The sequence below is a fragment of the Anabrus simplex genome, chromosome 1 (assembly GCF_040414725.1).
Source record: "Anabrus simplex isolate iqAnaSimp1 chromosome 1, ASM4041472v1, whole genome shotgun sequence".
Taxonomy (NCBI): Eukaryota; Metazoa; Arthropoda; class Insecta; order Orthoptera; family Tettigoniidae; genus Anabrus; species Anabrus simplex.
In genome coordinates this window covers 1,132,530,085-1,132,674,263 of record NC_090265.1, presented here as the reverse complement: position 1 = coordinate 1,132,674,263, position 144,179 = coordinate 1,132,530,085, and positions in this window count along the sequence as shown.

The window sequence follows — 144,179 nt, the reverse complement described above, 5'->3', positions numbered from 1 at the left end:
TGGGGGGGATGAACCAAGATATTCTAAATTTGCTGTTGGCCCAAATGACCGGGCTCAAGGAACAAGTAATTAGTAGTAACGAAAATAGTAAGAAAGAGATGAAAGAGATGAAAGAATTAATTAGTAATAGTAACGAAAATAGTAATAAACGAATGGAAAAGATGAGTGAAAATAATAAGAAAGAGATGAAAGAATTAATTGATAGTAGTAATGAAAATTGTAATAAACAGATTAACTCTCTAAGTAATAAAATGGAACAAGTAATTAGTAGTAACGAAAATAGTAAGGAAGAGATGAAAGAATTAATTTGTACTAATAATGAAAATTGTAATAAACAGATTAACTCTCTAAGTAGTAAAATGGAAGAAATGATTGGTAGTTGTAACGAAAATCTTAATGTGATCAATGATAAAATAGATGGGTTAAGTGAATCACTTAATGCTAAAATAGATACTAAGATAGTAGAGGTAACTGGTCAAATATGCAAGTTAGAAAATAAGTTAAACAAAGAGTGTGTTAACCTTAGAGAAGAAATGGAGTCGAGTCGGAGCGAGCTTCATACTCAAATTGAGCATGTCAAAGGAACTTGTACAGAGAATATCAAAGAATTAAGAAATAAAATTTCGAGTAATCGGGAAGAAATTCATGAAGTAGTCGAGAAAAGATTGGACAAAATTTACAATGCAGTTAGGGAAGATACGAGGGAACAGACTAGTAGAATCGAACAAATTGAAAGCAAACTTGTGGAGGTCACTGAACTACGGAACGAACAGGAAAAGTTATCACAGCAGGTAAGAGAAAGAGAGGAAGAATTGAAGGAAGAAATGAGAATCGTGGAAGAGAATGCTGAGAGAGCAGCGGAAGAAGAAGAAGAAGTTGTGAATTGCCAGGGAAGGATACGGCAGAAAGGTAGAGGTAAGACAGATTTAGACGTGATAGTAGCGAGTGGTTTGTTCAGTAGGGATCGTGATTTAACCAAGTTTTCTGGAAAACAGTTCAGTACTACAGAATTTGTAAAAGTAGTCGAGAAAAGATTTGCAAGTAAGTTGAGGAATAATGTTATTGAATGGGAATACGTGTTGGAGATTTTGTCTAATGTGTTTGTCGGTGAAAGTAGAATATGGTTTCGAGTATACTGGAATAATATGTCTGATTTAGGAGAGTTTAAAGTGTTCATTGACAGGCTTTGGGAAGAATGTTTACAGGGGCGAGAGAGAGAGCGCATGATGTCTGGTAAAAGTAGTATAGTAGAGAGAAGGGGGAAAATGTTAGCCGTGTATCAGAGGAGAGGGGGTGATCATGATCCGCAGAGGATTAGTTGTGTTGATGGTGATAGTGGTCGGAAGAGTAACGAGAGAGAATCGGAAGATGGGAGGCGTATGGATTTGAGTTATGAGAGAGAGGATCAGAAGAGTAATCAGAGAGAATCGGAAGATGGGAGGCGTACTGATTTGAGTTATCAGAGGGATTATGATAGTCTTAATATGAAGGTTATCAAAGTGTCGTTATCGAGTCAGAGTATTTCAGATTCACAGGGAATCGGGTAAATTAAGTGAACAGTCCAAAGGTAGAAGATGAACTGGTATTTAGTATAAGTAGTTATGTAGTGAAAGTAGAGTTAAGAGTAGTGTGATTGTGACCTAAGTAGTGTTAAGTGAGATATTTAAGTAATGACGTAGTCATAAATAATTAAGTAATTAATGGTAGCAGTAAGTTAGACGTAAGAAGTGTTCTGTTAAGTGATGTAAGTACTTGTAATGCCGAGAATGTGATGTAAGTAGTGAGGGAATAACTCCGATGATGGAAATTGTGATATGAAGAAGGTAAGTGAAGGTACTATCAGATCTTATAACAGCCGTTGGGTGAGTCAAAGTGAGTAAATAAATTAATAGCGGTACCAATCATAAGTAAAGATAATTGTAAGTTTCAACTATGTTTTGTTGTACCCGAACTTGTGTATTCAGTTGTTTTAGGAGCTGACTTGGTTGCAAATCATGGAAGTAGAATAGACTTTAATTTAGGTAGTGTGTGTTTGTTCTGGGAGTAATCTAGCAAAGAAGTACGTATTAATTATGATGGTCTGAGGTAAGTGTGTTGGTGACGTGTGTTCTTTGAAATATATGAGAGGTAAGTGAAGTTGTTCCTAGTGAGAGGAAATGTTTTGTTGGGTGTGTTACGTGCCTGTACGACCAGGATCTGAGGGATCGTCGGTATGAGGCAGTGACGTGAGGTAATTTGAGTGAATTACAGGAGGAGTAATTTTGTTCGATGTTAGGTAAGCATCGAGATGTACTTAGTGGTAAGTGAGGAAGAACACGTATATGAACATAAATTTGTAGTACATGACCATTCATCGTTTGTGGGAGGTAAGTACCCCATTTAACTTAAAAATGCTAGTGACGTCTAAGAACAAATAAACATTATGCTGGATTACGGAATAATTGAACCATCTTGTAGCCATAGTATTGATTCTTTAATTATTGTTGCCAAGAAGGATGTGATTTGTTGAGATATGTAAGTTAATTAGGGCAAAATTGATTCAGTTTGAGTGACAGAGTGCTACTCAGAGTTCCATTCCATCATATGCAGAGGCGGGAAATATGTTGAAGTTATATTTTTTATCAGGGGTATTTCACTATTGTGAGCCGTATCGGGAAGTGTGCATATTCCTTAAAAGATCAGGAAGGGAAGATTGTCGGTACTTACAACATTAAGAACTTAAAGAAGTATTTCACGTGAGATTTGTTGAAATAAGAGTAAGATGATTAAATTTTTGTAAGAAACTGGCAAAATAAAATTAACATACATGAATTAGCGTGTGAACCAAGTGTCGTATTGGTGCATTGGAAGAATAAGTGCTACATTGTCATGTTCTGTGTGACAAAACGGAGAACAGGACATTGGACAGTTATCTGAGATAACAATATGCGAGAACAGTTCTCATATAAGTGATATTTCAAAAAAGTTTTGATATGTTAAACAAAAAGAAGAATGTAGTGTAATCATTTAAAATTATTTGTGTGTGTTAAATTAAGGGCTACGCTCTTGTGAATTGTATGAGAATGGGACACTGAACGATGGCAATGTGCGAGAAGAATTCTCATATATGTGATGTATTATAAAATGTATGGATGCTGAAAAAGAAAATTATTGTTGTATACTTATTTAAAGTGTTTATCTGTGTCAGTGTTATATATATAATTTTGTTCATAAATCAATCGATTCTTTGTTCTTCGATTTATTTATGAGGGAGGCGAATTGTAACGGTTCAAATCCCGTTACAAGGTGATATCTGTATTTTTATTATTGTATGACTTTATCTGTATTTTATTATTATTATTATTATTATTATTATTATTATTATGTCAGTATTATTATTATTTTATCTGTGATGTTGTACTATTATTGTAATTATCCGTTTTATTCAATTTTGCAATTGCCTGTTGCTTGCAAGATTGCACTTAGATGTATACATATATACGTATGTGTAGTATAACATTCAATACCTGTACAGTGAGAATTGTTGTATATATCAGGGATGGGATGTGACGTTGGTGCATTGTGCAATATTGTTGGCGATTCTGCCAAGTCATCGCCAGGCCATGGCTACGTCATCGTATTTATTTAGAATATGCGCGCACGGTGTCATCGCCGCGGGGCTATTTCACCACTGTATGTAATATTTGTCGCGTAGGTGGGAGTACGTCATTGTTATTTCTGGAGATTACGTAGTTGTGTCAACCAACTTCTATATAAGGTAGCTCCATATTGTAGCGTCAGTCATTACTTATACGGATGCAGTACAGTGAAGTAGTCTACTAGATCAAGAGGCCTTAGTTGGCCAGTGAACGAGAGATGGTGAAGACTCAGTGAGCCATTATTGGTCATTGAGAGAGTGAGACCAAATGGTTGGCCCGTCACTTAGTGGAAGACGCGGACGCAAGGCTTACCAAGAAGTCAGAGAGGGCAACCCTGGACCTGCCAAGAGGTCATACCATATTGACTTACAAAGAAGTCAGATGATATGGAGAAGAAGCAGTCGCAAGGATGTATCACCACGTTAGGCGTGACACATCTACAGTAAACACCAGAGCTATGGATTACGTCGTAATTACACTCAAAGTGTTAAAGGTACAGTCAAGTGAATCAGTGAGGGAAATATTTCGTATAAATTGTTAAATGTCCGGTCAAGTAGAATTCACATTCATGCCTAGTTTCTTTCTGTTGCAATGTCATAATTTCATATTCTCATCTGTTTTATCGCAACAAGACTCACTATTTTTTGATATATTATTTAAAGAATATATATTGTTCTATCAAACGAATTCAGAGTTTCATTTCATTGACAGTAAAATATCTTAACCTCAAAATTAATGGGGAAACCGAACGTCAATCTCCTTTTCCCAGAACTTGTATGGTATGTTGTCAAAAGTAAGCTTATTACCCCACACCCTAGAGATGGTCTAGAGTCTCATTCTATTATTGCTGTACTGAGTGACAGCTGGCGCCCTTCAAATAACGTATGTGTAAGTAAGCAGGTAACAAGTAAGTGTGAGTACAAGGTTCGACGAGTGTGTATTTTATTTAATGAATGTTAATTTTTTTAATTTCCATTTTAAATGAAGATATTCAGATTTTTCAAGTTAAATGCAGTTTTATATGTTTGTAAATTCAGTCAGACAGTTAGGAAGTTCTCAACCTTTTGTGAATAGTTATATCTCAAAAACTGAAGTTGTTGCAGCCATAAAAATTGTCATTTGGAATCCCCTTTAAAAATCAAGGAACACGCGTTTTTTTGTTTTTGGAAAATCTACTTAAGGGGTGGTGATCTGGAGTGACAAAGGGGGTGAATTTTTAAAATGAGAATATCTACAGTATATCTTAAAAACGGAACATGTTACAGGCGTGAAAACTGGCATTTGGAATCTCCTGGAAAAGTAAAAGAACACATATAATTTGTTTTCTGAAAATCCGCTTAAGAGGAAGTGTTTATAGGAGGTAAATTTTTAAAATGAGGATGTATATTTATATATAAATATACAAACATATTACAGGCGTTAAAATTGGTATTTTTAATCTTTTAAAAATAAAAGTAACACGTATTGGTTTGTTTTTGGAAAAAAACACTTCATTTGGGGGATTGCAAAAAGGACTAAGAAAGGGGTTGAATTATTTTTATATGGATACTTATATCTAAAAACTGAAGATGTTACAGACATTAAAATTTGTGTTTGAAATCTTATTTGAAAATAAAGAAACACGTATTTTTTCTTTTCGAAAAATCCACTTAAGGAGTTGAAAAAAGGGGAGAAAGGGGTTGAATAAAGAAAGACGCTCTTTTTGTTTGGAGCGGGTGGGAGGGAATCAACTTAAGGAGGTGTAAAGCGAGTTGAATTCTTGTTATGAGGATACAAATAAGAAATGGACTTAAAACAATACAGCCCTAAGGAGTTTTGACCGGGGGATGAGGAATGATGACAAAAATATACGTTTATGTGAAACTGTTTGAATTACGAAGTTAAAATGTTAAATGATATCCTAGGTGTTAAATAACATAAGGTTTGGAACAAATCCCTCAGAGTGTTAAATGGGGGTTAAGATCCGAAAACAAATATATTCATTCCTTCCTCCGAAATGGTTTAACGTACGAAGACAAAATTGCAAATAGCGGTATATATTTTAAATATTAGGTGTGAAATAGGAACTATTTTTAAACGTTCCACCGCTAAAGTGTTAAATGAGGTTAGCTTCGTAAATGAAATTATTCAGCCCTTCAAAACCGTTTGGTATACGCAGTTGTAATTTTACGAGAAGGGTCTTCTTTTATGTCCTAGGTGTAAAGTACCGTATACTTCAAAATATTTAGATGGTAGTTGACTCTCAAAAGTACAATATCCACTCTTCCGAAACTGTTTCAGGCACGATGATAACATTTTTTATGAAGGGTGGTCTTCTATATCCTAGATGTTAATAAATATGTCAAAACATTCACCCCTTATAAAGTATTCATTCCTCCATTACTGTTCGACGTATAAAATCAAAATTTCACAGGCTGATCTCTTTTACGTCGTAGCTGTTAAATGTTATGGTTTAAAACATTCAAATTCTTCCGTACGGGGTTTAAGTGAGTGGTAAATTATAAAATAAATAATCATTCCCCCAAAACCGTTTGACGTACGAACTGAGGACGTATTTTACAGGCTCAGCTGACACTGGACATTCCAAAATGTAAAACTTTGAATAATAACTTTCTTTTTAAAGCCGTAGCGAAGCACGGGTATCTTGCTAGTTATATATAGACGTGTCTTCGATAGTCTGTGGCCACTGTCGGCAGCTCTGAAGATGGTTTTCCGTGGTTTCCCCATTTTCACACCAGGCAAATGCTGGGGCTGTACCTTAATTAAGACCACGGCCGCTTCCTTCCAACTCCTAGGCCATTCCTATCCTATCGTCGCCATAAGACCTATCTGTGTCAGTGCGACGTAAAGCCCCTAGCATAAAAAGATCGATAGTCTGTGGTATAGCGCAAGTAGGATAATCGGAGTCAATGTGATTTTAAATTACTGGCCTAGGAGGAAGAGGTCTTCATTTTGTTCGATGTGGTTGTTTACTGCTTGGCTATTATCACATGCACATCCTTTCTCTTTCACAATGTTAGGTGTCCGAGTCTGCTCCGATGTACTTGTAGTCGTATTTCTACAGTCTATTTATTTTCATTGCTAGGTATTTTAATAACTAACTTACCCATATTACATGCACGTTAACATGATAACCAGAACGCTCATAGAAACTACCAGCACTTGCTACCCGACTTCCTAGACATTATTGTAACAACTGACTTCACGGTGCCAATAATATATCATTTGTTGTTATTTATTTCGTTGTCAATTTATGTCGTTTGGTGGCAAGGGCTCTGGTGAACCCATTCTCGCAAAAATACAACATCCCGTGTGTCAAGTGTGCCTACGAATTTTAACAATTTTTAACATTTGAGATGGGTACTTTTCATACAATTTTTGTATGTGTGATAATTAATACTTCTATCATCTCTATTGGCAATAATTTATTATAATTTTTATGGTTAGTTGAATAAGGGCGTATGAAGGCTCGTTTACACACTGTGACACGACGCGACGTACCGTATATTGAGGCTCGTTCACACGGCCCGAGACATTTTAAAGGCGGCTTAAATTATTTTAATTTCCGACGATATATTAGGGACGCACGCCTATGATCCGTCTCACAGCCTGTCAGCCCAAGTTATTTTATGTTCTTCTCAACCAGGTGGTACGGACTTTATTGTTTCGCCAAAAAGTGAACAGGCGATTGGTCAGTCTGTGGCCAGACAGTTTCGCCACATGATTATGGAAAGCTAGCCTCCTTTTTCTGGAAAAGTCAGAGAACCTCTCTGTGTTCTGAATTGTGACTGTCCAATATTCCCCATTTTCCAATACCAGGTCTAGGATCTTACTGAAAATTCACTCTCTTGCCTCCAATTTTTCAATCAAGCCTTTTCTGGTTAGTGATTGTCACATCATGGCATACAGTGCTTCCGGGCAGACGACCACTGTGTAGTGTTTCAGCTTCAGACAATTTATTTACACAGATTTAGCGTATTTTATATATGGACCTAAGACAAGACATTAAATAATAATATACCCCAGTCCACTGATAGTCTTGTTAATCGAAAGCAAGGAGATATTAAGTCACATCCTGAATAATTCAAAGTGCTGCCATAGTAAAAATAGCAGGGGGCTGGCATTTGGTCAGAATGGTACATGCAGCTCACCTATATTGGGTCCCGCCGGGAAGAGGGGTTTGGTTACGGTTTCTGGTACCAGTGCAATTTAATGTTCCTCACCCAGCCGTTTAGTGGAAATTTGTATTTAGTTGGAAAAGTATAATAGAATAGTGTGTTATTACAGATTGGTTATATAATTATTAATGAATTATGCAAGATTTGTGATCAGTAAAAATGCGGATGTTTGCCACCCATCCAGTGAGTGAGCACACCCAATGTTGCTTAACTATTGATAAGTGAATTTTAATTATTAATTCAAAAGTATTAATAAATGCAGGTAAACGGAACAAGTTGGAAGTTTGCCAGAAAGGAACTACATTACCTCGGGACATGAGTTTACTTTTATTTTAATTTGTAAAGTACAGACATTCGCATTGAATTGACATATGGATGATATTCCTGTGCTGTCAAAAATAAGTGATGGACCTATGTTTTCTAAACAAAGATACTCTTATGTTACAAATGTCTCAGAAGAGGAATTTGATTTATAAGGCGAAATGAAGTATTGCATAATTTTTCTGTTGCGTGTGACAATTATTCTAAATACCTTTTAATATGCTCCGTTGTGTGAACACTACGTTCAGAATGCAATTCTGTAAATGTGTGTTACAGACTGCGAGTACTCAGACATTTCACGGAAATGATTTAGTTCTTCTTCCGGGTTGAACCGTGTTGTTGTTTTCTGTACATTCCACACAGTTTGCCGACGTTTCGAATACATTGCAGTGTTCTTTGTCAAGGTGACTGAAATATTCCCACTCGATCCGAGGTAAATAGTCTCCCAGGCAGCAATCACAAGGAAATGGCAACCTTATAAGTAATATCACTTTTGGTGCTTTAATATTTCTATTAAACTGCTTATGTTTTATGCATTTTCATTACTTTCTCATTTTCTAACCCTATTTCTAGTAGTGCTCCGTGGGACCTCACGTCAGTAACTACTCACACTACTCACTACTCACACTACTCCGTAGTTGCGGGTTAAATGTCATGTTTAATGCTGCCAGCAATCAGAAAATATATCTAAAGATAATTAGTGAACTTCCTCTTATTCATTCTTCTGGAAGGACGTTAGGATAATGTACGTTAATATTGCCAATTGCAGAGCTTACGACATAAATATTTGCAAGCGGTGATATAACAGTTTTGCATCAAATACATTCAAAGTCTAAATTATGAAGGCTGCTTAATCTGCTAAGTAAATTAGATTCAATTATATTCTTGCTTCTTTTTTTTTTTTTTTTTTTTTTTGCTGGTGGCTTTAGTCGCACCAACACAGATAGGTCTTATGGCGACGATGGGAGAGGAAATGGATAGGAATGCGAAGGAAGCGGCCGTGGCCTTAATTAAGGTACAGCCGCAGCATTTGCCTGGTGTGAAAATGGGAAACAACGGAAAACCATCCTCAGGGCTGCCGACAGTGGGATTCGAACCCACTACCTCCCGAATGCAAGCTCACAGCCGTTCGCCCCTAACCGCACGGCCAAATCACCCGGTATTCTTACTTACACCCATATTTTCTCGAAATTAACCCATGACAGGGATTAACTCGTCTGTTCTCGCTGATCCGTTTATCAGGGGCAATTCAGTTCTACGGACTGTTGATAGTTGATATAGTCTATAGTCTTTTCATTAAATCACATTTGACAGCAATCAGAGTACTCGTACACGCATCAAATAAGAAGTCTAACAGAGGCAGAATTTAAAGTTGCTACACTTTTAATTCTCATTTTCTCGTCTGTATTGGGACTTTGATTTATTATCTGCGGTTGAACGCACACCTCTTCATAATTCATGGTCCTTTCTTGAAAATCAATTAATTCATTTACTTGGTGAAACAATTGGCGGTGCATATTTCAGTAAATCATTGTAGCTGGCGGCCTGTTTATTGCAGTGAGAATCGGATCTAACCCGCGACCTCGGTCATGTGTTAATGCTCTCTACCTTCCAGTATGCCTTAACCAGCAATGGCCACATCTCTCTCGTGTATAGTCACCATGTTCGGTGAAACGAAGAACAGGATCACTCTTTGCAAAATGGTTGTGTGGTTTCTTTCGTTGTTATTGTCCGACCTCATTAGGTCAGCCGCTACGCTTTTACAACTCTGATACATTGCAGGACGACTACGATCTATTTAACTCTTTTGCCTTTCTAGGATCTATACCACTTCGACCACTTTACCCCATTCGTCAAAAGATACGTCTACTCGAATCTCTGTCTCAAGAATGGATGTTTATGACTTAATTGTTAGTAATACTCTTAATTGTTAATGTATCCCAATGATCTCCATTACGGCTGATACCCACAGGATTTGCCTCCTAAAATAACTGGTTCATCCACCAAACATGATCATTTGTCGTTATATTACGGTAGAATTAGAGTGAGAGGGTAAAGATACACTACTCTTCCCACAAGTACGACGGCTAGCTTTCGTAGTCCAGCAAAGTGATAGAAAAAATGTCTGTTTTTCATTCTTTGTTATGGGTGGGTTATTATTTAATTTTGGTTAATTCCGTTGTTGCATAAAGCACAGGAATATACGTGAATCTACTCGTGTTAATACTGTGAATAAACAGCGTCGCTGGTGGGAGAAACGAGAGTGGTGGTGGAGGTGGTGATTATATTGCTTTTTAATCTGGGAGATAGTGGGTTCGAACCCCACTGTTGGTAGCCCTGAATATGGTCCTGCGTGGTTTCCCATTTTCAAACTAGGAAAATGATGGGGCTGTACCTTAAGGCCACGACCGCTTCTTTCCCACTCCTGGGCCTTTATCGTCGCCATAAGGCCTATCTGTGTCGGTGCAACGTAAAGCATTTTTTTTAAATAGAGTTTTTTGGAGAAGTGAATGTGGCAACATATGACGAAGAACCCTGTACAGCCGGGCTGAGTGGCTCAGACGGTTGAGACGCTGGCCTTCTGACCCCAACTTGGCAGGTTCGATCCAGGCTCAGTCCGGTGGTATTTGAAGGTGCTCAAATACGCCAGCCTCGTGTCGGTAGATTTACTGGCACGTAAAAGAACTCCTGCGGGACTAAATTCCTGCACCTTGGCATCTTCGAAGACAGGAAAAGTAGTTAGTGGGACGTAAAGCAAATAGCATTATTATTATTATTATTATTATTATTATTATTATTATTATTATTATTATTATTATTAACCCTGTACAGTAGGATGCAATACCCTATTCATTGTCCTGTTTCCTGAACAATACAAAATTGTTCAACTTCATACGGCTATCGGCTAGTGATAGAAATATCCCAGGTATTAACTAGGAGGTAATTCCTGGGTCTGTTTGTCTAGCCTTTTACAGTACATTTCCAAGTTTATCCTACTTTTTATCATGAAGATCTCTATATTTCGGGAGTTAAAAAGTATCTCATTCCAATTTCCATAATTTTAACACTACCTTCATTGAACATTAAAACCTACCACCTGCTTTCCAGTCATTGACCGGGTCAGGGATGTAATGAATGAATGAAGCGTATATAGGCTATTGGTACGTGCGATGGGGTCGCCACTCCCAAAGCGATCTATTAATGACTGATAGATGCTATGAAATGAGAAAGGAGAGTGTTGCTGGAATGAAAAATGACAGGGAAAACCGGAGTACCTGGATAAAAACCTGCCCCACCTCCGCTTTGTCCAGCACAAACCTCAAATGGAGTGACCGGGATTTGAACCACGGTATCCAGCGGTGAGAGGCCGACGCGCTGTCGTCTGAGCCACGGAGGCTCCTTCATTGAACGTTGTTGACAAATAATATATTCATGTTTACACAATTGCATCATAACGTGAAGGTTGCCTTGAAGCACACCGCATTTATGTCTTGCAACTCAAAAATGGTATATCTTAAATAAAGCGAATGTGTTTACCTTAGCGAGCCGTTATGTGGCTCAGTCCCCACCTCTGACTAAGGTTACGTGATAGGATTCCGGCAAATTTAGTTACCACTGCAGGTTCCTTTTATTCTATTTACTCAGGTCAGTAATTTTAGTGGAGTTTTCCAGCACATTTGTTGCATTAATGTAGTTATTGCTGAACGAAGTTAAAAGGAAAATCATTTTTAAATATAATCATGCTTTAATTATAGGCATGGTCCCTGATTGTGGATTAATTATTTAATAACGAAAACCATTATTGTCACTGTTCGTTCGATGTGAATTGTTGATACACGTTACATATTAACAATTTCGTAACTATCTGCCATGATGTACTGGAAAATCTACTGAAAATTGCTAATCTCTCGCATGCTGAACATACAGTATCAGCGAAGTATGAATCTGTTATTTCAAAGTTCATCCGAAAAATAAATCTTCCAAAGAGCAAGTTGAAATAAGAGATTGTTTCTGAGAATAGGTACAGAGTAAACATTTAGGCTTACTAACGAGTAAAATAGTTTTATAACCACTAGCGCAGTACGACGTGTCATTAGGTGGATGGAACTTTTATTCTAGAGAAATTAAGGAGCAGGAGGAAAGAGAGTGCCGCCCTATTGCACATACATTAGCAAGAAGTTGCATACATCGTAGCCGTGTAATGAGTGTGGACAAATGGGTACTTATGGAAATTGGAGATACTCTTTTATTTGCTTTAGTTGTCTCTCACGAGGTGAGAAAGTTTCTCACTAACGAGGGGGAGGTTGTGGAGTATTTTTTGTGGGATTGTTCGTGTCTCCCACACGGATTGAAAGTGTTACAAGAATTAATTTGAAAGAAAGATTCCGGCGAGATGTGTCGTCCCCAAGCAAACAGGCTGCTCTTGTTATTTATAACGAAGGCAAGGGAGTTTCTACCTGATGCCGTGATAACTTGCACCACAATTGGCCGGCACGCTATGCAGCTAGCTTCTCTTAGTTGCTTGCCAACTGGGGACAGTTCGGACTACTTGAAACATCTGGAGTATGTTAAAGTAGAATTCCTTATCTCTCGGCGAAAGGCATTCGTTGCATTGGGGGAAATATGAAATATGCCCTGCGATTCGAGGTCATATTTACTTCTGAAATATATTCCTGTATTTGTATTTGTATTTTTTTTTTTTTTTTTTTTTTTTTTTGCAAGTTGCTTTACGTCGTACCGACACAGATAGGTCTTATGGCGAAGATGGGACAGGGAAGGGCTAGGAGTGGGAAGGAAGCGGCCGTGGCCTTAATTAAGGTACAGTCCCAGCATTTGCCTGGTGTGAAAATGGGAAACCACGGAAAACCATTTTCAGGGCTGCCGACAGTGGGGTTCGAACCTACTATCTCCCGAATACTGGATACTGGCCGCACTTAAGCGACTGCAGCTATCGAGCTCGGTATTTGCATTTTTAATGGGGTGAATATTATTATTATTATTATTATTATTATTATTATTATTATTATTATTATTAATTCGTAAGGAACATAGAGAACATCTCTGTGGTATTCGAGTTCGGACCCACTCCCAGCAGTCACTATGAAAACCATGACTTTTCCCAAACTTCGACATTTAACCCTTCTTTTACTAATGACATTACTTTGGAAAAACTTTTGTATTTGGATAATGCAGCTTCTTCTTCTTCTTTTTTGTTTGTTAACGATGAAGGTCGAGACTTTTACCAGTAAGACCCAAAAACCAAACGCCATGGTGCAACAACCCCGAAGGGGCCTTGGCCTACCAAGCGAATGTTGCTCAACCCAAGGGGCTGCAGATTACAAGGTGTCGTGTGGTCGGCACAACGAATCCTCTCGGCCGTTATTCTTGACTTTCTAGACAGGAGCCGCCATCTCACCGTCAGACAGCTCCTCAGTTATAATTGCCGTTTGGACCTCAATCCAGCCCTCAGATCTACGTCAAAGTCTTTGACGTGGCCGGGAATCGAACCCGGGGCCTCCGGATGAGAGGCAGGCTCGCTACCCCTTCACCGCGGGGTCGGGGCAGTGTAAGCCTAAGCGAAAATACGAAGTGTATTTCTGATTGCGTGAGTTGACGGATGTTAAAACTCTGTTACGAATCTATTATTGAAATTCAAATAGAATAATTTCGAGTTGGATCTACCGCTTATTAACGGCAGGAATGTTCATGAATTTGTATATTTAAAATTTTAAAAACACATATTCGTTCTGAATATTTGTTCTTAAGAGGTTTGCGTGTAACACGTAGTCTTGTTATGGGAATGTAGAAAAATGTAGAATGTAGAAACCGAGCACATCATTGATTTCCATTCATTTTTTCTTTCTTGACCTTTATAGACTCGGTTTGTCGGTTAAGTAACTATAGAAAGAAGAGTAATGTTTCATCTCAATATGCGAGATGTAAGTTGATTTTATAAATATATGGGAAGAATAAATGCCAGGCTGTCTCATGTCATTCATCAGTGGATTGATTACATGGTCAACGGTACAGGGCTAACTTAACACACAAGAACAGCAGCCGATCGACACAACATTCAGTACGAGCAAGCCCGACTACAATATCTCAGAGCTTAATGCTACTATTGATTGGAAGGAAAATGTGTGGTTCGCACATTGTTTGCAGTGTGTATGTTTTTTTTACCGCCTTATTAAAGTAGGCTATTTAGTATTTACTGGGTAAATTAACGGCTTATTAGTATGGTGTAGTATTAGAGGTATTATGCAGTATAAGCATATAATATAATATATAATATATAAAATATTATTTTATATTGATGTGCTGTAACGGTTTCAATATTTCCCAAAATAGGTCCTGCGTGCTGTATACTGGGTTTTAGATTAAATTATACCATTGCAGAAACTTCAATTTTAAATTCCCTTTAAGGGAAAAATAGGTAAGAAACATCCATCGGGAAAATGTTGAAGTCAAAGACCAATCCGTTAAACATTTTGAACCAAGCTTTGTCGTTAGGGAGGATTTCTTTCTAACTGAACGTGGTGAGTAATCTTGGGAGATGAGTTGAATTTCGCTTAGTGTTGTAAACAATATTTCATACCGACTTTTGATAACTTGAACAAATTACCGTAGTAATGAAGTATTATGGTGGTCGCATTTTTAACAATTATTGATGAAGGATAGATCTGATGATATCCGTTAATGATTGCGTGTTTTGAAGTGTCTAATTCCTTGGATGTGAAAGTGCTGGATAAAATAAAATATGTATGTGTCTACCGAGATGTTTAAGATGATTCTCACCGAGCTCGATAGCTGCAGTCGCTAAGTGCGGCCAGTATCCAGTATTCGGGAGATAGTAGGTTCGAACCCCACTGTCGGCAGCCCTGAAAATGGTTTTCCGTGGTTTCCTATTTTCACACCAGGCAAATGCTGGGACTGTACCTTAATTAAGGCCACGGCCGCTTCCTAACAACTCCTAGCCCTTCCTTGTTCCGTCGTCGCCATAAGACCTATCTGTATCGGTGCGACGTAAAGCAACTAGCAAAAAAAAAAAAAAAAAAAAAAAGAAAAGAAAAAGATGATTCTGCAGTGCGATCTGGTGAGTCATCAGATTATGCGAGGGTTGAGTCGTAAGTCATGGCAACTACTTTTTTTCTCGCAAACAGGAGAAAATACGGAACATCTAAGAAATACATTCGGAAATATAGGGCATCTACTTATGCATAGTGCCTGAAGACAAATTCTGACTTCAGGAGATTCTCGTAGGAAAGTGACAGAACACAGGCCATTGGTAAACATTGTTTTATTATGGTATAGACAGCAAATACACAAGACTACGTACAAAGGACAGGTATCCACTGGTTACAGACCTTCGAAATAATCACCCAAGGTTTCCACTGTGCGTTGCCAGCGATCACCATTATCCGTACATCTTCGTGCATGGACACTAGACGGCCTGAGCGAGGCAAATGGGCAGTTGATACTCTACCCCGTTTGAACGTCTCCACACACCTCGCCACTGTTCTATAGGGCATGACATCCACACCTAAGGCTTCCCGCAGCTCTGCATGGCATTGGCGTGCGTTTCTGCCTTGGAGAACTGCTATTTTTAATATATACGATCGTTGCTCCTGCTTGTTGACTTCCATTTTGTGACGCTGTCACTCACACACTGAACTGTAGTTTACATACACCATCTAGTGGCATCATACGAAAGTACAACCGTACGTTTCCAAATGCATATCTTAGATTTTCCTTGTTGTCTCCTGTTCGTAAGAAGAAAAAGATAGTTGCCATGACTTATGACTCGACCTCCGTAATTATGAACATCGTTCCAACTCCCATAAGACCGGGCGAGTTGGCCGTGCGCGTAGAGGCGCGCGGCTGTGAGCTTGCATCCGGGAGATAGTAGGTTCGAGCCCCACTATCGGCAGCCCTGAAGATGGTTTTCCGTGGTTTCCCATTTTCACACCAGGCAAATGCTGGGGCTGTACCTTAATTAAGGCCACGGCCGCTTCCTTCCAACTCCTAGAACTTTCCTATCCCATCGTCGCCATAAGACCTATCTGTGTCGGTGCGACGTAAAGCTCCTAGCAAAAAAAAAAAAACTCCCATAAGATTTCTATCTAGTGAATATTTTAGGATGCCGTGATTCTTGATACGGATGTAGTAAGAGTTACCCAAAATAATATTGGAACTGTCAGCTTCAACTTATGTACAGTGTTCTGCAGAGCTTCTGACATGGGCTGCTACAATTTCGTACTCATATCCAGAAGCCTATCAGTCAGTACGAAGGACGAACATCGTAACTCTACCACATTGGGTATATCTTCGATAGAATAGGTTCGAAAGACTGAGGAACTTTATCTTCTCAAAATATTAGACACCAGGCGAGTTGGCCGTGCTGTTAGGGGCGCGCGGCTGTGAGCTTGCATCCGGGAGATAGCGGGTTCGAATCCCACTGTTGGCAGCCCTGAAGATTGTTTTCCGTGGATTCCCATTTTCACACCAGGAAAATGCTGGAGCTGTACGTTAATTAAGGCCACGGCCGCTTCCTTCCAACTCCTAGGCCTTTCCTATCCCATCGCCGCCATAAGGACCTATCTGTGTCGGTGCGACGTAAAGCCAGTAGCAAAAAAATTTAGAGATAATAATTAAAATAATGACAAAGTATTTGGTATTCAATGATGATAACTTTGTTACAGTCATAATGGATTACATTTCCATTCAACAAAGCGGAAAGGATAGCAGGGATGGCTAAAAATGGATCGGTGTTTGAAGCAGCAGGTCTCCATAATTTCATCCGTACTTATCAAGTTACAATTTTGTCATAGTAATTCCCAGTAAAAAGCATGAATGCTGAGACACTACTGAAGCTGACAGTAGATATGCTCAAAATAATGCATTAACTTTACTTTCACTGAATCAGTAGGAACATATCTGAGCTATTAAGTGGTGGCATCCTGAATACTTGTGTCCCTAATCCAGATGATCCTTGCAAGTTCTTTCTTCTGTTTGTGTGTATTTATTGAAATTTGTTGCTTGATGATGCTTTTTGTTTAAAGGGGTCATACATCTAAGATCATAGGCCCCTGAAATTTATTAAACTTATCTAATGACATTTATTCCGTATGTTAAATAGACATTAACCGTCATTGAAAACAAGTTGGATACTCCTGCAGGAGACAACATACAAATTCAGTACTGTTTAGGCCATTTTGTAAGACCTGAGAGACTTTTTTTAATTCTGAGAAGAGAATGTTACTAAAGCTAGCTCCAGATTTTATCAGGAAATCCTTGTGTCGCACAGCTATCGATGGCCAGAAAGTTGCTCTAGCTGTGAGCATTTTTGATCATAAAATTACTGTGTCATTAGAAATGTTGCATAATGAGGGTAGGGCCTGCTATCCAATTTCCGAATTTAATTAGTAAATATTGGATAAATAGAGAGGTGCGTATAGACTCGCATTATTTTGTATTTTGTAGCAATTCTGTCTAGTTTTGTAAATTGTTCATATTGGCAAAGCTGTTTGTTAGATAAATTTTATCTATTGCATGTATTACTATTTATTCACTTTGTCTTTTCTACAAAGTAGGCCATTTGGTTTTGATACTATGGTCTAAGATATTGTAGTCGCTCTTGATACGAGATGTAGTTAGCTACGAAAGTACTGTAGAGTTCTATCTAGTGGTGATTGAGCGAGCGCATTGGATAAGGCGTGTTTTTTTACAGTGGCGCGGTGTGGTAGTCATTTGTTGAAGAGCTGGCAAAATTCTTGACGGTGTATTTGAGAAAGAGTACAGTGAAATGTACAGTGAAAAAGCGCATAACTAGTCCTGTGTGTACCACGATGGATATTTAATATTTAACCCTACCCATCTGTCAGTCATAATACCGGGTGGGTCATAAGTTACTGCAAATGCTATGTTTGAGATATTTGCCGCACACTGTATTATTTTTGGAATATTTCAGAATCGAGAAGGTGATTCCCATCACACATATTCCTGGCTGTGGACTGGATAAATGATGGAAAATCACAGTTGTAATCATCTAGACGTGTTTAAAATAAGCTTCACTCTGGCTTCGTCAATATTCTGTACAGTATTTACACGCATAAAAGCTTGTTTTATCTTTGTGATTATTTTGTATTTTACAATCTTTGTCTTGTTTGTAGCTTTGTCAACAGGATGTTATTTACATCAAAAGTTAGTCTAATCTAGATTTTGTAGGTAAACTACCTTCTCCAAACAAAATCTGATGTCTCCAGTTTCTTCGTATTTTTTCAGTTTTTAAAAACTTTCGTCAAATTTTATGTAATACTAGTTTGATCCTGGGTTTGGTTGGCGGTTGATTTTGTTTTTTCAGCCTTCAACAGCGTTGGTAGTGCGTTGCAGCTTCTTGTAGCAAGTCCACAGTTCAGTAGGACTTTTTTTTTCATTTTTCAGCCATCTTTCTACGAAATAGTAAAAAACTGAGACAATTTTAGATTGTCTGAAGCTAGCGAGTGGACTTCAACTCCGATGTCCACAGGTTTCAGGAGGATAGCGCTGAAGAATGTGCAGTCCTTGTTTTCGCGGCATTCATTAGTCATTCCAATGTCTTGTAATTTCCTTTCCACAAACATGTTTTCATGTGGATGTAGCATCCATTTATTTTCACCGAAGGAAACACTTCTGTAAGGGTGGAAATCGCCACTGCCTCAAAATCAATGTTAGTTTTTGTGTTTCTGTTCAGGGATTATATTTACAATATGACGGAAAAGTAGGATGCAATTATCTTTTTTTTCTTATTTGGTAACAGAGCAACGACTACTGGACAGACATTCGTTTCTTATTTAGTGCTCCCGTAATTAGCGTGGATAAAATACATTTGGGCAAACTGTTTCCTACAACTTATTAAAGTTCCATACATGGAACAGTTCTCTCTTCTTGTTTTGCCCACTGAGAATTCCTTCTCCTGAGTTACCATCTTTTAAGAGAAACTGAAAAATAATGTAAAGCGTTAAAACTGCACCCAAATTTCACCCCGTTCAAACATTCTAACTCAATCTAACACATAAATTTGGGAGACACAAGAAAATGTTTGAGGAACAAACATGTAGAACGATAAAAGGATCGTCTCATGGTGCAAACGTTTCTGGATATGGTGTACCGTTTAGGAGCAGTAAATCCCGAAATGAATGTACTTACAAACTTTCCCATGTTTATCTTTCATCTTCTATTTATATGAATAAAATTGTAACGACCGCGCGCGTGTGTATGTGTGTGTGTGTGTACATTGACTATTTTGGCGAAATTTCCATACAGTTATCCGTTTCAGGTGTAATAATGACCATCTGCATATTGTTTAGCTTTGGTGCCTGTTTGTCTAAGTTCTTATAATTTGAACACTACTGGATATATTTCTAACAAACTTTATGTTTATAATCCACCTGTTCTTGGGTAGGTTTTAGGCCCAATATTATTTCTGAATACCTCAGTTGACTTGGGTTTATCCGAAACCATGATTTTGCACTCCCACAAAATATGCACATCCGAAATTAATGAAAATCTACCATCCTTAATGGTAATCAATTTCTGAAACATTTTTCTCATGTGCATCATTTCTATAGGAGGATTAATGAGGGATATATCATTATCAGGCGCTTTTTCAGCACGAGTCCGAACGGACTTAACTCAAAAGCGGGTGGGTGTAAAGCGTATTTCTTATAACTTGAAAATTACTGAAGATATTTCAACCAAACTTTATATTTCGCATGCACGTGTTCAAAGTAGGTTTCAAGATCGATACTATTTCAAATTCCCGGAATGGACTGGGATTTTATAGGGAACCAGGACAGTGATTTTAATCTCCCACAATATATACAGGACTAACCTGACTGGAAATCAACCAACTTCGATGGAAATCCACTTTTAAAACATATTTCTCATATGCATTTTTTCGACAGGAGGGTTAATAAGGGAGATATCATGAAAGGTCGCTTTTGCAGGCTAAGTCCTACGGTCATAACCCAAAAGGTGTTGTACGTGGAGCAGATTCCTTATCTATCTATATAAATAAAATTGTAACGCCCATGTGTCTGTACATTGACTATTTTTACGAAATGTTCGTACAGCTATCCATTAAGGGGTAATAGAGACCATCTGCTTATTTTGTAGCTTAATTTCCTGAAAGTCCTAATTTTTATCTCCTCCCGCAAAGTCAAGATTCCGGCATAATCTACCAGACGAGCTAGAAAAATGATAATTGGCAGAATTATACGTTTTAGACTGTAACCGACGGAAAGCTTCCAAGATCTTTAAATTTTTCACTTTTTATCCCCGAATATCGAAATATGGAGGCAATTTTAATGACAGGGCAGAACTTCGCTCGAGGCATTTTGTGACTAAACGGCAAGTTCTATCACAAAACGGATGGCGCGTTCAATTTGGAGTGATCTACAACTTTGGTCCTATCACTTTTTGACATTTGTCTCTATTTCTCGGTTTTAGGTCAGTTTTGCAAATTTTAGACACATAATTCACACTTTAAATCACTTATAGGAAAGAATGATCAAATTCTACACGGACATTGGCCCACCCAGTAGCCATGGGGGCCAAATGCTATGTTTGTATAATCGGAAAATTAATGGAGTTTGAGACAATCTTATCCAAATTACACCCTATTCAACGCTTCTAACTCAATCTGACTCATGCGTGTATGAGATACAAGAAAATATCATAGGACCAGCCATTTAGACCGCAAAATATGGCGTCTTATGGTAAACCCATTTTTCGATATGACGTACCGTTTAGCAGCAGTTAATCTGTAACTGAAGGTCTGCAATATTGTAAACATGCATATACTTTCGCATGTCGATCGATATATATATTAACTGATGTTGATTTGTAGAAAGGTTGTGTCTGCTATTGTAATCAGTATTCCCCACATCGACTTTTTATGGCAGTAAGAATGGGGTCCTTCTTCAACTCCTATGTAAGTGGCATTAGTACGGAGGGCCTACAATTGTGATGAAAAATTATCTTCTCGATTTGACTTGCAGGAGGCAAGGGAGCATGCAATTTTGTTCAAAACTCCCCTACCGGATTGTATTTGGCTGCAGGCAAGTGTGCTCGCCGTTATAAACAAATGTACCCATCTAAAATATGACTGGCATTCGGCATTGTGGCCTACTATTTTAATGGAAACTCAGCAACTCGGTGTGACTGGTAGTAAGCTGGTTGGACGTAGGAAAACGGGCCTGTCATTATGATAACAGCACAACTCAATTTTGACTGGCAGTAGGGAAGTTGCCTGCCATTATAATGAAAGCTTCTCAACTGTAATATGTCTGAAACTAGGAAAGGCGGCCCGCCATTGTAACGAAAACTCCCCAAATCGATTTATTTGCTAGTTGCTTTACGTCGCACCGACACAGATAGGTCTTATGGCGACGATGGGATAAGAAAGGTCTAGTTGTAAGGAAGCGGCCGTGGCCTTAATTAAGGTACAGCCCCAGCATTTGCCTGGTGTGAAAATGGGAAACCATGGAAAACCATCTTCAGTGCTGCCGACAGTGAGATTCGAACCCACGATATTCCAGATGCAACAAATCGATTGTAACTGCGCAGTAGGCAATGAGACCTGCCATTATAATGTGAACTTCCCAACTCGATTGTAAATGGCAGTAGGCAAGTGAGCCTGGCGTTATCATCACAGCTTCGCAACTCACACTTTACATTGGAAACAACGTTTGGGGAATTGCCTATGTTGATTCTCAGATAACGTTAAAAGACATGCAATTAAAAAAAAACTCTTATTCACTGCGTGTTCAGGAATTTACTTCGATATCCGTAGCCTATACAATGTGGAATACAGTAGCGAAGCACGGGTACATTTGCTAGTTGTTATTATTATTATTATTATTATTATTATTATTATTATTATTATTATTATTATTATTATTATTATTATTATTATTATTATTATTATTATTATTATTATTTACAATGACCACTATCTGTTATTATCACTCATTTTGAACAATAAACTCTGGGTGGGCTGTCATTGTTGGCAATGTGGAACACCAACTCGGTGTGTATAACTCGTAATACTTTGTCATCTTGCGGAGTTGTTTGAAGCCACCTCCACGTCTAGAGGTCCGGGGTTCAGTGATGTAGTTGTGCACGACCTGTACACGCTCGTTAATTAGATTACCATCACACTCCCACGTCTTATGGTAATGTACACGCAGAGGGAGGTACAGGGCGCTGTCCGATCTGACACCTGACCAAGAGCGGATTCTTGGTTAATTCAACTCATGTGTTACGTGCATAGTTCCTTTTTTCTCTTTTATATCATCTTGTATACAGTTTGAAACTATTCTAAGTCAATTGACATAAACTATGGTAACATATTAGTGTTAATGGTAATATTCGCTGATGGGTTACAGATACTATATTAAAGGCAGGGAGAAAGTATCGATATGGTATCTGTGCGGAAATTTTTGACGCTATTTTGGACATCTGTGTTTTTGAGATGTGTGTTGGCTATTCGTTTTTTTTTCGACACGACTACGTCTATAATATCAGGCTTCATACATTCAGACCACAGAGTACGAAATATGGTGTTTAATCGGGCTTATAGCTCCGGGACAACCCTTTCTGAATGATTGAGGTACCGTTTAATTGGAAATGTGGAGCACGAGAGAAAATTTGAAGTTGGAATTTGACTTTAGAAATCGGTGATTTAACCGTCTAAATATCAGTTCCGACTCCTCACTTAGGGTTTCATTAGAATTTCTCTAAACCCGAGATTATTATTGTTTACTCGAGTCAGAAGCAATAATGTACAATGCTGTATTTTTTTTTTTTTTACAAGTTGTTTTACGTCGCACCGACACAGATAGGTCTTATGGCGACGGTGGGACAGGAAAGGGCTAGAAGTGGGAAGGAAGCTGCCATGTCCTTAATTAAGGTACAGCCCCCAGCATTTGTCTGGTGTGAAGATGGGAAACCACGGTAACCCATCCTCAGGGCTGCCAACAGCGGGGTTCGAACCCACTATCTTCCGAATTCTGATACTGGCCGCACTTAAGCGACTGCAGCTATTGCGCTTGGTTACAATGCTGTAAAGGAATGTTACAATTGTGTTAGGTCATCAGCCCAGAGGCTGGTTGGATCCTCAAATAGCACCACCAAAGGTTATGCGGTTATAAGGAAACCGCAAAAACCAACAGCAGCACCAAAATGAGGTGTATAAAAATTATAAATTGAAAATAAATAAATAAATAAATAAATAAATAAATAAATAAATAAATAAATAAATAAATAAATAAATAAATGTCTCGGAGTAGATAATCTTCGCCCAGAAATGGGCTGCTTCCATTGCACTATCTCAGCCTTGCGTTAACTCTTGCGTTGTGCAAGAGTATGGGCACAGTCAGTCTCTCCCCACGCTCTCAGAGATCTGAACCCTGTAGAAATCTCCACTTACGTAAATTCACTCTACATCTCCCCACACCACTCCGAAGTCTGTTGAGTGATCGCCAGATTTCCCAATTGGTGTCGTGATCTGTAGGAAGGCTTTCTTTGGTTCGTCCATTCTTGTGGTATAGTGGATTGCAATAGTTGTGTCCTGGTTACCTCAGGTTTTGCAGTTAGCATTGCTGTTGTCTGCACAAAGCTTTTCCTTGATTTGAGCCATCTCCTTGGAGGTTGGTCACCAAAGAGAGGGTGAGCTGGTCCTCTGTTGACTTTATTCGTTCAGCTTGTGCTATGATCTCAGGACGTACCCCAAGACACAGTTTAATAGAAGGAAATTTTAGTCAAGCTACCCAAAGATTATTTTTTACAGGACTATGCCTGCCAGGGAACATAGAGATGGTGGTACCACAACGATTGCCATACAACCCTTAGGCACAATATTATGTGGGAAATGTATGAAGAATCTGATGCCCGATACAACGGTATCATTACGATAGACTTACAACAAGTAGGGCTGAAGTTACCTGGAGTACAGAATCTCGAAAATTACCAAATATTTTGAAATTTTACTGTATTGGGTATCACTGAAAAGATAATTCGAATAGGACTGAACTGTGCAATTGTAACTCTTCTGAGACAAGAACGTCAGGTAGTATAACAATTCTGAATAATTCGACTTACGTAAGAACACGCGCCTACTACGGATGAGCTGAATGGGGAGTAGATAGAGAATGTGGAGGAATTCAACTTCTTGGGATCCAAAATCAGTCAAAGTCGACATTGCGGTTCTGAAATTAAAAGACAGATTTCGCTTAGACGAATCGCTATGATGACTATATCCCCGATCAGGAAAAGCAGAGATATCAGTTTTGCTACCAAGTATGGATTAGTCAGTGCGATTATATTCCCACTGTTCATGTATGGATGTGAGAGCTGGACGTTGAAACAGGCAGACAAGAGGAAGATCGACGCTTTTGAGCTCTGGTGTTGGCGAAGACTCTTACGAAATACCATGGAGTGCAAAATCCACCAATAAGGTACTTTTAGAGCGCATCAACCCCCGTATGTCATAGGTTGGTATGATTTTGAAGCTGAGACTAGTTTTCTTTGCCCACATTATGCGATCAGATGTGTTGCAAAAAGTAATCATGCTAGGATTGATCAGCGGTACAAGAAGATCAGGTCGTGAGAGGACTCGTTGGCAAAACACCATTTACTGAGCTCGATAGCTGCAGTCGCTTAAGTGCGGCCAGTATCCAGTAATTGGGAGATAGTGGGTTCGAGCCCCACTGTCGGCAGCCCTGAAGATGGTTTTCCGTGGTTTCCCATTTTCACACCCGGCGAATGCCGGGGCTGTACCTTTATTAAGGTCACGGCTGCTTCTTTCCAATTCCTAGGCCATTCCTATCCCATCGTCGCCGTAAGACATATCTGTGTCGGTGCGACGTAAAGAAAAAAAACACATTAAGACAGACACCACCCTCACCCTGGAACAACTAAAGGAGGCAGTGTGGTACAGGACAACTTGGAGAGCGATAATTCATAGAACAGCCGATGGTCGGATTTGACTGAACGAATAACATCATCTTCTATGGTTTCGATCATTTTCGGGCTATAATTATATAGCTATCCATGCCGCTAGGCAATCGGCCAGATAAGTAATTCGCAACCATGTCGTAAAGAAAATAATGTGTTAACTGCCGGCGACCCACATAACGCTTGGTTCTTTTCAACTTCATGGCTTATGACTTCGGTTTGAATCGTGTTATTACCTTTCCAACGACCCTTGGCAACAGTACCGCCGACTTTACATTCGCAAGGAACATTTTGCTCTGTACGAATCCATTCATCTCTTTGCTGTGGTTATCAACGACTACTTCTAAATTAACTTGCTTTGAATTTACTATCTAACGTATCTGTCATTTGAACCAAAGACTTGCGGCGCACTCAGGGTTGCCACTAGGGAACAAAGTACTAAACCTTTGTCAAAAAGGTACTTAATACGGAAAAACTACTAAATTGTACATAATTCCGAATAATAGTGTTATTAATGTTTTAATTAACAGTAGTAGACTAACAATCATTAAATATGATGATACTATAGTTCTAATACATACTGTATGCTAATAGGCTGCTATACCTAAAACGTGAATGGGGGAAAACTCACCAGTTCGTCATACAGGTCTAGCTGGTCCAGGACTCAATTTTACCGTTCGAAATTCCACGATGTTCGGATATCCGTTTAATAAACGTTACAATATTATTATATATTATAATAATTATTATATTATTATTATTATATATTATCACTTGTAATTGTAACTGAAAATAAACTGTGCAATCTTTAAAAATGGAAATCTTCTGCATATGTGTAGATTAGATGGAAAAATAAATCGGGAGTCATGTTTAAAAAATTCATGGAAAATAATATCACTCAGTGATGTGTGAAGCATACCGTAAACACAACTAGTGTGTCGAAATAAGTTAAGCCGTGGGGGGATTCACCTGATATGTAGACGAACTCATAAGAATAATAGTAATTGCACTTTTAAACGGAGATAACCAATTATTTTTGTTGTATATGTGAGAATTAACAAATTAGAAGTAAAAGACATGAAAGTAGCGAGAATGATCGTTGGTACAAAGATGTGTGAATGATAGAAGGAGGTACTGGCTTTGAAGTCGAGGGATGAAGCTGTTCGTTTAAACCGTCTTCGGTGGTGGGGCCATGTGAGGTGAATGGAGGAGGACAGGTCACCTAGGAGAATAATGGACTCGGCCATGGAAAGGGAGACTAAGAAGGCAATGGCTAGACTCAGATTAATGATTTAAAAAGGGGTGGGGATCTAAACGAAAGCATAGACTTTTTTCTAAATAGAGGGTCCATTATCAATGAAAAAAATTTGTTATGTAACCTCATGATAAATAGTGCTGGAGTACTGGATTTTTTAAAGTACTGGATCTACAGTAGTACGAATGTACGAACTGTGGCAACTCTGGGCGTGCTTCTTTGGCACGGAAACCCAGTGGGTCAGTTCTTCAGCTGTCTCCACTCATATTTTTATTTTTCTTGGATTAAACCTTGTTGAACCTGCTCATCTAAGTCCGTCTTTAGAAAAACGAACCCCTTTCTTGTGTGAATTATGGGAAAAGTCTGTGTTTCAACGTAATCAGGAAAGACGTCAATGAGCTGGACATTTTGTGTTCATTATTACATAATGCATAATTACTGTTTACGATTGTGCCATGTCCTAAAAATAAACTGCCCTGCTCTCTCTCTCTCTCTCTCTCCATTCTGTCCTTTACTTTACCCTTCATTATTAATAAATCTCTATACACATCCTATCAATTTATCTCACCCTTTGTGGATCACTAACTCAGTTTCAGCCTTAGCTGGAACTTTAAGGCCAGATGTATTTCCTGCTACCAAAATGTACTTCCTCAAAGTTACTGGTAAACCAGAATTGAAGGCCAGCGGTTAACCTCTATCTTCATAGACATCTATATTTAATGAATGAGTGATATTCTTTTTTTTTTGGTGAGTTTTGTATAACTGCTATATTTCGACCTTCACTAATTTGGCTATTTTGTTACTAGTCGCAGAATTCTCTTAAACTGAGCTTTTGTGAGCTATTTTGTTATTTGTCATATATAATTTCTTTTCGCAACAATGCCACCGTTGTTTGTTGTCTTTATCCGGTACTTTTCCCCTCAAGACAGCCAAATTTCGGAAACTTATTGGAATCTACTGAGTATAAACTACTGTCAAGAGGCTGTCAACAGCCGATCTCAGATTTGTGAAGTTGTATCTTATATTTCTTTCCATTATTATTATTATTATTATTATTATTATTATTATTATTATTATTATTTTCAGCTCCATGGCTAAATGGTTAGCGTGCTGGCCTTTGGTCCAAGAGTCCTCGGGTTCGATTTTCGACCAGGTTGGTGATTTTAACCTTCATTTGTTAATTGCGATGGCTCGAGCGCTGGGGGTGTGTGCCGTCATCATTAGCATTCATCATATGTTTTATTGCATGTCATACGATTAATTAATTGAATTAATTTAATCATAGGTAGGACTCCATTCTCATAGATGCGCAGCTCACCTATACGGCCATTATTATTATTATTATTATTATTATTATTATTATTATTATTATTATTATTATTATTATTATTATTATTATTTCTTTTTAATTCGTTATGCCCTACTCAGGAGCACGGTTGAACTTGCTTAGCTGATGTGTTGGCCTTCTTTTCCTCCCAAAATCTCTTCCTCCTCTCGCTGAGCTTCTTCCTTCGTTCTTCTGTCCAATATTATTATTATTATTATTATTATTATTATTATTATTATTATTATTATTATTATTTATTTATTTATTTATTTATTTATTTATTTATTTATTTATTCTGTGCGTTGCGATGATAACGTCATTGTTTTTTTTTTCTGGGTGGTAGTCTTTGCTCAGCGCACAATGATGAATACAGAGAGCAGATTCGCTGCCTTTGATATTGGTAAACTGGGCGTTAACTTTCCCTTCACGTTTCCTTCTGTGCATTTGTCTGGGGAGATGGCTAACAAATGTGAGCCTAGGCCGTAAATAAACAGAGATGGGAACGCGCTACCCTAATCGCTGCTTATGCATGATTTTGTTCTCCGTGTTGTTGCATCTTACCAGGGCAATACTTTATCACATGGTGCTGGCTGGTCCGACAGAGCATGTTTCGTGTATTGTCCGAAGGGTGTGTTCCCGAGTATGGGAGGAGGATTGGCCGGTATCGGTCTATCTCAGTGCCGGGCGTGGACTGATAGTTCACACATCCAGTCTCCCACCAGTACAGTCCCTGCAACATGATACTGGGTCTCATGATAAATTTCTCACTATAAAGTATAACGCCCTTGAGAGGCTTATAAATTGAAAAGTTCTATTTATCAGCATGTAGAAGGACAAGAATGCCAAAGTGGAATCATTGGATCCCGGATCATGACTTCCTTTGACGACAATTCCAGTGTGATTAACCCCCTTTGGATTTTTATTTTCAATCCAAAGTTCGGTGCTACTTTATTTCAAACCGTGGGGCACCTAGTCAATTCCTATAAATTCAGGTGTGACAAGGATTACGATAACATAGGTTATGTATTATAAATACAAAGAACTGTTAACTTCAAATACATAGGATTTAAATATAATCACTCTAAATTTTAATAAAACCGGTCTTGGTCATCCATGTTCATCGAATTTTCAGTTACTTTTATATTCCACACACGTTGTCCTGTCAGTTTAGATGAAAATTTCTCATTTCGACTTTACGCAAACCTTGCATTTCTACGAGGTTGATATACCACATATCATTGGTTTTCTGTGCTCAATCGCCGAGTGTTGCTGGACAGTATCCTGACGAATATAATTTTGACAATACAGTAGTAGCCATCTTATCAACTGGAGGCAGCAATCAGTTGGTTCATGTGACCCGTAGACCGATTGCTAATTGGTCACTGAGGCAATTGGCGGGCAACGTTGCAGAAAAAGCTCTAACACATAAAAATATTGAGATGTAGGCCATCTCTATGAACTACGCAGACGTATTAGCCATTGAGAAATGAGAACAAGTAATGGTCTATGTAGCTGACAGCTGATTCAAAAAGGCTACTTGTGGCTAGATAGCGAAGTAGATTATGTACGTACATACTTTCTTTTTACTTTTCTTTTGAATGTAATTCCCGTGAAACTTGTGCTCATACGTTAGCTTTAACACTGCACCTTTGTATGATCTGTTTTTCATGTCATACAAGCAGGGATGAGTCTGATAAATTCGAACCAAGCTTTCACCCAGCGACGCCATTGTATAACTAAACTAAGAACATCTGGTCAGCAGTATGTTCTGATCGGCTTACCTTTTTATGTTCCACGTCAACTTCAGCGCAGAAGCTTAATGGTTTTTTTTAATGTTTAAGTGATCCATTGTGAACGGTTTCATTTTATTAAATAGCGTCTATTTTTTATGTTTACGTTACGTTTCATTTTCATTGTGCATGAGGCTTTAGATATATTTATCTGAGAGTACCATACGCGCATGCATACTGAGTTTCAAGTGTTGGCCAATACATAATCATGTTCATGTACATAGCCTACATGGGCCTACTCTAAGAGAAATGGAAAATTCTAAATCAGTTAGGTTATTGAAGTGATACATATATTAATGGCGAGAAAAATCGTTTCCCACCCTTTGAGGATGGAAGGCATCGCGATAAGGACAGGAAGGGCTACGGAATGAGTGAAAATGAAAGAACTTTTAGGCCACACAAACCTTACACCGTCGGAGTTGAAACAGAAGAACTGTTGACCCAGAAGTTGGATAAAATGATGATAGTGAAGATATTAGCACAAGTAGGGTCTCCACGCTCACAAGCCGAGAAGAGCTCCTGGGTGAACACCGTTTTCGGTTCACCTATACGGCCAGGTTCGGTTCAGTCGACTGAAATACTTTCGCCTTGTAATGAAGAGAGAACCAGAAAATATAGAGAAGTTAATCATTCCGGGGGAAAAAATAAGGGACAGGGGCCTCGAGGAAGAGTCCCAATAAGGTGGATTACCCAGATTGCCAGTACATGTAGGAGAACAATGCATGATCTAGAAAAGCAAGACACCCCCCCACAAGAGATCAGGATTCAAGCGAGAGATACGGAACATATTGGGGATTTATTCTATTCATTCATAGTACCTAAACCATTTAACTCATTCCTTTGTAATATATTATTCTTACATTTTTGTAGTATGATATTAGATGCTTTCTCTCCTTATTTTTATTTCTTTTATTTGTTTATGAAAACCGTAAAAGTAGTTAGTGGTACGTAGAAACCAATAACATTATTTATTTATTTATTTATTTATTTATTTATTTATTTTTTCAGGTAAGCCTGATGAAAGTTCTTCAATCAAAGGGGTACTGTATGTTTAGCAAGGTAAGATGATTTATATATAATAGACTACTCCGTATATTCTTACTTTAAGAGAGTTAGACAACTAAGGTTATCAAATCCAGTATTTAAAAATATCTGAGATATAAATTAGAAATAATTTTCATATGGGTATGATGATACAAAGGAAATATATAGGATGAACTTTAGGATTGGATTTGTTACATTGTGAGAAGAAGAAAAATAGGGGTATGATAACAAGGGTCTGGAAATGCAATTGCAGTATTATCTGACCTTAAGTAATTTTAGTGCAAATCGACTCTCCCAACACTGTTGCACTGTTACACTAAACGCGTCTATAACGCCAGTTGGAACACTTTGTTCACGAATGAGGTGATAAAAATGACGTCCTGCCTGAATACAGGACTCCGCTCATCTTCGCACTGAGTACCGAACTGTCTGGTGTAGGCCGTGCTGTCTGACAGGCTGCCTCAATGCGCGCACGGAAAGATGGTCGAATAATCGACAGACTTTACATGTTCGCAAATGTGAAAGTCCAAGGAGTAAACGTCAGCCGGGTTGAGTTTCTTAGACGGTTAAGGCGCTGGCCTTCTGACCCCAACTTGGCAGGTTCGATCCTGGCTCAGTCCGGTGGTATTTGAAGGTGTTCAAGTACGTCAGCCTCGTGTCGGTAGATTTATTGGCACGTAAAAGAACTTCTGCGGGTCTACATTCTGGCACCTCGGCGTTTCCGAAAGCCGTATAAGTAGTTTTTCTGACGTAAAAACCAATTATTAGTGTAATTGACTCTCCCAGAACTGTTGCACTGTTCAATCAATCAATCAATCAATCAATCAATCAATCAATCAATCAATCAATCAATCAATCAATCAATCAATCAATCAATCAATCAATCAATCAATCAATCAATCAATCAATCAATACTGATCTGCATTTAGGGCAGTCGCCCAGGTGGCAGATTTCCTATCTGTTGTTTTCCTAGCCTTTTCCTAAATGATTTCAAAGAAATTGGAAATTTATTGAACATCTCCCTTGGTAAGTTATTCCAATCCCTAACTCCCCTTCCTATAAATGAATATTTGCCCCAGTTTGTCCTCTTGAATTCCAACTTTATCTTCATATTGTGATCTTTCCTACTTTTATAAACGCCACTCAAACTTATTCGTCTACTAATGTCATTCCACGCCATCTCTCCGCTGACAGCTCGGAACATACCTCTTAGTCGAGCAGCTCTCCTTCTTTCAATTCTTCCCAGCCCAAATTTTGCAACATTTTTGTAACGCTACTCTTTTGTCGGAAATCGCCCAGAACAAATCGAGCTGCTTTTCTTTGGATTTTTCCCAGTTCTTGAATGAGGTAATCCTGGTGAGGGTCCCATACACTGGAACCATACTCTAGTTGGGGTCTCACCAGAGACTTATATGCCCTCTCCTTTACATCCTTACTACAACCCCTAAACACCCTCATAACCATGTGCAGAGATCTGTACCCTTTATTTACAATCCCATTTATGTGATTACCCCAATGAATGTCTTTCCTTTTATTAACACCTAGATACTTACAATGATCCGCAACAGGAAATTTCACCCCATCAACGCAGTAATTAAAACTGAGAGGACTTTTTCTATTTGTTAAACTCACAACCTGACTTTTAACCCCGTTTATCAACATACCATTGGCTGCTGTCCATCTCACAACATTATCGAGGTCACGTTGCAGTTGCTCAGAATCTTGTAAATTATTTATTACTCTATACAGAATAACATCATCCGCAAAAAGCCTTACCTCCGATTCCACCCCTTTACTCATATCATTTATATAAATAAGAAAACATAAAGGTCCGAAAATACTGCCTTGATGAATTCCCCTCTTAATTATTACAGGGTCAGATAAAGCTTCACCTACTCTAATTCTCTGAGATCTATTTTCTAGAAATATAGCAACCCATTCAGTCACTCTTTTGTCTAGTCCAATTGCACTCATTTTTGCCAGTAGTCTCCCATGATCCACCCTATCAAATGCTTTAGACAGGTTAATTGCGATACAGTCCATTTGACCTCCAGAATCCATGATATCTGCTATATCTTGCTGGAATCCTACAAGTTGAGCTTCAGTGGAATAAACTTTCCTAAAAGCGAACTGCCTTCTATCGAACCAGTTATTAATTTCACAAACATGTCTAATATAATCAGAAAGAATGCCTTCCCAAAGCTTACATTCAACGCATGTCAAACTTACTGGCCTGTAATTTTCAGCTTTATGTCTATCACCCTTTCCTTTATACACAGGGGCTACAATTGCAACTCTCCATTCATCTGGTATAGCTCCTCCGACCAAACAATAATCAGATAAGTACCTCAGATATGGTACTATATCCCAACCCATTGTCTTTAGTATATCCCCAGAAATCTGATCGATTCCAGCCGCTTTTCTAGTTTTCAACTTTTGTATATTGTTGTAAATGTCATTGTTACCATATGTAAATTTTAATACTTCATTGGCCTTAGTCTCCTCCTCTATCTCGATATTTTCCTTGTAACCAACAATCTTTACATACTGCTGACTGAATACTTCTGCCTTTTGAAGATCCTCACATACACACTCCCCTTGTTCATTAATTATTCCTGGAACGTCCTTTTTGGAACCTGTTTCTGCCTTAAAATACCTATACATACCCTTCCATTTATCACTAAAATTCGTATGACTGCCAATTATGCTTGCCATCATGTTATCCTTAGCTGCCTTCTTTGCTAGATTCAATTTTCTAGTAATTTCTCCTTACTTCCACAGCCATTTCTAACTCTATTTCTTTCCAGTCTGCACCTCCTTCTTAGTCTCTCTATTTCTCTATTATAATACGGTGGGTCTTTACCGTTCCTTACCTCCCTTAAAGGTACAACTCTAAATGCGTCTATAACGTCAGTTGGAACACTCTTTTCACGTATGAGATGATAAAAATGAGGTCCTGCCTGACGACAGGTAGTTGGTAGTCAATCAAAGGTCGGATAACTCTGCAATTATGCATTTGTGGACCCCTGTTGTCATACCGCTTTTTTATGCTCTCTAAATAAAGAATCCATTCCCGAAGTTTTGCCGTCGTGTTTTGATATACCCGATATATATATATATTGATATTTACCTCCGTGGCTCAGGCGGCAGCGCGTCGGGCTCTCACCGCTGGGTTCCGTGGTTCAAATTCCGGTCACTCCATGTGGGATTTGTGCTGGACAAAGCGGAGGCGGGACAGATTTCTCTTCGGGTACTCCGGTTTTCCCTGCCATCTTTCATTCCAGCAACACTTTCCAGTATCATTTCATCATCTGTCAGTCATTAATCATTGCCCCAGAGGAGTGCGACAGGCTTCGGCAGGCGGCACACTTCCTATCCTCGCCGCAAGATGGGGGCTACAGTCATTCCATCCCTGACCCGGTCAATGACTGAAAAACAGATTCTAGGTTTTCAATAATTGAAATTAAACATAATGCAGAATACTATTGAACAATATCATTTACTGTGTTGCAGAACTTGGTTACACCTTGAATTTATTGTACTTTGAGGAACCTGATAGTGCCATCAGAATCTTGCAAGAATTTAGCATATTTGACAAAATCACTGCATAATATGTCGAAATTAATCCCCACCAAAAGTTCAGCTCTGACTAATTCAAGTACACTGTGATTCTCATCGTTATCCACACTTACATCTACTGCACAGTGCTGAACACTCCTTCGGGGAAGGCATTGTGTTGACAACACGGCCTCCGCTATGTGTAGTAATGTTCATCGTTGAATCACAAGTCTTTACAAAATGTTGTTCATATGCCATTTTACAATCAATGTACTGAGTCGCTGTTTTCAAAGAAGAAAATTCTGATACAATTAATCTCCATCAAATGCCAATAACTTGAAAAATATTTGAAAAATTCACTACCTTTCTAGGTTAATGATTCATGTTGTTAATAAACCAGTGCATGTTGTGTATTGTTTTCTGAATCATCCTGTAGTTGCTGTGTTTAGAAATCAGCCTGAGAACCTGTGCATAAGGTCTTATTCTTGATGACAGAGATAATTTTTGTGATGTACCCCTTCTTGACATATGTAAACATCTCACATCTGAAAGAAAATCTCGTCATAACCAGAGATTGGCATCCATTTTAACTTTTAACCGGAGACCGTACAATTACCCTAAAAACCGGAATCTCTGGTTCTAAACTGGACAGTTGGCAAGCCTAAATGCAACAGTAACTCAACATACTTTTGATTTTATAGAATTGTTGTGATTGAATTTAGCGATGAAACAATTCCTCATATTAGTAGCACGATGAAAGTGCAGAAAAATTAGTCATATGTTTCTGTTTTTCATCCACGGAAGTTTCAGTGCATTAATGTGATCATAAAATAAGGTGTACTTCAGCATCACGGTAGGAAGAAACTATGGCTATCCACGGAAGTTTCAGTGCATTAATGTGATCATAAAATAAAGTGTACTTCAGCATCACGGTAGGAAGAAACTATGGCTATGTTTCTCGTTATTGTAGTATGTGAAATATAGAGCTTGCAGTAAAAGTAAATTAACCTGCTAAGTATTGTTGATGATTCAGTCATTTTACTTTTTCTTCGGTATATTTGAAGGTGTCCGCCTCTGTGGTGTAGTGGTTAGCGTGATTAGCTGCCACCCCCGGAGGCCCGGGTTCGATTCCCGGCTCTGCCACGAAATTTGAAAAGTGGTACGAGGGCTGGAACGGGGTCCACTCAGCCTCGGGAGGTCAACTGAGTAGAGGTGGGTTCGATTCCCACCTCAGCCATCCTCAAAGTGGTTTTCCGTGGTTTCCCACTTCTCCTCCAGGCGAATGCCGGGATGGTACCTAACTTAAGGCCACGGCCGCTTCCTTCCCTCTTCCTTGCCTATCCCTTCCAATCTTCCCATTCCTCCACAAGGCCCCTGTTCAGCATAGCAGGTGAGGCCGCCTGGGCGAGGTACTGGTCATTCTCCCCAGTTGTATCCCCCGACCAAGAGTCTGAAGCTCCAGGACACTGCCCTTGAGGCGGTAGAGGTGGGATCCCTCGCTGAGTCCGAGGGAAAAACCGAACCTGGAGGGTAAACAGATGATGATGATGATGATGATGATGATATTTGAAGGTAATTGATTACTCGATTTACTGTTTGTTCTAAAATCAAATTTACAGAACACTCCAGTCGCTATATCTTTATTATTATATTATATTATTATATCCCCTTATGTCCGTTTCTATTCCACCTGGTACTAAAATTTTTACTGAAGTTTTATGTGATTGAGTTGTGGTGTATGTTGAGTGTGCGTGACGTGTGACGTGGTGGTTGGTATGGGTAGGTGTCGTGTTGTATTTCAGATAAGTATGTACGCTCAGAATATGATCTCGCCATGCACCAGAATGGGAATGGTAAGACAATGCACCAAGAAAAACACATGGGATAAACCAGGATACTAATCCAACTGACGCAGTACCAATCGACGCACGTGATGGCGTAGCAAAAAGGGTGTAACTACACTCAAAAAAAAAAATAAATAATAAATATATATATATGTCCGTCCGTGCACAAGTTCACAGGTAGTTTTCAATTCTCAAGGTAAAAGGTTTTCAGCAGAGCGCATAAATGGAAGCCTTTTCACTGAGTCCATATATTCAGAGGAACCGAGGTAGGTACAAATTTCGTGAGGGGAAGGAAAGGCGTACGACAACAAAAAAAAAGGGGAAAGAAGAAATAGTTTTTTTATAATAACAATATATTAGCAAAAAACACCCAGAAGAAACATTTACAAGCCAAAGAAAACAACAATCATCCAAAGGTCAGTTAGTTCTGACTTCCAAAAGAGAAAAAGCAGATGGGACAACCATGTTAATTTTCAGATCAGTTTTTTCAAAGAGAACAGCTAAACTCGAAACCTTCAATAATAATACAACCTCTTTTACATGAGGAGTGTCCTACACAAGGGAAAACAGAAATTTACATATGAACACGAAAAAACTTTAAAATTTGAAAGACATGTGGCCCACTGTACAATAATACATGTAGAAGAAAAAAAAGGGGCGGAAGGGATGCGGAATAGGAAGGTGGGGAAAGGGGAGGGACGTGAAAGAAAACGGTACCAATGGCTGCCAACAGGGATTTGGAAAATAGGACCAGCCAGTATCGATGAAATTCCAAAATAGCAAACAGAAGCTAGGTGATAGTTCATTTGATTCTATTCATGCGTTTGCTCGGGAAAACAGTTGAATTTCAATGGTTCATATCGCAGCAATCACTTGACGTATCACAAAGTCCAACTTCGGAGTGAGATGGTAATGTAATTCCAAAGTAAAGTACCGCTATCAATAGCTGCAGTTAGCTTATTATCAACATGAACTGTCATTGGTAGCCAGTAACGGCAATTTGAAAATTAAGGAAGTGCAGCATTAAAAGAAAGTTGAAAGAACAACATGGAAATGAAATAAATTAAAGTTTTCGCTCACCCGTCCAGCAGTCGTAGCTTTTCAATGGTACACAAAAGCACATTTTAAAAGAAACATTGCACACAGTCCAGCTGGTAGCAAAATAAAACCAAGTCCTCCCTCCACACAAATCGTCGTGTTCATCCCAACTCGCTGCTCAAGCCCAGAGCAGGCCAATTTATATTGAGGTAGAAGCGTCCAGAAAGGACGAGAGCATACAGTACCCAATGCGCAGCGAAGCGGTAGGGGAAGGAAAGAGGGAGGGTAAGCAGCACGAGCAGTTGAAGCTGGACGGGCGAAGAGAGCACAGGCAGGTTAGTAGCGGCATATGCAGCGTAGTAAACGTAGAATCCATAAAACAGTAGAAAAATTCGGAGCACGTTATATACTCCCAGCAGCCGGAGAAATCCGAAGGATTGGGTGTAGAAGCGACGAAAGTCCATTGATGCTCCAGAGGGGCGCCGAACTCAGGAACACGAAGAGAGTGTCGTCGTCGAGGAGGCAAAAACAAAAAGCAAGAACAGGCATGAGTTACAAGTAAGAAGAGAAGAGAAAAAAAAAAAAAAAAGGGAGGGGCAGAAGGGAGGGGATAAAGGTGAAAGAACGATCCGGATCGAAAAAAAAGGGAGGGAGGAGACAAGAAAAGGAAAGGGGTTACAAAAAAAAAAAGTTTTACAATAAAAGTTACAATATGTATATATAAGTGGCCGTACAAAAATTTTACAAAAAGGTTAAGTAAATGAAAGTACAATGACAGAGGAGTATTTAATAAGATGGTGTCCCATAAAAAAAAAAAAAAAAAAAAAAAAAAAAGAAAAAAAAGAAACCACCGGGCGAGTTGGCCGTGCGCGTTGAGGCGCGCGGCTGTGAGCTTGCATCCGGGAGATAGTAGGTTCGAATCCCACTATCGGCAGCCCTGAAGATGGTTTTCCGTGGTTTCCCATTTTCACACCAGGCAAATGCTGGGGCTGTACCTTAATTAAGGCCACGGCCGCTTCCTTCCAACTCCTAGGCCTTTCCTATCCCATCGTCGCCATAAGACCTATCTGTGTCGGAGCGACGTAAAGCCCCTAGCAAAAAAAAAAGAAACCCATCAGGGGAAATGATCGATGGGGGAGCCGGAGGAAGCGACGAAGTGTGTGGAGGGAGCATGACCGGGTGAGCGAAAGAAAAAAGCAAAGATATGAACCACAGAAAAGAAAGGGAAAGAAAAAGGGGGGGGGACATGGGTGAACAAACGCAAGTAAAGAAAAAACAATAGTACACTAGGAAAAAAAGGATGAAATGAAGTATAAATTGTCCATCCCTGCGGCAAGCCAAGGGATTAAGCGGATAACTTTTTTAAGAGGGAAAAATGAGCCTTACGAATATCATTAGGATTGTCCAAGGATTGCAACAAAGCTGTAACAGGGGACGGAAAGGAAAGAATGCGAAAGGGCCCAAGCCAACGGGGAGAAAGCTTAGCAGATAAGTGTTGAGAGGAGGAACTGATGGGATGGTTTTTGAAGAGAACTAAATCCAAAGGTTTGAAGGTGGGAGAGCGAACGCGAGAATTGTAAGTTTTTTTATGGAGGTCTCTGGCTTGAAACAACTTTTTGAGAGCATCTTGCAAATGATCAGGGGTGAGAAGATGAGATGGAGTGTTCAACAAAGAGGACAAATCCCATGTCAAAGAGAGAGGGGTGTGTAATTCACGGCCTAAAAATAATTTAGCCGGAGTATAAGAGGTTGAATTATGAACAGTAGCGTTTGATGCCAAGGCAAAATAAGGCAATTCGGCATCCCAAGTCCGGTGATCATGTGAATGAAAAATAGATAGAAGGGATTTTAGATTACGATGATAACGCTCAACGATGTTAGCTTGAGGGTGGTAGGGGGAAATATTGATTTTCTTAATCCCATGAGAAAAACAAAAATTATAGAAGAGTTTAGAAGTGAAAACAGTAGCATTATCAGACACCAACATTTTAGGAATTCCAGTGGTGGGGAAAATTTGGGTAGATAGTAAGTTAATAATTATCTGGGAAGAAATAGTTCGTAAAGGACGAAGAACAATAAATTTAGAAAAACCATCGAGTAAGGTGAAAATATAAGAGTTAGATTTCGACGATTTTACAAGAGGTCCCACAATATCAACATAGAATTTCTCAGCAGGGTAAGTAGGGTGGGGGAGGCAGCATAATTACCATAGGGCTGATGATTGGGGGGCTTATGTTTCTGACACAAGTCACATAAGCGGACCCACGAATATACCTCTTTCCGCATCTGAGGCCAAAAGAACTGAGAAGCAAGACGAGCATAAGTTTTAGACATGCCAAAATGACCCCCAATAGGGGATCCATGGAAATACTGAAAAACCATTTGTCGGAGACTAGAAGGGAGAACGAGACGAGGAGTGGCGCGCGGAGTAGGTTTGAAAATTAAAAGCTGATTGTGAAGACGAAAGGGGCCAGAATAATCGGGAGAAGAAAGATCTTGACAAAGTTGTTGACAATAAGGATCAAGTTTTTGATGATCAAGACATGATTGAAAGGAAAGGGGAAAATTGATAAGGGAAGAAATAGAAGTAACAGAGTTGATAGGAAGTTGATTAAGCTCAGAAAGATGAGATGAAGTATCATCAAAAAGCCGAGATAGCGCGTCAGCAACAGAATTATGATACCCGGAAACGAACTTAAGAGAAAATTTGAAACGGGATAGGCGAAGCAACCATCTACCGGTACGTCCAATTTTGGGGGCATTATGTAATAACCAAGAAAGGGCCTGGTTATCAGTACTAACTAAGAATTCGCGATGGTCTAAGTACTCCGCAAAATGCTCAATGGAAAGAATGAGAGCTAAAGCCTCCCTTTCATACACAGAATATTTACGTTCAACGGGGGTAAGAAGACGACTGAAATAAGCAACAGGTAAAGTTTGATCGTTCTTCGTCTGTTGGAGAACAGCACCTATGGCAACATCGGAGGCATCAGTGGAAAGTTCAAATTTAAAATCAAAATCAGGGATTTGCAAAAGAGGGGCCTGAGAGAGCTTATATTTTAACGTATCAAAGGCGGTTTGTTGAAGAGAAGACCAATGAAATTTGATACCTTTACGTTTAAGCAGATTGAGGGGTTCGGAAAGTAAAGAAAAATTGGGAATATATTTGGCATAAAAACCAATCATCCCAAGAAAAGAACGTAATTGCTTAAGATTAGAGGGAGGAGGTATTTTGTGAATGGCAGAAACTCTTTCAGGGTCGACAGCCACCCCTTGTGAACTTAAGATGTGACCCAAAAATTTAATAGATGTCTGGGCGATAAGGACCTTAGAAGGGTTGACAGTTAAGCCGACTGAGCGGAGGCGAGTCAATACTTCACGAACATGGAGTAAATGGGTTTCAAAATCTGAAGAATAAATAAGAATATCATCAATAAAAGGAAATAAGTATTTATATTTTATATCAGCAAACAAGGAATCCACAAACCGCTGCATAATTTGTGAGCCAAGATTCAAACCGAAAGGGACTTTTTTGAATTGATATAGTCCATTCGGGGTAATAAAAGCCGTATAGCGAGAACTAACGTCATCTAAAGGAATTTGATTATAAGCCGAATTTAAATCAAAGATGGTAAAAAACTGAGCATTTGAAAAATGTTGAAAAGCAGATTGCAATTTTGGCATGGGATAGGCATCATAGAGGATGCGAGAATTTAATTTTCTATAGTCCACTATAAAACGAGAGGATCCATCGGGTTTATCGACGATGAAAGCGGGAGAGGCATAATTAGAAGATGATGGAATAATCGTCTCAGTTTGAAGCATTTGGTCAACTAAGGCATTCAAAATTTTCATGCGAGGGGGACTCAAAAAATAAGGAGAAGAACGAACCGGGGTAGGATCAGTAAGATCAATGTGAGCAGAAAAATTTTTAACGGTGCCCAAAGTGGGGGTAATGACATCGGAAAATTCTTCAAGTAAGGACTGAACGCGATCAGAATGAACAGAATTTATAGGTAAACATGTAGAGGGATGAGAAAGAGGGAAGTCAAAACTATGAACCAATGGAATAGACTTAGAAGAAAAATGAAAGGAGACCGTAGAGTTGACCGAATCCAATATAAGTCCAGTATGGGAAAAAAATCAAAACCTAAAATAATAGGTGATGATAAGGTCTGAACAACCAAAAAGGTAAAAGGCCAAGAAAAATCTTGCATCTTAATATTCAAAGAAATAGCACCAACGATTTCTAAAGGTTGATTGCAGGCAGAAAGACAACGTACAGTAGAGGGAGAATAGGAGAGCTGGGGACATAAAGATTGCAAAGATTGAAAAAATGGCAAACTAACAAGAGAAACAGCAGCCCCAGAATCTAACAAAGCAAGAGAGGGTAGGTTATTAACGGTGACGAGAACATGAGAGGTCGGAGGTAGGAAAGAGGTAGAACAAGGCGAAAAGGAAACAGAGGTGAAGGGAATGGGTGAAATCATAGAGGTAGGACGAGGTGTCTGAAGAGTGTGGGAAGGCAGATTTTCCCCATGAATACGCCGACTGCCTAGCGGCGAGGGGGAAAGGCGTTTCCCACAGGCAGAGTGGTGCAAAACTTAGAAATATGACCCGGTCCTTTACAGCGAAAACAGACAATGGGGGAACGAACATTAGAAGGAGGCAGAGCAGAAGATGATGTGGAGGAAAAGGAAGACGGAATAGGCGGTGGTGGAACGGAAGAATAATAAGAAGTATCGCTTAACGCAGACAAAGCATGAGATTGAGCCAGATTATATAATTGAAGCATAGAAGTTGGAGGGTTCAGTGCATTAAAAAGTTGTCGAAAGGAGGGAGTAGCATAAAACTGAACAATCGAAATTAATTCAGCAACATTGTGGGCAATATTTCGTACATCACTATAAGTAGTGATAGAATCTAAATAATCATGTGCGGATTCAGTCGGAAGTTGGTGACGACGAATGAACTCGGTACTGAGTTTAAAACGTATCTCATAAGGCAAAAAATAATTATGAATAGCATTACGTAACTCATACCAGGTGGAAAAATGAGACATGTTATCCAACCAAAATTTAGAAAAAAAACCCCGTGGTCTTAGCGGATAACAAACCAAGCATTTGAGGAAAAGAGGCTAAATTGAGATTGAGAAATTTACGAACAGAGAAAAGCCACATAGTAAGGTTACGAGGATCAGTCGCTATTAACTGCGGAACCTGAAGTAAAGATTGTTTGATAATATGAACATTCAAGGAACTGTCAACAGCACTAAGTTGGGGAGTGGATGGAGAAGAATGGGGGCCTAGATCCGGAGCCATGTTGTGATGGTGAGAAAACGGGAAAGATTTGTGATCAGAAAACGGGTTAGTGGATGAAGGAGTCGAAGGATAAGAGAAGGAAATCGGAGGAGTAGAAATAGAAAAAGAAATCAAGTCATTGACGGGAGGGTTAGGCAAAGAAAGATTATGATAAGTAGGAGGGGGAGAAGAATTGTCGTCACCCAAAGGGAAATTATCAGAGAAGCATGCCATAATGGAAAATTTGCTAAAAGAAATGGAGTAATGAGAGAAAAAGGTCTGCTACCATTTGTGGTGTAATTTGAGTGTGCGTGACGTGTGACGTGGTGGTTGGTATGGGTAGGTGTCGTGTTGTATTTCAGATAAGTATGTACGCTCAGAATATGATCTCGCCATGCACCAGAATGGGAATGGTAAGACAATGCACCAAGAAAAACACATGGGATAAACCAGGATACTAATCCAACTGACGCAGTACCAATCGACGCACGTGATGGCGTAGCAAAAAGGGTGTAACAACACTCAAAAAAAAAAAGAAATATATATATATGTCCGTCCGTGCACAAGTTCACAGGTAGTTTTCAATTCTCAAGGTAAAAGGTTTTCAGCAGAGCGCATAAATGGAAGCCTTTTCACTGAGTCCATATATTCAGAGGAACCGAGGTAGGTACAAATTTCGTGAGGGGAAGGAAAGGCGCACGACAACAAAAAAAAGGGGAAAGAAGAAATAGTTTTTTTTATAATAACAATATATTAGCAAAAAACACCCAGAAGAAACATTTACAAGCCAAAGAAAACAACAATCATCCAAAGGTCAGTTAGTTCTGACTTCCAAAAGAGAAAAAGCAGATGGGACAACCATGTTAATTTTCAGATCAGTTTTTTCAAAGAGAACAGCTAAACTCGAAACCTTCAATAATAATACAACCTCTTTTACATGAGGAGTGTCCTACACAAGGGAAAACAGAAATTTACATATGAACACGAAAAAACATTAAAATTTGAAAGACATATGGCCCACTGTACAATAATACATGTAGAAGAAAAAAAAGGGGCGGAAGGGATGCGGAATAGGAAGGTGGGGAAAGGGGAGGGACGTGAAAGAAAACGGTACCAATGGCTGCCAACAGGGATTTGGAAAATAGGACCAGCCAGTATCGATGAAATTCCAAAATAGCAAACAGAAGCTAGGTGATAGTTCAATTGATTCTATTCATGCGTTTGCTCGGGAAAACAGTTGAATTTCAATGGTTCATATCGCAGCAATCACTTGACGTATCACAAAGTCCAACTTCGGAGTGAGATGGTAATGTAATTCCAAAGTAAAGTACCGCTATCAATAGCTGCAGTTAGCTTATTATCAACATGAACTGTCATTGGTAGCCAGTAACGGCAATTTGAAAATTAAGGAAGTGCAGCATTAAAAGAAAGTTGAAAGAACAACATGGAAATGAAATAAATTAAAGTTTTCGCTCACCCGTCCAGCAGTCGTAGCTTTTCAATGGTACACAAAAGCACATTTTAAAAGAAACATTGCACACAGTCCAGCTGGTAGCAAAATAAAACCAAGTCCTCCCTCCACACAAATCGTCGTGTTCATCCCAACTCGCTGCTCAAGCCCAGAGCAGGCCAATTTATATTGAGATAGAAGCGTCCAGAAAGGACGAGAGCATACAGTATCCAATGCGCAGCGAAGCGGTAGGGGAAGGAAAGAGGGAGGGTAAGCAGCACGAGCAGTTGAAGCTGGACGGGCGAAGAGAGCACAGGCAGGTTAGTAGCGGCATATGCAGCGTAGTAAACGTAGAATCCATAAAACAGTAGAAAAATTCGGAGCACGTTATAGAGTTCATAAAAAATTGAATATGAACCAAATATATTGTTGAACGCATTTGGATTAATTGAGCTCTACTCGGTAAAAGACGAAGACGACTTTTAAATGTCTTTTTTTTTCACTTTGGATTCGCTGAACACTTTCCGCACATGGACTTCATTACATTACTGTGACTTTTCAATTGAGTTACCTGTTATTTCAGAGGTTTATCATCTGTAAAATTAGTGTTTGTTGAAGCCCCATCCAGAATTCATGTGTTCAGAACAATACTACCAGATATTTTTCCACCATCTGAACTGATTTCAACCCGTTCTTACATTAGAAATAATCTAGATTCTAATGCGGCAATATATATTGAATACCTTCAAGAAACTCTGTCAAAAGACGAGTTAGACATTAGACGGTTTATGTGGGTTCATTTTAATTGTGCTGTATTCCCAAACGTACAGTATTAGGTTGTTGGAAGAAAGTAGTATTACTTTACAAAGTTATTAGCATATTTCGAAAGGAAGATCCAACCTTTACATCTGTTTCATGAAATTTGGGAGATAAGGTGAAAGAAAGAAAGAAAGAAAGATAGAAAGAAAGAACGTTCTTTCCAAAATTTCTTGACAATTAATTGATTGAATTTGGTTTTGTTCTCGAAGGACTAGCTTTCACAGAAGTAAGAGAAATCAGATCTTGCAGCCTTTATGAATATCTGTGTGAAGTAGAACTGTACAAATCTGTACAAGCAGCTGGAAATACTCGTTACTGTATAGGTTTGAGACATTCAGCAACGAAGCAGATATTTCAGAATCCATTGACTATGTTGCCCCCAACATAGGCTACTATTTCAAAACGTTCTCAATTGATGCAGTGTTTGTGTAGCAAATGCATTAGGTTTTAGAAATGGAATGCATACATGTTGTGTATTACGGTTTTTAAGTTACGGTTTTATGGCCTGTGGATCCGATCCTCAATGGTGATACCTGTAGATCGGATATGGTACCGGCTGTATCTTAAGCTCGATATTTACTGTTAGAGGAATGTCCATAAAACTTCACACCCAAAGATCCTGCCACTGACGTAAATCAGATTCCTAACGCATCAGGCTGCGATGCTATATTTTAACGCATTTCTTTATTCGAATACCTACACCTACTCCGATGGTGGTCATATGTTCAATGTAGTTTTATCGTAAATTATTCTTCACGCTCTCTTTGGGATAGTTTTGGGAACTTCTTCATCACTTGTTTGAACGATTTTTCTGCAGTGCTAATTGCCGCAAAATTGCTTGCAGTTACACACATTGGTAATTAGATTTGAACAGTTAGACAGTACAGAGATGAATATTGGCAATGCAATAGGTAACTTGAGCCTTTTAGTCGGCCAATACATGATGAATTTCTTAAATAATGTCGGGTGCGTGATCATTTTAAATAATGTAAGGAACACTCCTTATATAAAAATAAATATTAACGTTAATAACGTCTATTGCGTAGTTAACAGAAGCGAGGAACATAAAACGTGATGCAAGGTGGTGGTGATTATTGATTTATTGGGAAGTACAATTTGGCAAGCAGTTACTGAACTCTATTGTCGGCATCCTTGAAGATGTTTACTTTGGTCTCTCGTTTTCACACTAGGTATTTGCTGGGCTGTACATTAATTAAGGCCAGGATCGCTTCCTTGTCATTCCTAGATCTTTCCTACCCCAACGTCACCATTATGTGTGACGTAAAACATAAAATATACAACTGGGAAATCGTCTTCTCTTAACACTAATTAAAATTTAAAAAATGTTTTCGACACTTCTAAGAATGAAGGCATCGGCAGAAGAAGGGGAAGAGCTACTAAAGGCGTATAGATGAAAGGCTCCCTACCCCTCGCTTACTTAAAACCGTCGAAGTCGGAAGAGAACAAGAGTTGACCAAGGGTGGTCGGATAGGAAAGATGAAACCAAGTAGATGGAAGTCATTTTAGACTCAGCAAGGGATCACGTGGTCGCCAACACATGCTGCCTCTGGGGCCCCCTTCTAGTTGCCTTGTACATCAGACGGCGGATACCATGGATGTATTCTACCACCTTCATGTACAAGGGGAAATGTTATGTGATATTACTGTGTACTATCCTTTTCCCTTTCCAAGCGCTTATCATTTTTGTGTCATTTATTACATCTCTCAGACTCTCTTATGACTTTCCTTTCATTTCCTCCTCAGTTATATAATCAATCAACTTTTGTAATCGTATGTTTTATTTCTACCCAACAAGTGTTTTACATTGTTTAGATTGACGATCCGTCCAAAATTATTTCGGAATTATATCCTTTGTTGAACGATGAAGAGCTCATTCGATTAAATGAACTTCAACTAGGAAGTTGTGGGTTCTGAACAAACATGTTTCCATCACCGTTATGACTCGTTGGCTGAATGGTCAGAGTACTGGCCTTCGGTTCAGAGGGTCCCGGGTTCGATTCCCGGCCGAGTCGGGGATTTTAACCTTCATTGGTTAATTCCAATGGCCCGGGGGCTGGGTGTTTGTGCTGTCCCCAACATCCCTGCAACTCACACACTACACATAACACTATCCTCCACCACAATAATACGCAGTTACCTACACATGGCAGATGCCGCCCACCCTCATCGGCGGGTCTGCCTTACAAGGGCTGCACTCGGCTAGAAATAGCCACACGAAATTATTATATCACCGTTATAAAATACATGCGTGGGGTTCGGAATTCAGGAATTATTTCACAAAGAACAGTTTAAACCTAAGAAACTGAAGCGACTATAGATGCGACCAAACCAGAAACCCAAACCCCATGGCACTTAACGCCCCTGAAAGGGCTTTGGCCTGCCCAGCGACCGCTGCTCAGTCCGAAGGCCTGCAGATTCCGAGGGGCCGTGTGGTCAGCACGACGCATCCTCTCGGCCATTATTCTGGGCTTTCGAGACCGGGGCCGCCATCTCACTGTCAGATAGCTCCTCAATGCTAATCACGTAGGCTGAGTGGACCTCTAACCAGCCCGCAGGTCGAGAGAAAAATCCCTGACCTGGTCGGGAATCGAACCCGGGGCCTCCGGGCGAGAGGCAGGCACGCTACCCCTACACCACGGGGCCGGCTATAGATGCGACAGTTCTGCATAAATGGTATGCAATAGGTTCTTTCCAACACAGTCGAAATTTTATCCATGTATTCGTCCATATGTTACACTCCGGCTTTCCAACTAACTCTTAGCATAGATCGCTGACTGTTAGAAGTAGTTTCCAGTGACATGCGCAGAAAGACTGAAGCTGCCTTCTGACGTTTGCTTATTTGTTTGTTTGTTTGTTTGTTTGTTTGTTTGTTTATTTGCTTGTTTCTTCCGTACGATGCATTTTATTAAAGAAGTTAGATTTTGAGTTCATATATTGGAAAATGCCACCGACCTTTAACGATCTTCATTTATGAACAGGAGTAGCTACTTCTCGCAAAAAATAAATTATTTAGGTGATTGATTAATTAATTTATTTATTACTCCAGTTCCATAAAGGAAGACGGCTTTCCATGCCAGCTCATGAAACGATACAAGAAGGCACTCCAACACAGACCATTCGGTATCAATCCCATAAGCAATACAAAATCAGCACGTGCGGGCAAAGCGATACGTGAACGCGTTCATATACTGGAAGTTGGAAAGAACCTAATATTGACCAAATTTCTAAACTGTTGATTATATTACAATTTTGTTAGTAACGATGTTAGACTTACAATTTTTTTCTGGGATATAGACTTCTCAAAGTTGCATATATGCATTTTTTTTTTGCTATTTGCTTTACGTCGCACCGACACAGATACAGTAGTCTTATGGCGACGATATATATGGATTTTGGTAACAATGTTATTATTATTATTATTATTATTATTATTATTATTATTATTATTATTATTATTATTATTATTATTATTATTTGCGTATGGACCCTGTTGGATCAAGCATTACATTTATGATTCGCCTTTCTAACAACCATATTGCTTTCATTCTTTCACTGTGTGCCTGTTTTATTTCCTCTGACCACTTAGTCCCCGATCTTTTAGGGACTTCATTCACTGGCTTTACTACCCATCTATTTATATTGTGACGGTAAATGTTTCTGTCCAATATATCTGATGTTTCTATCTGTGTCTTTTTTCAGATCATTTTTAACATCTTGTATCCATGGTACGTTCTTCAGTTTTTCAGTATATGTCAAAATCTTGTGGGTTAGCCTTGAAGACTGTATGTATAGTCTGTGAACGTGTCCATTGAAGTTTATTCTTCGTTTCCTGATGTCTGCGGCAAGGTTGGACAGTCTTTCCGTAGCTTTGCGTGATTTGAATCTATACCCTTCTTCTTTTTTCTCTGGGCCCAGAATTTTCCTCAAGATCTTCCTTTCCTCCTTCAAGATGTTTTCCAGATCACCTTTATTATTAAGTACCAAGATTTCACTTGCATTCAACACTTCAGGTTTAATCACCGTATTATAATGTTTGATTTTTGTGTGTATGGACATGCATTTCTTGTTGTAGATATCACGGGTTCTCCAATATGCTTTTGAATTTTTGTAATCGAACTTTCTGTGCTTCCTTTTCCAACCCTGTTAGTTCTAGGATCTCACCGAGATATTTAATGTATGGAACTCGTTTGATATGCCCATATTTCGATTATAACTCCTGAATGTCGAAATTTAGTGCAAACAAACTTGGTCTTCTCGAATGAGATTTGAGTCCAGTTTTCTCAGCGCATTCCCTGAGGACTTCAACCTGTTCGATCGCTGAAATATCACTGTCTGTTAGTATCGCTAGGTCGTCTGCGTGAACTACAAAAGCCATACCTAAAACAGGGGTGCCCCCTCTTCCTATTCGTTTGTCTGTTTTACTTTTGAAAATACGAAAATTATCATAGTCTAGTGTGTTTTCATCCGTAAGGCGTGTTTCCTGAAGAGCTAGTATCTGTATCCTTTGTCGATCTAGTTCTGATGTTAAGGTGTGTAGTTTGCCTGGTTGTAGTAACGTGTTAATGTTGAAGGTCCCGATGTATATGGGTTTCTTTGATGGTAGTTTGCTAGAGAACTCCGACTTTCTCTGTGATCGTGGTAGCCCAGTTCCCCCAGAATCCGAAAACCTGGTTGCCGTCCATGGACGGGTGGATTGGTTATCAGCTGGCGTAATTCTGTACTTACTCTCACGAATCATAATTGCTTGTAATCAAGGATTAGTCCAGTATTTCCACTGAGAGTTTAGGACCAGGGATTTCTAATTCCTGGAACGTAATTTGTACAGCCATACCTACTAGGTAAACAGACGCTGACCACTTTGTCGCTCGATCCAAGTCAGACGCGAAGTGGATTTCACTTTTGGTTCTTCCGCCTTCTCTGCCATTGAGGCGTAAGTCCTCTTCTGCCATCGAAGCCGTTGACCACAGTTATATTCACCTCAGTTGATCCGCGAGTGCTTATTTGACTGGGTCTTATTCGCACCTGTCGTGTATATCTATAGGGAACTTCCCCTATTAGCCATTGGGACGCGCCGTGTCGGGGTTGAGAGCCCCATCCCAGTGTCTCACGCAGGGTTATGCTTAGCTCGTACTTAGTTCGGAACTAAACCCCCACGTAAACTGACCGGGTAATAATGTAGTATGCTGTCCAGTACAGAAGTGTCGTATTGCCGGTCTTAAAGATGTGGCCGGCTGTGACCTAGGTAGCGCCGAGAGTATAAAGAATAGTGCATATCTTATTCGAGTTTCTATGGAAATAATGACAAAGGAAACCAAAAAGGGGGCATTTAGGTCAAAAGTGTTATTCAGATATACGGAGTGACCTCTAGATACTGTTATATATGGAATAATTGCCGGAATTACCAAGATGGCGAACATTTATGACACACATTTCATATTAAATATTACCCCAAAATCACTATTATACAAGAACAAAGTCACAAGATAACACCAACACACTTTTAGCACCAAAAGTCAAACCACTATTATTCCTCGGAAGCACAAACAAAGACCAGTTCTTCTGTATAAGCCGACATAAGACGCAGCACCATTATACATGATCTTACCCACTGGGCACGGATTATTATTATTATTATTATTATTATTATTATTATTATTATTATTATTATTATTATTATTATTCTGTCACATTTGTCCGTTCTCGAACAAAATCCATCTAATTACTATAGAAACAGTATTGACCTGCTGAAAGAGCGGAAAAAAGTTGAAAGTTCTGATGAAGGAGATCTGTTCCCGATATCCTTAAAAACCCATCATTAATCAACTTAACTGTGTCTTTCGATTTACAGTGGTTTAATTATGCGGTGTTCGGTTGGTGGTAGAAGTCGCTGCGAAGATAATGTAATCTTCATCGCTCGTTGGAACGTGACGAGTTCTTGCGTCTGAATGCCGACAGTGTTAATTGGCACGTTGCTGGAGGGTGGCCGTCAATATGTTCGTGTACGGGGCGTGGTTTCTCGCACTCTCCATAAACACCGCGCGACGCGACTGAACGTGGGGTGGGAGCGAATCCAGGTGCCTTCTGGTTGGTAATTTTATTCTGACGGTCAGTGTTGAACATACGAATCTCGCACTGTCATGAAAGTGTCCTGTACTATCCCCCGCGTAGAGTAACAACTTAGTACGAGCTTAGACTCAGTAGCACATGCGTAGAGCACAACAGTTTACCACTTCTGGAACGAGTGTAGTAAACAGTTAACTGAATACCTACAGTTCTGGAAGTCCAAGGTACGAATTCTAGTTCTGTCAGCAGCTATTCTGAATGTTTTTTTTTGCTTACTAGAGGGAAATGTCTAGTTCACTAATGAATGAAAATTCAGAGCCTGTTTCCAGTCATTCGACCGGGTCAGGAATGGAATGAATGAAGCCCCATCTAGCGGCGAGGATAGGAATTGTGCCGGCTGCCGTAGCCTGTCGCAGTCCTCTGGGGCAATGGTTAATGAATGACAGATGAAATGGTATTGGAGAGTGTTGCTGGAATGAAATATGACAGGGAAAACCGGAGTGCCCGGAGAAAAACCTGTCCCGCCTCCGCTTTGTCCAGTACAAATTTCACATGGAGTGACCGGGATTTGAACCACGGAACCCAGCGGTGAGAGGCCGGCGTGCTGCCGCCTGAGCCACGGAGGCTCTCCCCTAGTTCACTAATACTGCCTACAAATTAATTCGTAGTATTAGATAAAGATTTTAAAATGCTATTATCCCGGTAATCCTCAAATAGGAAGTGAACCTGAACTCTGTGGAAATATATATATTGTCGCTTATCACACACCCTGTTGGGGTTGCAGGTGCGAACTATTTCGCACATGTGCATTCGGCCCTGTTTTATGACCTGTTGCCTTTCCTCACGCCAACCCTAGGCTATATGGAGGGATGTATTCACGGTTGACCGGACGAGTTGGCCGTGCGGTTAGGGGCGCGCAGCTGTTAGCTTGCATCCGGGTGAAAGTGGGATTAACCCCACTGTCGGTAGCCCTGAAGATGGTTTTCCTTGGTTTCCCATTTTCACACAAGGCAAATGCTGGGGCTGTACCGTAATTAAGGCCACGGTCGCTTCTTTCCCACTCATAGCCCTTTCCTACCCCATCGTCGCCATAAGACCTACTGTATATACGTCGGTGCAATGTAAACAACTAGCAAAAAAAATATCGCGGTTGCGTGTTTCTTTTGTGGTTGGCGGTGTAATTCGTTGTGTGTATACGAAGAAGACTGTATTGTGGCAAACACGACCATACAGTCCCCAAGTCAGAGGAATTAACCAGACGCGGTTAAAATACCCGACCAGCCGGGAATCGAACCCGAAATCCTCTGAATCGAACGCTTCGATGCTGACCATTCAGCCGAGGAATCGGTCACCTAACTAATTAACGCCATTCCTAATTAACAAACGAAAATAATAACGTTATTAGACAATATCACAACCAACTATAAAATGAAAATGATGTCGGGTCCGGAATCGAACCCACATTGCAATGAATCCTATGGCAAATCACGGGACAGAACCCGTTCTGTCATTCAATATCAAACATGATATAATACTGAAAGAACATATTCAACAACAAAATTATGTACACACATTATTAACAGAAGGGTAAACAATAATCACATACGACTGGTTGTATTTCGAGGAATAAAAAAACTTGTGTGTGACGAAAGTCCAGGGTCTGCCTTGGACTTCGAACCGGTGGTCTCCAGGATGCCACCGACAAATGAGTCTCTGTAATACCTATCTCAGTTATTCATAAGATCAACAAACAATACAATTACTGGCGTTTCAGTTATTTTTCTTTACAAAAATAATCATGAAAGAGTTTAAAAAGGAATCTTCTAAAGGCGATCGTATATTTGTGAATCCTTAAGCTTTCAGTCTTGGTGGACAGACTTGAACAATACTCTTGGCAGAATACCTTCATACGAGGGTGGACGACCGCACCCTTTTAAAACCATAAATCATACAACGCAGAGCCATACCTTGTAATGGCTGGCCGGAGATCACTCATTTTTAAACACGCTCAAGACGAGACGAACAGTCTCCCTGAGGAAACATCATAGCAAATAATAATATAATTTCAACTGATATTCTCTTATCATATTCAAAAGCTGCATTGGCTTAGTAATTCTCTGCCCACTTGCAACTCTATAACTCACATCAAGCCACTATTCATCTTTTCAGTGTCACATCCATAGACATTGTATACCCATGTTCACACTTAGTCGATCTTACAGAAAAATAAGCCTATGGCTTTCCTACAAACTTGAACTACAAAATCTCAAATGGATCTAAACGTATCCTTAATATTATTCTAATTTTAAAGAAAAGCCTATACTTCTTGACATGTAAGGAAAACACTACCTAAATTGGGAGGATGTCCGTTCGTGTCTAGGCTTGTCACAAATACACAAATGAATACAGCCATCTCTATATTCTACTCATGCAAATTTACTTTAAAATCAGAGTGCATGTCTATACCTATGATTATTATGCCAATACTGGCATTCTGAATACACTACCGTCATGCATTACCAATATAGGTTGAATATTCCATGTAAAGAAAAAAATATAGACTTTACGGTTTGAAATCATAATTAAAACAAATCTATATTTTACCCTCTCAATCTAAAGCACTCTCAACCTTGCAGATATTTCATCACAAAAATTCATGCACATGTTCTACTTGAAAATCACATTTTATAGGCTCGAAAATGTATCTCACAATACAGAATTTCGGTTCCCATCTAAATAAATATTATTTAAAACAATATGAAGACTACTCAAAAGTCTCTCCCTAATTTAAAATACATGCGTTTTACAATTACTAAGCTATCTTAAGTGATCTACATATTTACATAAAATAACCCCGTAAATTACAAAGATATTAATGTACTTATCATCATGTCGAGAAAGCCATGGTTCGCGACTTCGGAAGGCCCTCTGGCGTCGTTTAACCCCTCCTGGCTCTGGCGTGGATCACAGGTTCGAATCCTCTTCTGGACCTGCTGAGCACCTTCATAATCCTAGGATCCTCTTCTTCACTGTAACAGACGTTCGATTAAATTACGTCATTCCCTAACACAATTTTCGAAAACTTAACACAGTTCCCGCGGTCGAATTTCCGGCGATATAGTTGTCCAGTTAATCAAAATTCTCACATACTTTCAGTACTTTAACTTTATCTTTAACTTGGACAAAGCTTTTCACACAGAATATTGGCAAAATGTGCATTAGCACTCCCGAATACAGGTAAGGCAGGACATTAGAGGGCCGTATTTCTGCCTCCGATACATCCCTTCGAGTAATACCTTCCTCAGCATGGCGGTTCCTTATATCATTTCACCCCTACACGAGCAATAGACGGCGAACAGTCCCCACCACATTTTGCATATCAGGGGTTCTACGAGTTGTGTGACATCGGCAATGCGCTCAAATGTGTGATTCAGACTTTTAAGTAATTTTGTTATGTGCGGGAAACAAATCGATCGGCGGTTTATCTGAAATTTATTATCAAAATGATGCCTTTCCGGGGATCTCCCGTCCGGAGTCTGCGTACTTGGTTGGCGTGGGTACCGTACTGGTGCTTATATAATCTTCTGGTGGCGTAATTTTCCACACGTTGAAATTTTATAAACAATTAGAATTTTGGCAGAGGTCTAATATAAAAACATATGACCTGCCGAGGTTTCCCGTACTAATCAGTATGTTTATCTCGAAATCTTACGATACAAATCAAGCTTGCACGTTGCCATTACCGTGTTTCAGCCATTTTTAGTGGGCGGAGTTATTACTATATATTTTCCTTCCTTGTCATTTTTCATAGTTCGCTCTATTTCTGGGGATTTCTCCAGCTATGATGGACTCGTGTATACACCATCAAGTCGGTGACCAATACGGTCATCTATCTTTTTATCTATATGTATAACTAATTATATGCCAATCAAGGAAAAAACGAGAAACTCTCAGGGCATGGCTTTCTTTTTAATTTGTGAACACAGTGGGCTATATGTAGAAACTACAAACTTTACATATTAAGATAAGTTTAAAATGTAGTTTTTAAAATAAATTATTCCAATTCAGGCACTTAAATTCCAACAATATTCAAAGTCATCCTCAGCCTTCTGCAGAGTGAAGGTTTGGATATTTGTGGTGAAAAATGTATCTGTCCGCCTCTGTGGTGTAGTGGTTAGTGTGATTAGCTGCCATCCCCGGAGGCCCTGGTTCGATTCCCGGCTCTAGCACGAAATTTGAGAAGTGGTACGAGGGCTGGAACGGGGTATACTCAGCCTCGGAAGGTGAACTGAATAGAGGTGGGTTCGATTCCCACCTCAGCCATCCTGGAAGTGGTTTTCCGTGGTTTCCCAGGCAAATGCCGGGATGGTACCTAACTTAAGGCTACGGCCACTTCCTTCCCTCTTCCTTGTGTATCCCTTCCAATCTTCCCATCTCCCCGCAAGGCCCCTGTTCAACATAGCAGATGAGGCTGCCTGGGTGAGGTACTGGTCATCCTCCCCAGTTGTATCCCCCGAACCAGAGTCTGAAGCTCCAGGACACTGCGCTTGAGGTGGTAGAGGTGGGATCCCTCTCTGAATTCGAGGGAAAAACCGACTCTGGAGGGCAAACAGGTAAAGGAAGAAGAAGATAAATATATCTAAATGAGTAAATATCACATCATCTGTGCTACAACCATTAAATGTGTGTTACAGATTATTTTTCGGCAAGGTGACTTCACTTGTCTAACATTTTATTTCGGTACGAAGGCATCTAACCCGGCATTAGTAGAAGTCTGTGTCTTTATGTGGCCTTGAAAATAGATGTGGTCAGTCAACCAGACTAATGTCATTTTCTCTCTGTGTGTGCCAGAAGCGCTCATGGTCGAGTGGTTAGCATGCTAGCTTCTTGTAGCCAAGATTTTGGGTTCAATACTAGCTTATGTCGGCGGGTTTCTTAAGGCGTGAAATTGACGTCAGAAAAGTTGGATGGCGCAGCCACGCGGAAGAATGTTGAAGCTGCAACATAGTGACTGGTGAGCTTTATTTACATGGCGAAGCATTGACGTCGTGATGGAAATAGAAAGAAAATTGTCAAATTTGAGGAGGTACTGCTCTGTATACGGTTGCAAATCGTATAAAACGGATGCGAAATCTCTTCATTGCTTTCCTGTACAAAAAGTTCAGAGAGAAAGATGGTCTCCCGCGCTGTCAACTGGAAAACGCGTTACGCGATACATGACAGTGTGCAGTCTGCATTCTAGTGAAGACGACTTCTTTCCACAGCGTAGGTACCGGTACTGTTTATTGTACTCATTGATAGTTATTGTCTCTAATTTGTATTCACAAAGATTTAGCTACATCAAAAATACTGATAAAGTTGTAGCCTAATACTTCTGTGCCGCACATAGAATGTAATCCGCTCTTTGTAAACTTCTTCATATGTGTAACAGCAGACAGTAAATTAACTATCTACGTGTGAGTAATATCTTTAACTGGTAGTAATTAAACACTGCATTTAAATTGTCTATAAAATACTTCTTTCAATGAAAGAAAATACGTAGTATTTTGCCATCATAAATTAGCTTTTTCTTGCTATTTGTTTTACGTCACACCGACACAGATAGGTCCTATGGCGACGATGGGACAGGAAAGGTCTAGGAATGGGAAGGAATCGGCCGTCGCCTTAATTAAGGTACAGCCCCAGCATTTGGGAAACCACGGAAAAACATCTTCAGGGCTGCCGACAGTGGGGTTCAAACCCACTATCTCCCGGATGCGAGCTCACAGCTGCACGCTCCTAACCGCACGGCCAACTCGCCCGATCATCATAAATTAGAAGCCATAACCTAATTATTTGGTAGAATTGGACAAACCAAGTATTCTTCAACCCCAAACAGCTGTGACTGTAGAGGTTATAGTATTCTTTAATTATAATTTTTAAACTTGCTCTGCATATTCTGTAGGTAGTTATAATTGTTATACTTATTATTGTCGGTTCTAAGTTCTAACTTTTGTGCTGATGGTAAAAATGGAAGAATATTAAGATTAGGATGTGGGCTGTTCCAACACAAGCCTGTATAAAGCCTAGGATTTATTTGCTTTACAACATTTACTTAGTAGAATTATTATTTTATTTCTTCCCCAAGATTACAGTTTACAAGACAGGTAACTCCTCGTCACCTGGCTAAGGCTTTGGCATGGACCAAATCAACAAGAAATTACTCCATAACCTCTAATAGTGGAAAATTACAGTAGCTTAACTGTTAAGGTGCATTAGCGTGTCAACGGTAACATTTCTCTGACAAACCCGCTTTACATGTACAGTTGCACTTCACATTTTCACTCCCTTTGTTCAAGACAACATTAACTTTGTGGGGTTTTGAATCGATGCGGGATGATTGTAAACACAACGCTACAACAGTTTCATCTTCTGTTTCAAACTTTTTACCTACACATATCAAGTAATTACGCTTGAATATTTCTTCCCCTTCCACTAATGGACGCGTGATATCTCCGACAACTCTCAACAGTTGCGCACATGACACCAAAGACATTTTGAACACTTAATAAATCCTACAGACGCACACCCGATCACTGTCGTGTTTATTTCCCGTCACTATCTCGCCGCCATATTGGAAACAGCTGACCGTAGGCTCCTCCCCCGTTTCGGACGTCAATACCAGTGAGTAACATGAGGTATCAAATACCTTCATGCTTCTTTGACAATCTTAACATTTTCCTTCCCAGTTTACCAGACTGAGAACTGACTACGCGCAATGCATAGGTGTGGTTAAAATGTTTGGCCACTTTATTTTACTTTCCATTAGTTTAACTGATAAATTAAAAATATGTATACGAGCTTTCTTACTTATAATTTTATTTAAGTTAAATATCCAGTTTTTTCACGAAATCAAATCTCCATACTTCCATCAGCAAGTATAGTTGTAAGTGTGAAATATTTAGTTTTTGCCGTTACTTTCTTCCGTACAGGAACTTCTAGCTGGCTGCTTCGGTTCTTTATGTAGGTTTGTATTTGAAACTGTGCTTATGAACTCGATGATGATTGGATGACAGTGACAGGAGGAGGCATTGAATATAAAATGAAATTATTCAACCGCAATCGTGATGTCTTTCCATTCGTCATTATTGAGACTACAGGGAGAAATACAGTTTCCCCAGAGATGTAATTGTCGCAGATGGAGTCGTTTCATTCAGCTTGTTATAATTAGGTTTCGAAGCCATGAAAATACCTACAATAGTGTCCGGCTCTATGGCTAAATCGTTAGAGTGCTGGCCTTTGGTCACAGGCGTCCCGGGTTCGATTTCTGGCAGGTTCGGGAATTTTAAACATCATTGGTTGATTCAATTGACACGGGGGTGGGTATATGTGTTGTCTTCATCATCATTTCATGCTCATCACGACGCGAAGATCGCATAGGGGCGTCAAATCAAAAGACCTACAACTGGCGAGCCGAACATACCCTCGGGACACTCCCGGCACTAAAAGCCATACACCACTTCATTTCCATCTGTGATAGAGTCATCTGATTTTCAGAAAAGGAAGGTGAAAGAAATAGACTTCAGATTTCCCCATTTCTAAGCGCTGTTCATAGAACACTTTACACTGTCCGAAGTTCGAATATTTTGCGGTACCAGTTTTGGCATAACTGAAATATACAACAACGTATGGGGGCTGGGGGATTCACGTACAGCGCTACGCATAGATAGTTCACAGTGAGAAACTATGAGCATTCGGGAGATAGTGGGCTCGAATTCCACCGTCGGCAGTCCTGAAAATGGTTTTCTGTGGTTTCACATTTTCACACTAGACGAATGCTGGGGCTGTACCTTAATTAAGACCACGGCCGCTGTCCCCATATCGCTACCAAAATCTGGTGATGCCCCAACTAGCCAGTCACTGAGGCGTGACTGGTCCTAACTCTCTAAGCAAAGTCTAAATTTTACCACTAATACAGATTTTAGGGAACATGTACCTAGGTACTTCGACAGACGAACCTTGTATAAGGGATGGAGCTATCTACTAAAATAATGGGCAACAGTTGGTGAAAACAAATTCCTAATTCATTCCAAATATTTACAAACAATAGTAAGGCAAAAAAATCAATAAAAAATGCAATTAAAAATCCTGAATCCAATGACTCTTTCACTGCATTTGTACACATCCAGAGTTCTTAACTGCAATAGACATGAAAGTTACCTCTAAATTCTTGGCTTCAACATACGTGGTGTTGAGTTTTAATCGAAGTGAACATGTACTTTATTTCTCGTCGAACACATGAGCAGCTAATTTCATATCCAGAAAACGTTGAGAAATCCTAACCGACCTCTACGTGAATATTTTGGGGATTTCTATTACCTAAACTCTAATATTTGGTGATATGAATCACATTAAGTTACTTATTATGAACAACATATTATCTTAAAATCACATATAGAATCCCTCACGTGGATTTCAATTCACCATGGATACAAGTTATTTACAACACAAATTACATCATCAAATAATACATAATGCACTCACAATACCTGAAAACATGTCAGTCTCACAGACAGACCAAAATACACAACACTGATACTCGGTAATCAAACACTCCCCGCCTGTCATGCACGCCGGCGATGATTAACACTGATATGAACCTAGAATCTACCCTTCCCGGGTCTCGAATACCGAAAACATTCCCTCGGGATGTCTGTCCTTCGACGGGATCACATTCGCTACACATTCCAACTTATTAAATGGCGATGCGGACAATTGCTACGTATAGGCCTGCATTTATAACAATCCTTGGGATTTTAATTATTACCTCACCAGACAATACGCTAGTCCTGACGTCATTACTCACTAGGAGATCACACAAGCTCACTACTCTCATTGATACATTCGACGAGTCTATCTTACGCACATCAAGCCATGTCTATAACTTGAAGAACTGAGTTCTCAATATTACTATCATTTTCCCAAAGCATATCAGTGCATTAATTTATTCATATCGAAGATTTCTATGCACTCTGCTACATTCAGTATTACAATTTTATTCCTCAAGATTATTGTAGCATTTGGCCTTCGGTTCAGAGGGTCCCGGGTTCGATTCCCGGCCGGGTCGGGGATTTTAACCTTAATTGGTTAATTCCAGTGGCACGGGGGTTGGGTGTATGTGTTGTCTTCATTATCATTTCATCCTCATCACGACGCTCAGGTCGCCTACGGGCGTCAATTAGAAAGACCTGCACCTGGCGAGCCGAACCCGTCCTGGGATATCCCGGCACTAAAAGCCATACGACATTTCGACATTTCATTGTAGCATTGAATAAAGACTCTGTCCATATCTGTCTTTAACATTCTACTTAGTTCGGTGACCCCTTACCGTGTTAATTACTCCTTTGACGATGTCACCTATTTATGAATTTCTATCTCACTGCGAGTTTCATTTCTTGATGGCATACATTTAATAATTACCAGCACACATGACAAGACATTATTCTTCTTCTTTTTCTACCGCCTTTTCCACATCTGTGGGGTCGCGGGTGCGAACTGAGTCGCACATGTGGGTTTGGCCATGTTTCACGGCCGGATGCCCTTTCTGACGCCAACCCTAGATGGAGGGATGTAATTACTATTGCGTGTTTCTGTGGTGGTTGGTAGTGTAGTGTGTTGTGTGAATATGAAGATGAAATTGTTGGGACAAACACAAACACCCAGGCCAGAATAATTAATCAGAGGCCATTAAAATCCCCGACCTGGCCGGGAGTCGAACCCTGGACCCTCTGAACCGAAGGCCTTAACGCTGACCATTCAGCCAATGAGACACCTGACAATACATTATCTGAGTTAACACATGCTTTGAAATTCACTTGACGATTCTCCTACCGATTAATATCGAAAACTGACAACATGGACATAACAAATTTCATTCTCTAACTTACTTACTTAATCTGCTTACCCTCCAGAGTTGGCTTTTCCCTCGGACTCAGCGAGGGACCCCACCTCTACCGCCTCACGGGCAGTGTCCTGGAGCTTCAGACTCTGGGTCGGAGGATACAACTGATGAGGAGGACCAGTACCTCGTCCAGGCGGCCTCACCTGCTATGCTGAACAGGGGCCTTGATGGGGGATGGGAAGATTGGAAGGGATAGACAAGGAAGAGGGAAGGAAGCGGCCATGGCCTTAAGTTAGGTACCATCCCGGCATTTGCCTGGAGAAGTGGGAAACCACGGAAAACCACTTCGAGGATGGCTGAGGAAGGAATCGAACCCACCTCTACTCACTTGACCTCCCGAGGCTGAGTGGACCCCGTTCTAGCCCTCGTACCACTTTTCAAATTTCGTGACAGAGCCGGGAATCAAACCCGGGCCTCCGGGGTGGCAGCTAATCACACTAACCACTTCACCAGAGAGGCGGACTCATTCTCTAACATACGGAGAAATTTCACACATTCCAATGCATACTATAAAAAGTATGCATACTACTCTATTACACTAGATCTGACTTTACATTTGAGGCTTGTGTGCGTGTTTATTAATCAAACTTTCTCTGAACGATACACAGTTGTGAACAATAATATTCCCTTATTTACATTTATTTCAAAATGACATGCATCTTTACGTTCTTCTTCCCCTACAAAGCAAGATGAAGTGCCATGAAATGGATCCGATTCATTAACCAATTTTATATTTTGACCCTTATGTTACTAGCGGTTCCCTCGTAGAAATGAAAATTCAAACAAACTAAGACTACTATTTACAATAGTGTACTACATAATTAAAATGGTGCCTTCAGGTTACGCCTCGCCTTAGGCCGGAAGGCCCCATTCGTTTTACACGACCATGGTCACTGACGTAGGATATCCAGAAATCAGGTCCATCTTCAGTCTGGTCCAGTTGCCGCTGTCTACCGCTGTGTTCTCGTACCGGATCTGATGATCCTGCGGCTGGGTCAGCTGGTCCACTCTTAATACACCAGCGGTAGGTATCTCGGCGGTAGCCTGGTAACACTTTGTAACTGTTGTTACCTACTGAGTTATCTGTGGTTCAGCTACTAAGTTTATGGCTACTATAGCATCCTAAAATATTTATTGGCATTAATCTAGGTGCTACACATAGTCTGTCTCGTTCTGCTCACAATTTATGGGTTTATCAGCCGATTCGCGCCGCGGTCGCCCGACAGAACCTTTCCCGCACTACTTATAGACACTGTTCTGTACTCTCGGAATACGATCTCGGCACCTCGAGGTTGGCCAAACACACGCGTACTGTCACGACATACACTTTGTCACATGAGCAGAGAAATTGTCACAAGAAAATAGAACATCATCTGTGTTCGACTGTGTTTTCCATCTTTGACAAGTAGAAAATTTTTCTATCGGTTAGTTTTCAGTTTATAAGCGTTGACAGCTTCATGCATGTCAGATAATGTCCTCGACAGTGCTGCAGCTTTCTTCACGATATGTACATTACGTCGAATGTGGTTGAGATCTGTTGATGTTAATGCGAGTTTATTTTCATGTTGAGTGGTTCTTTCGTTATCACTGTAGAAGGTTCGATCCCTGCCCAGTCCGTGGTATTTGAGGTCCTTTGGCGGTTCAACGTGTTTTCTATATCGTGACTGTGTTGGAAATTACATTTGAAAAATTCTGTGTCCAGACTTGAAATTCCATAAGTATAAACCTTGCAAGGGACGCCTTTTAAATCAGCACCAATAACACAAATAATCTTTTGCTTCACATTTAAAGTAAAATTTACACCTGTTTTGACTAACAGGCTTAACAGAACAGGCTACGTCCACGCTACAATTCTTTTGCCCTCCTGTCAGCTGCTTACTGCAAATGCGGCTTGTCTTTTGTTTATGCAAGTAACTAGTAAGCAAATGCAGGTCATTCAGCGTTTTACGTACGCATTACGAAAACAAATGCAGTGCTAACCGCACAGATTACGTACCAAACCAAACCAAACCCCAAGCCTACCAAGCCTACCAAGCGACCGCTACTTAGCCAGAAGGCCTGCACGACGAACCCTCTCGGCCGTTATTCTTGGCTTTCTATAAAAAAAAAAAAAAAAAAAAAAAAAAAAGTGTGTTCCAACCTTAAATTGCAGTACAGCGTAGATGGAGCGCGCTGTTGCGAAATCGACTCGTGAAGATCACGCTCGAATGTGACTCAAACAGAGCGTCACAGTTCCACATTTTTCGTTTGTAATTTTGTAATTTTAACTTCATTCATTCATAAATTAATATTTGTAGGGTGGTAAAATAAATACAACGTACCTTAATCACTGGCGTTGCTCTTAGACATTGGACGTACACCTTCTATCCTTTCTGCAAGGCCCGATGTTCCCGCGTTGGATGAATCGGCTTCGGGAGATGAACTTGAGGATGATACGGACGATGAAGAAAGTCGTATTAAAAATTTTCATCGTCGACATCGTCCTGTAATTCGTCTGCTTTCCACAAATCTCTTTCATTTTTCTTTACTTCGTTCACGTAATTTGCCCAATTATGTTTTTATGGCATAAAAATGTTACGTTCAGCATTATGAACAATACCATGTTCATTACCCGCATTTTCCTTGCATTTTTCTGCCGTCCTTCTCTTTTTTTGCTTTTTTTGCGGGAGTTCGCAAAGGACCATGTGTGTGTGTTCCTTCCTTATAGCATAGATTGTTCTTTCGGAACAACCTGTAGCTTTAGCTGTTTCACTGACTGCGCTGCTCATAGTCATAGTCTTTAAAAAATAATCCAGGACACTCATTATAATATTGCTTTCTTTTCCCCTGAGTTTACCTACGGAACGTTTCTTTTTAATTTGACGATCCATTGTACATCCTTCTGCACTTTTTCTTCGAACTAATAACCCCCCGCAAGAGCACAAACTGACAACTACACAGACTACACAAACACAACAAACACAATCCACTTGTCCTCAAGAACTATACATTTATTACTGATCTTGTCCGGCCCCATGGCTTAAATGATTAACGTGCTGGCCTTTGGTCCAGAGGGACCCGGGTTCGATTTTCGCCCGGGTCGGGGATTTTAACCTTCATTGGTTAATTCCAATGGCTCGGGGGCTGGGTGTGTGTGCCGTCTTCAGCATTAGAATTCATCACAGGTAGGGCCACATTCTTATAGACGCGCAGGTCGCCTATGTGGCGTCAACTCGAAAGACCTGCACTCGGCCTCCTCGGAGGCCACATGCCATTAAATATTTTATATATATCACTGATCTTTATATAATCAATCTTATAATACTGATTAAATGAACACCACTGCACACGGCTGTCAGTATATTTAACAGCTCAGCCAGCCGAGTCACTCGTGAAACGTAAACAAACGAGACGTTCTCCCTGTCATAAATTAAGAGATAACGAGATAAAGACTTGAGGTATGATTTAAAAATAACTTCCATATCCGAAGACCGTTTGCTTTGCTTTAACCACGCCATGATCCTTCTGCACTTTTTCTTAGAAATTAGATCCCCACGCACGAGCACGAACTCACGAACCACACAAACGAAATACACTTGCCCTCAAGAATTGTACATATGTCACTGTTATGTATTTAATCACTATTATACATACTACTGACGATATGAGCACTGCACTGCATGCGACTGTCTGGAAATGTTAAAAGCGCATATTTGGGAGATCATTACCGTACTTCAGCCAGCCAGCCAGCCAGACGAGTCACGCGCGAAACCAAAATTCAAGGATATATTCTTCCTATCACAAATTAAGAACTAAGCAAGATAAGAACTTCGGGATTGTTTTAAAAATAACTTCCATATCTGAAGACCATTTGCCTCGCTTTGACCCCCCATGTAAATTCAATAGGAAAGGCGCTGGCCAGCGACTGACTTTTTCGTGCCTGCACATAAAATTCCCGGAACATGACTGAAAATAAACGCATATAACTGCATTTTGTTATTTTTTAAATGTAAACATAAACTTATCTACATCGAGCTGAAATGTTTCTTTACCAGCAGTGAAAAAATTAGGAAAATTACGAATATAAAATAGGAGTTATGACATGATAAGTTCTATGCAATGAAGATTTTGCATTTGGCGAAACTTTCCATTATATTGCCATTTTCACATTAAATTATTTTTTTACATTTTTTTTTGTTAACGGCATCAAATGCGCCTTGAAATTCTGTACACAACACGATATTCACCCATTTTAAACGATAACATTCTGATTTACGGATATTTGGCAAACCCGCTGCATTAGAGTAGGACAGCGCTACCCGCAAAACACGGGAGAAGGAAAGAGACGGAATTATCCCATTACTGCTGTACTGCAATTTAAAGCAGACCCTACACGGTCAGTAATACTGATCAGTAATACTGAGTCAATAATACTGACAGTACGCATCAATATTGTAGCGACCTTACACGATCATTATTACTGTCAATATTTTGGTCAGTACCAGTGCACTAGCTTACCATTGCGGCATTCTCACTTTACAAATAAAGTCAATAACCGTCACTACGGAATGAGATTTATAACATGCAATTGCGGTATTCTATCAAAATGGATCGTAAAAGACGGGCATTTTATAGCTATCATATTAGTACTGCACGAAACGCAGTTTTAAACGTAAACGATGGGTTAAAGATTGGCTTAGGAAAAGAGAAAAGTATTCTCATATGAAGTGTTGAGGGAAACACAATATACCGAAGCAGAAGATTATCAGAACTATCTCCGAATGCGTGAGGGTACTTTTTCGAAATTACTACGAATGGTAGAGCCTTTTGTAATAAGGCAAAATACAAACATGCGGTGCTGTTTATAGGTGGCAGAGAGATTAGCGGTGACAGTGAGGTATCTTGCAACTGGTATAAATTTTGAAGATTGGTAGAGCCTTTTGTAATAAGGCAAAATACAAACATGCGGTGCTGTTTATCGGTGGCAGAGAGATTAGCGGTGACAGTGAGGTATCTTACAACTGGTATCAATTTTGAAGATTTAAAGTTTTCTGCTATAATGTCACCAGTTTCCATCAGTACAGCAGTTGTGGAAACATGTAAAGTATTGTGTTAAGTACGTTTATTCTGGCAGCGTTTCATATAGCTCGATAAACTTTTGCAATAGACCTACTTGACGGTTCCACAAGCACCTCTACTTGGCCTTGGTGAGAAAAGAATTTGTCGTCCACCGCTGCTCCGTTGATACTGACAGAAATAATGACAAGCGCACTCACACGGTCAGTATAACTGTCAGTATCCCCACCACTCTACAGTACTGACGCTCGCAGATCAGGAAATCCGGATCTGCTTCAGTACTGGCCTTCATTCCATCATTCCAGTCCACACGCGATCAGTATTACTGTCAATATTTTTCGGTACTGACAGTATTACTGACCGTGTAGGGTCTGCTTAAGGTTGGAACGCTCTATAGACCGGACAGATTACGTACCGTTGCCTACGTTATAATACAAGGCCTGGAAATAGAGCCCGTAAAACGCTATTGAAGTGGTCACACTGAAGTTCAGTGCCGGGCCGCTACGATCGCTTTCTTGCCGCTTGTCTACCAGGTTCGCGCCTTTAAACGTGTTTATTAACTGAGTTGGTTGTGAATGTATTATGCATTCGTCTGATGTTAAGCATTCGCAGTTCCAGTCATGGTATATTCACGAGAAATTAAAGATAGTGGAATTTCGTTTCACAAGTTTCCAGTGAATGTTCAATGTTTGAAATATTATACTGAGGAAGTATTAAGCATGAGATACGACTTCCACCTAAGTTTTGATCCGAGTTACGTCATAAGAATCGGGCGATCCCAAAATTTGTCACTGGACTTCTTTGTAAACATTGCTACCGTGACCGGTGATCATTTGAGAGGCCTCTTCAAACTCAGAAATTTTAAATTAAATAATTTGCCCAACAAATTTGGAGAAAATGAATGTAGCAAGAGCTAAAAATACCGTATTGTATTTGCCCCCGGGACAATCTGTAGTTTGAAAAGTATGGAGGTGGTTTGTCCCGAGAGCATTAAATACAGTTTAAAATAAATCATTTGTTTTATGGAGCATTTTATGAAACTGTTCGATGCGCATGACGTCTGCAACACCTCACATAGGACATATTCCAGGAATGAGAACAAACGAGCATCTTTTAGTACTGAAGATGAACGCCTCAGTTGGTTAATTAATGATTTCCTGTCTTATACTAAGGAGCCGGCCCCGTGGTGTGGGGGTAGCGCGCCTGCCTCTTACCCGGAGGACCCGGGGGTTCGATTCCCGGCCAGGTCAGGGATTTTTACTTGGACCTGAGGGCTGGTTCGAGGTCCACTCATCCTACGTGATATGAATTAAGGAGCTATCTGACGGTAAGATGGCGGTCCCCGTCTAGAAAGCCCAGAATAATGGCAGAGAGGATTCGTCGTGTTGATCACGTGACACCTCGTAATCTGAGCAGCGGTCGCTTGGTAGACCAAGGCCCTTCACGGGCTGTAGTGCCATGGGGTTTGGTTTTTGGTTTGGCATTATATTAAGAAAATTCAAATGCATTCAGAGAAAGTAAAAAAGATTCATGAGGGAAATGTATCAGGCCTAGATCTTGACTACCCAATCCACTGTGGCCTGCATAAAATACCTCATAAGTATACATTTGCATTATGCATTGACGAGGAACCTAACAAGCGATGGCATCGAGCTCTTCTTCAGCTACCTAAGACGCCAAGCGGAATACAATGACATTATGGTTCGTGTGGCGAAAGAACAAACAGACTGTAAAGGCTGTTTAGAACATATCTCTTCTCCAGCTATTCAAAGTCCATCATTGGGTCTTATTCGTTTTCAAGATCGAGGAGCCCTCATACCGAAAATCATCGTCTGTGGCACTTCTGCAGTGAACGATGGAATTTGTCACCTCCGCTACACAGTACTTGCCCCGAAGATAGTTACTAAAAAGTGTACGGTTTTTTCGAAAGACATTTTTAACAGTGAAATTAAGTGTAGAAAGTGTAAACACGACAAACCAGCTGTTTTTCTACAATGAAAATTTGTGAGACCTCTATTAGACAACATTGCTTCGAGCCACTCAAGTAGAAGAGGGAAAGTTTTGAAACTTGATAAGAAGCCCATCAAAAGGAAAGTTTTGAAACTTCAGTGACATATCCGAGCCAATGCAGCACCGCTCTATAAATGAAGTGCTGTCAATACTCGCAAAAACATTCAGCTCTTTGTATTTAGGATATAATTTACTTATTGACATATACGGCCATACAAGGGGGCAAGAACGCGATACTAGCGGCTGAATGGTGAACTAGGATGCTACCCGTCTCCATGAGTGCATTTCAAGGCCTTGTATTATAGCGTAGGCAACGTTACGTACTATGAAAACAAATGCTACGCTAACTGCATGGATTTTGTTTATTTTAGTTTACGTGCAATTCGGTTGGTAGTCTCAGAACAGAACATTTGTTACTTAAATCTAAAGCACAAGTAATAACATTACTTGTGGTAGTTTACGTCTCTGCTGTATTGTGACTCTCAAAACCGCGTGTCAGACTTTACATATGTTCTGTGTTTGTGCTTTTCGAAGAAAGAGGTAACCGTACCTGAATTCGCTATCACCCGATAGGAGCCTGATTGTAGGTAACTACATTGGCGCGACCTAGATTGGAAGTTGCCCATGAGGCATCAGCTCAGAAGATGTTTTTACAGCTGAAATTTTCCAAAAATAAATGTTGGTAATACTATTTTCCCGCCTCTATGGTGTAGTGGATAGTGTGATTAGCTGCCACCCCCCGGAGGCCCGGGTTCGATTCCCAGCTCTGCCACGAAATTTGAAAAGTGGTACGAGGGCTGGAACGAGGCCCACGAAGCCTCGGGAGGTCAACTGAATAGAGGCTGTTACGATTCCCACCTCAGCCATCCTGGAAGTGGTTTTCCGTGGTTTCCCACTTCTCCTCCAGGCTAATGCTGAGATGGTATCTAACTTGAGGCCACGGCCGCTTCCTTCCCTCTTCCTTGTCTATCCCTTCCAATCTTCCCATCCCTCGGCAAGACCCCTGTTCAGCCTAGCAGGTAGGCAGCCTAGACGAGGTACTGGTCATTCCCCCCAGTTGTATCCCAACCCAGAGTCTGAAGCTACAGGACACTGCCTTTGAGGCGGTAGAGGTGGGATCTCTTGCTGAGTCCGAGGAAAAAACCGACCCTGGAAAATAAACAGATAAAGAAGAAGAAGAATACTATTTTCAGTAAGAAAGGAAGGACGGAAGTAAGTAAGTAAGTAAGTAAGTAAGTAAGTAAGTAAGGATAAAGATGACAGATGGCGCTCAGTTTCTCCATGCAGTGTAAGATATATTTATTTTTGTCTGGTGAGGACACGTCGTACCAAATAGATTTCAGAGAGGGATTACACTATTTTCAAATCTTTATTTATTGTACAAAGAAAGTAATATGAAATGTTAACACATATTTTTTAACTAAAAGATTATACACAGTAAACTCATTGCTCTATCCTTTTACTGTACATTTTGAAATAGTTGGGAAACATTTCCTTATTCAGACTGATGTGTTCAGTGTTCAACTAAAACGAATGTATATATCCACTTCAATGAGTACTATGGCTAGGTCAGAAGTGGGCAGCATCGGTCCCGCAAGCTCAAATTGGCTTGGCCACGCCGGTAATGAAATACGGACTGTTTACCAGCTACAAGGCTCTGAATTGACGCAATCTAGCTTGTACTCGGCATTTCCGAGCAGAAATGGTGATGGCTTGGATCTTGTTTTGTTTGCTACAATGTGTAGTTAGCTGAAAAGTTGATTAAACTCATGACTTGTATTTAACAGATGGAGAAGACATCACGTTTAACACGTGACACTCCTCACTGCTGGCTCCTGGCATATCAGCTTGGCAGGCGCGTCGGTCAAGGCCCTTAGTGGTCTGTACGAACCACAGGATTAGATATTAAGTTGTCGGTGCGATTGTGTCATGGAAGGATAATTTGACCTCAGGTTACCTGTGATGGTCATCGCCATGGCTTTTCGCGAACAAAGAGTGAACCTGAAAGGTAAATTTGAATTGTTCAAAACCGAATCAGAGGATTTCCTAGGATCATTCTGAGTGTTGTTATTAATTTCATACCCATATTCAGTTTAACGGTTGTTTCTTAACATCATGACTCTTCTCTGTGTCCAGCTCCTTGGCTGAGTGGTCAGCGTATTGGCCTTTTGTTCAGAAGGCTCCGGGTTCGATTCCCAGCGGGCCGAGGATTTTAACTGCGTATGATTAATTTGTGGCGTCAGGAAGGCCATCCGGCCGCATCAACATCAGTTCCGACCCCCATAAATTGGGTGAACAAGGTCAGGAAGGAGAAGGTGACTCCTCAATGTTATAGTACTTTCCCCGGTTTTTAGTCGCAAATAGTGGACAATTCAAAGCAAATGGTAAAATCATTTTGATTTTCAGTAGACCGAGGTATTTAAATATTATACCTGTCCATACCTGTGGCTCGACGACAGGGTGTGCTGTCCCTAAAATTACTGCAATGCACACACCACAGATGAAACTACCCTCCACCACACTAACACGCAGCTTCCTAAACACAGCAGAAGCCGCCCACATTCGTCGGAGGGTCTGTGTTACAAGGACTGGACCATGCTAGCAGAAGCTACACTAATTATTATTATTATTATTATTATTATTATTATTATTATTATTATTATTATTATTATTATTATTAGTCTAAACATTTATTATAATGCTACACCAAGACCTATTTCCCGGCATGGAGCAAATCGGTGTGGAACGGCTGAAACCAAGACAAGATAATTTATTATACTTACGATCGGATGAAATTCATCTGTCAACGAAGTACATCTTCAGTGGTCCAAAGAGATGTACAGTAAATCACTCGGTACTTCTGTGTGTAGAGCTTACATTTACTGCTCTTTTCTGCCAGGTGATTTCTATATATTTGGACTATTGAATAGAAGACGAGTCACAGTGCTGCAATGCATAACCTTGGTGTAGAAACAGTAGACAAGTCATGTCACCATGTAGAAAATAATATATAACAACATGTATGTACAAGTAAAAAAAAATCCATGCTGTGAGAAGTCTAGTTACTTCTTTTTTTTCCTTGATTCCACCGTGTAATTAGTTAGACGTACATACAATAACAAGATATCACGATGACATGAGATGTCAGAAAGAAGACAAATTGACACTAAGTATAAGATAAGGACGGCGAAATTCAAGAATGGTTTATGCTAATGCAGTAACTGCAAGTATTCTGAATGAATTTAATTCAGATGTTTCGTTCTGCTGAGTGTTACAACTTTTCTTAATGGCGATGGTGCTTGGAGGAGATAATTAGAACAAATTTCTATAATTACAACCTAAACTTAAAAAAATGTATACCTCTAATTTTCTTAGAATAAGGTGACTAGAAATAACAGAGGCTATTAAGAAATATAGTCTTCCTCAGAATCGCTGGAAGAAGGATTGTGGCCCAGCGTAGCCAAATCTAGATGACAAAATGCTGTACACATCACATGCAATTCCCTCAAGATATGTAAGGTGCTTAGCGTTTGAAATCCTTCCCACCGAGCTCGATAGCTGCAGTCGCTTAAGTGCGGCCAGTATCCAGTATTCGGGAGATAGTAGGTTCGAACCCCACTGTCGGTAGCCCTGAAAATGGTTTTCCGTGGTTTCCCATTTTCACACCAGGCAAATGCTGGGGCTGTACCTTAATTAAGGCCACGGCCGCTTCCTTCCCACTCCTAGCCCTTTCCTGTCCCATCGTCGCCGTAAGACCTATCTGTGTCGGTGCGACGTTAAACAACTAGCAAAAAAAAAAAAAAAAATCCTTCCCTTGTTGTATAAGTGAACAAACAACATCGCACACTTTTCATCCACTCCATACACAGACACCTGTGGACAGGCGAGAGGAAAATCCATTTCTCATAACATTTGAATATTTGGACCGTATTTGGCAGACGAGTATGTTTCCTATCGAATTCATATTCTTCTGAATCCTTTCAACTTTGCTATTTGTAAAAAAATGGATGCAGGTTTAGTCTTATGAACAGTTCATTAGTTATTTATGAACATAATAAGCCTTCCTAGTCCTGCTCTTTGGCTGAATGGTCAACGTCCAGGCTTTCTGTTCAGAGTACCCCTGGTTTGATCCCCGGTCGGGCCAAGGATTTTACCTACATGCGGCTTGGTTAATTCCTCTCCCTAAGGAACTTGGTCTGTATGTTCGTCTTAATACACTTCTCTTCATGTACATACAACACACCACACTACCAACCACCACAGTAATACGCAGTAGTGAATACATTCCTCCACGTTGGGTTGGGGTCATGGGCCGTAAAACTAGACCAAATTCTCACTAAATGACAATCCCATAACATTGGAAAAGGGCAGGAAGAAGAATAGGCCTACCTGTAAATATTTTGAAAATAGATACTAAAAGAATTGAAGAGTTTGTCGGAATAGACACAATAGGAGACCAGTGTTTGAACAAATCGTCCTTTATACTCCACTCAAGGTTTAGAGAATTACAGGAAGTGATCACATCTGCAGCATTTCCGTTTCTTTTAGACGCCCGTGCAGAAAAGGCTGTTTTTGAAACACATTATTTATAATTCTGATAAGTTCAGTTGAGTTACTGATAACAACGCTGGTGGTCAACATACATAGAATAAGTGTGCTGGTGGCTGCACGCTCCAGTGCCCATTGTTGCACATTGTGTAACACCCTATGTCACGGCCCGCTGCGCAGCACGCGGTCCTCGACCCAGCCTCCCAATTCCTCACGCACGGCCGTCACAGCTTTGTTCGTGGCACATCCTTGGTCCCTACTTCAAATTGATTCTAACACTTTTTTTACCACAATCTCTAAAAACGGCCTTCTCTGCCAAATTGGCAATTGTTAAGTTTTCTACGGATGATACACCGGAATTCATTGACGCGAGGTATTGCCGCAGTGTACCGCAGCAGTTAATCCAAAACGTCAGGTGGTAGTACAGCGTAACTAGCTGGGATTGTACAGTACAGGTCTGTTGCAGTGTGGTACCGGGCCGTTATCCATCTTCGATTGTGAAATGGTATTTCATTTACAACACTTGCATATTTTTTAAATCCGTGTAGGATGGTTGAGTTTACATCGCCTGTACACGAAAAGTCTATGATCATTGTTGAAAATGGGATCATGTGTTTCCATTCGCAGAATATGTTAGAGAAAATGCCTTTTTCAGCTTTCTTTTGTGTAGCAATCAGTATCCTCTTGTCAGCGATTCATCGCTTAATACTCAAAAGTTCGGGCGAAGAAAAACTCACAACTTTCATATATCGCTCATTTGCTCATGTGCGACAACTTAAAATTCATGAATTTTCAGGAGAGATTTTTAAAGGTTTACTAAGTGCTATAACTTACTTGGGTAGATATCTCACAATACCTTTATTGAATAATTTAATGGAATGGCGATTTGCAAATATTATTTTATACAATAATAGCTCAATAAATAGCTGTGTCGTCTCCTAGAGTCCTTTACCCTCTGTCAAACTCGTGACAATTTTTCTGCCGAAGTCCATACACAAGTTAAGTACTATTTTCTAATAGGACATTATTATCACTAGAAGGAATTCGTTTACTTAAAATTGTGTTAATATAGTTAATATAGTAACCCTGAAATATATGTATCTTTTATGAAAATGCATGAATAATTTAATTCAAAAGTTAAATATAAAAAAAAATTAACCCATCAGATCGCTTTTCTTCCTTTCCGAAATTTCTGGCTTTTTGGTGACTGCAGGGGTCAGCTTCACATCACTGTTAGATTACCTCTTCTTTCTTTTCAGAGCAACAGCATCCTAAAAATCCGTATGCGAATAAGAAAGCTTATAGAAAACTGACTTAGGAAATTCCTTCTCAACTCTTAGGACTTTTACATCCGACATCTTTACAGCTCCCATGTTAATTGAGCCAATGTCCATATGCAACTGCTTCATGTCATAAAAATCATCATAGGACATCTCATTTACGCGGAACGACTGTTCAGACTTTCTTGCAGTTCTAACAGCGGAGATAAATGTTTCTGCTGAGTGTATGAGGTCACTTTTCAATAGATGTTTAATGTTTCGTTCTATCAAGGAATGGTGTGAATCGCCTTCGTTTCGTGCGTGCCCTGTTATTAGGTATTTTTAACATTCATGAACTGGACAAACGGCAATCATAACTTTTTCCTTTTGTTCTCCTACGCAATTGTCAGAGTAAGCTATAAAGAATATCTTCTTATTTTTCACTAGATTTATCTTCCAATTATCGAAGTACACACGTCGCTAGTTTATTTACATCCCTATGCAAATTGCTTTCATCCCAGACGTAAACCTCAGAGTTGTTTTGCAAATTGTAGATAGTGAAGTTCAGAACATTTAATTTCGATTTATAATAGAATGATATGTCACCTTTCGGCAGTTGCATAACTGCTTGCAAATCATAAACTCCAAAAATGCTGTCTTCTGTCGCCACTTCTTTATATGTCCCCTTTTCAACACAAGATAGTTATTTTTCAGCCAAGTGTTGTTTGTACTTTTCTTCCCCCGCCCCCTTTAGCATTACTATAGGCAGTACAAACTCCGAATTGTTATTTCTTTGGCACGAAAAATGCAATTTTAAACTCAGTAGTAAACAAACTATAAAACATTGTGTAATTTCCATAGTCAACTATTTTGTCTGAACATTTCTGAAATGGGCTTACTCCCGTAGTTGAAGAGTTTGGACGTATCTTCAGAGTGTAGACGAGTACTACATGAGTAAGAAGGCCCACTCTCAAAAGCGACTGGTAATATCAGTCGTTATATCAACTCCAAGACCATCTTCTTCACTTACATTTCTGTCTTCTTGCGGTTTGTAGGGCCTACGTTGCAACACCAATTAAATCGTCGCAGTCTTCTTGCTCTTCATCTTCTTCTTCTTCTGCTGCTGCTGCTGCTGCTGATGATGATGATGAGGAGGAGGAGAAGGAGGAGGAGAAAATAGCACTGGTGGATGCCATCAAATGTTTTCTCCCAGAAGCTGAAACTTCCGTGATTCCATCGTGAATGATGCCATGATGCCGAAATCGGCAATATTTTCTGAGGAAGGGAGGAATTCATTGTAATATAAGCACACTGATCAATTATCGCCATAAACATATAGTTGATAACATTAATTGTACTGGACGTATCATTATCTTGCGAAGGTTTTGCATCTAAAACGGATTCAAGAGCAAGTTTTAACATTTTCTCTCCTCGACCTGTCGTGATTACATGGGAATCCTGAAAGAGTACAAATTGATCAGTTGACAAACCTCATCTTGCATAGAAAAAATGTTATCTAATTTGTATTCAGCCATGATAATCGATTATTCCATCCCAGTGAATCTGCGATTTTTGTAGCTTATGAAATAAAAATAGACTCGATTTTGATACTCTGTACTCGAAGACGCACGTTTGTCACTTCTGTTTCTGTTGTAATTTTTAATAAAATATGCCCCACTGTTGGGTGCCATTTGTAATATTAATAAAATACTCTCCTCATGGTTTGTCATCAATGTAAATATAATCAAATATAATGAAATGAGTAAAACAATGAAAACTGAAATGTCCATAATATATGCGCCAGAGTTCACCAAAATGGGTTCCTCGAGTTTTGAGAGAGTATGATAATTCCAGGGGGTGTACATAAAGCTGCGTGTTGGTACATCTGCTATGGGCCTTACCAAAACCTCTGAAAACGATTAAACAGGTAGGAATTGCACCCAGGTTCTCCAATAATGTCTGCATTGATTCCAAAATAACTATATTCTGAATTGCATCTATGCATAATCTCTTTATCAGTATACAAAAATATTCAGTACACACTCAAAACATTAACAACTGCTGGAAGATTCCCTACGTATATTAAATAATCCTTTAATAAAAGCAGTGGGAAACGACAGCGAGGATTGAACTACCATTTATATTTTAGAAGTGAAGCTTCCACGGTGTGAAGAATTATTTAATTTAATTTCCGGGTTGAACCGTGTAGTACTTGTACGCATATCACGTACAGTTTGCCGACGTTTCGAATACATTGCAGTATTCTTTGTCAAGGCGACTGAAATACCCCTACTCGATCCGAGGTAAACAGTCTCCCAGGCAGAAATTACACTACTAGAGTGGCCTTGATCTTGGCCTTTTATATCCTAGCCTTTCTGGCTGATGTAAGCCCTGGCTATCTCGCGAGACTTCTCGAAAGTATTTGTCACAGCCAGGTAGTGGGGGCTTGCCCGCGCTGTTATGTAATGGGGTTGCGGCCCGTGTGTTTATGTTGTAGTCTGTATGTCTTAAACTATAGAAGTAGACGGAAAACTACCGTTCCTGGATGTGCTAGTAATACGTAATCCCAATGGGACGCTGAGTCGCGCAGTATACAGGAAACCCACTCACACAGACAGGTACCTACACGCCTCGTCTCATCATCACCCATCACAAAAGCAGGCTGTCCTAACATCACTAGTGAACAGGGCCATAGCGATATCTGACGCAGAGCACCTCGAGGAAGAAAAAGAACACCTCACGGAAACCCTTAGGAAAAATGGCTACTCGCTCAATAACATCCGACGAGTCCTTAAAAAATCAGAAGAGAACAAAGAAAAGGCCGCCGCAGGAGAAAACAACGGGAAAGAAGAACTGACCCGCCAGAAAACAGCGATACTGCCATACATTAAAAACACTACAGACAGGATCGGCAAGATACTGGACAAATACAACATAAAAACTATCTATAAACCTCACCGTAAGCTAGCCCGTTATCTACCACCAGTAAAAGACACAATAGAATTACAGGCCCCTGGAGTGTATCACATTGAATGTAGCTGCGGAGCTTGTTATGTAGGTGAGACAAAACGTCTGATCTCCACCCGCCTAAAAGAACATATCCGTCACACCAAGAACCAAAACACAGATATTTCAGCAGTAGCCAAGCATTCCTACGAAACTAGGCACGGTATATCATTTGACAAGACCAGGATCCTAGCAGCTATCCCTTGGAATCTGGAAAGGAAAATCCGCGAGGCTATCGAAATCAAGAAACATCCGAACAACATAAATTTAGAAGAAGGATACAAAATCAGTAATTCCTGGATGCCTATCATTCATAGTTTAAGACATACAGACCACAACATAAACACACGGGCCGCAACCCCATTACATAACAGCGCGGGCAAGCCCCCACTACCTGGCTGTGACAAATACTTTCGAGAAGTCTCGCGAGATAGCCAGGGCTTACATCAGCCAGAAAGGCTAGGATATAAAAGGCCAAGATCAAGGCCACTCTAGTAGTGTAATTTTTGCCAGGGAGACTCTTTACCTCGGATCGAGAAGGGGTATTTCAGTCGCCTTGACAAAGAATACTGCAATGTATTCGAAACGTCGGCAAACTGTACGTGATATGCGTACAAGTACTACACGGTTCAACCCGGAAATTAAATTAAATAATACCATTTATATTGATCCCGATGACCAATAATTACAATACTGATACGTACTGTATATTGGCCTTTCACTGTTTATATGTATCAACATAAATTGCCGAATCTCACCATTGACATATGGTATAAAACGTTGATACTGTACCGCTTTATGCACTGACCCAACACTCTAACTCTTAACACTTCCACTAGCACAAACACACGATGTTAGTCTATGCCTTGACACCAGGTCATACAGCACTGGAAGCCGCCATGGGACATAGAAGACCAAGTATATGTACTAGCCCATTACACTAGAGCAAGAGTTGTGTATGTACGAGTAAGTTATAACACTGCTCACTTTGAAAAACGTAAATTCCATGGTCATCATCCCTGGATCCACCGCTATCACACGTTATTATCGACTTCATCCCCCACTCCTTTCCGATATGTCATAATGGTCGGGCGTGTTCAATCATGAGCGAGACATCTCCCTCGCTTAGGTACCAACGTGACCGTTTCACGACCACGCCACACGAGCTGTCACTTTTGTGTCCGTATGGACGGGACCGTCGTACGGACTTCATCCACGACTTGGGTTCTCCTTGTGACTCCTGGCACATACAGTATACAGTATTTCCAAACCTGTAAATAGCTGTGTGTTACCCAACTTCTTGTATAAAATAAACTAGGTATCTAATATGGAGACCTTCCAGCATCAGATATTACTACTAGTACGCTGTGATAAATAAAGTACGGGGTTTGATATATACACCATCACACTGTGTTAATGTCACATTTCAACTCACGTCATCCACTGATAAAAGTTGTACCAATGAAAATTGGATGGAGAAAGTTGTGTAACCCGTCCGTAAATTCAAATACTTCTTAAATTAGGTTTGATAAAATTAAAAAAAATAACATTATCCATAGTCTCCTGCTGCAGTATTTTCTTCTTCAATTCAGATAATTTGAGGCCGTTGCAGAAGAATCAGGTATATGATATGAAAGGTAATTACTCTAGTAGTTATTCACAAGGTACACGCGATATGGACTACACAATTACCTGTTAAACTGGATTAAGGTATACACTATTTAATAGCCTCTATTTAGAAGGACGGAGACAAAGCGTGACAACTGCGACTGTTAATTGCGTGGAACATTTTTGAACAGGAAATGAAAATGTATAATTAATAGCCACTGGGTAGCAATTATGACAAATGTGCGCGACCATCATTTCAATAGAATAATTACGTCTCTCTCCAGAGAGGAGTGACCTAACGTTGTTACATTGGTAAAATACATGGATTTATATCCGATATATTAGAACTCCGTTTCAGAAATCGACACGATATGATATCCGTCTGTGATAAGGACTCCTCAGTTTGATTGTTAGAGTACCCTCAAACGCCATCCCCCTACGGGTGGGGGTGGTAGAATAACATCCACAGTATCTCCTGCCTGTCATATAAGATGTGACTAAAAGGGACCCCAGGGCTCTTAATTTGGGAACGTGGGTTGGCGACCACGGGGCGCTTAGATGAATCTTGACATTGTTTCTACTTACTTGTGCAAGGTTCCTTACTTTTATCTTCCCTATCTGACCTTCCTTGATCAACTCTTGTTCTTTTCTGACCCCGGCGGTATTAGTTTTGCGAATCCTTGGGAGTCTTTGCTTTACATGCCCTTCGTGACCCTTGTCCTTCTTTGGCCGATACCTTCATTTTTCGAAGTGTCGGACCCCCTTTCTTTGGAAAAGAATGGTATTTCTGCATTGGTCATGTCCACAGTAACAAGGAAATGCACTCTTTACTTTTCCGTAATGTCTGTCTGTCTGTCTGTCTGTCTGTCTGTCTGTCTGTCTGTCTGTCTGCCTGTACGTACGTACGTACATACGTATGTACGCGCATCACGAGAAAACAACTGAAGAGAATTTAATGAAAATCGGTATGTAAAGTCGGGGAAACAGCCATACAATCTAGGCTATAAATAATTTTATTCCTGCTGAGTGAAACGGTATTTTAGGGACAGGCCTAAAATTTAATTCTCGAATATTTTTGTTATTAGTGGTCCTATCGATAAATACTGCATAGCTAAAGTTATATGTAATTAAATTTCCGATAATTTATGTCTTATACATTTTTACTGTACTGGCTATGATAACAGAGATATTCGTGAATTTGTATTTTTGTTGCCAAGTCTATATCAGTGCCGACCCACGAGAAAATGGGTAAACATAATTTAATGAAAGTCGGTATATAGAGTCGACGAATAATTAACTACAGTCTAAGCTGTAAACAATTTTAATTTGTCGTCGCCATAAGACCTATGTGTGTCGGTGCGACGTAAAGCAACTAGCAAAAAAAAAAAAAAAAAAAGATTTTGTAATTACATTTTAATTTTTGAATACACATGTTATTGGTCCTATCGAATACTAAATAACAAAAGTTACAGGGAATACAATTTTCCATCATTTATGTTTTATTCAGTTTTACCTTACCAACTGTGATAAGAGTGGCATTTCAGAGTCGGAAGAAAACTAAATGTGAATGCCTACAATATCGAAAGCTCATAAATTTGATCAACAATAACATTCCATTGACCATTGTTTGTTGTGATATTCTTTGTCCGTTTTGCTGCCACTCATCTCCGATAGATGGGATTACTGCCGCGTACCGAGTATAACAGCCTGATTGAATATTGGCGGCAAATAGCTGGGGAGTTAGATAACTTTCTTCTTTAGCATACCATTCTCCTGGTTCATATACTTTCTGATGCTGCTGGTACGTAACACACTGGTTCAACATGGTATTCCAGCTGTTCACTCCCCACTCTGATGCGCTGATTGGAATGATCAGTGTGCACACGTAACGGAATAATGGCAGAGGCTCACTTATGTTCTGGTCTAGAATTACAATTTCGGCCTATTCCAAATTATAACACCACAGTTCATTAAATAATTCAAAATTCAACCCTGAAAAGAGCTATTTCTTAAGAAAAGCTTCTTCTTCGCTTTTATTAAAATCTAAATTCATTGTATTCCAAATTCAAATATTTATGTTATTAGCGGTTCTATCGATAAATACTGCATAACTAAAGTTATATGTATAATTAAATTTCCGATCATTTATGTCTTATACATTTTTACCGTACTGGCTATGATAACAGAGATATTCGTGAATTTTAAATGTAATTGTGAGTTGATTGCATAATGATCGATAAGCACGTTGTTGCATTAAAAGTTTGGGGGATATGGTTCTTCAGGATTTAGATCGTTTATTTCAAGGTAGTCACTGCAAATTCTCTGACTGAGGTTAAAATATTTGCAGAACTTGACGAAAAAGGGAGAAATGGTTCCTCTAGCGCCAACCATTAATCCGATGACTTCGATATCATCCAACTGGCATTCTCTGACTTGGAGGAAACATTTACCTCCAAGTCAGATAGTTTTTTCCCCCCGCCAGTGTAGTGAATTGAGATTTTCCGACTCATCGGGGAGTCCTATTAAACAGATGAGTAAAAGGGCATACGTTTTTCTTTGGGACTCTAAACTATTCGCCCCTCTCCGCCTCCCCGAAATTAAAGAGTGTTCACGGCTCAGCCTGGTCATTCCAGCTCTCTAATTTTGGACTGTTAGATCGGCAGCATAGTACTGTTCGTTAAAAGTGAGAAAATGTGTGGTTTTTCATTTGATCGCGTATTTCATATGCTATCATTGCTTTTAATCGCGACATTCCTACTGGCGTCTTTGTAATAACCTATGTTGATTTCAGTTGGGAAAACAACTAAGACAGTCTTTCTGAGGATGTAAATAGGTAGGTGGAGAGTGAGTATCTGCCATTATAATGAAAACTCCCCAACTTGGTTGTGACTGATGGTAGGCAAGAGCGCCTACCATTACAGCAAAAATTCCCTAACCCAGTCTTCAGATAAGAAAATACGTTTAGTGACTTCCCCGTCGCGTTTCTAGGGTAACGTTAAGAGCTATGCAATTTAATACAATCTTACTCACAACATGTACACTACCTAACCTAGAATTCTGTATACAATGTAGAATTCGTAGCGAAGTACGGGAATATCAGCTAGTACGTAATAAATGTGGCTAAATATCTTTTATTTTGGCTGTTTATTTCGACTTTTCCCAACTGGGGATCGCCCCTGAGAACAAAGTATACAAAAAAAAGTTAGATTTTAAATGTAATTGTGAGTCGATTGCATAATGGTCGATAAACACATTGTTGCATTAAAAAGTTTGGGAGATTGGTTCTTCAGGATTTAGATCGAATATTTCAAGGTAGTCACTACAACTTCTCTGACTGAGTTTAAAAGATTTGTAAAACTTGGCGAAAAAGGAAGGAATGGTCCCTCTAGCGCCAACCATTAATCCGATGAGTTCGATATCATCCAACTGGTATTCTTGTTGGTAGAATGGAGATGGTTGGTTCAATGTCGTTATCTTTCCCTCATGTACCTCATTGGATTGTGTTTCGGATGTTTCGAATCTGATCGTTGGATCTATTATAGAGCCCTTTCGGTGGTCTTTGAAGGCTTTCATGTCGATTCGACGGGTGCTGCCTGTTAATGAGAGACCGTGAACCTCCCAGAAGACCGTAAAGCTTGAGCATTGGCAGATCATATTTTATGATGCCTTGTATTTCGCAGAGCTTCCCCTTGCGAGGAGTAACCGAGGACGTGAACAAGCGTTTCTACCTCGTTGTGGCAGCAAAGACAACGGTTAGTGTCCATGGTCATGCCTGGGATAGCTCGTACGGCTGACCCTGGAGGGTAATCAGATGATGATGATGATGATGATGATGATGATGATGATGAATACAGTTAAGAAAGTTGAAATTAATAGAAAATGGATTATAACTGAGGACAGCTGGATAACGACAAATATGTAAATGCCAAGTGAATGTATTGGAATATAAAATACCCTCAATAAATTATGTTGGTGTGAGTCTTGGGTATAATAAAGCGGTAACAGAGGAGGAATTTAGGCGCAGTGATTCTTAGGTAAACAGATAAGAAGGTGACTAATGGTGTTATAACCTCCAACGATATTCCGTCAATATCCAGCAGATATCCCAAGGAACAACCACGAATTTAAAAGCATGATGAGGAAAATGGCAATATGTTACTTCCCTGCTGGCAAGCAGTCAGAGACGTTGCCATGGTAACCTGTAGGTTCGTTGTCGGTCTGTCGGTCACTCAATGCAGAGCACGATACCCACAGACAATAGTAAATTTCTCCATCATGTGAAGAGTAAGGTAAATTATGAACATAACGAAAGTTGTTTATAATGAAGCGACGTTTCACGTACGGTCCACGGAGTTTACAGAAAATCAATAGTATAAGAAAATGGAGGAAAACCGTTGTGGTTTTCCTACAAACCCCCCGTTAATTGAATGATTTTAAAATGATATGCATATCGAAACCTTCCCCGGGATGAGTATACTCTAAATATGAAGTTTCGTTGAGATCTATCTAGCCGTTTCGTCGTGATGGTGGAACAGACAAACAGACAAACAAACAGACACGAAAAGTAAAAACCACCGATTCGGTCTTGAGTTGACCTAAAACGGATAAATATCTGAAAAATTGGCAAAACAAAAGAAATTACAGACAGCGGACCTCCTACAACTTTATTTATATAGATTACTAGCAAGATACCCGTGCTTCGCTACGGTATTATACTGAAATTTATAATTGAATGCTTATTGTTTTATATATAATCAGCCGAAATTCGCGATCTGACTGGTTTTCTGAGAGAATCCGCCAAATTTCGCGATCTGACTCGTTTTCTAATAGATTACGGCAAGTTTCCTCCCATTTTTCAATCTTTCTTTCCAGGAATCGATTTCATACTTCCCGGACTAGGTCCAGGTATTCCACCCGGTCAGTTGGGTCCCTAAATCCTTGCCATCTTTTCCTATAAGCATTTTAAATATGGATCAAATCCTTGAGGAGATCCGGCGTGGTTTCGTCTTGGGTGCCTTGGCGGTACTGAACCCGCGGCCAAACTGCATTCTTAGTCATTACCCGTCCAGGACCCGTTTCCAGCGCGGTCCGCATATTTAGCGACGGTCCAGAACATTATTATTATTATTATTATTATTATTATTATTATTATTATTATTATTATTATTATTATTATTATTATTATAGATGTTCTGGACCCCATAGCAAGATGCAAGACCGCTACTTGGCGGTAAATTACATCTGCTGCCATTGTCATTGTTGACATTGTGACCAGCACCATTGTCGCGCGTAGGCAAGTGTGCGGGATTTCTGGCGATACGAATGACATACTTCCGTGTATTATTGACCTTATTATAGAGGTGAAGAATTGGACGGTCAATCTCATTCCTATCGTTTATTTCAAAGGTGTTTACATTTTTATTTATATGCCGGGAGAATCTACTGTAATCTAAGAACGTTCTCCGAAGAAAAAGATGGCTCTTGAAAACGAACCCAGGAAAGATTAAAAATGATAGGTTTATGATCAGAATAAGTACATCGAAAATCTACAGTCTGTTTCCAGTCATTCGACAGGGTCAGGAATGGAATGAATAAAGCCCCATCTAGCGGCGACAATTGGAATTGTGCCAGCTGCCGAAGCCTGTCGCACTCCTCTGGGGCAATGGATAATGAATGACAAATGAAATGAAATGATATTGGACAGTGTGCTTGAATGAATGATGCCAGGAAAAACCGGAGTATCCGGAGAAAATCTGTCTCGCCTCCGTTTTGTCCAGCACGAATGTCACGTGGAGTGACCGGGATTTGAACCACGGAACCGAGTGTGAGAGGCCGGCGCGCTGCCACCTGAGCAACGGAGGCTCCTTATAATTACATTATGAACAGTAAAATATCAACTGGACTCACCTCCTTTTACACCCCACCGCCGTCAAGTTTATTTACCCCCCCCCCCCCCACAAAAAATTAAAAGAAGGCATGTTTCTTTATGTTTAAAGGAGATTCCAAACACCAATGTTCACGTCTATTACCTTCAGCTTTGGGATATAAGTATCCCCATAAAAATTATTCACTTTATTTCACTCCTTTTCACACTCCTCCCCCCCCCCCCCAAGTGGATTTTCCGGCAAAAAACTTGTTTCTTTAATAGTAAAGGATCTTCTAAATACCAATTATCACGACTCTAACTTCTTCAGTTTATGATTTCTGTGTCCTCATGAAAGGAATTCAACTCCATTTTACTCCCGCCCCCCAAGATTATTTCCCCCCCAAAACGCGTTTTTCTTTGTTTTTAAAGGAGATACAAATACAAATTTTCACGTCTGTAACAAATTTAATTTTTATTAGATGAAAGTATTCTCATACAATGAAGTCAATTAATTTTTCAATTCTTTCACCCCCCCCCCCCCTCCCACTTCATTGGATTTTCCGAGAATACGTGTTTCTTTACTTTTAAAGCAGATTCCAAATACTAAATTTCACGTCTGTAACATCTTCATTCTTGAGATATCAGTAGCCTAATTAAAATAATTCAACACCATTTTCAGACACTTTTACACCCCCCATTCCACCCAAGCGGTATTTCGGAAAACTAAAAATACACGTTTCTTGATTTTTAATAGAGATAAAAAATACCATTTTTCACTTCTGTAACATTTAAGTTTTTTGAGATATACTGTACACTCATTTTAAAATTTCACCCCCTTTTTAGTTCCCCTTAAGTGGAGTTTCCAAAAACAAATCACCTGTGTTTCTTTACATTTACAGGAGATTCCAAATACCACTTTTTACGTCTGTAACATTTTACGTTTCTCAGGTATTCTGTAGATATAATCTTTCAAAAAATTCACCCCAATTTGTCACTTCTGTTTAACCGCCATTAATTGGATTTTCCAAAAACAAAAAAACACGTGCTTCTTTATTTTTAAAGAAGATCCCATATACAAATTTTCAGTTCTGTAATATCTTCAGTTTCTAAGATATATGTATCCTCATTAAAGGCATTCAACCCATTATTCACCCTTTTACAGAACACAAAAAATACGTGTTCCTTTATTTTTAAAGGAGATTCTAAATATCAATTTTTACATGTGCAGACTTCTAAAGTTTTGAGATATAGATACACTCATTTTAAAAATTCACCCCCCTTTTCACCCTCCCATTAATTGGATTTTCCGAAAACAAAGAAATACGTGTTTCTTTATTTTTAAAAGAGATCAAAAGAACAAATTTTCAGGTCTGTAATATGTTCAGTTTCAGAGATATGAGTACCGGTATCCTGATTAATGGCATTCAACCCCTTTTTCACCCGTTTTCACCCCTGCTATTGGGATTTTCTGAAAACAAAAAGTACGTATTTCCTTATTTTTAAAGAAGATTCTAAATGCCAATTTTTACATCTGTAAACTTTTAAAGTTTTGAGATATAGATACACTCGTTTTAAAATTTCACCCCCCCCCTTGTCACCCCTTAGCGACGGAATATCCAAAAATCCTCTCTTAGCGAGCACCTACACGTTAATATGAATGTATCCCCAAAATTTCATTTCTGTATGTCCAGTAGTTTTGGCTCGGCGATGATGAATCAGTCAGGACAAGTTACTTTATACCGGGTGGTACAGCTGCCCCTATTTTTTCCCGAATATATGCAACCAGCTAGGACGTAAATGCCTCTTAGTCCCATCTTGCGCAACACCTTACAGCAATGTTATGTGCAGTTAACCCGATGTAGACTTCTCCGCACAATGGAAAAATGGTACAAGAGGCAAAAAACACTGTACCATTTTAAGTAGAGCAGTGTCCAATACTCTACTAATTTTTACGAAATGTTACTATACTGTACTAACCATAAACACGCCTATAGCTGTCGGTAGAGAATTGCGCACCTGATTGGTCCAAGAGGCCATTTTCTTTTGATAGAAAGGGCGGTCGTGGTATCATAGAAAACGTGATAGGGCAAGACCAATTACAGACATGTCAATGCACCACCATTTTGTACAGTCTCATCACATCGAAATTGATAGAAACGTGTTTTGCACTGTAGTTTATAATCTATGGCACGCAAATGCTGTACAGCAGATGTGATAGCTTACGCCATGTAATTACTACTGTTAGAGCGATCAAAAAAAAAGGCATAAAACGGGGCCATAAGGCTGTAACTCATCAGTAACTTGTCGAAGCGGGAACTTCCGCTCTCCTCGTGAATACAGAGTTACAAGGATGGCGCTTGTACGTTGCAAATAGCTGCGCGGAATTACGTATGGAAGACGTACCTCGATATGTTACTTGAAGCAGGAAGGGTTCCAACCATTCTTGAGTCATGCATTTTTTAATGTAATTTCGTATTCGCCTAGGCATCGTTTACGAAGACCTTACTGAAGTCTCCGATATTCTTCTACGGAAGTTATAATAAACAGGTATCATAAATATCGCCACATACGCACCGATTGTGAATACTACCTGAAACATAACGCTGGACTCATTCAACCAAGTAACGCGTAGAAAATGGTTGCAACTATCTGGGCGTAAGAGAGACGCGATTCTTTAGTTCACTGTGGTGTTTGCACATTCGAGTTCAGAACTTTTAACATCAACGATCAGTATCGAAGCGATAGCGTAGGTAATTCCATTAGTACAGAGCTACGAGACCAATTCTTTGTCGCCTGCAGTGGCTACATGGCACCAATCGCAGCGTGCATACGATATGTGAGCAGGCATTTAGAGTTCGAATCTAGTTACGAGCTTTTCAATTTTATTTTTATATTGTACTTGTAAGGCCATTCGTAATAAATATTTAACGTTCTTAAGTCTCAAAAGTAATTTGCCACCTTTACAAAGAAAGCATACATACGAAAGGAATAATAACATGCGACTTCCATATGGCAAACGACTACAGGGTAGAGGTGGGGACGGAGCGAGTAATACCGATGAGTAATCCGGTTGTAGCGGTACAGCGCTCCACCGATCCCCTCCGCTTACAACTGCGAGTACTCGGAGGACCTGAGCGCAGTGGAGCGCACAAACACGTACGAAAGTACCTGTATTCAATATTCAATCTGTGTGTTTCGAATGTACGTATATATTTCCTACGCTTGTTATGTTTTGTAGATAATGTAAAGTCTGTTAGATTATATTTGTGGTGTTAGTGTGATATTTAAACATATTCGTAGATAGTAGTTATATATTTAGAACATTTAAAGGAATTTAAAGAAATTTTTACAGAACGTTGTTCCACAAATGCCACGAAAACCGTTGGATGCCTGGCAGTTTTTTGACATCACTGATAATAGGAAACACGCAAAATGCAAATTTTGTGGCCGCACATACGCGACGGGTGGTGGCACATCAAATATAATAATATAATATAATATAATATAATATAATATAATATAATATAATATAATATAATATAATATAATATAATATAATATAATATAATATAATATAATATAATATAATATAATATAATATAATATAACTGTATTTATAGAAGCATTCTACTGATAGCTGTTTGGCATTGGGACGTGTAGTAGTATGTTGTCAGATATGTTTTGTAATCACATTTGCAAAGAAGGACATTCCAGTCAACGTCCATTTACGTAATTACTTTTGTCATCCTGTAGATGAAATTATGTCAGTGTTTTTCATTATATTCTGATAAGATCTTTATATTCAGGTTATTCTTCTCATTAACAGTGTACCGTATCACATGAACTTACGAAATAATTGTTAATACATTACTTTTCTGTTAACTTCCAATCCCCTTGTACCCTTTCGGTAGGTATGCGCCATACTTTGTTTCACTATTCGAACTGACATTTATTCCACATACTACCTCCTACTCCCTAGCAGTTACGTATATAACAATTATAGTGAATATATATGCAGTTATTTACAGTTGTTACGTTGTGAGAGAAGGGTATTAATAGGGGGATGCAATACCTTCGCAGTGCCATACCTATAACGTGTTTAAACGTCCCGCGTCAGGACATTCACTCGGTAGTTCACTCGGTACTACCGGGTGATGACGTCACAACAACTGCTCCGCTCCGTCCCCAGCACTACTACAGGGAATGAAGCGCAGTGCACGTGTTGTCAACATTCTGACCCACCCATTCAACCAAGCAACTGCGCACGTTCGACTCGAAGACCAACTAACAGCGGTCTACACTTCATACGTAGGGCACATGAAACAGCATATCGTAATCCTAGCAGCAACGTGTGAGCACGTACTGTACGGTTAGCACGAAAGCAAACATTATGTATTCACGGGATGATTATGTGAATATGGTACTACTTTATGGAGAAGCAAGGCAAAATGCACGGGAAGCCAGACGCTTGTATCAAGAACGATTTTCTGGACGAAGGCTGCCAACTGCAGATACATTTCGACGTGTTGAAAGACGGTTGCGTGCAACGGGGTCATTTCATACATTACCCCCCGTTCGGGATGCTCCAGTGACGTCTGGAAATAACGACGAAGCTGTTCAAAATGCAATTGCATACAACTCGCACACAAGCTCACGGGCCATAGGAAATGAACTGAACATCAGTCATGTATCTGTACTGCGAATATTGCACCGCCATAAATTCCACCCTTTCCATCAACAGCTGCACCAGGAACTTCACGGAGATGACTTTCCAAAACGGATAGAATTTTCGCAATGGATATTACAAAGAGTTGAAGCTGATGCGAATTTCTTAATGGACATTCTCTTCAGTGATGAATCCAGATTTCACAACAACGGAACTGTTAATCGTCACAACTTCCATTACTGGAGCGTTGAAAATCCTCACTGGATCAGGGGAGCTCGATTCCAGGTACAATGGGGCGTCAACGTGTGGTGCGGGATACTAGGTGACAAGATAATTGGACCATATTTCTTCGAAGGAAACCTCACGGGACGACGCTATCTAGAGTTTCTTCGTGAGTACCTCCCACTCTTATTGGAGGATGTGCCCCTTATGACACGGTTACGGATGTGGTTCCAGCAGGATGGAGCTCCCCTACACTGGTCGTTGGCAGTACGGAACCACTTGCATAGGACATATCCTGGACGATATTGGACGAGGGGGTCCGGTCACATGGCCGGCTAGATCACCTGACCTTACTCCACTCGACTTTTTCCTCTGGGGTTATTTAAAGTAAAGAGTCTACGAGCAGGAGCCTGAGAGCCCGAATCATTTACGGCGGCTCATCACGGAAGCCTGCAGGCAGATTCCACCACATATGTTGCAGCAAGCAAGAATGTCTCTCCTCCACCGTGCTCAGATGTGCATTAACGAAGCAGGTGGTCATTTTGAACATTTGCTTCATTAATCGAATGGCCATGCATAAGCCCATCGCACCGCTGTCGGTACAATCTCACTTTATTGCAAATAGCTCGTTTAAGAGCTCCTTAAAAAACAAACATAGCTGAGTACCTGCAGTATGAGAACTGATCATGATTTAGATTTGTCGTCAACAACACGACTCTCACGAACATCAACAACGCAATAAAAATATTCGTCGTACACAGGACTCGAACCGCCTACTAACGAACACCGGTACTCTCCTCTAACTTTTAGCAAGCTCGGCCATCACGGGTTGCTGTTTAGCGCTGTTGTGTTGCTGCTATTTCTAGTCATTCACCAATAATATTATCTGTACAGGACGTTTCTGCGACACATAATTTTCACGATTCTTTACCATCAATCGGTATTTTATCATTAATGCTGATTTGCTTGACACGAATAAACGAATTATGGAAAGCGTTGTAAGAGCAGACATTGTAGTGAGTAGTCAAGGTCAATACTTTTAGGTTCGACTATAATCTGCGGGTTGCATAAAACTGCGTGAATAGGGGCAGCTGTACCACCCGGTATATATAGATGAATAAACCATTTGTTTTATTTTCATTCTTGTTGATGTTATTGATATAATTGCCTCATTTTCTTCTTCCCTGTGGCATACGAGACTCAGGTTCAACTCCAGACAATTTGTGTCTGATCCGGTCGGATCCATTCGGTAACTTTTTTTTTTTTTTTTTGAGGTGTGGGTGGGGCTATTCGTAGGCTTCTATTGCATGGCGATTTCTGCTTAGCATATGATTATTATTGAGTTTATCTCCATGGTCTTTCTCTTTGATAGAGGGAATGCTGAAAACCATGAATGGACTCTTGGTTTCTCAAGAAATTTACATTCAGGTGGACTGACTGATGCTGCACTGCCTTGAGGAAGCAATAATTATTCCAGGCAGGCAGCTCAGAAAAGAGAATATCTTGCACAATATGTTCTTGGAGAACCCATACATAATTACGACATTGTGCACACTATAGATAATTAACCTGTAAGGGACTATGAACTGTGTTTACATTAGTAGCCTAACAGGAAACGACAAGAGATTAATATAACAGGACAAATATCATTTGAATGAATGAATAGTTTTTTTAATATGTCTGCGGGGCGTATTACATTATTAGGTTATTGACGAAATACATTTAGACTACCATTATTATAACATATTAGATTAAGATTAGCTAATGGTATGAGGCATATAAAGGACTGGATATTATAAATTCATTTTAAGATTTAAATGAATGAATTGATACATTAATGCAATTTACTTTAATTTCAGGAAGGCTTATTACAAAATCTTAGTGAGATTACTGCAGAAAGACATTTTTGTAACATTATTAGGTTTAGGTTAGTTAATGATATGAAACATGTAAAGGGGTGTTTACTATAAGCACAACTACAACTTAATGTGATTTTTAAACGTAATAATGAAACAGACTTGCCAGATTTGAGTGACGTTTTCTTTTGGATACTATTTTCCTCAAAAATGAGTGGGAAGTGTTAAACAAAACTCCTTCGTTTATATACTTCATTGGTGCCAGATCGTTTGCTGATTTCTGTTTGCCTGAGTTCATGTGTACAAGTATTCCGAATGTAATGGATTTTCTTCTCAGATCATCCAAAGTCATTCCATCTATTCTGGGTTCTTTCAAAGTATGTTCAAGTACAGTCAAACTGTTTTTGAAATTTATACCATTAGAGTGCCACAAACGCTGATGTATTGAATACAGATCAAGACATCTGATGATCTCCTTACTTCTACGCTTCATTTTGCAAAGCAATGCACGGATCAGGACGAATGTAACCTGCAAAGTATCTCGCAACTGCTAAACTCGTTTCATGAAAAGCTGAAAGCAGCCAAACCCGACTAGTTTCGCAACTCGGTGTCACCACTAGATTTCGCGCATGCGCGTTCAAATTAAAGGCAGTTGCGAAACTTACCTACGAAACCTAAGGTTACCGTGTAAACTAGGTTTGTAAAGAGTTTGCGTTCATAGTAGTAATGTATTGATGACGCTACTCACCTAGTAGACGACGAACACTGGTTGCCATGGCGTCGGGAAACTGATGGCGATGATAGACGCCGGATCAAAAACATATCTGTGTTGAAAAACGGAGTTCGAAGAGGTTACGAAACTGCTGCACCTTGTGTCATCACCACCCGACATTTTATTAGTGACTGATTTATTACAAATGTCTAGAGCATTTATATTGTGAAAGACATCATTGTGGGAACTCAGAGCATCTTCACAACCATCTCATGGTAAGTTGAATGGGTGCTCGCAAAAACGGGCTAACCAACAAATTTAAGGGTTCAAACTATTTTCTGTGAGTTGAGCTAACATGAGGGAATCCTATGTGATGAGATACAAAGCTTTGAATTTTATTTAGACTTTTGTTATTGCGAAATCTGGCTATCAGATCTTTACGCAGGAGGCGTTGCTGTGTTTATGTAAGTTAGCAAACCGTATTCCTATGTGTGTTAGTGGGTGTGGGTGAGAAGTGTTTTATATACTAAAACTACCCATTCACTGCAGTATTTTAACAAAAACTCTCATTTCATCTCATTTGACACTGAAATGTGTGACTAAACGCTCGATAATAAGATACACTCAGAACTCGCTATCTCGATTGTGTTGGCTATCCTGATTGTTTACTATCAAAACAAAAATAGCCTCGTCAGATGGTAGTATTGCCGATGGAGATGGAAATAATGTTGATTTTTACGTGGATAATTACAGAAAACGTAAAAGAAATGCTAATACCTGGAAATGGAAAATAAAGAAGAATGGAAATAGTGAGGAATAAACTTGTGTTGACATTAACAAAAGGAACAGTATTTGCGGTCGGCCATCTCTTGCTAGTATTCAGCTGCCACAAAAGTACAATGGTACAAAGCCAATAAAGCCAGCAAAGCTTCAGCTTGCTTCAGCTGCGTTAATATGTCCCTCCAAGATATCACCAGTATTACAGAGAACTGACAGCTGGCAATGGCCAAGACGTGGCTGAGGAATCCTTCTCCAATGCATTAGAATATGACCCATATGACTGATTATTGTCCCATGAGGGAAAGTTATGTCATATCCCCAAATAAGTCTGCAGCATATTTATATCTAGTTTACTGTATATAAAACACCTTTTTTGTATTTTATGATCACCAAATAAATTTTGGTTACGAATCCAAGGTAAACTATTATTTATAGCTAGGTCATGCAAAAGTCAGTCTTCTTCAGTTTTTATATTGCTGTTTTTCCAAGCACCTTTCATTTTTAATACAGTTCTATTATATGCTATTGATAATTTAAAGGTACTACATTGAGATAAATAATGAAAAAATATTACTTTTATGGTATAGTTTTTGTTTCTTGACATTTACAAAAGTTCATTTATCTCTGTTCTGACAAAATGTTCATTAGCCCTTTTTTACGAGCACCCATTCAATTGCTCTTACTATAATTAACTCTTGGTGGTAGATTAGGCCAGTTTTATCCTCATAGAAAGATATCGGAATGCATTTCGTCTTTGCTGAAATGAGTTAAAACAGAGTCCCTTTGCGACAGTACACGAGGCCCGGACTTTTATTACGTCCTCTATAAAACACGGATAAATTCTACTCTTCCGCATCCTCCCCCCACCCCTGCTAGTTGAGGGATTACAATTGAGACAAGCTGCTGCTGCTGCTAGAATCTCCTCATCTTAGAAGAAATTGCCTGACGGAATTAGGATTGGTGTAACGGAAGGGAAAGAAGGGCTCTGCTACTGTCCTCATTTAATTGAAGAAGACAATACTTCTGTTGTAAGCTTCCCGCCCTTGTCACTGCCTTTCATTCATTTACTTCTCACTGTTTTCTCCTTTTTTATTGTACCTCTTTTCTTTCTTTCATCTCTTTTCTTTTTGACAGTTTCGGGCCCCTTTTTATTCTCTTTTCCTCACTGGAGCTCTCTTTTTTTTTGGAGTCTCAATTTCTTTCAAGAATACTAGGAAAGGTTTCAAAGAAGGAGGAAGGGGGAGATATGAGAAAGAGAAAGAAACGTATTGCCCTTTGTGTAGCTTGCTAGGAGGGGGGCAATTCTTTGTCTCTTTCTTTACCCACTCCTTGCTTTTTCTTTTCTTGGTGTGTGTATGTGAATCGCGTGGTTTAAGTCTCACTGGCTAATTTAGGTCTCTGTATTGTAAAGTTAAAGGGGTGTGGTATTGTACGGACGTCACGTGGGTGGTCTGGATCCTCCTCCGGTAGCTGAGAACACAGGACTACAAGGCTCGTTTCATGGTTTATTATAATGTGTGGGAGCAGTAATGCTCGACCAGGCCCTCGTGCAAGTCCCGTGTGTCACTTTGCGTAAATTTGTTTTACTGTATTTCTTTTCTTGTCCTGTCGCAGGCCGTAGAAGCAGGGGGTGCTTTATCGCGCGACAACCACACTTGTTGGTGGTGGGCTTCAAATAGATATTTGATATCGATCTTTCACATGTAAGGAGGGACTCGAACGAAAAATTTAAGTTTTGTAGTGCTGTACGCGGAGTCTTCTTAATCCATTATCAGTGTCAAGTGGAATAGACAGGTTCACTATCTTGCACCTTCTTATTACGCTAGCAGCTCTGCTACCTCATGCAAAGCCATTTTGTTCAGCTGAACAAACTTATGTATTTGTTCGTACTTACGTTCAACCTCTCGGTTCTAACTTTTCAGTGTTAATGATGTTTAAGTTTTGAAAATGATAATCTTGTATTTTTACTGAAGTATTACGTGGTTGTTTAATGCACACAACAGGGTGTCTTTACTCCACTTACTTTACTTTAATATTTTTATTTATTTTACTGTATGGGGTTCATCTGAGGTCATTGACCGTATGTATGGATCCTGCCTGATAACGTATGCTATTATGGAGTCTGCAGCAGTGCATGCTACTCTATATTTTGGTGTTGATACTAGATGGTAAGCAATGGATGTGAAGAAATCTTGTCATAACTCACACTGTAGCACTACAGTATATTGACGTTTATTTATTTATTTATTTATTTATTTATTTATTTATTTATATACCTATCGTGCATTCAGACGCGTGTTTGACTTTGACGATGATTCTTCTTCTTCATAATCTGATGTCATGACGTTCATTTATTTTTTATTTTGGCTCGTTTTGGCCTACTAGGGGCCGCGGGGCTCGTCTTAACTCGTAGCTAAGATCTTCTGCTTTTTCTTGGTCCAGTACGCTTTCATTTTCTGGCTGTGTGCGTGCTTCCTTCCATCCGTTCACTTAGGTCCCTGTACCCTTTTTGCTTGTGAGGGACAGTGGGAAGACTCCCTGTAGGATGGCCTGTCGTTTCTGAGATCGGTTCTTTATGGTCTCTAATGGGACCTGTTGTTCCTTTCGGTCTGATTTTACTGTGATGATCCACTTGGTCTTGGAAGCGTTTCCCCTACTTGTTGGTGAGCCTGCAGGGTTTCAGACGGCTCATATGTCCGTAGAAAATCAGTTAGTCGTATTTTCCTCATACATGTGAGTATGTCTTCCTGATGTTCGTAGAGCTCGTTGTTGACACTTATTTATTTATTTATTTATTTATTTATTTATTTATTTATTTATTTATTTATTTATTTAACTATCTGTTTACCCTCCAGGGTCGGTTTTTCCCTCGGACTCAGCGAGGGATCCCACCTCTACCGCCTCAAGGGCAGTGTCCTGGAGCTTCATGCTCTGGGTCGGGGGATACAACTGGGGAGGATGACGAGTACCTCGCCCAGGTGGCCGCACCTGCTGTGCTGAACAGGGGATGGAAAGAATGAAAGGGAGAGGGAAGGAAGCGGCCGTGGACTTAAGTTAGGTACCATCCCGGCATTTGCCTGGAGGAGAAGTGGGAAACCACGGACAACCATTTCCAGGATGGCTGAGGTGGGAATCGAACCCACCTCTACTCACTTGACCTCCTGAGGCTGAGTGAATCCCGTTCCAGCACTCGTACCACTTTTCAAATTTCGTGGCAGAGCCGGGAATCGAACCCGGGCCTCCGGGGATGGCAGCTAAACACACTAACTATTACACCACAGAGGCAGACATTAATTAGTTAATTAATTAATTAATTATGGCTTCTTTCAGTTGGCGAAGTTAGGGCACCTGGCCCTCTCTTAAACTTCAACACACAGCTGTTATCTACAGATACACTAACCTTTAACCTAACAAAGTTGCGTTATTCTGACACAAACACTCTTATAAGAGAATTTAAATAGCATACTGTTCCTAACCAATATGGAGTACTGATGCTCAACCATATCAACGCACTCAAAATAATTATTCATATTTCACAGCTATTAGCTAGTTCTACATATCCAAGGGAAACATTCACAATCCCTCGTTATTCACACACTCAAGCTGTGCAGTGCACACGTCAGTCGGTAGCTTTCAACAGGTAATCTCGACAAGATCTTTTGAGTTCAGCTAATGGATCACTGTCCCTGACGCTGACTTGTAAGGAATTCCAAAGTCTGAAACCGGCCACAGTAAAATAATTGTTATACTTAGATGAATGGTGAAGAGGAACAGCTACTTTTTTGACTACTTGTTTAAGTTTCACTAATCCATCGAAGGTAAGAGGAAGTGTTACAGTTATGAAAGAAGAAGTGAAAGTTAAATTTAGACGAAATGTTATGAGGCGAGTTGCTATGCAGGCGTTTGTATATTAATAGAAGTACGAGATATTTACGTATTTTATCAGATGAAAATGTCGTATGGCTCTTAGTGCCGGGATATCCCAGGACGGGTTCGGCCCGCCAGGTGCAGGTCTTTCTATTTGACTCTCGTAGGCGACCTGTGCGTCGTGATGAGGATGAAATGATGATGAAGACAACACATACACCCAGCCCCCGTGCCATTGGAATTAACCAATTAAGGTTAAAATCCCCGACCCGGCCGGGAATCGAACCCGGGACCCTCTGAACTGAAGGCTAGTACGCTGACCGTTCAGCCAACGAGTCGGACTTTTATCAGATATTAGCCAGTAAAATGCGTGGTAGTAAGGAGTTATATGCTCATAGCTCAAGTTAAAAATGAATCGGAGGCTCGTTGCAATTTAAGCGTTTGTTCCTTAGCTGCGTCAACGAGGATTATGCCACAGTATCGAGGGTAGGACGGAGTAAAGTTTGGACTAGTCTTTGTCGCAAGTCCGGTGGTAAGACGTCTTTGTTTCTTTTCAATGGTTTAAGGGAAGCAAAAACTTTGCGACATACATGTTTAGTATGTTCCGTCCAATTTAGAGTTTCAGTCATAGTCAATAAGTTTACTGTTGATCACGCATAGGAGCTACCGAGAGCCGACAATGATTGCTTGAATTTTTGATACATTCATGAGAGTCTGTTTGATCGTGCGTATTTGCTTAGTTGTTTCAAGTCAGTGTTTATATTTTGCACTGTATCTCATAATTCGCTTATTTTGCAGTGGCTATATATTTCCTGCATGGCTCTATTTTATTGTACTGTAGGTGTGATACCACTGATGTACTACGAAAGAAATAGTGGTCTCAAAATACTACCCCGTGGGGTGCATAGCTTCCTAAGTCACCGTTCGAAACTGTTGTCGTGAGTTGACACCTGTTACCAACGATAATTCAAATAAGATATAAAAAGTTGAGCATTAACGAGTAGAACAAGTATGTTTCCATTTTTCTAACTAATTGTAAGTCTATTGTGTCAGAAGCACCACTGAAATCCAACGGCGTTAGGACTGTCCCCTGTCGTTGTTCCATAGCGAGTCTGATGTCTTCTGTCACTTTAAGAACCTCCGCCATCCTGGAAGTGGTTTTCCGTGGTATCCCACTTCTCCTCCCGGCAAATGCGGGGATGGTACCTAACGTAAGGCCACGGCAGCTTCCTTCCCTCTTCCGTGTCTATCCCTTACAATCTTCCCATCCCTCCGCAAGACCCCTGTTCAGCATAGCAGGTGAGGCCACCTGGGCGAGGTATGGTCATCCTCCCCAGTTGTATCCCCGACCCAGTGTCTGAAGCTCCAGGACACTGCCTTTGAGGCGGTAGAGGTAGGATCCCTCGCTGAGTCCTAGGGAAAAACCGACCCTGGTGGGTAAACAGATAAACAAGAAGGAGAAGAAGAAGAAATATGCGTTACCGTAACATTGTCAATGTATGTAACCGTGTATGTGTGTACGTACGTATGTATGTACAGTATGCATGTACTTTGTTTTAACGTTTATTCACAGCATGTAATATTACTTATGTGACTTAATTTCCTAATTACATGTGAGATTCATTCATAATTTGTTGGCTGTTATAATTTTTTTTTTTTTTTTTTTTTTTTTTGCTAGTTGCTTTACGTCGCACCGACACAGATAGGTCTTATGGCGACGATGGGACAGGAAAAAGCTAGGAGTGGGAAGGAAGCGGCCGTGGCCTTAATTAAGGTACAGTCCCAGCATTTGCCTGGTGTGAAAATGGGAAACCACGGAAAACCATTTTCAGTGCAGCCGACAGTGGGGTTCGAACCTACTATATCCCGAATACTGGATACTGGCCGCACTTAAGCGACTGCAGCTATCGAGCTCGGTGATTATAATGCACTTAAATACACACATAAATTAATAAATGACATGAATAAAACTTTTTCTACAGTTTTTTAAAGAACTATTGAGTTCATGACACGTAAGAATTGTTTGTTTTGAACTAATCTGCGTTAGCTCATTGGCCGTGACTCTGCACCTAAAATATCTTTAATTAAAACGCTTATTTCTCTCAAGTTATTCACACTGAAATGCATGTATGAATGTATGTATGTATGTATGTATGTATGTATGTATGTATGTATGTATGTATGTATGTATGTATGTTGGTGGATCCTCAAGAGATCTACCATCAGCTGTCGCAGAAAATCTTGGTCACTGAAGAGGAGTGTTAGGAAAATGATTGAGATAGTTTCCTGTAGCTTTCCTCTGAGTCAGAAGGTGCTGTTACATATCTGTCTGCCAATCCCACTGAAATGCACAAATCAAGTGAGCTTTGAGGAACATGCACAATTCATAATAGGGACAGGCTGGACGTGGAGTGGTGTTTCTTGTATCGCTCATTCCTCAGTCACTTTCATATTGTCAATGATGGTCTGAGACACGTCAGTGAAAGAAAAACTTGATATAGCCCATACCAGGAGAAACAGAGTGCTTTAAACTCTGTATCTAACCAGGATTTACCTGTTTATGATGAAAATAATACCGGTAGTATATAATAATAATAATAATAATAATAATAATAATAATAATAATAATAATAATAGTAATTCCTAAATTCCGAAAAAGCAAAAATAAATTATCATTCTGGCTGGATGTGCACAGGTGTTGCTAACAGGTTGGCGGGTGTGAAGTTGTCAGGATATCCGAGTATGTAAGGCTCCAAAACAGTCAGTAGTAGTAAAAGAGCTGCTATAATGCTGAAACCAAACATATCCTTAAAGGAAAAGTAAGGGTGAAAGGGGATTTTATCCGAGTACTGTTAAGATCTAAAGGTTTATTTGAACCTGTTTGATGAATAAAAACGAGGTGAATTATAACTATTATAGCTACGATGAATGGTAGAACGAAGTGAAAGGTAAAAAATCGGAAAAGTGTAGCATTGTCAACAGCGAATTCACCTCAGACTCATTGTACTAAAAATTATAATAATACATTTTGGACTATTTATTATTATTATTATTATTATTATTATTATTATTATTATTATTATTATTATTATTATTATTATTATTATTATTATTATTATAACATGTGGAACGGAACTTTATAATAGTCCCGAAGTGGTGAAAGAGTTGAACAGTAAGAAATATTGCGTTTTTGTATTTTGTTTGTCTTTTAAACGGTGCTCCTTATTTTGGCGATGAGTAATTTTGGGATAATAATAATAATAATAATAATAATAATAATAATAATAATAATAATAAATTTCCATCATATTCACTCACTCCTCTTCACGAACCACTGGTCTAGAGATTGCCGTGTTATGTTAGAGGAAACTAAACTGGTGCGATCTGTATACGCGGTTCAAATAAAAGCTAAATGCTGGCACATTATTGTCGGGAACACTTTTCCTCCCCCTCCATTCCATGTCCTTTATATCAATCCATGTAAGAACAACTGTGACACTGTTCCAAAATTTGTCAACTTTCTCTTTTATATTTGAAGAAATTTTCTCCCCGACCATAAAACTGTCATTTCTAGTCGTGCATTATTATGAATTATCGCCGTTAATTATAGAAATTTGTCAATATCGCATGTACGCAGACTTTATTTGCTAATTGAGTGTGAAACGTATGACAAGTTTTAATTTACTTGTAATATTTCTTTCGCATCAAAATTCTTTCTTAAGGAATAACGGTCTTGAATGAATATGATTTGATAAACAAAAGTTACTGTGTCTTAATAAGCATAAGTGTGTTGGCTTACTATTGCTTTCTGAATTACTGGAAGGTGGTTTTTGAACATCTACTTTTCTTAGAATACTTTATATGGAAATCCACAGCTTCGATATCGTATGCAGAGTAAGGAATATGAAAATTTTAAAGTGTGTGGAAGCTAGACGTATATTTCGAAGACCAAATATATCGATGTTGGCGCCAGAGGTCTCCTTGTATTTTTAAAATTTTGTATAATGGCGCATAAAGTTAAAATGTACATACACGTAGCGTAGAGACTAGGGAATTTACTGTAGTGACAAATTTTACAAGAACTGAATACTAGTACATAATTTTATAATCTTTAGTGAATGCTGTCAGGATAGAGTCTTTCACCTCTGGCATAACATTTTTTGCATACCAAACCAATAGATGAACAAGCCTGAGATGAGCCGTGTGTTTGCGTTTGTGGTTTTACGGCGTGAGAGAAGGCAGTAACTATATTTTTGTGGACGAAAATTTGCATAAGTGCTGTATGTAAGTTGCTGACTTGATAATGATGGTAGTTAACCTGAGGTGTACATATTGGGAAACTCCTTGATGGCCAGCTTTGCCCGATAGTCACGTAATGTGTTTAACCTTGGGTTGATGACTTACATTGCAAGGCAAAGACTTTTATTTGCGGCTACCTTTGTGGGCTATCATTCGCTCCTTATGGGTAATGATCGCATCTCTTCGACTGTCCTGCGAGAGCTTAAGATATCATAACAGCAGATTGTGTCCCTAGTACCCGGTGAATACAAGTGCACGAAATTGTTATGCATCTTTCGCGTAAAGCAAATAATGACCAGGCCTCATCATTTAGTCGGACTCATGCTTCAGACATCCAGTCCCAGCCTAATGGCTTTCCAGCCTATTAAAATGGAAAGCCGCAGATGATGTTTGTCGGCTTGCTGGTCGCAAAAACCAATACAGTATGTAGCTAAGTGGTAAAAGGAAGAGTGATTGCGTTTCTTTAAGTATTGTATAATTCTTAAAATGGTTAATATTAGTGCGATTTATTTACCACAATTCTAATAGCAGAAATACGGAAGGTTTCGTGAAAAACAGCGAGTCCTACGAAATTCAAAATATTTCCTAGACCAGTGCTTCTAATTCGATAGTACAGTAATTACAATATTTTCATGGTTTACTTAGTAGAACAGGGGAAAAATCAAACGAGCAGAAAATTTGCATAAGGCGAATGGATATTACCTAACAACTCTGAGAAAGTAGCATTTACATCTAGGATAAACAAGATAGAAGTGGCATACCAACTAACTAGAAATATCTACAATGAAAGATCAGTGTCCATCAAAGCTTAGACATTATTGTTCAGTTATTCGTCTAGAGGCCTTGTATGCAGCAGGAACAGGAAGGGTCTATTTGAAAAGTTAGAAGCCAAAGAAAGAAAGAAAGAAAGAAAGAAAGAAAGAAAGAAGGAAAAATCTTCGGAAAGATCCTAGTACCAATCAGAGAAAAATTAATGGTGAGTACAGGAGACGGCGTAGCAATGAATTATATCTGCATGTGGAAAGGATAACGGACACTATTCGGAAACGGAGGATATTTTTTTTTTGCCACATAACACGTATGAGCTCGCAGAGATTGACAAAACGGATCTTTCTTTTCTATGGTAAATAAGAAAACCAAGAGATCCTGGTTCACTGACGTTGAAAAAGACCTTCAGAAAATAGGGATCTCACATGAAGATGTCCAGGAACGTGCTCCTCTCCAGAAGAAAGTTGGACCATGCTAGCGATTCCAAGAAAAACCGAAGTTGGAAACCGGTAAGAAGTGGACTGATGAAAGAAAGGAGGCTCACAGAAAGCGAATGCGGGAATCTGGTAAAGAATTAAAGTTCAAGGATGCAAACGGTTGAAATAACGTGGTCCGCAGCCGGCCGAAACGAAGGTGAAACAGAAGAAGAAATAAATAATGTGCACATACTGTATATACAGTATTCTTATTTCCATTTTTTGAAGGACCATGGATTTGACCCAGTTTTACGATCAGATGCCCTTCCTGACGCCAACCCTGTGCATTGGTGTGTGTTTGAGTTTTCTGTGGTGGTTGGTTGTGTGGTATGTTGTTTGTACAAGGAAATATGCTTAATAAGACGAACGCGAACACCCAGTCCTCGAGGCAGAGAAATTAACCACACGCAGTTCAAATGATCGGGAAGGAATCGAACCTAGAGTCCTCTGCACCGAATGCCACTATGCTGACCATTCAGGCAGACTACGAAATATATGAATCGATTGATTCAGAAACAACACATGTAATTTCTTTTTAAGAAACAAACCAAACCAAACCAAACCAAACCAAACCCTATGGCACTACAGTCCTTGAAGGGTCTTGGCCTACCAAGCGACCGCTGCTCTGCCCGAAGGCCTGCAGATTACGAGGTGTCGTGTGGTCAGCACATTGAATCCTCTCTGCCGTTATTCTTGGCTTCCTAGACTGCGGACGCTACCTCAGCGTCAGATAGCTCCTCAATTCTAATCACGTAGGTTGAGTGGACCTCGAACGAGCCCCCAGGTCCAGGTAAAAATCCCTGACCTGGCCGGAAATCGAACACGGGTCCTCCGGGTAGGAGGCAGGCACGCTATCCCTACTCCACGGGGCCGGCTCTTTTTAAGAAAACTGAAAGAATATTTTATTCCACAAATATTAATTTAGAGATCTGAAGAAATGGACATGTTTCAATAGACATTCATCAGGCAAATGCTGGGGCTGTACCTTAATTAGGGCCAACGCCGCTTCCTTCCCATTTCTAGGCCTTTCCTATTACATCGTCGCCATAAAACGTATCTGTGTCGGTGCGACGTAGAGCAAATAGTGACAAAAAGGGGGAAAAAAAGAAAAAAGAAGACATTTATCAATCGTAGTGGCTGAACATATAAGTACGTTTTGAACTTCCCAAAATGTCACGTGTATTTATTGTGGAATACCCTATTCATGTAGGGTATGCATACAAAATTTCCCGCTGCTCATTTATTCCTTCAATCAGCAGTTTACTAATCAATTCCTATAATTCATTCACTTATTTGCGCGTACACAAACTTCCTTTCACTCTACTAGCCTGTCATTCGCTCATTCTCTCACACATTCACTGACGCTTGCAGCAGGTCCTTTAAATAATGTTTTCGTTATGTACAACTGAAATTTTGGAAGAGGTACTTTCCATGTTTTGACATTTCTGCTGTATGCAGAATCTAAACTCAACCTACCTTTGCTAGTTGAGTGATATGTTGTGTCAAGGTAAATGTCCTTGGAACTAATATTATTTGATCATTTTAGTTCTGCCACATAAATAGGCCAGGCATCGACGTTTAACACTGATGTAATGCTCCATTATATGCACACACACACACAAAAACCAGTAAAACCATTGCATTACAGTTAATGTAATGATCGCCTAATAAATGTAATGTCACAATGTCTGCCGAAAATAGTTGGATACTGTAGCCATTTTTAGCTGTCAGGTAACACGCTAAGAGAGTAATAAAGTACATGTGGGGTTAACGGTGCACATTTCTCGCAAATTTTCCTCCCACATGGTTATGTATAAAACGTACATGTTATCAAATATTATCCTAGATTTAAGTCTTTGGAAAAATAAAATAAATAAAGTGATAGTGTGTGAAATCCCTCGTGTCTTTCCTCTCGTCGTTGTTGTGCCTTGTCAATATTCTTCCGCGACCATTTTAAAACTTTGTGCAGAAGCTGCCTTCTTATATAGGCTAACATTGTTAGCTTATACGAGTATTTCTTATTATAAAATAATCATTAATATGATCATCGCACGTTTTACAGCTGTATAAAATCAAGATCACATTGATTTTGTAAGCCAAAGATGTCGTCCAGTAACACATTTGGTGATCAGTATGCAACTTGCCTGTATTTAGTTTCTTCAAAAATATTTCGTAAGATAAGGAGCTTTTTAATTTCAATCTTAAGGAATGGGAAGTGACAATTCAATAATCTATATATTTATTACCTCCGTAATGTAACTGTTTGCGCTATTACCTGCCATCCTGGGTCCTGGTTCAATTCGCGGTATTACCAGAAATTTACGATTGGCAGGAGGGCTTCAATGTTGCTAGAAAGGTATATACAGAGGGAAGTGTAGATGGTAAGAACGGTCGAGGTAGACCAAGTTATGAACATGACAAGCAGATTAGAGCAGATGTAGGACGTAGTTGTTACGTAGAAATGAAAATATTAGCACAGGTTAGGGTGGCTTGGAAACTGCATCAAACCACTCTATGAAATGGCGACTGAAACAACATCTATCACTTACATCTTTCGTGTCAAATAGCAACCTCTCAGTTTTATCTTTCGCTACATTACCCTTTGTTCTTGGGTACTGTAGCAATTTAATCTTGGAATAAGCTTTGTCCTGTTTCCCATGTTTAAATATATCTACATTTTTTTTCGCTAATTTTTCCCAACCGCTTTTCTATACGGCACATTGTTATCATTTTTGGTCGTTTTATATTGATCAGTAGGTTAGGAAGTTTATGACCTAAAGAAGTACAAAATATCCAAGCAGATATGCCCTAAAACTAACTAAATATGACCTAAAAGAAGGTAAAATATTACTTACGTATTTTATGGATAGGTAGCAAGTATTTAGAGTATTACTAGCATTAAACGTGCCAAGAAGTTATTAGCGATTATACAGCAGACCCATTTAATCATACAAACTGACAGAGCTAAAATAAATACTTTAAAACTTTATACATTCATTCAGTATCATTGCATTGTGTCACAGTCCTCATTCTGTTTTCCTTAAAAAAAATGTATTAGCATGTTTTTTGGTATCTGTCGGCGTACGTTGGTACAGAATCTTTTTCTCGGAATCATGTCTTCTAAATCTGCCACCTCTTTCAGGGAAGGAAGGTAAAATACATCTACTACAGTATTTTGAAATCCTGTGCTTGAAAGTCGATGCAGATAACATGTATCTTGTTAAAAACGACGCCCTAATTTAAACAAAAATGCTGAAAATATAATCAAGTATGACTTTATATTATTAGAATGAGCAAAATATGAGCAGAACAATAAAAAATAACGAAATATGCATTTATATGCAACATAAAATTGGTTTAAATGGGGTCAGGAACCCATCGTTCTCAGTTATTTTTCAGATTTAGGGTAACATGACCTCAGGAAAGAAATATGACTTTTCCTTAACATCTGAACCTTAGTGATGAGGGATTTTTCCCTTTAGTTTTTACTTTTGTCAATGAGAACCATTATTTCTGGAGTTATTCGAGGCTCCCTGATTCAAATTTCCTTCTTCCTAAGACATCTGTAACCGCTTTGGTTATACTTGACTTGATAGCATCCCAACTACCCTCTTTCTTGCCTGACTTCATACATGCAGGCTTGAATTTCTGTATGACCTCTACATCCTATTTCTTCCGAATGTTCAATTTTTGCTCCTTACATCGAATATTGCACTTAGCTGCAGTACGTTTATGGTCAGTTTTAAAAACTTGTTTCCCTAAAAATAAAGGTAAATAACTGACTCACAATGGTAACCGTAGCTAAATAATACATGATACCTGTATCTTTGTTGTACTATAATATAATCAATCACATATCTCCCTAGATCACCTGGTGCCTTCTACTAGTAGCGTCTTCTCTGCGGAACCTCATAACATTGTGTTGTTTAACTTATAACCATCTCATGTTGTTCACAAAATTCCAATACCTCCTCACCTCTGGAATTCATTCTTTCCAATTCAAATCTATCAACACACTTGTGTACGACTACTGATGCATTAAAATCTCCCATTTGAAAAACATTGTATTTGGTGTTAACCATTTCCAATGACTCTTCAGTACGGTGGTACATATTTTCTTTTTCTTCATCATCACTATTTGTCGTTGTTAAGCTGTTACGTCTACTGGTCTAGCTTTTAACTTTATAATTAATAACCTATCACTCACATGGTAGGTTTTTATTACATTATGCATCCATTTCTTTGTTTGAATAATAACTACTCCCATTATTCCCTGAATGTTCACCCCCACTGTGAAAAATTGTGAAATATCCTTATCTAAAGTCTCCATTTCTAGCCAGACACAGTTCCAGAATATCCAGCTGATAATTCGTCATAGCAATTCTGACTCTTTCTGATTTACCAGGACTTGACAGTGTTCGCACATTCAATGTGCCAATGCTAAATATATCTTTTCATTCCTCTTCATTTGAGAGAGTTTCGTGGAATGACGACTTGAGAAGCCTTGCCACTTCTCCTACCGGATCTTGGGGCCTGAACTCCTTGACCAGTAAGGTCAAATTCTTAGACTCCGCTATTCAAGGGATATCCGAAATGATCTTTAATGTGGTACTTCCCCGTTGCTTTCCACATCCACATGCCGTTGGACTTATTGGCTCATCCGCCTTCAGGGATAGTTTCCCATCCCAAGGGGACGAGGGTGTTCCACCTCCATCCGTTCACCCATCCTGTAAAGAGTCCATCTGCACTGGATAGGGAGTGACTCCTTATCCCGGGAGACATTCGGGTCACTAAGTGCAAGCTATAGTTGTCGACCATAAAGTATGTAGACAGCCGTACCAGCTAGATAAACAGATGCTGACCACTAGCCGCTGGATACCAGGAGCGACGCTAACGGTTTTAAGAATATCTAGCTTTTGAAAAAAAAAAAAAAGGTACAAATATAATCACTGTTGCCAACAGTAAACAAATGTATCACAAAATCACTCTTAAAATAAGGTCGTAAAAACATAATATGTTATTCAAAGCAACTAAAGGCTGTATATAAATATGCTATGTATATTAATAAGGGTTTTGCTCAATTCAGATCTTAGTGAAAGGGGTGCGTGAGTTGAAAACGTTTGGGAACCACTGCAGTAGAGGTTAAAATCTTCTGTTTATTTCTCAGCCCTGCCAGGAGAATACAGTGCTGAAACCGTCCAATAATTTTTTCCTGTTTTCATCCTATTTATTCGACAGAAAATTGAAATTAAGGATATGTGAAATAATGGGTGCTGCTCAAATTTCAAACACTGTGCAGGGGATGTCATCCCAGTTTTGATGTGCTATGGAGAGGTCTTCAGCCATATTTTGAAAAATACAAAATTCATTGTTACAGATGTCGTTTTAAAATAGCCGAGATTGTTGCTGCTGGGATATTGCAGGAGATGAGTGAGATAATGAGTGATGATAGTTATCTGTTCTTGGCTCGTGCACTGTGTTCTCGCTTGTCGCCTCATTGATTCATTCTCTGTCTCTGTCGAACACGCCGACCGCGAACAAAAGCTTTGTTGGTCGCTAGGTCGGGAGTCGTGCATCCTATTATGATAAATCCTACAATAGGACTCGTACAGCATTGTAAATCGCTAATACCGTGACCACCGGTGGCTGTTTGCTGCATCTCCTTTCCTCCCCTCTCTCTCACTCTCTGTTACATACATCATACGTCTTTAATCTGGTGAAGTTCTGTACTTCAAATTCGTCCTTTAAGGCTTATTTAACGCAGAAGGCTACCAGGTATCTATTTGAAGCAGAATACTAAAATATCGAAATATATAATCGTCTTTCTCAATAGCTAGTCCTAGAAAAGAATCCTCTCTCTCTCTCCCTCTCCACTTGAATGCCCATAACGATTTTAACACTCGAGATTAACCACATGTAAATGTTTAATATGTAGCTTATATACCGTTGCTCAGCTCAAAACACACTCATTTAAGTTTGTATTTTTATTTCTAACATTAAATATCCAATTTCTTGCCATACATCAGCATATATTTAAGATTTTAGTTTCTCTTTCACCTTCCTTTAATATAGTTCTAAAATGCTGACTACCCATACAGGAGCTCGAGAGCCTCAGTGGCAAATTGTTACTAATATATTCAAATTTTCCCAGTGAAGAAAGATAATGGAAAAGCTGGCTTTTTTCCATAAAACTGTTACAGCGTTTGCTATCGTGGGGCCTGCAAAACTCAGGTAGATAGACAGATAGATAGATAGATAGATAGATAGATTTAAAGTCGATCATAATTTCAGAATAAGCCGTCTTTTAAACTGTAAAATATTGTTACGTCTATGTTATTTTTTTCACAAGAACATCAGCACATGTACTGTGTGTAAGCACAATGATTCTGAATTTTACAAAAGTGCTAGTAGACGTAATGTTACAACTTGAAAAAAAAACTATACGTATGCACAAATAAAAACTGTTTGGACTCATACTGTACGGAATGTAGCACTTTCATAAGGGTTTATCACACAAAGTGGCCTAGATTAACCCTTTATAGGTTGCTGGTAAATATATTTACCACTTGGGTTTTCATAGAAACTGTTCAGATGGTAATACCGTAAGTAGCCGTAATTGTCTGCTTTCTAGTCTAGTAACGCTCTCTGGTAAGAATATTTACCAGTTTTTCCGAAACTCGCGCTTCACGGCTGTTTGAATCGTTCCGCTTCGGGAAGTGGTACATATGTTTACCAGAGAGCGTTGTTTGAACTTCACTCGTGTAAGCATTGTGTTGACCGTAAAATAAAGCTAATTGTAAGCGAGATACTAGGTTTCCCTGATTTAAATAAGACAACAATGTATATTTTTGAATACTTTTGGCCACCTTTTCTATCATTTTCCCCATTGTGTGCCGCCCATTTTCACCGGAGGATCTACTTTACAAGGGCTGAACAAGGCCAGCAATAGCCACACTAAATTATTAAACTATTATTATATGCACTGTATTGTAACTTGAAGACACTCTTGGTGCCCACCTAAATATAACGTATTATTTTTTCAAACATGGAGCATTGAACAAGAATATATGAATCTCATAGATTGAATTTTTTTATAGGATCTCTTCTCTTTCTTAATACAGTGTAAACTTTCATGCTTACATCGGCTGATATTTCATACTGATAAAGGTATTGTTGACTATGAAAAGAAGAAACTTGTGGCCCATACCACGGACCTCTATAAAGTAGCTTCCCCTGCGACTAATCCTCCACCGAGCAGACGTGCATGTAATGTGGAGCCTTTCAGAGTTAAATCCCCGCCGCTATGAACTGTGGACGGAGAAGAAGTTATGGTAATTATAAGTTAGACTAAACAATAGCTGTGTTGATAGCTTTGTTTAGTTGCCTTGATATCCTCACGTGAGATTTCAATTTGTCTCGTAGACTATATGATGATAAACGACGTGGGCATGTTTCTAATACCGGATATAGGTCTAAAGTTAAATTCTTGATCTGTCGCATTCACTTTTATAGCTATATGTCGTGAGTCAGCTATTCATACCTACTTCTTTCTGTTTCTGCTGCATCTCATTGAGTTAATTTAATTTTTGTATATAACTTTTTTGATAATAGTCCGTGCGACGTCGCACTGAATTCCACAGTGTGTTAACAGAATTATTATTATTATTATTATTATTATTATTATTATTATTATTATTATCATTATTATTATTATTATTATTACTACACAAGAACCTCGTTTATCCGGATTAAGTGGGACCAGAATTGATCAGGATTGTCGAAAATCCAGATAATCCGAAAAATCTAAAAAAAAAATATATAGTAATATAATAACATAAGTTGTACAGTAATACCTTTTTTCAATTGTACAAAAAATGTAAGAACAATTTTCGTACATTAACGACTCTGTTTTATGAACTAAAATAATCTGTGGGATTTTTTTTCTGTTTTACATTGTATTTGCGCGCATCACGATCACGAAGACGTTTTACTAACAACAGTTCTACCGGTGTGGTTTCAGTCAAGGATTCTAAATAGGCCGACAGTTTGTCCAGCTGTATTGTTACCTCTCCATGAGTCACTGTTTCTTCTGATGGAGCGTCAGTTTCATTTTCGAATTCATCATCAGTGAATTAATAGTGTGTTGCATTCAGAAGAGCGTGGGTTCGAATCCCACCTCGACCGTCCTGGGAATGGTTTTCCACGGTTTCCCATTCTCAGTTCCAGGAGAAAGCTAGGACGGTACCTTTGATAGACCGTGGCCGAATTACTTCCAATTCCTGTCGTTAACTCCCTTGGCGGAAAAGACATTCAAGAAGAGTCGACGCCGTAAAAGAAATACTGTACAAGTAAAAATAAATTTTTATAATTTTCGATCCGGATAAACCGAAGATCCGGATCAATGAGGGCCGGATAAACGACGTTTTTATTATTATTATTATTATTATTATTATTATTATTATTATTATTATTATTAACAAACACATTGCAATCAGGAGAAACCCTGTTGGGCTATGTCTACGTACAGTTGAATATCAACGAATAGGCCTATAAAAGAAAACGTTAGTTACATAGCAACAATAAAACAGTAGAAAAGACAAGAAAACAAAATATAATAAGCGGCAGGTAAGGGAGCAGAGCATGCGCTCCGACGGAAGGAACAGCCTAACAGCTGCTGGCACGACTCTCAGTTACAACTAGTAAAGGGGCGCGTATCTAAACAGATTTAAACTTTTAACAATTTTATTGTGGCTAATGTGTCGTTCTGTTCAGTGTATTAGATTATGGTTAGGGAACAAAATAAATTATTTTGTGTATATATTCCTTGTGCTAAGTAAATACTGTACGTTTAATTTTATTCATTACATTACATTGCATTAGGTATGCGTAGGAAACAAAATTAATTATTTTGATATATGATAAATAAATACTCCTTTGACTACTACCTGTACTCATAGAAATACTGCATATCAACATACAAGCTTGTTTAGTATTACAACATAAACAATGAGCGACAAACGAAATGTACGATTGCGTAAGTGTAATATTCTCAGCCAGGTACATTGCTGTGGCTTTGATTGTGCCTTGACTCCGCATATCGCCATCTAGTCTTTACAGCACAAACTATTAGAAGTCACCTGCTCTCGGCTCTTCCCGTGCTCATATCGTTAGCTGAAGGAGCGGGTCTCATTCATTGCACACCTTGCAATACACCGCTTCGTATTTAAGGTAGACTGAAGATCAATACCTTTTTGAGTGCAAATCAAATGTTAAACATTTCAGGATAACTAGGGTGAGAATATTAGGTGGATAAAATGAAAGCGTAACAGAAGAGTTTCAAAGAATTCCAATAATTTATGTAGGTGCAAATCGTCATTTTAAATAATAAAATTCAGGGCTTAGACAACTGTATAAAAATAGATTAAATCGTATAGAAGTTACCTGGAATAATAATTCGTGTATTTCAATGAAAGCCGAAGAGTGGGTTATAACAATCTCTGAAGGTACACATAACACACAAATACAGTAAAATACTGACTAAGATTAAATGAAGGAAGAACTCCTTAGCTGGCTTAACAACATCGTGTGATGATTGAGTAAATCGGCTGAAAAATGTACCTGGCAATACGCCCTATTATCTCAGCAGTGTGGTTAGAGAGAAATTTCGTGATGAAAGAACGATTGTCTGTAAAGTTAATAGTATTTGAGAAAGTGGGAGATACTGAAATGCAGATGGTTGAGTCGACGTATAGGACAAAGAAACAGGAGTAGAATTTTGTTCAAGATGAACGGCTAACAAGTAGAGAAGTGGTGTGATGGCTAATAGGTCTGTATGAGAATAAAGAAGGTTAAATTCCGTGCATTTATGTCTGAAAATTATAATAGAGGCTCTTCTAATAACGTCGTGTAAGGAGAGACGGAATCAACTAGAGTAAACCAATGTTGACGATGATGAGAATTGAAAATGAAAGAGGGAAAATGAATTCAATTTAGTAACTTACGAATAAAAGATCGGGAAAATCAAGTGAAATATGTTTTTTCTTCAAGCATTGAGACATAGAATTTGACCATGTTTACATTGTCTGTCTGTTAGGTTATCAGCCCAGAGGCTGGTTGGATCATCAAATAGCACCACCAAAGGTTATGAATTTATGGGAAATCCGCAACAACCGATGGCGGCACCAAAATAAGGCGTACTAGGCAAGACGAAGAGTGAGATAGTTTGCCATTGCTTTCCTCACTAGGCCAGAAAGTGCTCTTGTAGCACGGCTGACTCTGTGAGCAACACCTTTTATAACAATGTCTTTACTCAGCACTACCCATAACCCGGCAGCTTCCATGTTGCCAAAGCTAACGAGGTAGAATATAATACTTGGAGTGGCTATCACGCTGCCATTTTTTAAGAAAGTTGAACTGGCGACCGTCATTCCTTAAATGTACCTCAGTAGGCGGAGCGCTGGCTAAGCAAGTACGGAACAGAACGGGAAAACGAGACATTATCACACAGATTTTATGCATTAGGTGTAGGCCTAACAGTTAGAGATTATTTGAGTTGATGAGGAAAATGTCTCAGCTCTGCTCGCATGGAACACGTAACTATTCGATGCATATAAGTTTTCCTTAAGTAGAGGTTCCTTACAGAGTAGCGATGTAGGTTAATAAACACATTACGTCTGTAACTTTAAACTGAAGAGAAAACAAAATGCGTAATAGTTTGGTTTTGCTTGAAGTAGTATATTGAAAATGATGAATTATTATTTTATCTTAAAGATGTGGAGATATCCGTACATCTCAATTTATGAACATACAGAAGAGTGTAGGCCTACGGTACAAGGTTACGGATTAGAATGCGTATCTAAATAGCCAAAACAAATAAAACTACGTTATTTAATTATCATATAATTTGATGCCAACCTTTTTACGTAAACTTGTTTATAACATAGGCTGGAAATAAAATTTACAATAAACAAATTGAATTTTTATTGATCTATTAAATGTCACATTTCTCGATAAGAAACAGCATTCACAAGAACCGATACGTATTTTCTTACTCTGATTCATTGTCCCTTGAAAAGTATTAATTTCGTGTACATTTACCTTATGGATTCTCCTTTCAATTCTGGCATAACAGCTGTGCATCCGAGTCCAGTCTAATAATGGTAAAATGCTGCTTTAAGAGAATTTTTGTCAGTGTGGCGTAATGGGATTCCTCTCTGAGATCGATAGCAATAAATAAATGACCGTTACTGTAAAACAACTTCCCTGCAACTAACGAGAGAACTTTAGTCTGTAATTTTGTTACATCTTCCCGGCATTGACTGTTTTTTTGAACTCTTTTTCTGCCATGTGACATAGTTTCACATCATGAGGTGGATAAGGAGACTGTGATTTACACTCTTCTAGGCAAGAAGTTCTTTTTATTTTATTTTTCTTCGGAATGCTGAGCGAACATAACCTCCAGACAGCCGAGGCATTTAATTTCTTTCCCAACTCACGGCTGACATTTCCTGCTATGTACTCAGCAACAATTTCAGAGTACTTGGTGAACGACTCGTAACCTGTTGCACAGTAATCGTGATCAGAAAGGTGCTTTCTTGAGAAGGAACCGTAGTAGATAAGAGAAACTCATCACTTCCCGACGGTTTACAATTTGCAGTGATCGATGGGTCATCTGTCTCAGTATACAATTTCTGTATGCTGATCTGAATTGCTCTGCATTGGGATTATTTCTGTTTCAACCCCTATTACGTATGGATGAGAGGAGCAATTTTAAATTGTCGGCACTGGCTTGGGCAGCTACCGTCTCATGTCATTAACTTAACAACCGACCCCATAGAGAAACGGGATAGGGTTGGACACACACATAATACATTTTAGTGCTCTTCAAAATGTTCGGATCAGAGAGTAGTCCTACTTTACTGTTAGCGATAGGCCAACAACTTGTCTCTCTTCATGTTATTCATGTTAGAGAGAACCTGTGACGAGAATTCGTGCTTTACAATGGCGAAAATTAAGATATCTTTCAATATATCCTTCTTATAATAGAAAAGAAAGTAACATACTTGAAACAAGATTCACTGTTTTGCTGCTTTCTTTTTGGAATATGCAGGCATATTCGCGCTTCAATAAATGTTGTTGAGTTCTCAGGCCGGAGGCTGGTCTAAACCTCAAGAGCTCCGTCATCAGCCGCCATAGGTTACCCTGAAGAGGCATACTAGGGAAATGAGGAGTAATGTAGTTTCCCGTTGCTCTTCACAATGAGCCAGAAGTTGCTATTACATCTCAATCTGCCAAGCGCACTTTAATGCCCGCACCAACCGACCGTTTGAGCGACATTCTCTTCGCACACCATTCATAACGGGGACTGGCTGCATAAGGAATGGCAATACTAGCATCACTCATATCTTGGTCACTTTCATCCAGTGTTGCCAACTTATATTTTCAAGATACGCTAAATACTACTAAAAATCCGCTAAAATTCCGCCAAGAAATCCAATCTCAAATAATGGGCAATAATAATAATAATAATAATAATAATAATAATAATAATAATAATAATAATAATAATAATAATAATAATAATAATAATAATAATAATAATAATCTGAGGAAAATTCTCGGCCCCCGAAAAACAGAAGATGGATATAGATTGAGGTCACGCAAAGTGACAAAAGAACTTTCCAACATTGCAGCAGACATCCGCAAAAGACGTCTAAAATTTTATGGGCACGTTCGCAGACTGCCGGCAAGTAGACAGACACACAAGATTCTCACCTATCGGTACACAGAACATCTAAAAAGTATTCCATGGGTACTGGAAGTGAAAAAGCCCAGATGAACTCAAATGACACCGCCGACAGAAACCTGTATAGGAAAAAAATTAATGGATGGAAAGTGCAACCAGAGAACGAAGTGAAAAAGAAGACTGGAGCAAAGTGGCCAGCAGAACGAAAAAGGATCCACGGAGAAAGGATGAGAGCTGTTTGGCAACTCAGAAATCAGAATCGTTTGAGTTTTGCGTGATCCATTGGGTCCAGACGCACATAATAATAATAATAATAATAATAATAATAATAATAATAATAATAATAATAATAATAATAATAATAATAATAATAATAAATGTCTGTACTCACCTGATCTGTGAGTTCCACTGCGATTAACCCCCTGCCTGCGAGCCGGCGAGCTAAAATTTGTATGCGTTTTACTGCCGGGTGCAAACTAGGTGAATCTCCTACCTCAAGGGCCTCACACAGAACAGGCCAGTTCATTAAACGGTCTTCCTTCATAGCATAAATATAAATGGTACTCCCTCACAGTTTCATCATCTGTCGTCATTCGTCAACTAAGAGATAAGTACCCTTTCCCCACGCATTACAAATTTATAATACCACGATCTCATATAACATGTTTTCTTCAAGTGACTGCTAGCTCCTAACAAGAAATACAGAATAGCTCAGAGACAGACTGGAGTACATTTTTAAGAAAAAGTAAAATAAATAAAACGCTAAATTCCGCTATAATAAATCTAGAATTCCGCCAAGAAATCCGCTGTCCGCTAAATGGTATATTTCTCCGCTGACAGTCTTCTAATTCCGCCAAATTTAGCGGAAAATCCGCTAAGCTGGCAACACTGCTTCCATCTGGTCAAAGTCAAGGGTGAGATTGAGACAAGGCAATGAATGTAACGAATTTGTTCTAGCCCGCACCATGAGACGTAGCGCACTGTAAACGTTAGATCTTCGCAGCAAAGGCATCTTCAACAAATACAAACTATATATAATAATTTTAATCAACGGTGAATCACATGCGAGATAACTCAGACTCGGACAGCTCCAGACAACTCTTATCGTTCTAGCTTGTACATGTATATAAAGCTGCTTGCCTTCGCTAGGAGCGCTAATCGAGCTGCTATAACCACTCTCGTTGGTCACAGACATGGATGAAACTGGGACTTCGGTGGAAACTACATTTTGTTCTGGCCTGTGCCAAGAGAGAGATGCAAAAGTACTGCATCCCTCAAGAAATGGCAGTATCAATTCAACACAACACTGTAATCAATAATCGTAATTATTTCAGGCAAGTTAGTTTATTTGCTACTGTATGAAGGCTATATTGAAAGATATTCTTCATTTCCGGCATTGTAAAGCAAAAATTCTCGTTATAGGCTGCCTCTATGTAAGTTTCCGAGAAGCTCGTATAGAGATTAGTGTGAAGTACATTTTTTTCGGGCATGAGACATTATTATTATTATTATTATTATTATTATTATTATTATTATTATTATTATTATTATTATTATTATTATTATTATTATTATACCGGAAGTACACCCGCCCCGTGCAATTAAATTAAGCGCCTTTGACAAGGCCATGTAGAACTTGGTCGTCAAACTGTTTGATACAAATGTTTGGACATTTTTTGACAGATGTCTCTACCATCTGCTTAGATGCGCACTCTGGCGCAAGAATGAACAGTTAAATTTTAAAGTAATTTTGTGTGTGAAGGTTTCCTAAACTGAATTGTTTATAGTTACTTTTAGGTGTTCAAAAGTTGTCAACAATTATATCTCTTCCCGCCAATTTAATATGTTAGCCAATTAGAAATTTTGTACATTTATTTAAGTAACAATAGGACTTTTTTGATATTTATTGAATTAACCAATAGGAATTGTGGGTGTGTCAGGGCCTAGGCGCAGAGAAATCTGGAACCTTCCTCTCCACTATAAAAGCTGGACTATTTCGGGCCCTGTTGTCTTTGTGATCGTTCCAGTCTAGAATGTGTACGTAACGGAGGCAGGGGGAAGGGGCTCCCTCGTCCATCTTCGGGAGGTCCACGAGGTCAGGGTAATTGCAGTTTCTGCTTAACTATGTGATAGTTTTTGAAAGCTAGTTCGAGGGGAAGGTTTCTTTCGAAATATAACTTATTTTCCTAAATATAAATTCTCAAGCTAGTCTAAAAATCGTATTCGAACTTAGAGAATAAATATTGAGGAGCCCTCTTGTATTGCCTCTCAACTTGGTAATGAGATGACTATGATTTTGTAACCTTTAAATTTATCTCTTAATTTTGTAAACGTTCTTTCCATATAGTCACCTCCGTAGTATAGGCTTAGCCTCTGTAACGTCGGGTCATAAGCCTACATAAGGTTTTAAGTAGACCTATTTTCATGTGAATTTTAACGAGTGTGTTCGCCTCCAAACCTATTGATTTTCGGCCAGTAATTTTAACGTTTCATTTCTACCAAAGGCCACGTAGTGTGGGTACTTATCACCCCTGTTAAACTCAGTTTCATTCATTTCATTTTAAGGCAATTATACTGTTGAGTCGATAAGACAGTGCATACTGTTTGTTTTGTTAAATGTAGGTTGTTGCCTTTGATGGGCCTGTAACTTGAAATTTTGGAGAATAGCCACCTAAAACGTAAATTTGTAGGGTAAAGACGCTCTTCCACTGGTGTAAAAATTGGGATATCCGTCTCCTTTACTGTTGGTTGAAAGGAACAGCAGCGCTCATGTAAAATTTGTAAGTAGGGAGCTTCAAGCTCATATTGTTCAATTATTGTTATCTGATTATTCTAGACCTTTCTAAAATTGTTACTCAAGCTTTCGAGCTAAACTCTTGTACCTGATTAAGAGCCGGTATTATAATGAAGGTTTAAACTGAAGATTGAGTTAAACTGTGCCTTGAGTTTAAACCTATGTTGAGTCTTATAATGGCCGGCCTACGTTGAACTGAAGAAGGAAATATACGATCTTGGTAGCAGTGACTTGCGAGAAAAGATGACTGTCGATAATGTTTTGCAGTGACTTGCAAGAAAAGATGACCAGCGACAATGTTTTGTTTGCTTCTTGTAGGTAAAATGGCGGATAAAAACAATAAACGTTGTCCTAATTTTACTTGTAAGGTAATAGAATTGCTTGTGCAATTAGTACAGAAATATTTATATAGTCCGTGAAACAGTGGCCTTATGAATTCCTCCGAAATCTCCCATTGTAATAAACATACTACTGGAGGCATAAAACCGCAATGCTCTTAGTACCTGACTGAGGGGTTCTACAGCTTGACTTCTGAAATAGACGGAAGTTACTTTATTTTCTAAAATGTACACTTTTGACATTCAAACAGTTAAAAAAGTCATTGTTACATTCTTACCTTTTCTTTGCACGTTTAATTATAGCACCAATTTGCTGAAATTAGGGTTATGGTAGTCTGTTTTTTAAACCTAAACGTATTTAAAAACTCTGTTTCATTCCATATATGAAAGTTACGTGCCCTTGTTCGAAAACTCGTGGTGCCCGCGGTCGTTCAATAATATGAACCACTTCATCATCGCTTAGTATTTCTTCAAACACCTCAAAAATATCGTCGAGATCCATTCGTTCGGCCATGTTGTAAGGTTGTGTATTCTCAAACTTCAGTTTAAACGGTAGATGAGTGGCAGTAAAATTAATCTCCAGTTAAACTTGATTAAGTTTTATAATACGCGACTAACAGATAAACCGAACTTTAAACAGAACCAACAGTTTAAACCTCTATTATAATACCGGCCCTAATAGTTATTTTCTAATCCTATAAAAATTTTGAAAAGAAACAAAAGATATAAGGAAGAGATATGAATTTTAAAGATTTAAATGAATCTTTTGTCCTTAATATATCCACCCGTTCATGTTCGCACCTTCTTTCACCTCTGCGTTCCACGGTATCTCCGGAACAATTATTATTCATCTCAAATTCCTTTTAGAACCATTTTGTAACTTAAGAGAATTACATGGAGTTTATAGAAATAAATAAAATGAATAAGAAAGAAAGAACGAAAGGATGAAATAAAATAAAGAGAAAACGAGATATACTGATACCAGTGAGACCAATAATATAGATGGCGTCTCTTACTCTAGTGAGAATCCTTATTGTATGTCGTGGCTGTTGTTGCCAGCTGCCTCGTGTATTTCTTCTCTCTTTCTCCGTTATCCACGTTCTTTACGCCTCCTAATTTATATTCATTGGTGTGACTATTTCGGCCCGTGACACCTCTCCCAGCTGGACAGCATCACGCCAACTGTAAAATGCTAATCCCACCTCTACTCTACCCTGCCACCTGTTGTCTATATATCGTGACAGCCGTAAGTGGACACTTTTAACACATTTCATCTCTTAAGATCCGTTTTATTCCTTCATTATATTCTCCATTCCACTATACATTTTAACTCCTAAATTCTATCGTAAATATTTTTAAATGGGTATCAAATTGTCATATTGATTTTTTTTTACAAGCGCACAACGCTCAGATGAGGGGAATGAGGGTTTGAATACGTTGATCTCTGATGGCTACTTTGTGGGATTTGTGGCTCAAATTATACTCCGGCGTAATTGTTTCTTCTCCTAGCTCATGAACGCATGTTGTAACTTATTCATTCCATTTACAAGGCTGATCAATGACGTCAAATCACTCTAGCTTAGCGGTAATTTAAAGAAGATTCTACGATATGGAAGAGTCAATATATAGATTGAAAATCAGTGTAATTATAAGAAAGGAATATCATCGACAGTGGTAAATAAACGGCATCAGGTTGTCCCGAGAACAATAACCCCTCGTTCAATAACTACGCGCTCTTCCCAACGAATTATTTCTGTTAGGCTGCAGCAAAAAGTCCTGGAATTCGATTATCTGATTCCAGAGCTGTTGTTCAGTTTCAGGTGTTGTTTAGATACATTAAAGATGATTGGCAGGTTGTAGGTGAGGGTAAATGGAGGATATGCTAGGATTTCCTACCTTGTATTCGTCTTATGGGTTTGCTATGTTATCACGTAGAATGTTCAGTAAAACATATGTTTAGCACACAACTTCTAAACATGTCACATTTTGTTGCTTTCTTCGTCTCACTGTGTACAAGATAAGGATTCCACCAGCATTCAGAAAATTGTGGATTATGATGCCCTGCATAACCCACTACCTAATCAACAACACCTGTTCTGGAGTCTGTAGTTTGCAGTGTAGTTACGAATATACAACGTACTCGTCTCAGTCCAAAAGACCGAGCATGTGGTCGCCCGATTTGTGTCTCGTGGCTGTAAACCTGCATTTGGGAGATAGTGGGTTCGAACCCCACTGTCGGCAGCCCTGATGATTATTTTCAGTCGGGCTGAGTGCCTCAGAGTGTTGTGGCGCTGGCCTTCTGATCCCAACTTGGCAGGCTCGATCCTGGCTCAGTCCGATGGTATTTGAAGGTGCTTAAATAGTCAGCCTCGTGTCGGTAGATTCAGTGGCACGTAAAAGAACTCCTATGGGACTAAATTCCGGCACCTCGGCGTCTCCGAAAACCGTAAAAGAGATACCAAAAGGAGATCATGAAAGTAGAAGTCAAGAAGGGTATCATCGACTCTGATCACCACGTATCTCTAATCAAAGGGAAGTTTCAACCTAACAGATCCAAACGTAGATCACGGCGAAACCCACTAATCGACTCAGAGATTGTGAAACAAACCTCAAGCTCTGTCCTGGCCAATATCCCTGAGCAAAATGCTGCTAGTTGGTCAGAAGGTAAAGACGAACCTGTGAAAGCAGCCAAGTGCGCTAACATGCCACCGAGGAAACGTAAACATAGGTGGTGGAACGATACCTGTGATAAGGCGTTAAAACTACGCATGAAAGCATGGCAAGACTGGGATTCGCAGAAAACTACAGAGAAGTGGCATGCCTTTATTAAAATCCAGAAGGAGACATAAAAAATTATACGATTCCAAAAACGTCACTATGGTCAGAACAGACTGGCAGAAATCGAGCGAGTGTTCAAGGAAAACAATACTAGTAACTTTTACAGAACCTTTAAAGAACTGACGAGTTATAGAGCTCCTGCTCTACGTTTTAAACGGCCGGATGTGACTTTAGAAACAAATAATGTACTGTAAACTTTCGGCAGATCATTTCAAAGACCTTCTAAACTGCGAACCTCCTACTGACCAACTCACTTTTGAAACATCAGAACCAAATCCAGATTCAGAGCCTCCAACAACAGAAGAAGTTGAACATAATACACTAGTTTAAAAAAAACAAAGCTCGAGGGGAAGATGGTATAATTGTCGAAATGTGAAAACTAGGTGGGAAAAATCTCGCTCAGAAATTCCATAAAATTCTTACAGATATCTGGACCAGTGAAACAATTCCTGAAGGCTGGAAGTGTGCAAAATTTCACCTATTACATTAGAAAAGGGATACAACTGACGTAAATAACTACAGAGGTATTTCCCTACTAGCAGTCACCTACAAAATTCTTTCAAAACTCCTACTCAAGAGACTCGAGATGCAAACATATAATTTGATTGGGGAATGTCAGGCAGGGTTCAGGAAATGCATGTCGTGCGCAGAGCAGATTCTTAACCTCAAGACCATCCTAAAAATTCGTAAAAGCAGGCAAATGGTGATTACTTTTGTAGACTTGCATATGAGTCTATAGACAGACACTTTTCCGAGTACTGAAAACATTCAACGTAGACAGAAAAACAAGGGAATCAATCATACAAACGCTAACAAGCACTACTTCCAAAGTTAAATTCTTAGGGGAATTGTCTGAACCACTTGATGGTAAAACAGGAGTCCAACAAGGGACTTAGTAAGAAGAAGTTAAAGGAATAATCCTTGGCAGATTACGTGGAAACAAAATTAATTTACAGTGTTTGGCCTTCGCTGATGACTTAGACAGGAAACAATTGCATCCATTGAAAAACTCCATGAAATTGCAACCAGAACAGGACTCCAGATATCATATCAGAAAACCCACAGCATCGAAAGACCTCTTCGGTACCTAGATGGACAACCAATGAAAACCCAGTATGGCAAAATATCCCAAGTGTCTAAATTCAAATACCTGGGAGAAGTCATCCAACCTTCAGGACTGAAGCAAACAAAGAAATGGTTCCTAAACTGCAAAGAGCTTACAGACTCACTTGGAGCAGATATAATAAAAAAAATCTATGTCCTGAAATGCAAAATTAAGACATTATATCACTGTAATCAATCCTGAAGCACTATACACATCTAAAACACTGATCAATGGGGGCAGAGCATTGATTAAAGATGTAGAAAAGTAAGATAAAAAACATCTTAAGGAAAATTTCTGAACCGGTCTGTACAGGGAAATTTGGATGATAAGGACATCTCATGACCTGTACCAACACTCAGAGAAAATCTCAGACAAATTTAGGAAAAGGCGTTTGAAATTTTATGGACAAATTCTCAGAATGAGTAATCAGAGACTGACCAAAAGAATTCTGAACCTTGCCTTATCAATGAAAGTTTTTAAAAATAATGACTAATCGAAGCTGGGAAAGATCTCCAGGAAACAGACATGACAGATGGCATTGTGTTAGACAGATCTAAGTTCAGAAAATTAGTCCAGTACCATCGTTTTAAACATCATCAAAGCAATACCACTAACAAAACCTGGTCAGAAGATCGCAAAAGAAAGCCACAGCGAGAAGATGAAGAGATTTTGGGGGAAGAAAAAGGCAATGACATGAGCTAAATAAGTTCTATCGCGCTCCTTAGTTGGGCATAACGAAGAAATGATAATAATGAAAGACTCAGTCAACATCCTAAACCGCCATCTTTATTATATATAGATTACGGAATTATTTTTTTACATATTCTGATATGTACTATTCACAATATTGTTGTGGATGGTTTTATTTTTATAGAGAAGTATGTTTCTAATAATTTGACTTTCATTTAGAATTCAGGATCTTCGTAATCACTCATAATTTGTTAACTAACGTCATACTGACAAATATATATTTAATAGAAGAACAGGGGAGCAGCGGACCTCTACTCATTAACTGACAGGTTCACTAAAGCCATTCGCAAGAGACGCCTGAAATTCTATGGCCATATTTATAGAATGGACAGCGACACACTCGCCAAACGATTATTAAAAGTAAACAACTCAAAGAAAGTCAAAATAAACTGACTAGAAGGCGGACCTCTAAGGAATTAATATCACGGACGACATCATAGAAGATCGCGGAGCCTTTAGTACAATAGCAACCAAGCGCAAATTCGAGGAGAAACCTAAAAAGAAAACTGGTATGAAGTGATCCACAGAACGCAAGATGCAAGACAGTGCATTCATGAAAAGATTTTGGGAGGATAAGAATGCGAAAAGCATCAGGCCAAGGAACAAGTTCAAACGAACTCTTTGAATAGACATAACGAAGCAGAAGACGAAGAAATAATTTCTTAACAAAATGAAGCTGCTTGCTTCTACACAAGCTGCCCAAAGGCACAGCATACCAATTTAATAATGAAAAATGACAATATTGTGGAATTGAAAAATGCTGACGTTAATAAATTTAATAATAATAATAATAATAATAATAATAATAATAATAATAATAATAATAATAATAATAATAATAATAATAATAATAATAATAATAATAATAATAATAATACATGACGTGTGGCTACCGGAGAAGTCTGGTGCATGTCTTTCGAGTTCACGGCCATACGCTCCACCAGTGCTGCTAGTTACAGAAATCTCAAGAATGGAACAGTGGATAAGCTGTCATGAACGATACGACGAACCATGGATTACGTCGACTTCAGAAGGGATCAAAGTAGAGATCCATCCCAAGTACAAGAAGGTAGCTCGTAAACCACAGCGACGGCAGTTGATTGCACTAATATTAAAAAAAAGTGCGTACTGTACGACTGTAAGCTCTTTTGGACAGCGCGCGCACACAAACACACACACACACACACACACACACACACACATACATATACTCTGCTTTACGTCGCACCGACACACATAGGTCTTATCTCAAGTATGGGGCAATAACAGGGATAAGAGTGGGAAGGAAGCGGTCGTAGCCATAATTAATATTCAACCCTGCAATTGCCTGGTGTGAAAATGGGAAACCACTGGATACCATAATACGAAGTAATAATGTTACTGGCTTTACGTGCCTTCCTAACATTGTTATCCTAGACTGAAAGTTGTCTTTGAATCTTCTTGTCTTCTAGTCTCACTATTATAGGAACTTTTTTTTTTTTTTTTTTTTTGCTAGTTGCTTTACGTCGCACAGACACAGATAGGTCTTACGGCGACGAGGGGACAGGATAGGGCTAGGAGTGGGAAGGAAGCGGCCGTGACCTTAATTAAGGTACAGCCCCAGCATTTTCCTGGTGTGAAAATGGGAAACTACGGAAAACCATTTTCATGGCTGCCGACAGTGGGGTTCGAACCTACTATCTCCCGAATACTGGATACTGGCCGCACTTAAGCGAATGCAGCTATCGAGCTCGGTATAGGAACTTTTATTACTGTGGCCGTAATGAAAGTTGCTATAATAGTGACGAATGACATATATAAATCTTACATCCTCGCTGCAAACCTCGACCAAATAATGCTAGATTTGTGACGCATTACTATCCAGTCCGATCTCGAATCGACAGTTACTCACTTTTCCATAACATAGACAGCACAGTAGAGTACAGACCATATTCGCATGATCACCAGTAGTTGCAACACAACGTATTATGTGCCGCAAAGAATCTTCCTTCAACTCTTTGCAAAATGTGACTCCTTTGAAAATCGACCATTTCTTCGTATAGGACATAATTTGTACCGTAGAGCAGATTCTTGTACAAATGTACATTCTCGCATAATATACCTTTTTGACAACTACGTTTATATAAAACCATCTTTCCGTCTCCACTTGTTTAATATTAACGTGATATTTGATGTTTACATCGGGTAGGTCAAATATTGGCCTATGTCGGATTCAATTTAATTCTTGTCTGTATGTTTGTTCGTTTGTCTTTTTCAGCACTACGGGTTAAGGATTGGTGGATTTTTATGAAAAATGATGTTTATGTTTAGGGTAAGAGCGATCCTTTTCCCCATACAGAGAAAAATGAGGAAAATATCAGTGGCGGCAGTTTGAAATTCCAAGAACTGATAACTAATTCTATAAAGAAATGCTGTGGGTACCATACCGGGTTATTTATTTATTTATTTATTTATTTATTTATTTATTTATTTATTTATTTATTTATTTATTTATTTATTTATTTATTTATTTATTTATTTATTTATTCCTGCTTTGTGACGTCAAGATTGCTCTAAACGACGACTGATATAGAAATCGATTGAGGCAGTATAATTAGGGCCATCTGCAGTCAGGCATCAAGCTCTGGGACAGAAGACATAACGAAGACTGAACAACGAAGTATCATACCCATCAGATTTGGAATTATAAGACGGTAACTCCAGGTGGTCAGGAAGAAATGTGAGTGCCATTTTATTTCAATTTCTGTGTTTTCATATTGCAAAAATGACAGCGCCCGTATCCATATACCGATTTCGCGGTTGGAGAGTGATACCCTATCCACGGTACCTAATAAGTAGAAAAGGAAACCTCGAAACTTGCATTATACCAATATATGTTTATTTCGAAGCTCGAGTTTTGTGTAGAATGCGTAATAAATGGTCCACAGAGATAATAATCTTGCACGTGCTACGTCAATATCCTGTCAACGATGGGTGAACCGGCTAGTAAAACATACATTAAAGTACCAGAAAGTATTTTTTTGATAGAAAGTCTGAAAAAGGCTTGTATGGATTAACGAACCATTACCCTCTCATGAGGTCAAAACATTAATGACCAGGGACTCTTTCCAGAATTCTTACATTTCTTCTAGTTTACCTATTCTTAGTTCGTTTGGCGACCGAGACTGCTGCTGATTTGGAAAATTGAATATACTGACGATATCCATTTATCGTTTGTATCAAAAAATATATATTTCAGTCTCTGTGGCTTCCAGCGATCTTTTCGCTATGTTGTATTCATCATCATTTACAATAACATTGAAACATAGAACATTTATAACATGTATAACGCGAATGTCTCATCTGACGAAACTGACGATGGAATGTTTGCGAAATAAACTTTCACCGTATTATGTCGTGTTCAGTACATATAGTACATATTGAAGAAATATTAAACACAGAACAAAAGTGGCCAGCTGGACACCAGTGGGATCCAAACCCACAAACTTCCGATTTCGCGCCAACATTCCGCTGCGTTTAGTTTGGAAAGCTTCTCTTCCCTAGTCTTTCAAATGTCATATTTTGAATATCCGAACTTAATTATGCATTCAGAATGAAAGGAGAATATAGCTATTGATCGTTTCAACAATTGTAAGGTCGATTGATATTCATGGAGTTCAGTTTCAATACTCCATCACCGATATGGCTGCTTATCAACTACGTTATCCTCAAGGTATCGTATAAACGTATAGTTCATTTTCCGAATTTTTCTGGGAGAGTTCGCACCGTTTTTTTTCAGCTGAGGTTCGAATAACTGAATGTCGTTCCGAATCTCAAATCCAAACACTGCTCGCACTTACAGAGACATTAGAAGAACACAGATGTCCAGACCTGAGTCAAACACACTAATACGGAGAAGCTAGTTAGTAATGAACCTTTAGTTTCTTATTGTAATAAAACGCGTGGAATTTTATCTGCTGATTCCTTTAGGAATCGTGCTGTTAGTCACAAATAAATATTTAGGGCCTTCCTGTGAAATGTATTAGTCGAGACAATTTGAACAGATATTCCTTTGCTGGGGGAAATGTTAATGTGGAGAGTAAAGGTCGCTTTATTCCCCCGGTTGTTAATATAGACCCTTCATTACACGTCCGTAGACCGTAAAACAGAATAGTTGGAGTTCGTTGGTACCATGAAAATCCTATTATGCGTCACAGATGAAACAAGCTACCCACTGCTAGTTTTATTTTCTTCAGCTCATGGCCAAACAAGCCACCGCTCAAATATCTATGTTAACTATCAGGGTGTGGAGAGGACATGGCTTCCAACTTCAAGAAATATTATCTACACCTTTCATTTATTTCAGTTTTAATTGGGAAATGGGAGGAACCTCAATGGAAATAAATAGCCCTTAATTTATTTATAGCTTGTGTTAAGACACTGTTATAAGTTTTGTGAGTCCACCTCGAGATTGCCCAAGTGAACTGTGTATGTCCCTATTTGATGAATAGTAATGACAAGAGTTGATGTATTTGCAGGGCAAAACAACTTAGTTGAATTTCTTTGTACATTTTGTTGGGAGCTGTATTAGGGATTTCGGCGATATGTATCTACCGCAATATATCAGCAGAGTCAACACTTTTTGTTGCTTGGCGAACCATATTGGGATGACCGAAGATGTTTTGAGAGATGCATATATTATACGTGTTGACTTGGTATTGAATGTCTTATTGAATATTTCTCCGTTCCTTCATATACAAATGAAATAAAAGGCAGAAGAGTAATAGCTTAAAGAAAAAAGAAACTGAACGTTTACGCGGCTGTTTTGTTAACATTCTGTACACATCAGATTGTTAATCGAGTTGTATGTTGTTCTGACGGCGCTTATCTGTTTGTGTATCCGTTACGTTAATGTAATGTTTAATGTAATATGTAATGTTTTTCTTTCTGCAGTCTGTTTATAATTATTCTTTTAAGGAAGAAAGGTACGAAATGTTGAATGATACGGGAGATGAATATTCTTCTCAAGTACGAAGTATTTAAAAGAAGACACTTAATGATACGTGCGTAGTCCTTTCTTCTTCTCCTTCTTTTGACGACGACGATATTATTATTATTATTATTATTATTATTATTATTATTATGATTATTATTATTATTATTATTATTATTATTATTATTATTATTATTATTATTATTATTATTATTATTATTATTATTATGCGGTCTCTGTATTCTTAGTTCGAATTTGATTATTAACTTACGATTCAGGATGCCTTCCAGTATAATGCATTTCATACTATTTGGGGAATTCATGATGTTGCTGTTACTTTCAATTGCTAGTACTGTAAAATGTAGAATTTTATTCGGTGTCTTCGTTATTTCGTTGTTCGCTGATAGTATTCGTGATTGTACTTAGACGAATGACAGGTATTATTTATTTATTTATTTATTTATTTATTTATTTATTTCTTTATTTATTTATTTAGAATACGGTACATCATAATTATCGAAATTAATGATAACGAACGACTTAGCCGTGCGATTAGGGTCGCGCAACTGTAAGCTTGCGTTCGGGAGAGTGGATTCTAACCCCACTGTCGGCAGTTCTGAATATTGTTTTCCGTAGTTTCCCATTTTCACATTATGCGAGTGCTGGGACAATACCTTAATTAAGGCCACGGCCGTTTCCTTCCCATTCCTAGCCCTTACCTCTCTCATTGCGGCCATAAGACCTATCTATGTCGGTGTGACGTAAAGAGAGACAGTAATGATGGGAATAGGAATGAATCTCCTTCTTAACTTTTATAATCTCCTTTAAGTCGCACCGACACAGATATCTTAAGGCGACAGTAGGTTAGGAAAGGTCTACGGGTTGGAAGGAAGCGTCTTTGGCCTTAATGAATGCACGACCCCAACATTTACCTGGTGTGAAAACTGAAAACCACGGAAAACTATTTTCTGGACTGCCGACTGTGAGGTTCTAACCCACTGTCTCCCGAATGCAAGCTCACAGCTGCGCGCCCATAACTGCAGGATCAGCTCGATACGCCTTCTTCTTCTTACTCTTCCTATCCTTTTCTCAACTACCCAGGTCAGCGCATTGTGTGGATTTAGCCCAGTTTAATGGCCGGATGAACTTCCTGATGCTAATCCTATGTGCACGGATGTATTCACTATTGTGTTTTTTATAGTGGGGTGTAGTGTAATGTGCTATTTGTACACTGCCGGGCCAGCCAAAAGCTTCCGGACAAGCACTGAACTGTTTAAGAATGGACTGAGTTTAAAAGAAAACAAACCTATGCAAGGAACTGACAAATATATATTGTAAAACTAATATTTTACAATAAATCTACGTTTTTATATTACACCTGAGCAAGAAATAGGCAATATGTACACACTTACTCTCACAGATCACCAGAACACATCAAACTCTCTTCTCATCAAAGAAACCGCGCTTTGCTGCATGCACACTTTTAACTATTCTCGGCATTTTCAAAACAAGTTTTCCAAATACTGATTCAGATACACTTCACCAGGCATTCTACAAGAGACGCACAGCTTTTCCGGTGAAGAAGGACACTATTTTCGGACTTGCCGATCCAACTCCTCAAATCAACTCCGGTGATTGGCGGGAGGTGAGGGGGGGGGGGGGCATTCCAATAAAAACAGTTCCCCAGAGTTTTGTTTGTTTTGCAGATAATTCATGCAATAGCGAGACGTGTGTCTGGGGTTATTGTTTTGTTGGAGAATAAACCCACATTGCTGTCCAGACAGAAGAGCATAACGAGATAGGATGGAATGGTAGCCGTTTCTGTTCAGTGTTCCTTGAATTCGGTGCAGTCTAAAATGAATTAACCAAACGTGACAGGGAATCAAACCCGTGTTCCTCTGAACCGACGGTCTCTATGCTGTCGAACTTAGCCAAGGAGTTGGACAAATAGGAACGAATACAAATTACTATTACAAATAATCACAAACAGATATCCAATATAGTAGCCTATATTGCATCATTCTTTGTGTTCAGGAGTTCAGTAACCGTCCTTGAAAGGATCTCAAGAATACTCTTGGACTATGTGACGGGTAGTTTGGACAATCGCATTCCGAAGAGGGCACCTTACTCCATTTGAAGAGAATGTTAATACATATTCCATGGTTTGTGCCGAATGATCGATAAATTATGTGCAGAAAGTTCCGTTCTTATTAGTACGATGGGGTTACTAAGGATCGGCGGTACCTTGTTCTGAAATGGAAAGTGGGCTTTTCCTACGTCTCTAGCACCATATTTCATAGGTTATACGCTGCTATTTGTCACAAATCACCCGATAGCTACTTTTCTTTAATATTACACAGATATATGTTACTTACAGTTCACAGAACGCTTTGAATTACGCACCTTGCTTTACGTACCTTGTGGAGACTTCAACGCGTCGGTAGAACAGTACCAACGGAAAACAATGCGTTTGTTCCGTAGAAAATCTTAATTTCCATTTGCGCATTAGTTTGTTTACATTATTTAGTAAAACGATATTTTAATCGTGTTTCGATTTTAATTTAATAATATTTTGCTTTTAAGCTATTCATTATGCTTGGGAAGCATTGTTTGAATTTTGAAGCCTGTACTTGGGTGTTTGTTGCTAATGTGACACAGACTGTACCTGTTAGCGTCTATACACCACTGTGTCATCTGATCTGTCAGTCATCTCCCCTAAACCCATCATCATATAGATATGTAAGATATAATGCCACTTAGCACTACGATAGCACTTAGGAGTGACGAAAGAGGCATTTGACGGTGCAGCGTACTCGTAGGCAGGATAATGCATGAATTGAATTCCGTTTCATATGGGTTAGTGATGTAGTAGCCTATAGGCTGTGGCTTTCCCTGGAGACAATGGAGAAATTGTCTACTTGTGTCAAATTATATGTATGTACACATAAGAGGCTTGGTGGTTCCCTAGTGTTGTGTGTTCCCGAAATGGACTACGTATGTCACAACCAATGTTACTGCAGGACTACCTCCTGGGAAATTTAAGCTATAGTGTGAGCTACTTCCCATTACTGATTCCCTGTATGATAGCTCGAGCCTGCTCTGTGAATTTCAAGGAGCCTTCTCTGATATGTGCCACGTGTGAGTTATGTTATTCGGTGGTTCTGTATATGCTGTAACTTCTCGTGACATGTCTATTGTATTAACGCAAATTATACAGTAGATGGTTTCCTGCACCGAGATACTTATTATACCTTGTATAATATTTAGTCAAGAACTGAACGATAATACTACGATAGAGTGAAAATGGCTCATGACTGGTTACAGAATTCGGGAAAAATTTATTTTTAATTCAGGAGACATAGTGACAAAATGTAATGTTTAGAATGTTTGCATGTAATATCAGAATAGTCGAAAATCCACTTTGTGTTATTGAAGGAGATTTATTCGTCTAATGTACAATACATTCTTAATTATTTAAGTCCTGTTCCTAGAGAATGGTAACTAATGACGTCCTTTTATATATTCCTGTGTCTGGTTGTATCTTCCATAATCATATCTACTGTACCTATTCTCTTGTTGTCCTATTATTTATTAAGTGGTTACTTATAAATTGGAGAAATAAGTATTGCTGACGTCTGCTGTTTGTCTCATCTGCAGTTTTTTCCTAGGACTTGTCATTCACGTTGTTACCCAGGGTGAGTCTCTCCTCTGTGGTAAAACACAGGGTGGTGACTGGGGCGATGATAAGGATGATAGTAAGCGAGGAAGTATGGTCCAGTACACAACTACTGTTTATTAATTACGGTTTGCAAAGTTGGAGGAGAAAGTTCATCGTGCTACGTTACCTTTAGTAAGTGAAAAAAGTCGACACAATGTGGACTACTACGGAAGCTACCCCCACGCTTGGGACCGTTTCTCGCCCGGCCCAGCGTAGACTCTTATGTACGAGGTGCACTCATCAAACGTCTGCCAGTTAAAAGAGGTCTCGTATACACACTCACTATTTGCACTTATGCTTAAATTGCGTATGTTGTAAGTATTACTAAGAACTGACAGTTGCTTTAGCGTCATCAGATTCATCCCTGAATGCAATTTGTTGTCTTTAGTAGCATACATATTGCCTTTGTTATCTTCCTTATCGCTTCCAGAATCACCTTCTTGCTTTTTGCAATAAAGGAGGGACTCACCCCATGTACTATATGAATTGTAGTATACCGAGCGAATTGGCCGTGCGATTAGGGGCGCGCAGCTGTGAGCTTGCATTCGGGATATAGTGGGTTCAAATCCCACCTTCGGCAACCCTGAAGATAGTTTTCCGTGGTTTTCCATTTTCACAGCAGGCAAATGTAACTTAATTAAGGCCACGGTCGCTACCTTCCGTTTCTTCTGACGGTAATATTTAGCATTGTGTTTGATACTTACACTCTTAGGACTGCCATGGATTGGGAACAAAGTAGCAACATGGAAGTGCATTGCGTATGTACATTGTCTGGCGTCAGTTTATAAAGATTGTTTGAATCAGATGGGGTTTCATTTCGTACGTTTCATTGTCATACTTTCTATTGAGCCCTTTACAAACGGTTGTGAATCACCGTTATGCATTGTAGGAAACTTGTAATTCTTATAACGGTTGCTTCACAAGGAGCAAGACAAATAAAATGAAACTTAAATCTCAGTTGAATATCCAGTTCCTGACTACTAGTTTCATCTATGGCTAAGTCGAGGACAGCCCCATCAGCAGAAAACACTCCACCTTTCATCCAAGCAGTATCAAACTCCTGACGCTGCTTAACTGAGGAAAACGCTGAAGATGAGAATTTTCAGAACTACTAAGCCGCTGGCGTACTAATACCTAGTCTCCGAAGAGCATGTCTTTCTTGACTGTCTTGACAGTGCCAAGTTCGTGCTTTCAGATCATAAACATCATGTACCTAAATGATGATCGTAATTGCTTTGAAATGCGAAATTCTGTGGTTAGTTAAAGCTGTCTCATGGCTTTTATGATTGATAGTGTATTCTTATGAAAATTGTGTTGTCGTGTAATTTTTGTATTCCAGTGATGTGACCTGTATGTTTGAACTACGGTTACAAAATGCGTCTATAAGACCGAGATATATACAGTAATGCCATGCGACGAGCAGCTTGTAAGGGAGAAAGCTAACCGCCCGTATTGTGTTCTGAAAGATTTTACATGCTGCTACATCAGAACCATTTCGTAGAAAATAAATATCTTTGCTGAATCTGCAGTGTGCCCAAATGCTTTTAATGAGGAACGTTTTGCTAGGATGCGAATTTCTATGTCGGTTTGGGACTTATGCGATCATATATGATCACTGTCTAGTAACTTCGAAGTGTGTGACGTAAACAGAATTCTGTTGAAATATAAAATGCAGGCGAAGTGGGTTTCTTCCACAGTTCACGAACCACAGGTCAACTTAACTGAATGAATTACATTTCTAGTTTTATAATAATATGTTGACGACGTAGCAATAATCACCCGAACTCCTTAGGAAGCCAGGCATGCCATCGAGAAACTTCATGAAATCGCCATCAAAACCGGCCTCCAAATCTCTTACGAGAAAACACAATACATGGACTCCAAGAACCAAAGCCTGACATCATTTGCAACTAAATATGGCAACATCACACAAGTTAAGCACTTAAAGTACTTAGGTGAAATTGTCGGCAACACTGGAAGTGAAAATATAGCTAATAAAACACCTTCAGAAAAATACGTAAAGCCTACACAATCACCTGGAATATGTACAATAAGAAATCGCTTTCCACCAAAGACAAACTCCGACACTATCACACAGTTGTTCTCCTAGAAGCACTCTATGCAATTGAGACGTCATCCTTAACCATCAGCATCAAGGACATAGAGAAAATAGAACACCGGTTGCTCAGGAAGGTATTTGGACCCAAGATTCAAGACGGTATCTGGAAGCGTAAAAGCTCAGAAGAACTGTATTCTTTGACTGAGCGAGCACATGAAACTTTACGCACACACAGCACGAATGGACGACTCCCGGCTGACCAAAAAAATATTTTCCATAATTGACGGAAGCCGAGAAACCAAATTACGCTGGTTGGTAAACACTCAAAGCAACCTTGCAGAAATTAATATTGACCCACTGGCAGCTACACGGACCACATTCAGACAGGAAATCAATTCACATAATTTCACATGCAAGAACCCAACAGCCAGGAACTTGAAACTCAAAGATGCTTGGGAACAAGAGAGAAGACAAGCTCATAGTGAAAGGATGAGGAAATTTTGGTAAGAACAAGAAATACAGTGTTAAATAATGGTTCTATGTGCTCCTTAGAGGGCAAAACGCCTTATAAATAATATGAATAGGCCTATACCTCCAAAAGCGCATCTAAGGGGCAGGTTGAACGGCAGCAAAAGGTTTCTTAACGTTCGGTGGGAAATGTCTCGAGTTTCAAGATCATCATTCTTAATAGGCCTATAGTAGTTCTATTGTTGATATTTTGTGTACACTAAGTAGCCGTGCCTCAAAAACAACGTTATTGGTTTTACGTTCCATTACTTTTGAGGTTTTCACAGACGTCGAATTGTCGGATTATTTTTACCTCAGGAGTTATTTTACGGGTAGGTAAATCTAACTACTGGCGTAATTGAGCATTTTCAAATACTACTGGACTGAGCCTGGATTGAACCTGCGAACTTGGGCTCAGAAAGCCAGCGCTCTATCATATATATAGGCAAGGAAGTGTACAGTACATATATATAAATTACAGGTTAAATCCAATTTTAGTTTTTTCTAGGCCAAACGGTCATATCCGACGAACTGTAGGTTAGGACATATAGATATCTTCGTTAAGATTTTTCAGTTTTCTGATCTTCAGATGATCATTCTAAGGCACCTCATTCAAAGTATATAGTCTATACAATTATGTATGGACGTTATTGACCAGAGCCTGTGGAGTGCCGTAAGGAGCGTGTCGGGTGTTTTGACGAGAAACCCTGAATTTCAATTTATTCCTGGAGGATGCCGAAAACTTGCTTCTTCTGCATGTATATCTTGGGACAAATGATCAGGTTTCGTGCTTGTCTAAAGTTATATTATCAGTTTTTCAAATACCGGTGCTAAGAATTACCTACAGTTCAACGATACGGCTGGCGAACTTCCAGTCCCGACACTAATAGCAACTATCCTGAGTGTAGTTTATCCACACTATCTTCAGAAAAACAGTCAGTAGACCTTAGTTCCGTTGTTGACCATTTCGATGGATGCTCTTCTGAAGTCATGTTCTCCTTTCGAATCATGCCTATGTTTATTAAGTATTCGCAAACATACCGAGCAAGTTGGCTACCTGTTTAGAGTTGCGTGACTGTGACCTTGCATTCAGGGGATGGTGGGTTCGAATCCCGCCGTCGGCTGCCATGAAGATGGCTTTCTGTAGTTTTCCATTTTCACACCAAGCAAAGGCTGGAACTGTACCTTAATTAAGGCCACGGCCGCTTCCTTCCCATTCCTAGCCCTTTTCTGTCCCATCGTCGCCATAAGACGTATCTGTGTCGGTGCGACGTAAAGCAACTTGAAAAAAAAAACAAATAAAAAAATTATGTGATCGGTGATGGAAGTTTTCGTTGTTTTAAGTAGAAAACAAGTTATAATAAAATTCTTCCGTGCTGTTATGCCGTGGTCCACTCCTCTCGCTTCTCCCAGACGTTTCGACTACTGCTGCGGTAGTCTTCTGTGGCGTCGTGTAGATACGCTCTCCTGTATCCCGCTGGCGACTAGTAGTCGAAACGTCTGGGAGAAGCGAGAGGAGTGGACCACGGCATAACAGCCCGGAAGAATTTTATTATATTGACACCGGCCGTGAAAGCCTTCATACTTTAAAGAAAACAAATTGATTGTTAGCTCCATGTATTCGAATAGCATCGTAACGATACAATTTATTTGTAAATTAAACTATGTAGGAGAGTATATTTCTTTGAGTTAGAACTTTTGAAACCCGCAATGCAGAAGACCAATTTTAGTGCTACAGACTTACCCGTATATCTGCCTTGCAACATTCCTTGACTAACTTTCTCTAATGCTTTAGTTGTGCAATTACTATGTTTTTAACCACGCTTATTGGTTGTATTTTAGGAGAGTACTGGAACAATTCTTAAGGTGGATGGCATTGTGTTGTTTCAAATCAAATTTTCTCACCTGTTATGGTGCCCGTTATGAGTAACACTTTTGAACTTTTGAACTTTCAGCTTATAGGACGTTTTATTTGACTAAATTGCAGTTCAGAATCTTTGCTCTGATGGTCCACCTCTTGCTATCTTCCTCAACTCCATAGCTTTGAATACTAATATACAGTACATACTGTGTGTTGACAGTGTTATGAGAGAGAAGTGGTTCCATGTGTGGCACGGTAACAATATACACTGGGAGTTTTTAGGTTTTTTACCCGCACTTAGCATTGAAAATACGTCGGACTAGAAACCCTACAGTCGAGCTGAGTAGCTCAGACGGCAGAGCGCTGGCCTTCTGAGCTCAAGTAGGCAGGTTTGACGGTATTTAAAACTGCTGAAAAACGTCAGCTTCGTGTCGGTAGATTTACCAACACGTAAAAGAACTCCTGGGAACAAAATTCCGGCACCTCGGCGTCTTAAAAACGGTAAAGATAAGTTAGTGAGACGTAAAAAACAATATCATTATTATTTAAAAATCCTACATACCTCTTCTCATTCGAACTTCAGTGAAGACACCAAAACAACACAGGTTAGCATTATCAAACATGCTGTATACAGAACCTTATACTTGGTTGATGAGAACGCTATGGGGAGTAAATGTAGACTTTCCGCTTTAAATGCTAAAACGCAGTCGTGTTGTAGATTGTGCTGATTGGGGCAGCTGAGTTGCACAGAAAATTTAATAAATGTTATTCGTACCTTTTTTTTTCTTTTCGTCACCATCTTATCAAAGGCTGATACCTCGCTTCAGTCTATTGACCCTTCTATTATATTTGTGAAGCGAAGGAAACAGATCAAGAACTCCTTGAATCGTGATGTGGAATTGCTGTTGAAGAAATAATCGTTTTAGAAGGAGATTGATGCCAATGACAGTTCCGTTTTCTTAGAGCTCGTTGTCATTCACGCAACCTGATACCAACTACCTGTCACAACAGAGAGCAGGGCTGTGGTACAAATAAAACGCTCGGTTTACCTCCCTTAAAATGGTATTGGTGTAATTAGTGGTGTGTGGCCCGAACGACCGGAAGCCACACTTCACTTTGCCGTGGTAACACTTCCTGTGCTTTGTGGCTGTTTCGACACGCCCGCTGTCAAATGTGTGACGACAGCGCAACCGCTATGTGTTGTGCTGCAGTGCATCTTAGTTACGCTATTGTCATCATTAATTGTGATATCTCATGGTATGTTGGTACCACTGAAAGCTTCACTTGCCAGCTTTCCACTTTTTCAACATTAACAACTCGACATAAAATACGTTGTGCTACAGGCGATGAATAACCATTTATACAGCTGCATACGGTCATATTTTGATTAAATATCTATACTTTAAGGAGAAAATTTGCTTTTTTAATACAAGATTAATTGAACCATTCGAGATTGAAATCCCTCGGTTTCATTGTTGATGTTATTATTCATTTTTCGTCTGATTAGACGAGAAATTTCATTTATCGTCTTAGAATTTGGGATATTATTCCCTTTCCTATATTTAACCAATCTTAACCCATACACTATTATTACAAACACATATAACTTACTTACATACGGTAATACAAATAATAGTATTAAGAAATAGAAATATGGTAACATTAAAAACTCAATAATACAGTATTAATAAAAATAATATAACTTAGTGATATTGAAACAGAATAATATCATTTATCATACACACAAACATACAAACAAATTGTACCTACTGTAATGCTAAATCAGCTTAATCTAAGAGAAAAGAATTAGGCCTATTCATCAAAATAACATATGATACGAATTTCAGGAAGGAAACATAAAATAAGACGAAGATAATGGTCCATGAAAGAAAGAGGAAAATGATGATGAAAAAGAAGGAAAAAGAAAATGATGATGAAAAGGAAGGAAGAGGAGTTTTTAGGTCGCACTAGATGATTCCTTGATGTTTTTGAACTCTTCTCCTTCGTAAAATTACATGTTTCAAACGCAACTGATTAACATAGTCTGTTAAGTGTTAGAAGCTGTCCTATGCATACTTCATTAATAAGAGAGAAGTGTGAGTAATTTATAGTTAGGATACCACGATGATATCGTGGTTCATGACCAATTATATCACGCGGTGTTCTGATTCTGTAAAGTTATCAGTACCGTAATGTGCTTTGTCAGATTATAGGTAGTGATACAAATTTCAGCGTGCATCACTTTCTGTCGCCGGACTGAGTGGCTCAGACGGTTGAGGCGCTGGCCTTCTGATCCCAACTTGGCAGGTTCGATCCTGGCTCAGTCAAATTTCAGTGTGCATCACTATTTGTCGCCGGAATGAGTGGCTCAGATGGTTGAGGGCTGGCCTACTGATCCTAACTTGGCAGGTTCGATCCTGGCTCAGTGCCGTGGTATTTGAAGGTGCTCAAATACGTCAGCCTTGTGTCGGTAAATTTACTGGCACGTAAAAGAAGTCCTGCGGTACTAAATTCCGCATTCCGGCACTTCGGCGTCTCCGAAAACCGTTGAAGTAGTTAGTGGGACATAAAGCAAATAACATTCATTTTCTGAGCATGGGACGGGCTAGAGGAAAGGGGACGGCTGTTTCCCACTGCATTGCAAAACACAGATAGGCTAATGTATGCTAGTAACGTCTGTTATACAATGAGTTTCTCTCCTCGGTTGGCCGGCAGGTGCGCTCAGCTTATCTTACCCACCTCCGTGTAAGTCACACTCCAGGGCGGGAACTTGGAAACTACTCCGTCGGAAGTTTTTTTTTTTTTTTTTTTTGCTAGTTGCTTTACGTCGCACCGACACAGATTGGTCTTATGGCGGCGATGGGACAGAAATGGGCTAGGAGTGGGAAGGAAGCGGCCGTGGCCTTAATTAAGGTACAGCCCCACCATTTGCTTGGTGTCAAAAAGGGGAAACCACGGAAAACCATTTTCAGGGCTGCCGACAGTGGAGTTCGAACCTACTATCTCCCAAATACTGGATACTGGCCACACTTAAGTGACTGCAGCTATCGAGCTCGGTCCATCGGAAGTTTGACTCCTGCGTTAACCACAGATTGTTTCCACTCTTACTCCAGGATGATACTGAGTTTCCTATATACGAATAATTTCAGCTTATACATCTTCACAAAATACATGGTAATGGTGATTAAAATAGTCCAGATCCCTAAACTGAACCAAATGCTTTGTTCTGAAGTTCCTTGAATTTACTTTACAGGAAAAAAATTGTAAATGTAGGCTAAATGTGTATTTTATGTAGGTTCCGATATCGCCATCATATGCCAATAATTATCACTGTCATAACTTACTAATGTTTCTGGGAAACTGTACTTCCTTCCTTCCTTCCTTCCTTCCTTCCTTCCTTCCTTCTTTCTTTCTTTCTTTCTTTCTTTCTTTCTTTCTTTCCCCTCTATGAATGTGCTTACATATTCTTCGTTATCCTTTCCTTGTTATGATCCCACGTGATTCGTAACATGCAGTTAATAACACGTACTGACACATGTTGTTTACGAGGTTCAGTGGCAGGTTTCAGCATTAGCAGGTACCGTGAAAAGGATTTAAAAGACATCCGATATTTTCAGCTTTATGGACTTGAGTGGTGAAGTGATTGATTACATGATTGACATGTTTTTATAAAGGACTTCCGGTTTTTTATCGTCTCTGTTAGAGATGCTAGGACAGAAGTAGAGTGAGACAAAGGGACATGTCGCCTTTCAACAGCTCGAGTGACTTACACTTTACATATAAACTGACAACGTTCAACATGCACAACACACTGTGCTAGGTTTATGTTCATTTTGTCTCATTTCCGTTGTACTTCTGAGTTCGATTCCTCCTTATTGATATCCGAGACTAAGATGTAGGGATTTAACTTGCCATTAATACTAGACAACGAATTCTTCTGAGTGGCATTTCCCATTAGAACTACTTCCATATCTTAATGGTTCTTAACTACACATGCATTTTGTTTTGATTTGGAATTTAAGCGTAATGTTTTGGTAATCAGTCTCATGTTTGAATGAATTGTTACGACATACGACACCCTAATTAAACGGCCCTTTAGGGAACTGAGGGAGAAGTAGACCTCAAAAGGCTCAGAATAAGAAGAAACAATAGAAGTCGAATGGAAGTATTCCATTTCTGGGCACATTTGATCATAAACAGCAGTTTTCAATAGCTGGTCTCAAAATATTTTTATAATCTTTAAGCACTCACCAAAAGAACCTTTCCAACCAAGTAATGTCAGTGGATTCTTCCGCAATTCGACTGATAATGAAGCATGAAGATAGATTAGTATAAGTTGTGAAATAATCTCGTAAGAAGTGGTGCACATGTTATGAAGTAGATTATATTTTCATGTTATAAACAGTAGAATATAAAACTATAACTCATTACACAGTAATTCCTGCCTCAAGCGAAATTCATTTGTAAGCCCATATCAAGTAACATGAGTCCATATCCTGTCTTCGATTTCAGTGAGATAATCGAACTTGAAAATTGTTTGTTACAGAAGTTTTTCTTCAATGTGAAGAGTGAAATAACACGGAATGAAGATTTTGGAACGTTTTCCTTAACTGAGAAGATTTCATGCAAACTTTATAAGTGTTTAGCTTCGAAATGATTTATCTCACTGATCAGAATTAAGAATGAGCCCTATTTAGAACATTTGATACATTTTCTTTTTTAACATTTAGATATCTTCCTAAAACGTGCGCAGACTGCCACAAGGACCCAGAGTACAATAACTTATGTATATTATTTCACGAAAGTTAAATGAAAACAGTGTAGCTTCAAGGTGACTGTTAAGGTCCATCCACAGGTGTGATTTCTGAAGATGTCTATAGATCTGTTTGATTTGATATATACAGTCTTTTGTAAATTACAAAATATTCTGTAAAAAATCCGCCGTCTGCTTTGATAATTTTCCTTACCCTTATGATCACGAATGTATGTAGATATTGAGGTAGGGCCCGGGTCTAAAGGGCATATTTTGCTATAAATATTTTCCGTAATGATCTCTGTAACTCGTCATGAATTATCCTGTGTATTGATGTCCATAGATTTCATATGCGACTTTGTCGGATATAGTAACACATATTGGCAAACGTTTATTAGACTTGGTGGCTGACTTCTGTGTTAATATGTACCATGTGTAGGCATTTGAATAGCACACGATGTCTCATCATGGGGACAGTCTAGACTTTGTGAACCGATTCAGTGTAACAATATTTAATTTGTTTTTATACATAAGTTTGGTCTTATGCGTTCAATCTGAAGGTTTCCCATCATCGTCAATAAATTTTTATTCGATCTGGAAGGTAGCAACGATTTTTTGTGAAACATATTCGGTCATTAAAAAGTACTTACCCTGCCGACCATATACTGAATTAGTAATTGATGATACGCAATATGTTCACCACCGAAGGATAGACACCAATTTGAAAAATGGGCCAGAGCTATTCCATGCAAGGATACTGAGTTAACGCGTAATAGCAGAATTTGTCATGTTCATTTCTCGGTGCTCTTCGCTACACGTACACATGCAGTAGTTTTATGGAAATGTTCAGTGATAAGTACATATATGGAATAGGCAATGGGCCTTTTGAATAATGATAATGTTATTGGGTTTTTTCGTCCCACTAACTATTTTTACGGTTTTCGGAGGCGGTGAAGAGTCGAAATGCAATCCCGCTTGAGTTTTACTACGTGCTGGTAAGTCTGCTGATATGAGGCTGAAGTATTTTACCATTTTCAAATACCTCCAGACTGAGCCGGGATCACACCCACAACTTGAGCCCAGAAGGCCTGCGCTCTACGGTCTGAGCTAACCGGCCCAGCATCTAGCACTTGTATTATTTTAAGTGGTGTCAAGCATATAGTTTTATTGTATTTTGTATCAGGTACGAGCTAACTGCTCTGGATAACAATAATCAGCAATTAATCCAAATCAGTGTTGTTTTACTTGGGTGATGACGAATATAAGACCAAGTATGAGGACTCAGCCATTATAGCCTGGTAGTTTGTGGTCCCGCCACTACAAGCACTACAAGCAATTATATCCAACACGTGCTCCAGTAGTTCCGGCAAGCCGGGTATAGAAAGTGCGGGAGACGTTACTCTACGAGATATTTCAGTGAATGCTCCAGTAGTTCTGGCAAGCCGGGTATAGAAAGTGCGGGAGACGTTACTGTACGAGATATTTCAGTGAATGCTCCAGTAGTTCTGGCAAGCCGGGTAGAGAAAAGTGCGGGAGACGTTACTGTACGAGATATTTCAGTGAATAAGTTGAATTTTCTTTGCTTTCAATTCCTAAAGCCAGTTCATTTTGTGTTGTGTACTTCAACAACGTATCGTATGTGGCTTGATTAATTTAATAGTTCAGCATGCCGTTACCTTTTGAACCTGGCTGTAAGTCAGGCTATGGTAGAGTAGTTGATGATATGCAATTTGTTCACCACCGAAGGATAGAAATCAATTTGAAAAATGGGCCAGAGCTATTCCATGGAAAGATACTTAGTTAACGCGTAATAGCAGAATTTGTCATGTTCATTTTTCTTTGATGATTTGATAGTAAAATCAGATAATTTTATAGTGAATGGTGTAAAAGTGGATCTCTCGTGTGAGATGGAAATTACATCAAGGAGCAGTGCCTCACATCTCCCTAATTTGCCGAAATGCATTTCAAATGAGATTAAGTTCCGTGAAACTCCCAACACCATCACGAAAAGCAGTAAGATGATTTAAGACGGGAGTGCAACAGCGAATGGTGAATTAAAAGGTCAGTCTAATGTTGATCAAAATTTGGGTCATTCTAGTGCACCTTCTGTTGTCGAAAAGACAATATTATCGCTCAAAAAGGCGGCTCAAAATGCCAATGTTCTGCAAAATCGAGAATTAATTTGCTGGAGAAGCAGGTTAGGAATACACAGGCATTTAATTACAGAGATAACAAACACCTTAGCAAGAAAGAAGAGATGATAATCGACACCATGCTTAAGAAATACCAGGTGAAATGTTCTAATGGAATGAGGTACAGCAATGAATTCATTTTGGAGAGTTTACTGTTGAAAATAAACACACCGAAAGGATTCCGTCATTGTCGGCGACATAACCTCTGGTCTCTGCCCTCATGAAGTCACTTATGGAGTTATTACGCATAGCATAAGAATGAAGGAAATCCGGTGATATTTACAATCTCGAACATCCTCCAAATCCTCACGCAAGCTTCCGAAAGTCCAGTATGTATGTATGTTCAGTCTTCAGCCCTAAGGCTGGTTGGATCCTCAACAGCTCTGCCATCAGCTGTCATAGTTGGCCTAGGCATCACTGATGAGACGTACTAGGGAAATGATGAGTGAGGTAGTTTCCCGTTGCTTTCCTCACCGAGCCAGAAGTTGCTATTACATATCAGTCTGCCAATCCCACTGAAATGCATGCACCAACTGACCCTAAGAGCAACATCTTCACACCATTCATAGCGGGGACTGGCTGCACAAGGAATGGCATTACTAGCATCGCTCATACCTCAGTCACTTTCATATTGTCAAAGCCAAGGATAAGACTGAGACAGATCAATGAAAGTAACAAAATTGCTCTAGACCATACCAGAAGACATAGTGCACTGTAAACACTAGGTTCTTCCAGCAAAGGCATGAAAGTACAGTAACCGACAAATTGAGTTGGTAAGTAGAGTATTTCCTTTAAATAGCTCATGGGTGTTTGTTTTAATATGCTGGGAGTTATGTGCTATTTATCTATATAGGTACAACACTCCAGTAACCTGTGCTTTTCGCAATATTTGATGAAGGCCGTAGCTCTTATTTCCATGTACGATTTTTGCCATTGTACCCTGCCGTGGTATTTGAATTGTAATTTCTCATTGTTTTTCAAAAGACAGTGCATATACATATCAGTTACGGAGTAGTACGTTTCCTCTGGCATCTTTCCTAAGTCCAGCTGATCAGTACTGTGGAGCTTGTCCACTCTAGTGCTGCCTGACGGGGCGCGCATGAACTCGAGGAGTTCTCACACATGTTCTTATATTCGTCATGCGTGGGGTTAAAGGATCAACGTTCTTCCTTCTGTGGCACTCACTCCGGCCAGGGAATGAACATTTTAAAATCTTTTCTTGTATTAACTGTCACATCAATTGTGCCGTGTAAATTTGCAGATTGAAGAAAGAGGTTAATCATTACCTACATTGCCTAACAACTGAACTACTTCAGTGTAGTTTCCATTATTGCCCAATATGTGTCCTTTATTGATCCTTAATCTCAAAAAATTCTAAACTTTCTCGGATTTTGATGGTAAAAATTAATTTGGTCTTTCAGGAAACGTTTAAGATCACGAAAACTATAGACCATTGCTTTGGAAAAAATGTATTCCTCTGGGTAAAAAAAAATTCTCACGCTTGCGTACGTATGTCATTTTGCTTTTCTCAAATCCCCAATTTAGAATCACTACAACTGAGCCCCCTTTGGGAGTTTTAGAATTATCGATTTTGTTAAGGATCTTGGTGTTTCAGGTTCTCTGGTACCGAGGTTTTTTTTTCCTAGGGTGTCTGGATATGCTTCATGAATAATCTGTTTTTTTCTTGTTTTGGTCAAGGAAGCAATAAAATAAAATGAAAAATACATTCTTCCATGTATTAGTATACTAGCGATCCACCCCGGCTTCACACGGGAACTATTCTAAATTTATGTTGATAGGTCTTTTAAGATTTCGTTGTAGACAATGTTAGTGTTTTTTCCTCCTGATGAATGTACTGCAGTACGTGTCTGAGAGTAACATTTTTCCAAGGTTCTTTCGGCTTCCTGCCTGTCAGTTGTCTTCCTTCTTCCCATGCGATATTTAAACCACTCCTGCGTTCCACTCTCA